The sequence below is a fragment of the Hibiscus syriacus genome, unplaced genomic scaffold (assembly GCF_006381635.1).
Source record: "Hibiscus syriacus cultivar Baekdansim isolate YM2019G1 unplaced genomic scaffold, ASM638163v2 tig00110435_pilon, whole genome shotgun sequence".
Lineage (NCBI taxonomy): Eukaryota > Viridiplantae > Streptophyta > Magnoliopsida > Malvales > Malvaceae > Hibiscus > Hibiscus syriacus.
In genome coordinates, this window is record NW_024062736.1 from 612355 (window position 1) to 729676 (window position 117322).

At 35.9% G+C, this 117322-nt stretch overlaps 10 protein-coding genes, 1 long non-coding RNA gene and 6 pseudogenes across 13 annotated transcripts; 10 read left to right on the forward strand and 7 right to left on the reverse strand.

Moving 5' to 3' along the window:
* Window positions 1-3479: 3479 nt before the first annotated feature.
* LOC120125619 lies at window positions 3480-4599 on the forward strand. Of its 2 annotated transcripts, XR_005516379.1 has the most exons (5): window positions 3480-3710; window positions 3919-4001; window positions 4158-4221; window positions 4292-4360; window positions 4473-4599. It is a non-coding gene; the product is annotated as an uncharacterized LOC120125619 (long non-coding RNA). The 2 variants fall into 2 exon arrangements; XR_005516378.1 differs by having other exon boundaries at window positions 3488-4001.
* A 742-nt stretch (window positions 4600-5341) lies between these two features.
* LOC120125588 (uncharacterized protein At2g23090-like) lies at window positions 5342-6727 on the reverse strand. Its single transcript, XM_039143985.1, has 3 exons — window positions 6556-6727; window positions 6403-6443; window positions 5342-5477 (listed from the first exon to the last, which is right to left on the reverse strand). The coding sequence occupies exons 1-3, from the start codon at window positions 6629-6631 to the stop codon at window positions 5358-5360; spliced, it is 237 nt and encodes a 78-aa protein (XP_038999916.1). The 5' UTR covers window positions 6632-6727; the 3' UTR covers window positions 5342-5357.
* A 7878-nt stretch (window positions 6728-14605) lies between these two features.
* LOC120125626 lies at window positions 14606-17268 on the forward strand (annotated as a pseudogene).
* Window positions 17269-18912: 1644 nt separating this feature from the next.
* LOC120125658 lies at window positions 18913-21960 on the forward strand (annotated as a pseudogene).
* Window positions 21961-23331: 1371 nt separating this feature from the next.
* LOC120125603 lies at window positions 23332-24378 on the reverse strand. The gene has a single exon (XM_039143994.1). It carries the CDS (start codon window positions 24376-24378, stop codon window positions 23332-23334), a length of 1047 nt encoding a protein of 348 aa, XP_038999925.1.
* Window positions 24379-26330: 1952 nt separating this feature from the next.
* LOC120125657 (U-box domain-containing protein 4-like) lies at window positions 26331-38260 on the reverse strand. The gene is made up of 6 exons (XM_039144031.1): window positions 38052-38260; window positions 36734-36916; window positions 29670-29950; window positions 29201-29317; window positions 26897-28927; window positions 26331-26812 (listed from the first exon to the last, which is right to left on the reverse strand). The coding sequence occupies exons 3-6, from the start codon at window positions 29943-29945 to the stop codon at window positions 26753-26755; spliced, it is 2484 nt and encodes an 827-aa protein (XP_038999962.1). The 5' UTR covers window positions 29946-29950; window positions 36734-36916; window positions 38052-38260; the 3' UTR covers window positions 26331-26752.
* A 1940-nt stretch (window positions 38261-40200) lies between these two features.
* Window positions 40201-42046, forward strand: LOC120125665 (annotated as a pseudogene).
* Window positions 42047-42101: 55 nt separating this feature from the next.
* On the reverse strand, window positions 42102-54992 carry LOC120125663. 2 transcript variants are annotated; one of them, XM_039144034.1, is made up of 5 exons: window positions 54988-54992; window positions 42783-43044; window positions 42592-42693; window positions 42336-42500; window positions 42102-42237 (listed from the first exon to the last, which is right to left on the reverse strand). In XM_039144034.1, the coding sequence occupies exons 2-5, from the start codon at window positions 43023-43025 to the stop codon at window positions 42196-42198; spliced, it is 552 nt and encodes a 183-aa protein (XP_038999965.1). In that variant the 5' UTR covers window positions 43026-43044; window positions 54988-54992; the 3' UTR covers window positions 42102-42195. The 2 variants fall into 2 exon arrangements, with proteins under 2 accessions (XP_038999965.1, XP_038999964.1); XM_039144033.1 differs by lacking the exon at window positions 54988-54992 and adding an exon at window positions 48812-48816.
* LOC120125660 lies at window positions 47775-50656 on the forward strand (annotated as a pseudogene).
* Window positions 50961-53646, forward strand: LOC120125661 (probable receptor-like protein kinase At2g23200). The gene is given in 4 exon segments (XM_039144032.1): window positions 50961-51068; window positions 51141-51947; window positions 51950-52786; window positions 52789-53646. Coding segments are annotated over 4 exon segments (2382 nt in total). The 5' UTR covers window positions 50961-51061; the 3' UTR covers window positions 53520-53646.
* Window positions 53658-74133, forward strand: LOC120125664 (microtubule-associated protein RP/EB family member 1A-like). The gene is made up of 7 exons (XM_039144035.1): window positions 53658-53668; window positions 69712-69729; window positions 71990-72153; window positions 73122-73190; window positions 73285-73371; window positions 73853-73959; window positions 74055-74133. Exons 3-7 carry the CDS (start codon window positions 72046-72048, stop codon window positions 74131-74133), a joined length of 450 nt encoding a protein of 149 aa, XP_038999966.1. The 5' UTR covers window positions 53658-53668; window positions 69712-69729; window positions 71990-72045.
* Window positions 68529-69449, reverse strand: LOC120125605 (annotated as a pseudogene).
* A 2644-nt stretch (window positions 74134-76777) lies between the features above and the next one.
* LOC120125606 lies at window positions 76778-77185 on the forward strand. Its single transcript, XM_039143995.1, has one exon. It carries the CDS (start codon window positions 76778-76780, stop codon window positions 77183-77185), a length of 408 nt encoding a protein of 135 aa, XP_038999926.1.
* A 2273-nt stretch (window positions 77186-79458) lies between these two features.
* Window positions 79459-81937, forward strand: LOC120125662 (annotated as a pseudogene).
* A 547-nt stretch (window positions 81938-82484) lies between these two features.
* Window positions 82485-88130, forward strand: LOC120125607 (microtubule-associated protein RP/EB family member 1C-like). Its single transcript, XM_039143996.1, has 6 exons — window positions 82485-82628; window positions 82726-82799; window positions 87245-87326; window positions 87415-87521; window positions 87835-88060; window positions 88107-88130. Exons 1-6 carry the CDS (start codon window positions 82521-82523, stop codon window positions 88128-88130), a joined length of 621 nt encoding a protein of 206 aa, XP_038999927.1. The 5' UTR covers window positions 82485-82520.
* A 15265-nt stretch (window positions 88131-103395) lies between these two features.
* Window positions 103396-105127, reverse strand: LOC120125628 (cyclin-D3-3-like). Its single transcript, XM_039144012.1, has 4 exons — window positions 104542-105127; window positions 104256-104457; window positions 104039-104169; window positions 103396-103949 (listed from the first exon to the last, which is right to left on the reverse strand). Exons 1-4 carry the CDS (start codon window positions 105025-105027, stop codon window positions 103668-103670), a joined length of 1101 nt encoding a protein of 366 aa, XP_038999943.1. The 5' UTR covers window positions 105028-105127; the 3' UTR covers window positions 103396-103667.
* An 8946-nt stretch (window positions 105128-114073) lies between these two features.
* On the reverse strand, window positions 114074-115620 carry LOC120125629 (cysteine proteinase COT44-like). Its single transcript, XM_039144013.1, has 4 exons — window positions 115127-115620; window positions 114814-115049; window positions 114584-114724; window positions 114074-114500 (listed from the first exon to the last, which is right to left on the reverse strand). The coding sequence occupies exons 1-4, from the start codon at window positions 115569-115571 to the stop codon at window positions 114225-114227; spliced, it is 1098 nt and encodes a 365-aa protein (XP_038999944.1). The 5' UTR covers window positions 115572-115620; the 3' UTR covers window positions 114074-114224.
* Between the last annotated feature and the right edge of the window lie 1702 nt (window positions 115621-117322).

Genomic DNA, 117322 nt, shown 5'->3' on the forward strand with positions numbered 1-117322 from the left:
AATGAATAAAATGAATCTAAGCATGCATATGTAAGTTAGGATTATAAAAGAGGATGAATCATGAATTTTTTAAGATGAAAGAGTGAATTGTCGTGCCTACAGAGTAATTTTTGGGCAAGGTGTATCGGTACACATTCAAAGTGTACCGATGCACTCTTTAAAGAAGAAACATCGAATGCCAGGAATGTATCGATGCACTATGAGTGTGCACTGATGCACCAAGATAAATTTTGAAGGTGCATCGATGCAGTAAGGGGTGCATCGATGCAGTAAGGGGTGCATCGATGCAGTAAGGGGTGCATTGATGCATCAATATTTCGAAGCTATTTTGGGTACCGATGCACCTATAGTTCATCGGTACACATCTGAAGGAAAAAATGAATATTAGTTTATTAAGTTAATTTAAGTTGTTAGCATCAGATTACAAGGTGTAGGTATCTGATAATTGCCTTAAAATGTATAATTATGTAGATTCAGAGCCTAAACAAGTTCATGAATCATTGGCAAGTAAGATCGATCAAGGGGAAAGATAAGAGATTGGAATTGACTAGTGAGGCCAGGTGAGTGCATAATAGTGACATGTATTGTTTAATGGAAATAGGATTTGCGGTGAGTCTATTTCCTAGAATGATATGCATGAAGTCATGAATAAGATTATGTGGTTGTTATTATTATATGTGTTATATGTGATTATATATATTTTACATTAATTGTATGTATGTATAATTAAAGATATTGATATGCTTTGTATATGCTATAGGATTTGTGTAAAACACTAAAATGTAATAATGGCAGAACATGAAATAAATTATATGATAGAGACATAAGGAATGAAATGAACGAGTGAGCATAAGATAATCAAATATAAGTCATATTATATGGTATAGGTGATTACACGAGAAAGGTTAGAAGACTCTATGAGGACGATATTAATTCGAGGGCATATGCATAAATAAGGATACATAAGTTATATAGGGAAGATTTATATAGTTAAAGGAAACTATGGTTTATGAATTATAAAGTGAAGAGTTACAAAGTTTTATGAAAGAGTATATGTATGAAGTAATGGGAAATTAGATTAAATTAGTATATATATATGAATTATGTAAGTGAAAGGGGAAATGAGATAAGATAAGTAGAAGTTATTTATAGGATAGAATGAGACTATTTGAACATGTATTATAAACTTTATAAAGGATGACTTAGGTTAAATCATTATATGATATAAATATAGGGCATTACTATGTAAATTACATTAAAGAGACATGTTTACACAATTACAAGATATGATACATGACATTAGATATATGAAAGAGAAAGTATATGTGATATGAGAAAGTGAAACAAATTAAATGATATTGAATCAGGTGAATATAAGAGATTAAAGCATAAATTATACGAAAAGATATAAGTCATAGGATATGATATGTTTATAGGAACACATGAGAAGTGTTATATACCATGTGATACATGAATACGAAATGATATAAGAATTTACATGAACTACGTGATTAAATGTATATGTGAATGAAGCTACGAGTTTATATGAATATGTGATATGTTTACATGAATATGTAAAAGGATATAAAAGATAATGCCAATGATATGTGTCATGAGAGCTAGGGGTATAGTTGGCATGCCAAGAGTCGAGGGTCTACACGGTCCTTCGGGACATATATGTATTCTTTGGAACATGTGTGAGGTCTTTTGAGACACATACTTGATCATTGACATATGTATATGATTCTTAAGGAATTTTCTACGTGGTCCTTAGGGACAATCTTATATGGCACTTCGGTGCATTTTTACGCGGCACTTCGGTGCATTTCTACGCGACACTTAGGTGCAATTCTACGTGGCACTTCGGTGCATTTATACGAGCTGTGGTGATAGCATTAGTGAACAACCTCTATAGACTCAAATATCTATAGTTCTCACATGTGTACATGAGCTAATAAAGAAGATGATATAAAAGAACCTTGTATGATATTGTGTGCTTTGTTTGTAATCTTTATGGTGAAATGATATATGTGATATGATGGTGATGTGTATATAGCTTGGTTAAGAAGAATAAGTATAAGAACATATGACTAAAAGATAAAGAACGAAAATAAAACTATTAAAGAGATAATGAGAAATTTATTACATACGCTTTATATGTTTTGTGTTAGGAAATATGTTACCAGAATTATATGATGATATGGGTATTTCTTTGTGAAACAATATGTATGTATATGATATACAAATTGCAATAAGTATAATATATATATTAAACATGAGAAACAATAATAATAATAATAGGTAAAAGGAAATGGTATATATATATATATATATATATATATATGTTTGGATGCATTTTTTGGTTTATCATGATTACATGAAATGTGCATAATATGAATTAGTTATGATATGTTATAGTCGGTTTGTTTATGCCTCACTAAGTCATAGACTTAGCGTGTGATTGTTTCACGCGTATGTTACAAAAGCGATAAGAGAAGCGAAGAAGAGCCAGACAGGTCAGCATCTCCCTTACAAAATTTCAGATCAGAAAATAGATAATTTAAAGGTGTTTGGTTATTTTGAATATAATTGACATGCACTAATTGATTGAGTTAAATATGCTCTGATCGATTTTGGTTATTGTGATCAATTTATGTAAATAAACCGCTTTTACTTTAATGAAAGTTTTAAATTTTCTTTGAATTTTGTCAAGAGTCAAAGTTTGAAAAGTCAATGTGACACCTCAGACTCGTATTCGGGTCGGGTACGGGTCTGAGGGTGTTACATGTGTAATTCAAGCAACATAATATATATATAGTATTTGATGTAAAGGATCGATAATCAATTGATCGAGATGAATGAGACATTAAGTCCCCTAAAAAATGTTCAGGATTTAAACCATAGTATTATAAATGAAACAAATTGATTTGAAAGAATCGTTAAATAATAGATCTTAACGTTACATAATTGGTCCTAATCAGATACATATAATTAAATCAAAATAAGATAATTATGTGAGTGTCCACAGAATAGGAAGGAGCTGAGAAGGGCTTGGCGATCTGCCAACATCTATTTCTTTGCTAACCGGACGATGAGCGCAGAGCGGTTTCAAGCTTGAGTTATCAGCAATTCTTGGTGGGCAGCGAGATCCTAGTGGTTCCTGTCCATAAATTATTTGTCAAACATAAGCCTGAAAACTTTGATTAGTTGTCTAATGACCCAATTATTTTAAATTGTAAATTCATCAATTTCATTGTAATAAAAAAATAATATAAATAATTTATCCAAATTATTCTAAATATAAATTTAAATCTATTTATTATTTGTCAAATAAAGCGAGGCTTTTTACTTTTTGGGTAAACTACGCATTTAGTACTAACATTTTGGTTTGGACAATGCATCATTTTCTAACTTCTATTAGTCTGTCTCTTTGTAACTCGTCCATCTCAGTTATCTACCTTTGTTTACAATCTACATCTGGAGCATCACTTTGTAAACTTTTTAGTACCTGCTAGGGTTGTTTATGCCTATATTTCTTGGACTCGGGTATGAGTGTCCGACATGGGTGTGTTCAAGGTTTTTTTTCAAGATTTTCATGTATTTGAAGGGTCCTTTGAGGATCATATCTCCAGATCTATTCCCGGATATGAATCGGACGCAGATGTCAAACACAGGTACTTCAAGAAAAATGAAGAGTTGGAGCAACATAGGTTTATTCACCACTCTTTGTAGGTTTTGATTTAAACATATACTCTTTGTGACTATCACTTGGTAGGAGGTAGGTACCGGGGGGATACTTTGCATGAACTGTCAAACAAAATGTTCTATTTTCACATTTTCCCCCTGTTTTTCTTAGCAATATATCGCGAGTCTACCAAAATGCTACAGAGATTTTGGCTGCTATTAATGTAATTTCAGGTGGTAGGAACTGATGAGTTGAATGTATATCTGAATAAATATCATTTAGAGCTTGATCCTCAACTTGAGGCTCTTGTTGGAAGGTACATTAAGCATTAACTTATCCCTCTGGTAACACTAAACAAAGCGTTGCACACCGAAGTGATCCAGGTTTGCACACAGATTATATCCCTCTGGTTAGGATTTATAGTGTGAAATCAACGTGTCATTAATGTATTGATATGTTGCTCACTGCTCAGGCACATTCGAAAACACTGGTCCAAATTCATTAATGCGAATAATCAGCATCTTGTCTCGCCAGAGGTAATTTTCTCTCAGCCGAACGTCTTGGAATTGAATATAATAAGCTCTGTTAAGCTCTTTTGACTTGCAGGCAATCAATTTTCTAGATAAGTTGCTTCGATATGATCATCAGGAAAGACCAACTGCAAAAGAAGCTATGGTATAGATCAATATAAGCTTACAGTTATACATATATAAAAACCCGTCGGGTTCGAAAAAACATAGTGTTTTATGAATGCTCAACGTCATTCTACAATTTGATTTATCTGTAGGCCCATCCTTACTTTTCTCAAGTGAGGACAACTGAGAGTTGCAGGATGCGTACTCAGTAGCCCATTCACTTTGGGTCTATTTGTACATCAGTGGAGCCCGGACTCGGCTGGATGACTGACCGTGCTTTATGTTTCATAAAATAACTCATTTTGTTTGGAAACATAAATGTTTTTCTTAGCATTTAACTTTTGATTATCTTCCAAGTGTTTTCCATGATATATATCGAACATGAACATATGTCAACATAAAATATCAGTTTATTTCAAGATTTCATGCATTTAAAAGGTCTTCCAGTGATCAAGTATGTTGTGGGTTGATAAGGTATCTTGCTTTAGTCTTAATTGGTATTATTAGTTTAATCCCAAACAACCCTTCCCCGTCCCTTGCAAAAATAATCTTTCAAAGATGATGTCATTATTTAAATATATGATATACAAATGCTAAAGTATTTTCTACATATACAGGCACAGGTACGAAAGTATACTTTCTTAAGATACGGAAGTTCTAAAAATTGTTTGTTTCTTATCTATTATTATTATTACTCACGCTAATTACGGTATCTGAAAGCATACATCTCGACTTGACCTCAAGCTAAGTCAGGTCTTGGATTCCCCGGACTAGAAGTAGCATTTTTGTGGTCTATGTTCGACAGAATGGGAGTAATGACGAGAAATTCAACAAGTTCACGACAGCAAATTTCTAGAAACAAAGCTTTAATAAACAACATTGACGCAGGAATGGACCAGTCTTCAATTTATCCATTTGAAAGGGTTTGAGAATCAGTCTTTCCTTACTTTAGGTGCACAAATCGTCTTCCTAGTATCATGATTGAGAGTTTACATGACTAATATCCAAATTAAAAGTCTACATTCGATCCAGCTACATCACTTCTTCAGATGAGGGAAACATGCATACACATCAGATTTTGGATGCTTTGCTTCCGCATGTTCCCGGCACTTCACCTCAGATGTTGTGCAAATAAAAGTCTGCATGCATACCTTGCACTGCATTTTGCACGAATAAATCGTTATGGTCAACCACCTATTGAACATCAAACAGATAAGAAGCTCAAATGCTAAATCATTGCAATTCCTTCAACTACATCCGTATGTAGAATGGCTGGATTTTAAAGTAATAATCTGCGTCCCAAGTTCAAATAATGCTTTCCTCTCACTACAGCCTCATCTGTTAAAGGTTTAAAAATCTACAAATAGCAGGTACTTAAGAATAACATCTTTAACATGCCTAGTATGTTTATCGATAACCGATTACCAAAATAGAGGTCCTCATCTCCTCGCTAACAACACAATAATACGAGAATCCTGTAAAAGCTTAAATGTGATTGGAACTCACTACTGCATCCACACCACTAGTTTTCACAAATGATTCATAAATAATGCAGAGACATGTCTTCCCAACAATGCACTGACAGAGTACTTCTATATCAAACTCAACATTCTATCCATAGCCTGATAGGAGAGAGATTGAGAGGGGGGGGGGGGGAACCAACCCCCAACATTAAGAGTGCTTACATAAAAGAGTCTAACGTAAGAGTTCATAGACTAAACATATACATGAAAACAAACAAAGCCACTTCAACTAAGAACTGCATTTAATATTTCGGTCACTGCCCAAAGACAACTTGTCATTGTAAACACAAGCATGAAGATCATTCTAAAACATGAAGAATAATTACTTACTTGAGAAGAGCACTAGGAGTCAATTTCATAAAGAGCATGTTAGTTTTAAGGGTTATTTGAAGGGACAAAATAATACCATTGAACCATTTCATGTCTAAAGAAAGACCAAAATATCTTCATGTTTTGGGCGGAGGGAATATTAAAAGATAAAGCAATTGCAACCCATAAAAGAATTGGCAAACCGAAATAAAACAAGGCTAAAAAAACAATTATATGAACACCAAATTACCTGAATCGTCATAGCTTTCTTGTTTGATTCTAGCTGGCTTCCTGAAAACATAAAAATATATAATCAATGGAAGCATCAAATTATCTGAAAGTGAAAAAAAATCGGCAGTTTATACATTTCTTTCTAGTTTCTGATGAGAAAACAAAATGAAACCTTTAGAGGCGGCTTTAGCCTTCTCAAGGTTTTTCTCACGCGCCATCTTCGACTTTTGGGCATTGCCTCCTCCCATATCTGATCGATTCGGCGAGAATATGAACCCTAAATTGATTAAGGAGAGAGTGAGAGGATTCAAAACTCCATTATTTGTTTTCAACCAAATATATCTAAGAAAAAATAGCAAATAATAGAGGAGTATTTATAGAGCGGTGAGATACTGTGAGTGGTGGTGTTCGCGGTCGGTTTGGATCGGTTTTTAGCTAAAAATTTATCCAATCCAAAAGCATAAATATTTGCGGTTTGAATGTTTCTAAAAAAATCCGATCCGATCTAATTAAGTGCGACTTAATTCGGTTTGAATCTATTTGGATGTTTATAAAAAAATGTGGTTATGTGTTATTCGAACTGAATTCAAGTGTATGTAAGCGTATCTCTTTTATGCACTCATCGCCAGCTTTGAAATACAATGAATCTTGTTGTATTATATGTAGTATTATTATCTTAAACTGCCCCATAACATTATATGAAATCTCAGGTATGTTAATGTTTATGTTTACTGTGAACTCTCAAAACCAAACCAATCGATGAGTGCATGGGGCAGTTAAGATAATAATACTACATATAATACAACAATATTTTTTAGTTCATATTACTTGCAAACTAAACTAAAATAATACCTGAGTTCATGTCATCTTGTTGTTTAGTTTGCAAGTACATGAACCCAGATCAGAGTTTAGTATGAGAAAGAAGAAAGATGTAATTTTTTATAAAGAAAAAACAAAACCCGAACCTGAGTAAAATGTAAAACTAAAATAAGTTATGGAACAAGTAATGAATGAAATATACACAAATTCTTCAAAAAAAACATGGAAAGATGAGCTGACAATGGAATGCATAGGTTGGCAACAGTTGCAGATGTTGGGAAATAAACCAGTAACAAGTAATTTCCCTATAGTCAGATTAGTGAGAATACGAAATAAAAGCGGAAAAATAATACTCGAAATTGATAACGGAGTTCAGCCAATTGTGCTTACGTCTCCGGACTGCTGCAGATCTTTTACTAAAGAGAAAATTTACAGTGTTTACAAAACACTCACTACTCACAAGAAAGCTCTCTAGTATTGGGAGAAAGAAATGATTTTTGGGATTGTTTTGAAGCTAAATGAGCTAGGGTATTTATAGTTGAAACTTAAGGACTTAATCTTGTAAATACCCTAAAACCTAGGGATTAATTGATTATCCTATTATCATTTTTCAACAAACATCTACCAAACTTGAAAAACTATTTTCAAAGAAACATTTACCAAACTTGAAAACCATTTTAATACTTTCAACAATCTCCCACTTGAAGACTGATTTTAATCTGTCTTCACACCTCGATCAATGCAACAGCTTTTCTAGTCTTGTTATTCTAGCATGTCAACTGAAGTTGAACACAACTTCAATTTGTCTGTAGTCACCGTCTTTGTCAACATATCTGCCGGATTTTGAGCTCCACTGATCTTTTCAAGTTTCAAATCTCATCTTCCAGAAGAGACCGGATAAAATGATATCGCAATTGTATGTGCTTTGTCCTGGAATGAAAAGACGGATTCTTTGCTAGATGTATAACACTTTGACTGTCGCAATACAAGACATTGTTTTCTTATTTCTTGCCTAACTCTTCCAAGAAACTTTGAAGCCAAACCATCTCCTTGCTAGCTTCCGTAACAGCGACATATTCTGCTTCAGTTGTGGAGAGAGCAACTATCTTCTGTAGTTGAGAAACCCAACTCACTGCGGTTCCTCCTAGAGTATAGGCATACCCTGTAGTGCTCATTCTGATGTCAATATTTCCGCTAAGTCAGCATCTACATAGCTGTCAGTATCGTATCTCCACCTTTGAAACAAAGTGCTTTGTTTGTGGTACCCCGCAGATATTTGAGGATCCATTTGACTGCTTCCCAGTGTACCTTTCCCGGATTATTCATGTACCTGCTAACAGCTCCCACTGCTTGAGCAATATCTGGTCTGGTACAAACCATGGCATACATCAGACTTCCAATCGCTGAGGCGTACGGCACCTTCACCATGTGTGCACGTTCTTCTCCGTCTTTGGTGACTGTTCTTTGGAGAGTCTGAAATGAACACCTAAAGGTGGTACTTACTGGTTTAGCATCTTGCATGTTGAACATGGAGAGTACTTTGTTAATGTACTCAGCCTGTGATAATATCAAAGTCCCTGACTTTGTGTCTCTCTTGATCCTCATCCCAAGAATCTGCTATGCAGCGCCCAGATCCTTCATAGCAAACTGCTTTGACAATTTTTTTCAAGTTTATAATCTCTTGCATGTCTGAGCCTGCAACGAGCATGTCATCAACGTACAACAATAAAATAATGAAGCTATTGTCGAACCTCTTGATGTAGCAACAATGATCTGCTTGGACATCTGGTAAAACCACTGCTACTCATGAAACTATCGAACTTTTGTACCACTGTTAGGAGCTTGTTTTAAACCATACAAGCTCTTCTTCAACCTGCATACCAGGTTTTCTTGTCTGCCTCTATGAAGCCTTATGGCTGCCTCATATAGATTTCTTCCTCCAAATCACCATGAAGAAAGCTGTCTTTACATCTAACTGCTCAAGATGTAAATCCTCTGCAGCTACAATTTTCAACACCAGTCTGATTGTAGACAGTTTCACGACTGAGAGAAAATTTCATTGTAGTCAATACATTCTTTTGCTGAAAACCTTTGACAACCAATCTCGCTTTGTAGCGTTTGCTCCCATCGTGCTCTTCTTTGATCCTGTAAATCCACTTGTTGTGAAGCACTTTCTTGCCTGGTGGTAATTCAGCTAAGACGTCTGATTTGATAAAAGCGAGTTCCTCATCTTTCATGGAAGACTCCACTTGACTGAATCCTCCACTTGCATTGCTTCATCATAGCACTCTGGTTCACCATTGTCAGTCAGCAACAAGTAGTGCAAAGAAGGAGAATACCGTTGGTTGGTTTAGGAATTCTGGAGGAGCGTCTTAGTTCCGGTGTGCCTGGTTCTTCTTGAACTGCTTCAGGACTGATCTGAACATCATTTCCAGAAATCTCCTCAAACTCAGTAAATTCCTTTGTTTCAGCTTTGGTATTGGAGCTGCTTGATTCTACAGTTGACCTGTCTTTGTACATCACATTCTCATTGAAAATGACATCTCTGCTTCTAATGATCTTTCGATTTTCATAGTCCCAAAATCAGTAACCGAACTCATCACCGCTGTAACCAACAAAGGAACATTTGTTGGACTTAGCATCAAGTTTACTTCTTTCAGCAGAGTCTATGTGTACATAAGAAATACAACCAAACACTCTTAAGTGTGAAAGATTTATTTCTTTCTTGCTCCAAACTTCCTCTGGTATTCTGCCATCCAAAGGAACTGAGGGCCCACGGTTGATCAGGTAAGCTGCAGTGTTGATAGCTTCAGCCCATAGAAATTTGGGCAATCCGGCATGTATCCTCATGCTTCTGGCACGTTCATTCAGAGTTCTGTTCATGCGCTCTGCTACGCCATTCTACTGCGGTGTCATGGGAATGTTGTCTCCATCTTGATCCCATTGTTTGCGCAAAAATCTCTGAATCTCCTATTTCTGTACTCTCCTCCATTGTCAGACCTCAACCGCTTACTTTCATACAATCTCATTTTCCACCATGGCCTTCCATTTTCTGAAGGTATCAAAGACTTCTGATTTTTTCTTCAGAAAATAACCACACATTCCTTGTAGAATCATCGATGAAGGTGACTAATATAATGAGACCTGCAAGAGATGGAACTAGAGATGGTCCCATACATCAGTATGAACTAACTCTAACTTTTCAGCCTTGGTGTCTTACCATCTTTGCAAAGACTTTTTTGTTTGCCAAAGATGCAATCCTCGCATAGTCCGACATCTACATTCTTTAGATCCGACAGCTTCCCCTTTGAAAAAAGTGTCTTCATCCCTTTCTCGCTCATATGGCCAAGCCTTTGGTGCCATAGGTTTGATTTTCCATCAACATCTGCTACTGCAATGATATTCTCTAAATTTGATGTTATAGAGAGTACCAGTTTTCTTACCACGAGCAATGACGAGTGCTCCTTTGGTAATCTTCCATTCACAGCTTGAAAAGGTTGTGCTAAATCCTTCACCATCAAGCTGTCCTACAGAAATCAAATTTCTTTTGAGGCCAGGAATATGTCTCACTTCTTTCAGCGTCCAGGTGGTTTGGTTTGGCAACTTTAGTCGGATGTCTCCTTTTCCGATCTTAAGGTTTCATCATCAGCTAGATGAACCTTCCCAAAATCACCACTGACATAATTTTCCATGATTTCTCGGCAGGGGTGGAGTGGAAAGATGCCCCTGAATCTAAGATCCATGATTCAATCGGACTGTTGACGCTTAGAATCATGGCATCACCTGTCTTCTCTGTCACGTTGGCAGATTCCTGTGCGCCGGTATTTTTCTTCAGTGCTCGACAATCTCTTTTAAAGTGACCCTTCTTGCCGCAATTATAACAGGTAAAATCTTTATTTTCTGTTCTTGATTTTCCCCTTCTGGATTTCGATATGCCACGATTTGAATTTCTTTCTGAAGTTCTCCCTCTGGACTCCGTGTGCAAGGCTGAGGAGGTTGATGCTTCACCCGATTCTCTCCGTCGAATTTCTTCGCTCAGTACCAGATCCCGAACATCGTCGAATTTCAATTTACTATTTCCGACGAGCTGCTAACTGCTGTAACATAGCATTCCAACTGTCTGGTAGAGATGATAAGAGAATTAAAGCTCGAACTTCATCATCGAATTCAATTTCCACTGAACTCAACTGAGTTGTGATTGTGTTGAGTTCATTTAGGTGTTGTGCCATCAATGCTCCTTCTGTCATCCGCAAATTGAATAATCGCCTTATCAAGTGCACTTTGTTTGAGGCTAATGGCTTCTCATACATACTGGAGGGAGCCGCCATACCCGCCGTGGTCTTTCCTTTGCTATGTTGAAAGCAACATTGCGGGATAACGTCAGTTGGATAACTCCGAGGGCTTGTCTGTCGAGAAGAGCCCAGTCTTCATTCTTCATGCCCTCTGGTTGCTTTCCTGAGAGAGGTTGATATAGATTTTTCTGGTACAGAAAATCTTCAATCTGCATCTTCCAAAAGCCAAAGTCCGCACCATCGAACTTTTCAATTTTCACCTTCGTCTGCATCGCTCTCACTCGAATCTGGTTTCGTTTGGATCGTTTCTGACAATTTTTGCGAACCACCGTGTATTAGAACACCTCCGTCGACAAACTCGTATCGCCGACCAAATTTCACTATTTACAAAATTCACTATTCACAAAATTCAATATTCATATGAATAGTAACCCGAATAGTAACCTTGCAAAAAATTAACAAAATTCACAACCCAAAAGCTCTGATACCAGTTATTGGAAAATAAATCAGTAACAAGTAATTTTCCTATAGTCAGATTAGTGAGAATACGAAATAAAAGCGGAAAAATAATACCCGAAATTGATAACGGAGTTCAACCAATTGCTTACGTCTCCGGACTGCTGCAGATCTTTTACTAAGAGAGAAAATTTACAGGTGTTTACAAAACACTCACTACTCACAAAAAAACTCTCTAGTATTGGGAGAAAGAAATGATTTTTGGGATTGTTTTGAAGCTAAATTTAGAAAATAGTTAACTGGAATCTGAGCTATACTCCATTTCGATGTTAACTTTCCATAATATATATAATAGTTTTGTTAAAAATATAGCAAGTTATTGGTTTGACTCGGTGGTTAAAGATTTCGAAAGTGGACTAGGGTTTAAGATTTTTGGCCAGGAAATTGAAACGGTGTCGTTCATTGTAAGAGATGTCGGTTCGGTTTGGTTTGGATCGATTCCGGATTTTCAAACCGAACCAAACCGATCGATTTAAAAAAAAAACCAAACACACTAAATCGGTTTCAGTTTTTTGAATCAATTTTCGATTATTTTTTTGGATCGGATTGAATTTGAACTCTCCTAACTGTGAGGATGCGATATCACTTGCCTATCGATTTTTCATCTCGACTCTCTAGAGAAAAAACAAAATACATTCGATACAATAATAAATTTTAAGATAAATTACACATTTAATACTTAAACTATCAATTTTATTTTTTAATATCTAAATTTTCATTTGTTTCATAATCATACTTAACATTTTTTTCCTCATAGTTAATTAGGGCACCTTCTTATTCATGGCATTTAATGAAAATGAAACTAGAATTTGATCTAGATTAAACATTATTCACTAAATCAAATAGTCTTATGGACTGCTCTTAATCTAATTTAAATCACTAAATTTAAGGTTATCCATTTATTTAATAAGCTCGATTGCTGTTTGCTGCAAGTTTTATCCGTTGAAGAAACTCCCAATCAGTTGATGCACACTCTGCCTAATACTATTTAAGAGAAATACATAATCCCGCCCAAAAAAAAACTTATGACTGAAAATATTTTGACTAATAAAATCTTTTCAGTGAATATAGCTTTCTTACTACAAAAGTTAAAAAAAATCCTTGGAAAATTATTCATTGATAGTCTTAATATTTAGTTTAATTTAATCTCTTTTGGATTATTAGAAAAAATTAGAATAATTAAACCGAATTCTTCTTGAGTGTAGCAAGGTAATAATAACCAAAGATATATTTTGTAAGAAATATTTTTTCTTTTTGCAAACATATGATATCGTTAATGTTTGTTTAATCATCATGGTGGCATGTTGAAATTTTATGATTATAGGCATATGAAATGTGATTACGTGATTGTGTATTTTGTTTGATCAAGTGTACTTGAACAACTTTCAAAAGAAAAAATTGTTTGTAATAATACCAAGTAGTATTTGTCCATATAGTTCTAGAGACGTTCACTAATACTTAAGCGTCTATTTTTGGCATTGTTATTTTCTCATCTTCTAAAAATTTATATAACTTACCAACTGAATCTTATTTATAAATTTATCTCTTGATTTCTTCTTATAAAAGAAAGGTCATGTTTATCTATTTATTTCTCTCTCCTCCCTCTGATTTTTCGTTAGTCTCTTCTTCTTTTGAAAAGAATAATGTTGGTCGAGCTCAACTTCTTATTAGTATGTGTAAATTTAGAAACATGGTGTTAATCTTGGGATATCGTCTATTTTATATACTAATCAGAATGACCCGACTACTAAAATAATAATTTGTACTTTATTATATTTATTTATTTATTTTATTTTGCTAATGATCAATCAAATTCTATTTTACAATATATTTACCAACAATAATAATGTTTTTTTGAAAAAAAAATTCAACTCGAATTAATCGGTATTAAGAAGAAGGTGCACAGATATTCATGGTGAAGCTCCAATAGAGTCGGATGTTAAGCAATCAAAGTGTTATTGATGAAATGGAGAAGCTGAAATTTAGGGGCTTGAGGGCAAAATCAGCCACTGCATCATAAACAATTTGGACGACCATTGATTAGTCAAGCAAGAAAGCACCCCACCACCGACACAAAAGCAACAATTTGATGGCAATGTAATGTAAAGAGCAAGATAAACATGTCTAATCTTTATCAACAAGATAAACATGCTGATAAAAAATGTTTATATATTATATAAATACAAATTAAACATATTTATATAATTAAATTAATAAAATTAACATGCTTTTGAATATATATATATATATATATAAAATTTACGTAGTATTGTTTTTTTGCTGGCTCAAACCAAATATTGCATTTCAAATCAAATTTAAATTCCTTTCAAAAAGAACAATTTTCAATTTTCCTCATTTTTTTACTATAATCCTACTTCAAAGTCTCAAGCTTGTTAGGTGGTTGTTGGCGATTAGACTTTATAATTTGATTATGATTATTATTCCAATAATAAAGATACTACATTTAAATTTAAATTTAAATTTTAAAAATTTAATATATTTTAGCGATATATTTTCGTTTTTCTTAAATAATAATAATAAACAATTCTGCACTGATATTACAGTAAGATCCATATTCCATAGTTGCAAAACGAAGAGACCTCTAAAGAGCTGATGACAGATACTATAGTTAGAGGAAGAGTCCTTTTCAAATTAGCTTTCCCTATTTATTCAAACTCTTTCCTTCCAAAAATCCGGGTACCGACACACTTCCCGTTTATAAAACCCGAATATACCTTCCTCTGTTTCTCAAAATCCCACCTCTTCAAGCCCTTCTTATACTATTTTTCAACCAGCAAAAGGAAATTCAATTTCTTTCTCCATGGAGATTTTCTTGAGTTCTTGTTCACTATTTCTTTTTCTTTTTTTATTTCCTTCATTACCGCTAAGTTTCTTTATTTTTCGTCTGCCATCGATCAACATCTCGAATTTTGTCGAGATCGTACGTGGAAGTTACTGCTGAATCAGAACTGTTTTTGAATATGAGAACGGAATTGGGTTTGATTCAGAAGCTGTAAAAGTTAATGCTTTTGGTGAATCTGTGGAAGAAATTGATGCCCGGGAAGAGTATTTTAATGGTAGTGAAGGATCAAGAGAAGTAAAAGAAGGAACTACCGAAGGAGAAGAGAATTTTGTTAGTGACACCACTGAGATTGGATTAGCTAAAGAGGATGAAGAAGAGATTGAGGTTTGGGATTGTGAAAAGGAGGATGGCAGAGATTGCTTAATGGAGGGGTTATCTGATGATGATTGGGAGGGTATTGAAAGAAATGAATTGGAGAAAGATTTTGGTAAAGCAGTGTGTTTTTTGGAGTGTAAAAGTAATGCTGATAAAGATTTCAAACTTGGCAATGATTTGAAAATGCAGTTGTATGGACTTCACAAGATTGCCACCGAAGGGCCTTGCTATGAGCCTCAACCGATGGCATTGGAGTTCTCTGCTCGTGCAAAGTGGTAAAATTCCCCTCTGAATTTTGTGTTATAAAATTTTTTATTTTCTCTTGAATTTGGAAATGAAAACCTTGATTTTTAGTATTGAATTTCTGGTGTTGCCTCATTTGAGATCTGATGTTTCTAATCTGTGTGTGATCCACATGGTAATGTGTTTCTTTATCTGATTAAGAACTTCATGGATAGAAATTTGATGACGAATAAGGAATAGAATTGACTTGATGAAGAGTGAAAGCAAACAATAAAAGCATACGAGCAAGTAGAGAAAAAACATATTTATAAAGGAGAAAATAATCCCTGAAAAGAATGGGTTGAAACTGATTAAATGATTCCCAATTGCTTTGCTGCTTCAATGTAGATCCTTTCCTTTTCTTGCCTTTGATAGTGATCAAAACTGATATTTTTCATTCCAGGAACGCTTGGAAAAGACTTGGGAACATGAATCCAGAAGCAGCCATGGAGCTGTATATCACCCTTGTTTCAAGTAGCATCCCTGGGTTCGTTCAAGATGATATTCATGTAAGCTTGCTTCCACATCCCGTGATTTTGTGATCACTTAAAAGCGAACATGGACATGTTGATTCATGTTCCTTGCTTGTTTTGATGTTGTAGGGGGATGGTAAACAGGATTGTGCAGATGCCAAACCTCTGGGGAGCATCCTCCAGATGTCAAAACAATGACAGATAACCAAGCTATAGATGTGGATTACAGGTAATAGTACTTGAACTTCTAACCTAGGATTGACTCAGTAGTGTACATCCCAAACACATATATCAGCACAGTTGGGACAAAAGAAGAAAATAATCACTGAAAAGAATGGGTTGAATCTGATTCCCAATTGCTTTGCTGCCTTTGATAATTATCAAAATTAATATTTTTCATTCCAGGAATGCCTGGAAAATATTTCAGAACATGAGTCCCGAAGCAGTCAAAAAGCTGTATATCACCCTTGTTTCAAGTGACCTCCTTGGGTTCCTACAAGATGATATTTGTGTAAGCTTTCTTCCACATCCTGTGGTTTTCTGATCACTTAAAGCAAACACAGACTTGTTGATTCATGTTCCTTGCTTGTTTTGATGTTTTAGGAGGATGGTAAACAGGATTGCGCTGATTCCAAAACCTCTACGGAGCAGCCTTCAGATATCAAAACAATGGCAGATAACCAAGTTATAGATGTAGATTACAGGTAATAGTACTTGTAATTCTTTTCTAGGATTGAGTCGGTACAAGAATCCGTAGTCTCCATTTATCCCATACGCATATCAGCACAGTTGAGGCAAACTGTTGCCCCAGCTTCAATGAACTGAGGCCTGTTTGAATCCAATTGGTCCCTTAAATTCTCTTTTGCTGCTTGGATTATTTTCAGTTGTGATAACTGCAACAGGACTTCTAACAAGTTAACGGCACACATTCAAAGCTCTGACAGGATAAAGTTTTCTGCCTACACTCCATGAATAAGGTATTGCCGTTGCATATTGCTGTTTTGATTGTTCATAGTTTCAATTTCCTTGTAGTCTAGCTGCTTTAAGGTATAGAGGAATTTCAGTGAATGTTTCTTCATATCAGTATCAGTATATCTTAATCTCGTATTCCTGGTACACAATGAAACAAGTTAGGGTGATTTGTTAAGTCGACTCATCCCTTGTCGTCAAAGGGTAGAACTGAAAGGTGGAATGTAATGTTATCTATGGAACATTGAAGAACTCTTCTCCAGATCTTCTATAATCTTCTCTCTTTGATCTCAACTGTTATATCACAAAAAACACAAATCTAAAAATCATTTTGTAAATATGAAGCTTTGATAATAGTGATTCTTCGAGATATGCTGACATATTTGATAGTGGTATGCTTTAAACTTGCAAAATTTTATAACTTAGGCTATGAAAATGCTTGAGGAAAGCCGACGACTGTCAAATGTACTTCCTGATCATGCAACCATTATAGTGGTTTGATTATGTGATTTGAGCTGCACTTTCTGGTTGCTATCATTCAGGTCCTTTTAACACTGACGGGTGTGCACGAATCACAGGTAAGCAATAGGATTGTTCTTTTTCGGTTGCCGGTTTGTTCTTCATCAACCAGCTTTGATCATCTCAGTCACAGCTACAAGCAACCATGGATAAAGACCTTCTGCTTAGCTATACATACATATATATAATGTTACAGTGTTGATAGTAAACAATAAAGCCATCGCATTTTTATAGCTTTTAGCTTTGTGGTTTTTGTTTGATTTTGGATCATCAACCCCCTTTTCCATTATTCTTGATGGAGTTGTTTTCTTATAATTTTCCCATGTTACTTCTGTTTTTATTTTTCTTGAAATATTCACGTTTAATATCCGCATTAGTTATATATAAACATGAGTGTAAGAATACAACTTTTCAAAGATCTCCAAACCCATTGACTTGTCTTATTGATTAATTAGAGGGAGTGTTGTTCTCTCTTAAGATCTTAAGTTTGAGAAGTTGCGTTTACAAGATATGCGTGCGTTGTCAATAGTTAAGAAAAATTATGAACAAATATTTCTTTATAATTACTTCGGACCTCCCAAATACTTAGATTTTTTTATAAAAAAAAGTACACAAACTCACAGACTTGTAGCTCTGAAATTGATATACACTAAGTCCAAGTAAGTAAAGTATTTTCAAATTATTGAAAAAAATTGTTTGCAAAAATAGAGATATACATAGTATTATTGGGGGGAAAACAGAAACTGAAAATCAAACTTAATTATAGTGTTCAAGTGGTTTATAGTTCACAAGTATTGTTATTATTCTAATTGAATCAATTTTTTTTTGTTATTTTTGCTTCTTATTATATAGAATAAAATGTTTTATATTTTAAATTGTGTAAATAGCTTGAAAATAATGTAATAATAATGATTGATTTACTTGAAATTTTGAAGGTACCTTTGATTTAAGGAAACAGAAGCTAAATTGAAGAAAAAAAAACCCGTATTTGGTTAAAAAATGAAGTTTTTGATAATAATTTTCTGTAAACTAAATTATGTGCCATAAAAATATTTTATAATTTTGAAAAAAATTAAAAAAGTTTTTAACGTAATGATTTGACTCTGATTTAAATCCACATTTAGGCACGTGAATAAGAGGGCTTGATAAGATTAAATTTATGTTTGTTTATTTATTTTTTAAGGTATTTATGTTTGATTTATATTTTTTAAAATTTTAATATTCTATTTATGTTTCTTTATTTTTAAAGGCATTCATCGATTTATTTAACTTTGTGAATACCTTCGTTTAAATATTTTTGAATTAATTATGAACTAATATTCAAAAGTTTAAAATAAAGTTATTTTATTAAAATAAAAAAATTAAGAAAATCAAAATTTAAACTAAATATAAAAAGACCTAGAACCAAATAACATTTATAACTGATAGAACTCAGTCTTTGGTTTAGAAGTTCTTTAATTAGAACGCATCGCATCAGCTGGAACAGTAAAACGGCGCGTGTAACGAATTCCACTTCTTCCTCAGGTTTCAGTTCTCACATCTCAGTTGCCTCAGATGCGTAACTGTTAACTTCCCATCTGCTCCCTAATCCTAATTCCCGATCCGATCTAGGTTTTCCCGTCTGAGATTGAAATGGGGATCGTAATTGAGACCTCCGTTTGGGAACCAAGTTCCTCCGTCTTCATTTTCATTTTCATTTCTTGTTTCCTCTCACTTTCTGTCTTCCCTTTCTATATCTCCAAACACGCTCCTACCAAGTCTCCTCCTTTCTCCGGTCAGCCAACCTCCTCCTCCTCCCCTTCTCTTCGCTTTCAACTTCACTTTCTCTTTCTCTATTCCCTTGCTTCAGGTACATTATATATAAAAAATTTCAAACTTTGTTTTTTAATTGTGTGTTTAATTTAAAGCAAAAAAGTAAACGATAGTTGGATTGATTTCTACGTCTTCGTTTTTCTAGTGTTGGAAGGATTATGGTCGGTGTACGGAGAGTTTGAGCTGGTTTACCATGGTATAAGCAAGGAAGATACGGTGACGTTTTTGCTTATTGGATTTGGAGTTGCTCTTTTCGTTGGTAGTTTCTTCGGTCTTGTATCTGATTTAATGTGAGTAAAAACAAAACATTTCCATGTTTATTTAATCGCTTTAATACCTTTGTTGAATGATTTGACCGTTTTTTATGGATTAATTAAGGATTGTATAAATTGTGAAAACTTTGATAGTTTTATTTATTTTATATTTATGCAGAGGTCGAAAAAAATGTGTTTGGTGTTTTTTATCTTGCACCTTATTGTTGGGATATGGAAGATGATTGCATCAAGTCCTAGCTTTTGGATAGCAAATGTTTGTTTTTCTTTGGCAACATCAATATTTGCCTTCAGTTTCGAGATATGGGCTGTTGTTGAACATGACAAGGTTGGCTCAAAGATTCGTTTCTTTCGTGCTATGTTTCTTTAGTTACTTAGAAAAAAGAGACAAGTTTGAACATGATGGTATGGAAAATTTTCTTTTCTTCTTTGCAGGCGGGCCATAGGCAGGATAATTTGAATGAAACGTTTTGGTTGATGATTTTTTCGAGTCTGCATCTTTGATTGGAAGTCAGGTGGTTGGTAATTGGTTGGTGGGTGGTAATTTAGAGAAAGGAATTGGATCTCCTTCCATTGCAGCCACCTTACTGGCGATAGTGGGCATCATCTGTATGTCCGGAGATCATGATGGAACTCCAAAGACAATGACATTTAAGGATTACCGGATGTCCTTTTATGCATATATCCTTGGCGGTAAGCATTTTGTAGTTTCATTAATTTTCTTATCTTATTCATGGAAGCAAACTTATAGGGGTAGAACTTTCTAAGAATGACAATTTTAACATCTCTTTGATATCATCCTATTTGTAACTGAGCACTTAAAGTTATAAGTATAGATGTACGTCACATGATCAAATACACGTAATCATTTAAGGTAGACTGGATTTTTTCTTGAAGCTTCCTCTCCTTTAAGTTCCTTTATCTGTCTTCACTAATATGAGTGCTACATTATTGATTATTAGGTTTCAGAAACTCCTACCCTTGAGTCTTAGTTTTCATCTCTTACTATAAAAGAAAAAATTGTTATTCAGAGCTTGTCTTCTGCAGATAGAAGGTTATGGCTACTAGCATGTGCACAAGCTTTCCTTCATTTCTCCATTGCAGTTTTCTGGATTCTTTGGGCACCAACACTGGTGGTAAGATCATATCTGTTGTTCACAACGTGTGATTAGTACTCAGTTTTGTGCTTCTTCCATTAGGTTTCCAAAATTACCATCTTGGAAGCTTGATTTCTTCAAAGTATAATGTTTGAAGGTGATTTTATACGTGAGATAGGCTGATGGTCGAGAAGTGTATCTAGGGTTGATATATCCATGCATGCTGGGGGCAAGGATGTTAGGAAGCACGGTGTTTCCCTGGCTTATTGATGCTTCATTTCGGACCGAGGATTGGTTAATGTATTCATTTGTCACACAGGCTCTTCTTTTGTCAATTATAGCTTATGATTATCAGGTATGTTTGTGCTGCCCCCTCTGTAATTTTTGTAAATTTATAAACTTGTGGGCCCTTAGCGTTTATTCCAGCCATAGCCTCTGAGTTCTGTGGTCTGGATTGCAGGACGTTGGAGTTCTGGTGACACAGTTTTCTTTATTCCATGCCTGCATTGGCCTAATTCTGCCTTCACTTGCAAGATTGAGGACAATGTATGACAAACATTTTTCTTTTATGAAGTTTTAAGAGCAACTTTTTCTCGCTTAGTGCCTTTTATTTGTAGAAATTAGTTTTAGTACTCTGCTTTGATCATGTTTATGTAGGTATGTGCCAAATGAGTTACGTGGAGGAATGATAAGCTTTTCTCTGGCTCCTGCAAATGCAGCGATTTTGTTTCTTCTAATGCAGGTGTGTCCCTGACTTATTTATGCTTCCACACTCATCTGCATGCATTATTTTGGGGGTTTGGAGTGGGGGTGCAGTTGGGAAATGGCAGTACGAAACAAAATACACCTGTGCAGCCTGCTTTCATCTGCTGCTGTATAAATTGGCTAAGAATGACTTTAGGCATTGTGTTTTTCCCCTGATGCCTGTGCTTGCCCTAGCTTAGAGCACTCGAGGGTAGGAAAGCGATCTTGAGCATCTCCTCAATAAATCTTGTGGGAAACTTTGGAGTATGATATATGATACCTTTTTTTTCTTATGAACTTACTCACTAGCTTCTTCATGTTGCAGAGAGGATATTATAGGACCATTGAGAACTCAACAATGATAGCCTTTGCTGCAGTTGGATTATTCATGGCGGCTGGTTGCATGTATGTTTTGAAGCGGTGCGGAAAACAACCTTATCAAAACAAGCGCAAATTACGATTCTTTCATTTCCCATTTTTTGCCTGCGTCAATGGTTTTCCTGGAGTTGGTCATTAATCACTGATTGAAGTGAAGGATTAAACAAGAATTACCATCGACCTTCAAATTACTAGTATGATGGCATTCAACGAATGCAAAAAGGCTGAAAAGGAAGAACTTAATTCCAAGTTGCAAGGATTATAACTAAGTTATTGTGATAACCTCCCCAAGATGTTGACCTGAGAAATACAAGCAAAGAGATGTCAGCTGGTAACAATGGCCCTTGAATACCATTGCAAGTTTTATCCAATAAAATACAAAATATTTTGTTCTGCTCTGCAAGTTCGCTAAGAGGATGCATCAGCTTAAAGGTGAATTAGTGCAGTAATTGGCCTCTGACTGTTAAGACAGCTACTATTTTATATGGGAATTTATATTAATAGAGCTGCAAAAGCCTCGGGCTTGAAAGATTTTGTTTAGAGTAGGGAGAATCTCTCTCTTGCATTGTGTTTATGGCCGACAGATTCTTTTTGTGGAACTGAAAATGCGAAACCTATCTTTCGATTCACTGATTCTGTTATGTAGTTAGTTTGATTGAAAAGGATGCTAAAAAAATCAAAAATAATTGAGAAGATGATTTATGATGGAGATGAACACACAAGTGTGTGATATGCTGTCAAATTGAGAAGTTTTTTCATGAAAAGCAAATGCTGAAGTACTAACCACTCCAAATACTTTATAATCCTAATTATCAGAGGCCCACATCCGAAGAGGTAGAGGTTGGAAGGGAAGTAAAGTATACTGCAAATCATCGAACGAAATGGAGAAACAGAGGAATCGCTAGAAAAGAAAAGATTCCCCAAAGATTTAATCAAACTTTCAAGATCAACTAATGTAATAGATACTTTTCCCCTTGTAATTACGAAATCATCAAAAGAAGACATGGGATTTGGAATTGAAAGAAATAATTATTCTCCAAGTGCGTTGAATTTAAAAAAAAAAATACTTTATATATCACTTCAATCCCTGTTATTAGACATTAATTAACATTCCTCCTATCCAAATTCATTCCTTTTCAACTTTGCATGATTTTCATTTATTTCCTCTTTGTTGTTTTTTTATTTAAATTATAAATTGAATTACTGTGTCGTCGTGTGCTTCAGTGACACAGTGACAGTCACGAATTGCCGTTTTCAGATCTCGTTAAAAGTCGACACTTTAATCATGATCACCACTACCACCGTCACCCTCATCTTCCTCCACCCACAGGCCACAGCAGCTCTGCTACTACTTTTCAATCATTATCTTTGAATTCAGATTTTTAAAAAAAAAACTTCAATAATATATTAAACCTCATGAGACACAGATTTTATAGGTTCGTACAACAGCCTGCACTTTGAACTATCAGCGGAAAAAATATAATCCAAAAGGAAGAAGAAAACTTGAAAAATGATGAAAGAAAAGAAAAAAGAGAAGCATGCGTAAGATTGTTCATGAGCCTTTCTTTCTTTAAGCCTCATCAACAAAGCTTGCATGTCAAAGCTCCTTTAACCATTCATACGTTCGATGACGTGATAAAGCTTGCTTTCCTTCTCGCTTTTCTTTCATTTTCTTCTTTATCTTCTGTTCTTGCTTCAGTAGCTTCGTTTTCTCTTCCATGGCGGCATGCGACATGGCTTTCTCTTTTTCACTGTTCTTCTTCATCATACTTCTGATGACCACTATTTTGTTCAGTGGAAATGTTTCGACTACATTAACCGAACATTTACATCCACCGAACAACCCTTTTCTTAAGAACCCTTGAATAGAATCTAGCTGATTAATGTTACAGCTATTAGTATTACTGCTATTGCAACTGCTGTTTCGGCTGACAGAATTTCGATTGGAATTATTGTTACGGTTTTTCATATAGTCTGGTTCAAGTTCTGGTGCTCGAACCAAGCCCAACCTGAAAAAATCCCACATCGATGACGTCTGGTTTCGGCTGCTGACGTTTACTTGTCGAGCTTTGGACAACCTTATCTGTGGTTTTGGACTTGGATGTGTGTTGAAGTTGTTTCTGGTTTCGTTCGGCTTTGATTTGGGATTGGTAATTGAATTGAAATTCCTTGATGTAACTTTGCTGGAATTACTGCTACTATTCGTTGAGTAATGGCTACTTCCGGTGCTACTGCTTCTGCTACTGCTAGTGACACTTGCGAACCTACCTAACGAACCATAGTCCATGGACTCGGACCTTGGCAAGAACCTACTCGTTTTCTGGCTATCTTGACGATGGCACCTTGTTGAGCCACGGTCTGAACTAACAGAGACACGAAAGGGTAAAATTTGGCCTTTGAAGAACACATCATCAGCTGCACACATTTCTGGTTTTGTGGACAAAAAGTCACCACATGAGCCGAAGATGAAATCTTCTTGGGTTTTAATGGCCTGGGATTCGCCATCTTCTACATTCCTTGGTTGGATTTGATTCTCTTCTTTAACCAAATTGAGTGGCAGATCACACAATGACAATGCTTCTTCTTCTTCCTCCCCAGCTTCCCATTTTTGTTGTTCATCACAGTTAATTGCAGCACTCTCCATGGATTTAGTTCTCTCTGTTTGGTTTTGGCTGGGAAATAACAAAGGGTGCTGAATATGGGGATTTTATATAGGAAGAGAAAAGTTTAATACTGAATTGTTGAGAGGGAAAGGGGGGAGAAATAGGGAGACAAATGGAATATAATGAAGAAAAAGATGCTGCAAAAGGAGCAAAGAAGGAACAGGCAGTGCAGGTGAAGAAATCAGGGTGTTGCTGTATGAGAGTGAAACATAGAGGACTATTCAGGTTGGCCACTATTTATGCACTCTCACTCATCAACACTGTTTTGGAAGACAAAAAGGGATTAGATTTCATGCTCTAGTGGGGCGTAAAACCTCAAGGGCGTAGGCCAATGTTACAAGATCCAATATCCGTATATATTTTATTCTATATTATGGAGTTTCATCTCTTTCCCGCAGGCTGCAGTGAAAAAAATGAGATATTAGGATACCTGGTCGCTATTGACAGCCTCAAACATTCTGTTTGCTTTACTTTTTTCGTTGTGACAAAACCATGTCTAGAAGGGGGAAAACATGTTCAGTTTAGACTTTATTCTTTTAAGTTTTTTCTATCTACAAATATCTCACCATACGTGCGGAAGAAGAATTCAAATGTTAGACCTTCTGATGTTGGTTTATAAAATTATTTGTATAAAGCAAGGAACTTAAATCCATGACAGTGGCGGTGGACTGGAGTTTGAAAATCGAAATTCAAAAGATTCTTTTCTGCATGATCAAGGAATTTCAATTATATTTGCTAATTATGTTTAAATTTCTGGAGCTACGTGGTTGAATTTGGACAGCATTTACTTAAGCTTATGTAAGGATATGAGATTAATGCGTTAGGTACGATGGGTTGTATGCATGGGAGAGTAATGCGCCAAAGCCACGTAACTAGTGCAATGCCCTCTTACTTCCTACCAAAACAGAACGACATTAAGGTCTTAACTGTAAACCACAAAGTAAACGCAACACATGTACCTTCTTTTTTTGTAAATTTATTTTTACCCTACAATAATATCGATTGATAATTACAAAAAACATTAATATAACCCAAGTTTTAACAGAAAATGGCGTTTGCAAAGTGATTCTGCGCCAAGGATATATTTATTTATACTGTGTTTAAAATTAAGTAAATTAAATGAGAATAAAGGGACTAGAACTTAAGATTTCAAGGATATATTTGATATACAATTTAGGTTTTTAAACAGTGATCGATACACACTCACCAAGATAAATTGTAAAAGTTATAAAGATGAAGATAAATTAATGAAAGAACATAAAATGGTACAATAAACAAATATATAAGCTTTCATGCATCCAAAATGATAATATCGTACAAGTGAAACAAAGAACAAAAGATTACCTAGTGTTGCTTTTCTTCCATTGTGTAACATTCCGGGAAAGTTGATCCTACAAGTGAGTTCCATTTCTACACACCCATCTATACCTCTTCATTCTCACATCAATAAAAGTTAATCAAATCCAAAAAAAAAAAAAACACTCTACGAAACCTTAAGCTTCTTTTCACGATGATAGTAGCAAGGGTTTATTGATCATTTTGTAGTTGAGGCAGGCTCAATGGATAAATGTTGCGCCTTAATTTTCAATACATAAATACAATTTTACTCAAAAATGAATCAAACACAAAGGTTGAATGTTATGCCTAAATTATTATTATATTATATCATGCTACTTATCCGTTAAGTCGATAAAAAATAGCAATCAATGATCAAAATAGACGAGGTACCAAATAGATTATCTTAAAAATTTCCAAATTATTGAAAGAAAATTGAAATATTATATAACAACTATTTGGAAAAATTTAAAGAACTGGTGAACTGAAATAAAATGAAACAATAAGTAAATAAAATTAAGATTGCAATTCAACCAGCCTAAAGAACATCAATTAAGGGTGTTTGAGAAATTGATAAATGAAATAACGCACAATCAACTAACTCATGGAACTACATAGAAGCGTAAACTAAATGCCTGCTCTTGTTTGGCTCTCTGCAAATGCATAACTTACAAATCAATCTGAATATCTAGTTTAATCTGAAAAACAATTGAGTCAAAAAAAAAAAGCCATGGGTCATAAACCAGGACGGGACATTATTCACCCCCGAGCTCGATACGCAGACCAGACGAACTCAGATGTATGGAATTCCGTTCTTACATTCACAATTGCACGTATAAAAAGAAGCATTTGACAAGAGGACTCGCATCGAATTCTCTACAAATTAAAATTTTCCTTTTTCCTACACAAAGTGTAAAACCATGCAGCAAAACCTTCAAAATGCATTATTTGAAACATCAAATGTATACAAACTGTATCAGACTCAAAGCCTTGGATGCCATGAAAATTGTTTTCCCACTTTCAGCCTCTTCCAGCACTACCATGTCGTTGGCTTCTGAAGTAGGTCAGAAGTGCCTGAGACTGCAGCCAACTGCAGCTTATGATAATTTTCAAGAAAGGTAAAAGAAAGAAGGTTTAATCGGAAAAAAGAAAACAGTAGTATACCTTCTCTCTAGCTCTTGGGGTGCCGGACTGGGACAAGGCCACTAGTGGTGGAACAGCTCCTTCTTGGAGCACCATACTGCAAAACCTACCACTGGTTGTGCAGAGTTGTAAAAGAGCAGCAGCTGCATTTTCCTTCCCTCTCGCTGAACCCAACTCAACAACCTCAACCAGCACAGGAATCCCACCCTCTTGCCCAATGGCATTCCTACCTTCGGGAATTGTAGCTAGATTAGCCAAAACAGCAACTGCCTTATCAACCATTCCAGCTGCTGGGTCCATCAAATCTACAAGGTGTCTTACGGCACCAGCTTGCACAATTCGGGTCTTGTTTTCATGAAATATTGACAGATTAAACAAGGCAGTAGCTGCATCTTTCTTTCCCCTAGGAGTACCATTGCCCAATAAATCAACAAGAGGCTTGATTGCCCCAGACCTACCGATCTTGACTTTGTTATCCTCAATGACCGAAAGGCTGAAGAGAGTAGCAGCTGAGTTTTCTTTAGCTTCAGGGGTTCCTGTCTCAAGGACATGAATCAGAGGCTCAATTGCATTAGCATCAGCAATAGCTGTTTTGTTGTTATCATTAATTGATAAGTTAAGAAGTGCTGTAACAGCATTTTCCTGAGTCTTTGTATCCGATGAACAAAGCAAATCAACTAACAAGGTGATGGCCCCACAATTTGCTATTATAATCCGATTATCCATGTTGTGCTTAGCAAGTAACCTGAGTTGAGCTGTGGCCTCTCTTTGATTATCAACTGAAGTGCTCGTCAAGTCATCTACCAACTTCTTAACCTGGGTTTCAATGCCAGAAAGGTCAGCCCTGTTCTCAACACCAGGAGAAGAAACTATCCTTGGAATAAACCTCTCTGATGGTCGGCGCCAGATTGTTTGGCTTCGAGATCGTGCTTCTACCAATCGAGGAGGAAATTCGGGTTCTCTCTGTGGGATGGCTGTGCTGACTGTAGGTTGTGGGTCAGATTTAACCTCCCCAGAAACATCAGTATTGTAGGCTGCAAAATGACTTTCAGAAGTCTCATTGGCATCTCCAATCGATCCTCGAGGAGAATCTGAATTAGGAAGTGCACTAGAGGCTGAACCAGATCTTGAATGGTTTTGAGATGAATGTCCAGCATTGTTAGAAGGTGACACAGGGGGTTCACCAACAGAATCATTATACCATTGTTCCAACTTTGAATTGTCTTCAGAACTATTTATTGATATCCTTGCAAAATCCAGACCCTCTCCATTTCCAGCTATACCTGGCAAGGAACCCTCTGAGGTAGAACAAGGATGTAGTGGGGAGGTTCCCTCCCGATGAATTCCACAGGATGTTACTAGTTTCTTACCAGCTTGACTTCTAGACCTTGGTTCAGGTGATAATGGTTGGCTGCTTCTAGGAGTAAAACTATTCGAATCCCTTGGCAAGCCAGACTCTGCAGCCACAATAAGGGGATAGGACTGGTTTAAACTGATGGACTTCATGGGATCAGGCAACTTCACATTGTTTGACTCACACCAGTTTGCAATTAGTGCCTTTACTGTGTAATTAGGTATAAGATTGGTATGAGTCAAAGCTTGCCGTGTCTTGGGGCACACACTGAGCCCAAGACCAATCCAGTTCTTAATGAAAGCCCGCTCATAGGTTTGTCCAGATGCCACAATCACCGGGTCAGTCATTAGCTCTAGGGAAAGAGGGCAGCAGAAATCAGCAGGTATGGGAACAGGACTACTGGTCTCAGATTGTTTCATTAATACAAGACGATCATGCATGCGGGTTACAAGAGCAATTATTTGATCAATGAACTCAGCTTCTGCAGTTTTATCTAATTGTTCAGCATTCTCCTTCAACTTTTCAAGGGCCACAGCTTCTATCAGAATCTCCTGGTTTGACCTCAAGCTCAAGTTCTCTGCAATTTTCACTATCATGTCTGAGGATGGTCCAACACTATCCACTTGATCCTGTATGGCTTCCCTGATGAAAGATGATGCTTGTTCATATGCTACATGCTTAATTTTCTGCAAGCAGTGCTGCAATCAATTGCCATTAGTTAAACATCCTGAAATGTGGATTCCCCATTAGCATTTTTCTAACTCAGAAATCAAATCAAAATGAAAGCTAAATATCCTCACATCTCAAAACTGTATATTTGCATGCCATTCACTCTCCAATAGATGACTTCTTTGGTAATCATTGAGAGAATACAATTATTATGCTCTATTAATAAAATTTAAAACACAATACAAAGAGTAACAGCTTCATATAAAAGAAAAAAATCTCAAGTAACTTGGGTCAAAAATTACCTCAAGGGATGCTGAACTTAATTCATTAGGCAGGTGCCGGTGGGAAGACTTCAAGAAATGGAATACATCCAGGCTAGAATTCCGAATCTTTGATATTAATGACTCAACTTGCAGAACCTAGAGATCAAGTGGAACAGAGGATGGTTATCCAAGTGCATTTAATTAAAGGCCAACACTAATTGACAAGTAACTAATAAGAAAAATCTATTCTTCTAATTATAATATTATTTTCTGAAAAGGCAACCATCTATAGCATTTTTTCCACCTAAATATGAGCGAATATTCAAGAATAAGGACTTGGGGAGGTAAATATATTCCAAAAGATATACATTCAAACAAATACTCTACAACATGCATCTCATATCGAGGGTATTTCAATGCCTAAAAGGTTAACTAGGTACTTCTTCCAGCCGTAAGTGGACTGAAATTGCCAAGTGAAGTTGTGAACTTAAAGTAACTAGGAACTTACAAAGTAAACTTTACTCGAAAGGGGTTGCCAGCATTCGAAATGCTCCCTCAATTCTTCTATAGAGAGGCTTAATCCTTCAAATGCCTTACCAAGCACTTCATCAGAAGTAATTTCTGAATCAACAATTGCACTAAGAATTGGCTTCAACAACTTTAGTATCTCTTCTGCTCTCTGGTAATACTTCTGAACCGGTTCTGAGTTAACGTTCTCAGAAGATGACATATTTAAAAATGAGGAAATGTTACAGCGAAGTGTGTTCAACAAAGATGTCTCCATATGATCTGGGTAACCAAAAGTAGAAGCCCAAGAGATCACAATTAAGAAAGAGGAGTAGAAGGAGAATTGATAATAGTAATAATAATAATAATAATAATAATAATAATAAGCAAACTGCAATGCATAGCATGCAAACAATATGATATAAGTATATTTGTCATGAAAATACAGGAAGCTTGGAGCCTAATTACTTTGGTTCAACAACATGATTTCTTTCTCGGCATTCAATTTAACCTAATGCAAAATTATCAGTGAACAAGAGCATATTCTAGCCTCCGTCAAATGCTTAAAAGGAAAACAAATATTCTTAGTTATTTAAGATAATTTCAATCTAACAACACTTTTCCAATAGCTCTAACATATTATTGATTCGCATCGGTTTTTAGCTGTAAAACCATGGAGAGAGGAATGTTAGGTGCTGTAGGAGGATCGTGGGTTGCTTTCGTTGATAATCTTAGTAGGAGAGTGCATAGGAGGGTATTGTGGGATCGGTTTAGCCGTTTTGGTAAGGTGATTAAAGTTTTTATTCCGTTTGTTAATAGCAGACCCAACTACAAGAACAAGACGTTTGCCTTTGTGCATTTTGCGAGTAAGGAGGATTTGATTGCTGCTAAGGAGAAGATGAACAACGTCCTTGTTGATGGGAGGAGAATATTAGTATCATTTGCGAAATATCAGAGGAGTAGTGGTCCGAGGAACTTGAATCGCAATAGAGTAATGGAGGCTGGAGGTGTAGGTGTCGAGGTTTCGAAAAGGCAAAATGCATCTAGCCAAGTGGTTGGGGCTAGGAAGAAGGAGATGATGAACAGGTTCCAGGATGGCAGAACATATAAGGATACGGTAGTAGGTTTGAAAAAAGATGAGGGTCAGCAATCCAGAAACCTTGGGGACAGGAGAGAGGAGAAGAACGACATGGATTTCTTCATTCCTTTGGAGGAAAGAGCATGGCTGAGGACTTCATTAACAGGTATCGTTAAAGTGATATTTGAGGTCGAGTTTGTGCAAAGGGCATTGAGAACAGAGGGAATTAATGTTAAGGTAGTTAGATGGGGTTATGCGAAAAATGCATGTTTGGTAGTTTTCCGGTCTGTGGAGGAGAAAGAAGCAGCTATAGAAGATAAATGGGAAGCTTTGTCCTTTTGGTTTGAAAGGTTGGAGCCTGTGATCGAAGAGAAGGGAGTTCCATTACCTTACTGTTCAGTATCCATGATGGGCGTTCCATTAAACTGCTGGTCAGTTTCATTTTTTACTAGTTTGGCATCGAGATGGGGCAAATTAGTGAAGATTCAAGAACAGACAGCTCAAAGAGTTGATTGCAGGGTGGCTCAGATGTTATTAAGAGTTGAAAGTCCGTTTGACATCCCTCCATATGTCATTTTTAATACTCTTGGAAGGTCCTTTACTATCAAGATTAAGGTAGACAGCAGTGATGATTTCTTCCCTGAGCTTGAGGAAGGGGAAGATGATGAAAGGGTCGATGAAGATGGTTCTCAAGGAGGAACAGTGGTTCCGTGGGAGAGGGATTCGTCAGAGGGGAGCAAAGGGGAGGATCGAGGTGGTCTGCAAAGGAAGTTTAATTCTCAGCAGATGTCAGACTCTAGAAGCAGGGTTGAAGAGTGGGTTCGAGGTTTTTCACAGGGAGGTGACCCAATGAACAAGGGAAATTTGAAAAATAGCGCTGAAGCCGAGGACAGTTCAAATGTTGACCTTTGTAACGAGGGGACAGTACTAGGTGAAGGTTGCAGCAAGCAGTCTGTGTCAGGGACTTTTTCTGATGGGAGGAAAAAGGTGGTCAGCTTACAAGGAGACACCTCGGGGAAAGAAAAAGTGGTTCAAGAGGATGGGCTTATTTCCAAAATGGGAAGGAGGGAAGTATTTGGGCCTGAGCATTTTAGTCCATCACCAAATAAGAATGGGAATAAGAATGAGCCTTCAATTTCAGATACACAGGTTGGATATGGTATGCAGAATGGGTCTGTGTCTCTATCACTGAGAAGACCTTTTGGGGGGAGTGTATCGGGTAATAATGTCGAGAGAGGATATCATAATAAAGTTTATGTTAGGAGGAGGGCTGCCAAAAGTTGTGATGGTATGGATGATGGTATTGGAGCAGGAGAAAAGAATCAGAGGAGGACAGAAGCAATGGAGTGTTGGAAAGTATCCAATTTATTGGGGGTAAAGTTTAAAGGAGGAGAAAAGGAATTCCTGACCAAAGTTGTTCCTTTGGTGAAGGATAGAGATGTTTGAGGGGTGGTAGTTGGTTTAGGGGTTATGGTCATAAAATGCTTTTGATGGTAGAATGGTCCATTATGTGTTGGAATGTTAGGGGTCTGGGTAGGAAGGTTAAAGCACGTGCCATTAGGAGATTTGTAGAGGAGAAAAAACCAACTATCTTATTTTTGCAAGAATCCAAATTGGAAACTGTCAGCACTATGTTAGGTAGGAAAATGGGAGGTAAAATCCTTAATGGTTGGGCAGTTGTGCCTGCTGTAGGTTCGGCTGGTGGTCTAATAACAATGTGGAATCAGAAGGTATTTGTGGTGAAGGAAAAGGTCATCCGAACTAGATTTGTGGCGTTAAAGGGTTGGTTGGATGGTATACCAAACTATTGTTGTTTCATAAATGTCTATGGTCCAAGTGTGGAGGCTGATAAAGAGCCATTTTTCAGGGATTTATTTTCCTTTCTGGAACAGGTGGACTGCCCAGTTTGTTTAGGTGGGGATTTCAATGCCTTTTTGACGCAGGAAGAGAAAAGGGGTGGTGATGTGAATTTGATGTCGATGAATATTTTTCGAGATTTTGTCTCTAAGGCAAATCTAATCGATTTGCCTTTATTGGGAGGTCAGTTCACGTGGTGTAATAATAGGGAAGTTCCCACTTTTGAGAGATTGGATCGGTTTTTAGTTGATCATAGTTTTTTCTCGCAATTCCCAAAGATCAATCAAAATCTGCAGCCTAGGTCCATTTCTGATCACAATATTATTCTGCTGGAGAATAGGGAGTGCAATTGGGGGCCGAAACCGTTTAGACTGTTTAATTATATGTTGGTGGAGGAAGGGTTTAGTGAATTGTTGACAAAAGAACTGTTCAATCTGGGTACACAGGAAAACTCGATACCTATTTCCAAAATTCTTAACCGGGTGAAGGATGTCGCAAAAAATTGGGCTGGTAAGGGTTTTCTTCAATTACCAGGCAGAATCAGAACCTTGGAGTCTGTGATACAGGATATGGAAATGAAATTGCAACAAGGGTCTTCTTTGGTGTCAATGAATTTTATTGTTGAAGCAAAGAGAGAATTATGGGAGTTACAAAAGAAGGAAGAATCAATTTGGATGCAAAAGTCTAGATTGAAATGGAGATTGGAGGGGGATAAGAACTCAAGGTTTTTCCATCATAGTGCAGCAATTAGAGGGAGGATAAACTACATAAAAGTTATCAAAGTTGATGGTGAAGTTATTGAAGACCCTAGGTCAGTTAAAGCTTCAGTGGTGGAGTTTTTCAAGAGGTTGTATAATCAAACAAACACCCTGGAGGCAGAGGAATTAAATCTTGATTTTCTCAAGCTGTCCGAAGGTCAGTGTTTAGCTTTGGAGAAACCTTTTTCTGAAGAGGAAGTTTGGGAAGCTATTGCTCATTCGGATATCAACAAAGCTCCGGGTCCGGATGGTCTGAACTTAGGGTTCTTTAAGAAGTTCTGGCCTAATTTGAAGGATGATATGATGAGGTTTTTTAGGGATTTCTATGTGGGGAAGGTTTGGGAACCGGAGGTGAACTTTTCCTTCATTTCTCTTATTCCAAAGAAGGCAAATCCGGAGGGGTTGGAAGAGTTTAGGCCAATTAGCCTAGTGGGAGGTCTTTATAAAGTCATCTCTAAGGTCTTAGCTAGAAGATTGAGTTTGTATCTCAATGATATTATAAGTCAGTCCCAATTTGCTTTTATTCCGGGGAGGAATATCTTGGATTGCTCTTTTATTGCAAATGAGAGTATTGATTTTTGGAGGAAGAGAGGGCTGAAGGGAGTAGTTTTCAAGGTGGATTTTATGAGAGCTTATGATTCGGTAGATTGGAAAATTTTGATTCAAATTATGAGCAAAATGGGGTTTGGTGAAAAGTAGAGGTCGTGGATGTTCCAGTGCATGTCAACTGCTGAGATTTCGGTCTTGTTAAATGGATCTCCAACGGAGAAATTTCATATTTACAGAGGTTTGAGACAGGGTTGTTCACTTTCACCTATGCTTTTCAATTTGGCTACGGAGTTGTTGCATTTACTGTTAACTAAAGCAGTGGATATGGGATTGTTTTCGGGGTTTGATTTAGGACTGCAGGACCGAGCATTCAAGCTGTCACACCTTCAATTTGCGGATGATCTTATAATTTTCAGTAAAGGTTCCATTCGTGAGTTGAGGAATATTAGAAGAGTGTTACTGATTTATGAACTTCTGGTGGGGCTGAAGTTAAATCTAGGTAAAAGCAGGATTTTTGGAATCAATGTTGAAGAAGGGGAGCTAACTAATTGGGCTGAAGTTATTGGCTGCTCGGTTGGATATCTTCCATCTGAATATTTAGGTCTGCCTCTGGGGTACAAGAGGAATTCGGTTGCTATGTGGGATCCGATAGTGGCGAGATTTAATGCTAAATTGAGTGGTTGGATAGCTAATTCTCTGTCGATAGCGGGAAGAGTGGTTCTGGTCAAATCGGTGCTATGCTCTCTTCCGGTCTATTTTATGTCTATGTTCAGAATCCCAGCTGCTGTGATACTCAAACTTAACTCTATCATGGCTTCATTTCTGTGGGGGGATTCGATTGATAAGAAGAAAATCCATTGGGTCAACTGGAAGTCGGTCTCTAAACCAAGAAATCTGGGGGGTCTAGGGGTCCCTAATCTAGCACTTTTGAACCGAGCTTTATTAGGAAAATGGGTTTGGAAGTTTTCTTCTGAAAAGAAATCTTGGTGGAAGAAAGTGATTTGTGCCGCCTACAATTTGGATCCCAAGTCCATTATTTTGGAGAATTCGGTGCCAGCTCGTGCATCGTGGATTTGGAAAGGTGTGGTGAAAAACTTCTTCAACAGTGATGATTTTGGAGAGTGTCTTAAAAGGAATATGCGTTTGAAGGCGGGGAAAGGGGAAGATGTGCAGTTCTGGAATGATGTATGGTTGGGTGATGTTCCCCTGAAATCGTTGTTTCCTAGACTTTATGTTCTCTCAATTAATAAATCGGGTAAAGTGAAAGAGTTTAGGGTAAATAATGCTTCGGGTTGGGTGTGGGACATCCAAATGAGAAGGAATTTGGCTGATTGGGAAGTAGAACAGTGGATGCAGTTGATTTCTATGTTGAATAATACCTCTCCTTTTCCTACTGAAGATGATTGTTGGATTTGGTTAGGGAATGGTGAAGGAAATTTTACAGCTAAATCTTTTGTATAAATGCTTTTTATGTACAACGTGGTTCTGAGCAAAATCAAGTGAATTGGGATAAGAATATTTGGTCTGGTTTAGCTCCTCCAAGGGTGGAATTGTTTGTTTGGCAACTAGTGCAACATAGAGTTCCGGTTAAAGAGGAGTTAGCAAAGAGAGGTGTTGCAGAGATTGTTGACCAACGTTGTGTTCTGTGTGGTAGGGAGGTGGAATCAGTTTCTCATCTGTTTCTGCATTGCAGGGTTGTGTGGGGTCTGTGGTCCTCCTTCTTGAAAATGTGGAATGTGTCACTGGTGACTCCAAAGTGTACCATGGAATTTCTAATTTTGTGGGATGATTTTATGACTAACTCTTTGATTTGGAGATTCATTCCTAGGGCAGTGATGTGGTCAGTATGGAAGTGTAGAAATGAGATTATCTTTCAGAAAGGAAAGCTGGATTTGGTCAGATTATCTTTCATTGTTAGATTTAGGGTGGCTTCCTGGTTTAGTGCTCATTTCAAGGATGTGGGTATTCCTCTGGATTCTCTAGTAGGTGATTTGAAAATTGCTGATTCGATTGGTAGACCAGGAAAGGTTTGCTCTCAACCTGCTTGCTGGGTTCCTCCACCGGAGGGGTTTCTAAAGTTAAATGTTGATGGAGCGATGGTTTCGGGTTGGGAAAAAGGAGGTATTGGTGGTCTGTTTCGAGATAGCAGAGGTCTATTACTTCAGTGGTTTTCTGAAGCAGTAGGGAGTGGTCCTCCTATTTTGGCAGAGCTGTTGGTTATCAAAAGAGGGATTTGTCTTATGGAGGAGTTGGATTTTGTCGCAAATCAGAGAGTTATCTTGGTATCAGACTCTTCTAACGCTCTGAAGTGGATTCAGAATCTGGGTTTAACCCCTCCTTTGCATCTATCCTTGGTGAAGGATATAGTTTCGCTTTTGATTGGAAAGGATATTATTTTTAGGCATATTTCAAGGGCGGCAAACTGGGAAGTTGATAAACTTGCTAAAGATGGGATAGGGTGATTTTGGTTATTGTGGTGTTGTTTAACAGGAATTGTTCCTCCCTGTTTTGTTGGATGTTTTGTGTTAAGTTTTATGTTCTTCCATTGGAAGTGTAGGAGTTTGTTCAATCTTGTAATCTGGTTCTTGTGAATAAAAGTTTTCTTGGCTCTCCTTTCCTCCTTCGTTGTTCCTTCATGTTACTCTCATAACATGGAGGGATTGAAGGAGGATTTTAATGAGGCCCTTTCTATCAAAAAGAGCATATTCTAGCACCACCACAATTACCACAGTTATTTTTTTTTCAAAACAAAAGTGAAACAGAGACAAAATGAATAAGGATTGGAACGGGAAAGTCCACACAAAGTAAGGACACGACACATACCGTATTTCAAAATTCCAACAAAATTCTTTCTCAAAGATGGATTATGGATCCTTTGGAAACCATATCATTCCATAAAACTGAAGAAAACCCTTTGAACACCAGTACCGTAGGCTATGTGGCACACTATCTTGACACCAAGAAACAGACAGGTTCTTGAAATCTCATCTACGCCAACAAGCAATCCTAATACAAAATAAAAAAAACAATAAATAAATCAATCAATATTCAAACCATCAAATATAATATTTACCAAAAAAATGCAAACCTAAAAGAAATAATCAAAAACAGCCACCTCTCAATGTTAAACATAACATGATGCCTGCCCACCCACCATCAAGGAGAGAGTTAGTTGACTGAAAACAAGCCAAATTCTTCTGAAAGATTATATGAAATAAACAAAGGCTAGGGAAAAATAGAAATTTGGTAACTGTTCCTTCAATGGATTCATCTTCACTCCAGTGCCTCATAAACTTCGGTACTACAGGCAAAGTCCCTCTTCACTATAGTCCATGTGTTTAGGAAATTAACAGTTAGTTATCTGGATATCTTTTCCCTATTTTTGGTAATCATTTGCAATTCTATCTAACTTAGATGCACATCAGATGTATCTTTTGGAATAGAGAAACGAATCTACTCGAACAAAAATAACCAGATAGGACTAATGGAATGTAGAACCATCCATACAAGTTTAGCAACCATGTGATGATCTAAACCCAGAATTAGCATGCTTCAAATCGAGGATATAAAGAAAAACATAAAACGTTCCAGCAACCGCGTGCAAATTCCACATGCTACTAGATTAAAACTAGCGCAGCAGTAATGAAGCCAACAAATTTACCTAAATCATTACTCCCAAAACCTATCTCCAAATGGTTTCTAATATCATTTGTATGGCACAGCTTATAATTTATGTGCTTTCTAAGTTCCCAATAACAGTACAGTAACATCACAATTTAATCAAATTCTCTTAGACCATAATGATTTTGTCTATATTCATATAGTAGTCATATAAAAAGTAAAAATAATTTGTGCAATGAACAAACTTAAGCTGTTTTCGCAATTTCCCAGCAGCAATTCAAACAAATAAATAAAAATTAACCCTAAAACCGTATCATCCCTCCTTAAAATATCAATTATCCAAAAACGCACCTAACCTTTCTAATTCATACTATAAAACAATATGATCATAAAGAAAGTAATTAGATCAAATGGGTTTCGTTATTATTCCAAAAATTCCCAACTCCAAAGAAGTAAACAGAAAATTAAACCCCAGAAACAAAGAGAAAGTTTTCAAAGCCAAAGAAAAATGAAATGGTACCTTAATGCAGCTTTCGAATTCTGGGTTCCCCCCCCCCTTTCGTGGTCCGCTAACCTTTCCAAGAAATAAATAAATAAGTCCCAGATTTCGCTATTCTGTTGCTGGGTCTTCAGGAAAATTTCCCCCTCCTTTCCAGTATTTTTCTCTGCATTACTTGATGTTTTATTATTTAATTGTTTTGCTTGCGTTGCTTAGTTGGAGATTGGTGGGTTCTCTTCCTTTTGGAATTTCTTTATGAATATTTTGACTTGAATTTTGGAAATTTACTTTTATTATATTTTTGAGATTGCCAAAAGGAGTAATTCTGCAAAAAATAATTAAATATCCTCGCATTTATTTATTAATTTAGTAAAACCATTTTATATAATAATATTTAGCATGAACAAAACGATCTCGATTTTAAATAAATTATTATTAATTTTTAAAATCTTAATTTTAAATATTATGAATATAAAAAATATAAATATTTGAGATTAAATTATTAAAAATAATCTTTAAAGATATGCTGTTTTATAGTTACCTATGAGCAAAAAAAAATCAAATATATACATATTTCACTATCCTTCTCGATGCTTCTTTTTCTTTGTTTTTCAAAATAAAAAAAATGAAATTAGAAAAGGAATGTCATGTGTCTGCATTATATCTGACTCCGTCAGAGTTGATTATTAAAGTACAATAATTATATTTTGTTGTTTTCTAAGATTTAGTTCAAATAATTAATAATATTTTTTGTGTTCAAAATTTTTTATTAAAATAATAACATAATATAAAAATAAATATTTAAATTTTATTTTTTAATTTTTTTATTAATTTATGTTATTAATGTTACAAACATTATAATTTTTAATTATAACGAGATTAAAAAAAATCTTATCAAATGACACGAGTGACAATCTATTAATATAAAAAAAATGTAGACCACTACCATTTATCATCGTTGTTGATCCAACCTTCACCGACAATATAATCACTGTCACTAGTCTATCATCACCAATTGTTAATATTAAATAAAAAGGGACGAGAGGACAATGGGTGAGAATATATAGGATAAACCAACTAAAACAGAAGAATGAAAGAAAGACATTTAACGGTAGAATTAGCCACTATTTGAAGAAAAAGGGATAGAATAGATTAGCTTGACTCACTCTTGGATGCAATTTAAGATGTGACATTCATGGTATCATTTTCGGTTGTAATCTAAGATGTTAGGAAGAATGTCACGTTATTGATTGTCAATCAAAAATATTATAAAGAAAATAATATTTTAGATTATTGCCGAAAATATAATAAAAATGTTACATTTTAAGTTACATCAAACTTAAAATGTTATATTTTTTTATCACAAGAGTTATACTTACTTTTACTGTTTTTTATCACATTCTTCTTACATTTACTGTTTTTAATCACATTCTAACCCGTCGCACATAAAACTCCCCTTATATTTAGCATCAATGAATTACTGAAGCATGTTAAGCAACTATAATAGTAGGAATGATTGCACAACTCCTTGTGATAAATGCTCTTGGCCTTTTTATCTATCCTCAGAGAAACCTCCCATGGTGGACAGCCATATATAGGTTCCAGTAATAGTGCTACTTTATCCCGCTGCTAACAACCCGATAGCCCAAATATAAAAAATGGAGATTAATCTGGCTCCATATTTTTCTTCAAGATAATTCCCATCAGAGATCTTATATTATTATCGGAATGTTTATACATTGTAAAGAATATTTGCAAAAGGAGTTACACACAAGAGACAACGTAGTATTGAAGATAATATGAGTTTAGAACTAAGAAAATGATGTAATATATATTTTATTCAGATGTATTCAACTTTAATGACTCTTTTGTAACAGAGTACAGTGAATAAACAGAGTTTTGTTTTAACCTCAAAATGCTGTGCATACCTCCGACAGTTTTTTTCTTCAAATAATACAATTTAACTTCTCGAAAAATATTGTTTTAATTATTATTTTATCTTCAATAATTTAATAATGGAGAAAGTGTTGTACGAAACTCCATTTACGTATCTTCAGGGGATATAAAATGATGGAGGGAAATTGAGTATTACGGCCTGACATATTCAAAGCACGGACGGCGGTTAATGATGAGTGATAATTATATATCGGAAGACTTTGTGGTCAACTGCGCTGTGTCCGTGAACATGGCGATAGTGTTTGTCCTTTTGGCAAGTTCTGGGCCTAATTTTCTTTGGAGAAAAAAATGCTATACGGCATCAGTCCTCTTGATATACTACAGACGTGCCTTGAAATCTTCAGCAAAATCTAGTGTTGAGCAAATGAAAATGGAACCAATCTTGATATACTCGTTGCTTTCAGCACTTTTTCTAGCGCTGGTCACCAAGTTAATCATCTCAACACGCAAAAATCTCCCACCCAGTCCGTTGGCTATTCCGATTCTGGGCCACCTCCATCTCCTCAAAGAACCCCTCCATCGAACCCTCTCTTCCCTCTCACAAAAACACGGTCCCATCTTTTCCCTCAAGTTCGGATCCCGTTTCCTTGTCGTCGTCTCCTCGCCCTCCGCCGTCCAACAATGTTTCACCAAGAACGACATCGTTTTAGCCAACCGCCCTCGCTTCGTCATGGGCAATTACGTCGGCTACAACCACACCACTCTCGGTTTGGCACCGTACGGAGACCATTGGCGCAACCTCACGAAACTATCCACCATCGAGATCTTCTCGTCGACTCGTCTGAACATGTCTCTAGACATTCGAAGAGACAAAATCAATCGTTTGCTGCTCGATTGTACCGGGTTTCCACCGACGGGTTCGCCAAAGTGGAGCTGAAATCGATGTTTTCGGAGCTGACGTTTAATATAATCACGAGAATGATAGCGGGGAAACAGTATTTCGGCGACGATGTTGCCCAGAACTCTGAAGAAGGGAGGCGGTTCAGGGAGATGATTAAGGAACTCTTTGAATTGTCGGTGTCCTCATATCCGGGAGATTTCTTGCCAATATTGCAATGGGTTGATTACAATGAATACATCAGGAGGATAAACTGGGTAAGAAAACAGTCGATTTGATGCAAGAGATGATTGATGAACATAGGAGGAACAAAGGCGATTTAACCATAGAAAACACAATGATCACTTATCTGCCATATTTGCAAGAATCACAGCCTCAATATTATACTGATGTAATCATCAAAGGACTTATACAGGTCAGTTGGAATTTTCAAGTTCATTATTTTAATACATTTTAAGAGGCGATAATTAATAGTACTTATCATTTTCAAGTTATGGATTTCATTTTTGTGCAAGTTATTTTAAATGCTGGAACTGACAACAGCACTAACATTGGAATGGGCAATGTCCAATCTGCTAAACAATCCTTTAGTGTTGGCAAAAGCTTAAGCTAGAGCTGAACTAGACAAACGTATCGGTCAAGAAAAACTGGTGGAATAATCCAATGTCGCGAAATTACCTTATTTGCAATGCATAATCTCCGAGACTCTTCGGCTATTTCCGGCAGCTCAACTGTTAGTTCCACATTCGGCATCTGAGATTTGCAGCATCGGAGGCTACGAAATACCCAAAGATGCAATTTTGATGGTGAATGCTTGGGCTATACAAAGGGACCCTAAGTTATGGGATGATCTGATAAGTTTTAAGCCAGAGAGGTTCGAACAAGGCAAAGAAACGAGTGATCTTATCTATAAGTTAATGCCGTTTGGGTTAGGAAGAAGAGCTTGCCCCGGAATGGTGTTAGCCCGACATGTGCTGGGGTCGACATTGGGGCATTTATTCAATGTTTTGAGTGGGAGAGGGTGAGTGAGAAGGCAATCGACATAACCGAAGGGCAAAGGCTCACCATGCCTAAAGTTGAACCATTGGAAGCCATGTGCAGAGCAACTCAGCGGGAAGAAGCTGCTTTCTTAGTTTCTGAAATTTCTGGAATTTGTCAACTTCCTTTTCCTGTTTCTGTAATTCTTCATAAAGATTGTTAGTCATGGCTGTGTTTTTCGTTCTAATTTCATTGTATTTCATGGTATTTCATGGTTTTACCTTTTAAACTGCAACAACTTGCGAGCAAAGAACACTGTTTAAACTATTCAGAAATCTTCCAGGCGTACAAGTATAATTTATTTAAGCAAAGTTGGTAACATCCAGTATTGATCTAACAACCCTCACTTCGATTAGGCTTGGAAGAAACAAAGACCTGATCATATACATACAAGCAAAACTGTTTTGATGATCTTCGAACAAATGACCCTTTTAATTCTTCTATTTGATTAAAAATAAGCCCTAAATGATTACCTGATCTTCTTCAAGGGTGGGAATCCAGTCATTTGTTGCTGGGTTGCTTTTGAAAACTGGCTTGTTGGTTGAATTCCCAGCACCCTGTCCATTTCCCAGCTGAATACCATCATATTCATTAGCTTCAGCTCCTTCTTTCATCACTCTTATAAACCCACTTCCTGTCTGTCATAAAAAAGACAAGACGCTTCAGGGTTCATACAAAACAATATCACTGTAGGAGGATAAAAGCTCAAGACACATAAAAAAAGGAAACCGTGTGATGCTCTTTGTCAATGGAATTCATCTCCCTGTAATATTCTGTCTCCACAAATTCATCTTGTTCCACTGTAACCCCCCCCCCCTCTGAAATCTTCACCTAAAGAAATCAAAATACAGAATTGAAACAAAGGGACCCAAAAGAGAAAGGGTGATAATGAATCTAAAACGTTAAGGAATTGTGCATACAAGGGACTGAGATTGAAGGGATCGTAACTTGTCGAGCTCGGGTATGGTTTGGTCGACGTCTGAAGGGAGATTGGAGGAGGTGGTTGATGCTAAATCTGGTTCACTCCTGTTGGGCTTGGTGGGTCGTTTTGGGACCATCGATTCGAACTGAGCTCTTACTTGATTAGTGATTTGCTGTTGTTGATCAGCGTCCAAAACTTCATCGCTCCGGCTTGGTTTAGTCGCCATCCATTGACCCACCATCTTGATCTTGGTTTTTTTTCTTGCAACTCTTGTTGTTAGATTGTACGAGAAAGAGGAATAAAAAAATTTCAACGCATTATCTCGGCAAAATCAAGGAGATAATGTGTTAAAAAAAATTTTTCACGAAATGATGTCCTCGTCAGATTAATTGTTCAGATGAGGTGATCTCTACAGTCTCCATATAAGTCACCAGGTGCTTCGAACGACGTCCATGAGGTAAGTCGCCATGCAATCCAGGCCAATGGTCGCCATGCAGGTCCATGCACAGGAATAAATGTTTAGTCGTTTGGCAGCCGACTCATTGCTTAAACAAGCAGAAAGCAAACAAGCACAAGCCAAAGACAAATCAATGAAAGTGGACAATATCATATTAATAATACTGCATCTTAGGCTGGAAAATGGCAAAACTCACGATATAATGCTTTCAAAATAAATAATTCACGAGATAATGCACTCCCCATATTATTTGCTGAAATAGGGTGAAAGCCACAGTGTTTGTCGTAGGTCGCTGGGAGGGCATGGCGACCTATGTGTTGGGGACGTTAAAACGTCCATTATCTATGTGCAGCTCGCCGGGAAGCTATGAGAGAGATTGCATGCGCCATGTACGTCCCAACACGGTGGGCATCCGAGGCCATCCGAGAAGCTATGCGAGAGCATCCGAGGCCATCCGACCGAGGCCATCCGACCGAGGGCATCCGACCGAGGCCATCCGACTGAATTATGTGAGGGCATGCGAGGATAGCCGAGCGAGCTATGCGAGGGCATCCGAGCGAGCTAGCAAGGGTAGGTCGCCCGGAGTGCATGGCGACCTACAAGGTCGCCAGGAGTGCATGGCGACCTACAAGGTCGCCAGGATTGCATGGCGACCTACAAGGTCGCCCGGAGGGCATGGCGACCTATGCTTGGGGACGTGCATGTGCCATGCAACACATTCATTTTCTCTGTGTGTTCGTCGTCGGGAAGCTGGCCACGTAGTAGGTCGCCCGGAAGGCATGGCGACCTACGGCCAATACTGTATTTCACCCTATTTGAGCAATTAATATTGGGAGAGCATTATCTCGTGAAATAATTTGTTCGAGAACATTATCTTGAAAGTTTAGCCCTGGAAAATACTAAATACTCATTCAATATAAAGAAATAAAAGGTCTAATCATGTTTTCAGTCGTTGTACTATTCAACTATTTAAAATGTAGTCCCTCTAATTTAAATCTAAGTATTTTCACCCTTCTAAAAACTAATATTTCTTTTTAAATGTTTTTAGTCTTTGTTTAAATGAAGAATTATAATTTTCAACCTTTTGAAAAATAAAAAAGTTGATTTACTTTTTTTTTGTTTATCAATTGATATTCGATCAATTGATCGATTATTTCAGACTAGATTTTACATAAACTCATTTTAAAAATGGCATTGTCATATTAATTTATTTCATTCACAAAATTCCAATTATCTAAAATATTATAATTGTATCTCAGAACAAACATAAATTTCTAATTTCACTTGATTAGTACAGAACACGTGAAAAGTTTAATAAAAAATAAAAATATTCAACCTGAAATCTCTGGTTCTGAATTCAAGATTATAAGATTTTGAAAAACTGAACTGTGTTGATTTTTCTTTCTACTTGTATGACTTCAATAACACTTTATATCACATAATTCAATTTAGTACGTATCTTCAGGCATTTGCCAAGCATGGACTACATGGCGACCTTTGGGGGCTGCATGGATTGCATGGCGACCTACCTAGGTCGTTGGGAGTGCATGGCGACCTGGTAGGTCGCTGGGCGTGCATGGCGACCTACCCCATCTAACAGGGACGTCGCCCGGAGCACCTGGCGACCTATATGGGGACTGTAGAGATAATGCGTTGAAATTTTTTTTTTCACGAGATGGTGCCCTCGTCAGATTAATTGCTCAGATGGGGTGATCTCTACAGTCCCCATATAGGTCGCCAGGTGCTCCGGGCGACGTCCCTGTTAGATGGGGTAGGTCGCCATGCACGCCCAGCGACCTACCAGGTCGCCATGCACGCCCAGCGACCTAGGTAGGTCGCCATGCAATCCATGCTGCCCCCAAAGGTCGCCATGTAGTCCATGCTTGGCAAATGCCTGAAGATACGTACTAAATTGAATTATGTGATATAAAGTGTTATTGAAGTCATACAAGTAGAAAGAAAAATCAACACAGTTCAGTTTTTTAAAATCTTATAATCTTGAATTCAGAACCAGAGATTTCAGGTTGAATATTTTTATTTTTTATTGAACTTTTCACGTGTTATGTACTAATCAAGTGAAATTAGAAATTTATGTTTGTTCTGAGATACAATTATAATATTTTAGATAATTGGAATTTTGTGAATGAAATAAATTAATATGACAATGCCATTTTTAAAATGAGTTTATGTAAAATCTAGTCTGAAATAATCGATCAATTGATCGAATATCAATTGATAAACAAAAAAAAAGTAAATCAACTTTTTTATTTTTCAAAAGGTTGAAAATTATAATTCTTCATTTAAACAAAGACTAAAAACATTTAAAAAGAAATATTAGTTTTTAGAAGGGTGAAAATACTTAGATTTAAATTAGAGGGACTACATTTTAAATAGTTGGATAGTACAATGACTGAAAACATGATTAGACCTTTTATTTCTTTATATTGGATGAATATTTAGTATTTTCCAGCCTAAGATGCAGTATTATTAATATGATATTGTCCACTTTCATTGACTTGTCTTTGGCTTGTGCTTGTTTGCTTTCTGCTTGTTTAAGCAATGAGTCGGCTGCCAAACGGCTAAACATTTATTCCTGTGCATGGATTGCATGGCGACCTTTGGGGGCTGGATTGCATGGCGACCTACCTAGGTTGTTGGGCGTGCATGGCGACCTGATAGGTCGTTGGGCGTGCATGGCGACCTACCCTATCTAACATGAACGTCCGGAGCACCTGACGACCTATATGAGCAATTAATCTGACGAGGGCACTATCTCGTGAAAAAAAAATTTCAACGTATTATCTCGTTGATTTTACCTGTTGAGGTGGGTCGGCGACCTTAATAAATATAGAGCGAATATAAAAATCGAAACAATGGGCTTCAAATACTGCTTACATTAACATTTTCGGCCTGAGCATCTGTCAAATTCCATATTTCTGACTTGAATTCAAGAATGGTAAGGTAGGTGGTGTAATTGTTGAACTGAACAGTAGGGTCAGCCAAATTTGATTTCATTCGAAAAAGTTATAATTTTTATATACTCAATTTAAATTGATTTTGAGTTATAATTTTATAAAATTAATTCAACTAAAAATATTTAAATTTAAATCTTATATAACTTGATTAATTTAATTTTTTTAATAATTAATAGATTAATTTTCAAATTTTGATCAAATCTTTTAGTTTTATATAAAATATACATAACATATGTTAAATATGAAAAAAATATAAATGTATATATATATATATATATATATGATACAAAACTTTCAACAAACCGTCCTTTATTTTATCATCTCACTGTCCCACCACTACAACAAGTGATGCAAATTATTCCATGAACCACCTTGGACAATCACAGTTTTTTTATTTAATCAAATTGTTATAGCCCAAACATTTCATAAAAATTTAATATGCAATAAGCATCCGAGTTTGAACAGATAAGAGTGGAAAACCGATTAGCTTGTGCTTTGCCATAGGTTTGAGGATTTGCCATTTCCAACATTTAATACAACTTTTTACTACCGTGTTAAGATATTGTTTTCTTTAAAAAAAATTAAATTCAAATAATTGTATTTATAAATATATATGTCATTAATATCTAAAAATATTTTAAATATATATTTTATTATAATCATTTTAGATTATTAAAAAATAATATATCTTGTAAAATTCACGCATACACTTACTGATGTACTTTACAAAATAAATTGAGTAAAATTTATAGGGACTAAAATGCAATGAATTACTTAAACCAAATGGCGCAAGAAATATAAAAAGTCGTTGTCCAAAAACGACAAGAAACCATCAACCCTCGTGATTAATAAAGAAACTCATTGTCAACCGCAAAACTTTTGAGATAATGTTCTAGAAAGAAATTAATTCACGATATAATGCACTCTCAAGATTAATTACTTAAATATGGTTAAATTTACAGTGTTGGTCATAGTTCGTCATATCTTCCGGGCGACCTACTAGATCGTCATGTCTTCTCGGCGAGCTACGAGAGATTACATGTGTCATGCACGTCCCAACACGTTGGGCATCCGAGGCCATCTGACCGAGGCCATTCGAGCGAGCTATGCGAGGGCAGCCGAACGAGCTATGTAAGGAAATTCGAGGGCAGCTGAGCAAGCGAGCAAGGGTAGGTCACCCGGAATGTATGGCGACCTACAAGGTTGTAGATCGTCTAGAGAGCATGGCGACCTTGTAGGTCGCCCGGAAGGCATGTCGACCTGTGTGTTGAGACGTGCATGTGTCATGCAACACGTTCATTCTCTCTGTGAGTTCGTCGGAAAACTGACCACATAGTAGATCGCTCGAAAGGCATGACGACTTTACGACAAACACTATAAATTTCAACCTATTAAAATAATTAATCTAAAAAATACATTATTTCGTGAATTAATTTCTTCCCTAATATTATCTCGAAAGTTTTGATCATTATCGACTAATATCACTGCTGTTGAACAAAGAAAGGTCAAAAACGGTAGGTTTTCAGAACAATGAATAGTGTCTGTTAATAATGCCGTCAGCAGATTTAATACTGTAGAGAAATATAGATATTTCCTCTGTACTAAACTATTTCGCTTGGCAATATTAGAGGACCTGAATCTTTTTATCTTTTCAACTGAGATGTATCCTGTAGAACACGAATCATAGTCAGTTCGTCAACCAAAGTCTTCCTCTGTACCCATTATTCTCCTTCACCAAACCTTGTTCTTAGCCGCCCTTAGATTGCTATGGAAAATCGGCTGATTCTTGCCTTTGTTTTTTTGCCTTTGTTTCTTCTTCAGTTAAACCCTGTTTTGGTTCTCTCAGTACCATATGTTTTCCCAGAAAAATACTTCATCAACTGTGGGTCAGATTCTCCCGAGACACAAGGAGTTAAGAAATTTGTGGGTGACGAAAACCCAAACTCCTTTTCTGTGGCCAATGGAAAACCGATCACACACACAACCCGGCAGTCATCATCAAACTCGGTTCTTTATCAAACAGCTAGGTTTTCAACTGATCCTTTTTCCTACGAACTCGACGACACCGGTGACGAAGGCCTGCATGTAGTACGTCTCCATTTCTTTCCTTTTGCTCATCTAGGGGATGCCTTGTTCAATGTTACAGCTTCAAGTAAGTCTCTGTTATCCAATTTCAGTGTCAGAAACACTACTTCTTTCCCTGTGATTAAGGATTTCTTAGTGCCTATAAGTTCATTTAAGTTCAAAATCCACTTTATCCCTGCAAACCAATCATCTATGGCCTTTGTGAACGCCATAGAAGTCTTCCTTGTTCCAAATCTCAAGGATAATCGAACTCATCTGAGCCCTGCAGGAAGACTGGGTCTTTACCAGGGTTTGCCCTCTCAGTTGCTTAGAACAGTTCATAGAGTTGCTTTTGGAAGTCAGACCCAATCCATTACTGACTCAGAGGTAGTTGCATCAGAATGGGTAGCTGATAGAGATTACATAGTTGTTGGAAATTGGGCAACAAATTACCCTTATCAAACGATTAGGCTACGCTATGATGAACAATTTCCACCAAATAGTGAAAACTATAATGCAGCCTCTCAAAACTTTACCCCTGATCGTGTCTATAGAACTTGCAAAGAAGTAAGGCTGCATGACAATCAGACGTCAAATTCTCACAACATTACTTGGCATTTCAATGTCAGTAAGAATGCCCAGCATTTTGTTCGAGTCCATTTCTGTGATATTATTAGTCAATCACCCAACACTGTCCAATTCGGTCTCTTTATATACAATAACTTCACCCAACAAATCGATCCTTACCAGTATAATATCATCAACACGGCCGTTCCATTCTATTTGGATTTCGTGGTTGACTCTGGTGAATCGGATTTCATTAGTGTTGGTGTCGTTGCTTGGGCTAACTCAACCGGTGATAAGTTTGCTTACCTGAATGGACTCGAGATCATGGAGTTCATCACTGAACCAGGTCTGGAGCTAGAGATTAGAGGGCCAAAAAGGAAGACTTTAGTGTATATCATAGTTGGTTCTGTCGCTGGGTTTGTTGTTATCTGCTGTACTTTGTTGGTGGCTTTCTTGTTGTTTAAGAAACGAAGAAAAGCTAAAGCTTTGGAACCAATGGCTTCATACGGTACCCTTCCTTTCAGAGGAGCAAGCCCTTACATCGGAATAAGCTCAAAATCTGGCCATCCCCCTCCTGTTCCGAACTTAAACCTGAAGTTAAAGATGCCTTTTGCTGAAATATTAGAGGCAACCAAAAACTTTGATGCTAAATTCTTGATTGGGGAAGGAGGCTTTGGGAAAGTCTATAAAGGGATTCTACGAAATGGTCTCCAAGTTGCAGTCAAAAGAAGTGAGTCCAAACATGGCCAGGGTCTTCCAGAATTCCAAACGGAGGTCATGATTCTGTCCAAGATTCGACATCGCCATCTTGTGTCCCTGGTCGGATATTGTGATGAAGGGTCTGAGATGATACTGGTTTATGAATTCATGGAGAAAGGGACTCTCAGGGATCATCTTTACAAGATGCAAGGGAACCCTGAGAAACCTTCTTCATTATCTTTATTGACATGGAGGCAAAGGCTCGAAATTTGTATCGGTGCTGCAAAGGGTCTCCATTATCTTCACACCGGTTCAGATGGAGGAATCATTCACCGTGATGTCAAGTCCACAAACATCTTGCTTGGTGAAGAATATGTAGCAAAAGTTGCAGATTTTGGGCTTTCGAAATCCGGCCTTCTCGATCCAGATGGGTTCAGCACGGGCATCAAGGGCAGCTTCGGGTATCTTGATCCTGAGTATTTTAGATGTCTTCAGTTTACTGAAAAATCCGATGTTTATTCTTTCGGTGTTGTACTCCTTGAAGTACTCTGCGCTAGACCAGCTATCATTAACTCGCACTGGAAGGAGGAGATAAACTTAGGAGAGTGGGGAATGATTTGGTTAAACAAGGGGGAACTTGAAAAGATCATTGATCCTTTAGTGACTTCCCAGATCAATCCTAATTAATTGAGAAAATTCAGTGAAATAGTTGAGAAATGCCTGAGGCCAACTGGATCCAGCAGGCCAACAATGCTCGACATCTGCTGGGACTTGGAATACACATTGCAGTTACAGCAAACTGCGGTGCATCGAGAACCTCACGAGGACAGCACCATCGATTCCTCTTTCAACATGTCGTCAAGACCTTTTCAGCGACTGCCTTCGAACAACTACCCAATCGAGAAAGTTGATGTGCCTTTGGAAAAAGATGATGGTTCAGACATAACAGAAAGTGGTGTATTCTCCCAGCTGAAGATTGATGATGGCAAATAGTCTAATTCGGCTGGTAATTTGTCTTCTTAGTCATTAGGACTGTACTGATGTTGTATTTATCTTCTGTTGTCTAAAAAACTATCTTAGAAGTGTATTCATTCGGTGAAGATATTGTCGTATATATTAACCATGTAATCTGGAAATCCTGAAGATAATTTATTTAATTTTGATGTCGATTCAAATAATAGGACATGAATAATAAAAGAATTTGAATTTTAAAATAGATTTATTAATTTAAATTCAAATATTCACCCTACCTGTTGATGCTGAACCATATAGTTCCACCAAAATGCACGTTAATTCACCTTGGACGCTTCCTATATATTTTTGATAAATTGAGAAGTATTTTCTAAACTTAAATTGACAAATTGCTTAGGGTTTTTCTCAGAGCCTGTTTTGGTCCATAAGTCTACAGTCTCCTTATGTTGACTTGTCTTGAACCTTTCAAATAATCATTTTGATTCACATAATGTCATTAGACTGAGTGAAAGAGAGAACATTCTGCAAAATTACTGCAAATCAATGGAGGATAAGGTTCATCAACCTCTAATTCTTCTTCTTTTTCTAGTCTTCTTCTCATCATTTCAACTACCCTCTTCAGCATACACTCTTCCAGACAAGTATTTCATCAACTGTGGATCCAACATCAACTTAAACATTGCTTCTCGGACTTATGTCGGTGACATGAATTCTAGGCTTGTCTCCTTTACCAAACAGAAGAGTATTGTCTTTGACAACAAGCAGGCATCAAAGACACCATCGGATTTGTATCGAACGGCAAGAACTTTCGGGCAGAAGTCTTCGTACGTGCTTGAAATCGACAGTAAAGGTTCTTATCTGGTACGTCTTCATTTCTTCAGTTCGATGAGTCTCTCTGCTGCTGTTTTCGATGTTTCAGCTTCTGGTTCCGTGCTCTTACATAATTTCCCAGTCCAAAACAGTAACAACACTGCTGTAATAAAAGAATTCATTTTAAGCATTCCTATAGGTGACTTTTCAATCAACTTTGTACCTCAAGGATCTTCTTTTGCGTATGTAAACGCGATCGAGGTCTTTCCGGCTCCTCCGGACTTTATTAATGATGAAGCTAGCAATGGTAACAAGGGTATACGCTCTCAAGCTCTGCATACAATTCATAGGATTAATGTCGGAGGCACTACTCTTACACCGCAAAACGACACTTTATTGAGAACATGGCTTCCTGATGATGATTATCTGCATAATCCACAGAATGCAAAGAACAACCACGTTTTAGCAGGTCAACCTAACTATTTGGCTCCGGTTAACAAATTTATTGCACCAGCTCCTGTATATATGACTGCTAAAGAGATGAATATAGAATCAAACAACTTCAATATAACATGGTCCTATGAGGTAACTCGGAATGCTCGGTACTTGGTTCGGGTTCACTGAGTAACTTCCAGTTTCTGCTCTATATAGATAGCTACTTGATCCAGAAAATCAATCCTTACAAAATAACGGGGCAATTGGTAACTCCATTTTATGTCGACTTTGTGGTTGATTCTGATGATTCAGGATTCATGAACATCTCCATCGGACCTGATAGTAGTTCTTCGATGCAAACAGCTTTTCTAAATGGGGTTGAGATAATGGAAATGGTGGGAGTATCTGCCTTTGCTACTGTTAGTGTTAAGCCGAAACAGAAGTCTGCCTTTGTTATTATCGGTCTGGTCCTTGGAGGTCTAGTTCTTGTCTGCACCTTTGGAGGTCTGTTATGTATTAGATTAAAATGCAGGAAGTCGAAATCTGTTGAAACTCCGAAGTGGCCACCGTTAACTGCCTATAAAGAAAGCACTCACAGTAATAGGAAGATGTCTCAACAGTCAAAGCTAAGCAGAGAGGGCACCGCCAGTGCCTCACCAGTCCCTGATTTGAATCTGGGTTTGAAGATACCATTGTTTGAGATTCAGTTAGCCACCAGCAACTTTGATACGAAGTTGCTGATTGGTAAGGGTGGATTCGGTGATGTCTACCGAGGAACTCTTAGAACTGGCATCAAAGTGGCTGTGAAATGAAGCAAGCCAGGGTCAGGTCAAGGCCTCCCAGAATTTCAGACAGAGATCATGGTTTTATCCCGAATTCATCATCTTCATCTTGTTTCCTTAATCGGATATTGTGACGAAATGTCTGAGATGGTCCTGGTGTATGAGTTCATGGAGAAAGGAACTCTAAGGGAACACCTATACAACTCAGAACTGCCTAGCTTACCATGGAAGCAAAGGCTTGAAATTGCATTGGTGCCGCAAGGGGACTTAATTACCTTCACAAAGGTGCAACAGGAGGCATCATTCACCGTGATGTCAAATCGACAAACATCTTGCTTGATGGGAACCTTGTGGCGAAAGTAGCCGACTTTGGCCTTTCGAGGTCAGGGCCACCTGATCAGTCCCATGTTAGCACAGATGTTAAAGGAACTTTCGGTTATCTCGATCCCGACTACTTCAGGACACAACAGCTGACAGAGAAATCTGATGTTTATTCGTTCGGTGTAGTTCTCCTCGAGGTGCTGTGTGCAAGGCCAGCTATCGATCCTACACTTCCAAGAGACCAAGTTAGCCTAGCCGAATGGGGAATCCTATGCAAGAAAAAAGAACTGCTAGAGCAGATTATCGATCCCTCCATAAAACTTCAGATCAATCCCAACTCATTAAGGAAATTTGCAGATATTGTGGAGAGATGTTTGGAAGAAGATGCTGGTGATAGGCCTACCATGAGTGATGTGGCATGGGACTTGGAGTATGCTTTGCAGCTTCAGCAAACTGCAGTTGTACAACAGCCACACGAGGACAGCACGTCCAATGTTTCTGCCATGTTGCTGGCGTCCGTTGTCCAGTGTTTGCCTTCAATGACTGCTCAGTTTCACAGCAATGATAAGTCCATTATAAGGGAGGATGACTCCGATTCAGTCCCATCAGCAAGTGAAGTTTTCTCCCAGTTGAGAATCAACGATGCCAGATAAATCGATCGGTTTACAACCCACCTCTTTGCCAATTTAACTTTCATTAAGTTATATCTGAAATCAAATTGTCAGTTCTCTATTAATGTTTGAACTGGTAGAGTTCATAGATTTACTAGATACCAGCTAGTTAAATTGTACTACAAGAGATTGTTTCTGAGATATAAAGGGAAATATTTAAAATCTTATGATATTCATATGCCTTAGTAGGCCTAACGTACCATTTTTACTCATTCTTCTTACCTTACCAAGGAGAAACAAAATAAAAGTCATTGTGATGGAATAGATAACTTGTGTTGCAAGACAATATTCCGGGTTTCAGTGAAACTACAAAGGTTTCTTTAGCGTGGGAGATAACGGGGGAAGCTATGGGTTGCATCCCGGAACACCAAAATCCGGAAAGTGATGATCGGTCGAAACAAAGAGTATTGTTGCAGCGGTTATACCGATCACTCGGTTGAAGATCGAATCTGATTCATTATGCTTTACTTCATTTGCAATGCAAACGCACCACAAATCATGGGGCTCTGATATTGATAGTAATCTACAGATAATATAAGAAACACAGCCTGTTTTGAAGTTGGAAAGGAAACAACAAAGCCAAAAACACTAGAAAATTAGTGTTTGCAACTTATAAAATACTCCATAATTTGAGAGAGAACAAATAATACTCTCTTTTTAACATGAAATATGCATCCCTAGGAAAGCCCTAACAATTCTTTGAGACATTTGCTATGACATCTACAAGACAGAATCAATAAATCTTCTAAAACTGTACCCATAAATACATAGCTTATAACATATACCACACCCCTCACCAATTACAAACCAGAAGAACTGGAGAAAAAATTAACATGAATCTGTAGGATAAATAACTAATGACCAGGGCCTTTTCTACTAGGTCCAGCAACAATATCAGTCGCCACTATCTTATCTTCTAAAACCCGACCCCTCCCATTTTCAGTCGAATCCAAACTGACTCGAACACCGATCGTTTTTATAGACCTAAGAGGCCTACAACAATCAACAGAAGCCGATTCCGAAAGAACAACCATGAACAATACAAGGAGGAGGAGACAGAAGCGTCTCATTGTGAACTAGATTGTTCTTGGGGACTATTGAGTCTTAAGGTCGATAGTCGGAAGCCTCCCCTTTGTATAATATAAGTTTCTTTAAAGGACTTTCAAAATATTCTGTCAATAAAGTGTGGAGCCAAAAAGAATGGTTAAGCTGAGCATCTCCATTGAATGAGGTACCTTCACCTTTTTATAACAATGGGGTTTGTTCTGAGTGGCCAATTAAAGGACGGTTTAAGGCTTTTTGAAGTTGTTCCATCAATGGAAGCTGTATTTGACTGATTTCCCCCCCCCCCATTTTTTATTAGTATTTTTTTGTGATCGTAAAGAGACGCTAAGTTGGAAAAGCTAACTAGTTTTACATTCACATCTTGTCTTTTTCAGAACTCTTATACTTTACAGCTCGTCTCCAATTCTGGAAACCAAAGTAGAACCTTAATAGTAATTCGGGTTTGATTTTAACAGTCTAAAAAACATAGTTTTGGTAGAAAAAGATGTTACTTTACTAGTACAATTTTAGGGTTGAAAGCTGTGGATGCCCACAAGGAAGATAGGTGTGGTATTCAAAGATGAAACAAATAATTTGGAAAGGAATAACGGGGGCGATAGAAAATGAGAGGTGGAAAGAAAGAACAAAAAGTAGACATCATTGGTTATTCTTGATGCCTTTTCATTGGTAAAGGAAAGTGAAATCACATAGCCCGACAAGGACGAACCATTTTTTAAGTTTGAAAGTGTTTTATGCTCCAGACTCGGAGCTGTGTACGTCCTACTCTTACTCACCTAATACATACCGTATTATAGTTGTCAGATACACCTCCCAAGCAGTATGTGTTTGAGTCTTTCATTTTATCTTCCAACTTTTACATCACACCCCATATATGAGTATATATTGTTCGTACAACAGATGTAGATTATATTAACAATTCAATTTATATTTGTTTTATTCTTAATACGGTACAATTTATGTTATATAAATTAAACTATATCAAATTATGATAATATAACTAATTAATAGCTATTGAACATCGGTGTTGACTGAGGGATGGAGGTGAACAAAATGGTGGCGTTAAATTAAGCATGTATGAATATAATTTTCCAGAGAAAGAGCCAACCAATGTGGGGAATCTAATATGAGAGAAGGTGAACAAAAGAAAACCTTAATTAATTGGTCCCCAAGAATTGGAGGGTCGGGGGCTGTTCCATATGTTAAAAAACACAATACAAAAATAGTAAAAGGAAACTGATGCTAAGACATCAACGTGACAGTAGTTAATGCTCTAGTGATCATTTTGTGATAAATCAATACTATAATATAACTTTTAAAAGTTGAATGGTTAAAATAAAAAAAAAAACAATAGTGGTCAGCGATAAAATTTGCCCTAAATTAAATTATTCACTTTAATCTTTATTATTAGTTTTATGTCAATTTTAATCATAACTATTGTAATAAATGACACCATAATACACTATAATGGGCTCAAATTAACAGGTAATTTTTTGCTTATGCAAAATTTTAAAATGATTTATACTTGATTTCAAATTAAAAGTTTAAGTAAGATTAGGGTTTGGAATTTAATATTGTGAATGAAATAAATTGAGTTGAGAGAATCGTCTTTATAATAAACATCTATGATATTTTCTTCCAATTAACTGATTAATACATAAGATACCGATAATTATATATTAGTTATATAAAATCGTTGCTTAACGGCTTAGGTTATGTGCATCAAAGATTGTATTTGCTTTTTTTCTATGCAAATTTGAAAGTATAGGATTAAATTGATCACAATTAAAATGGAGGGCACAAAAAGAATATTCCAATTTAGTTTGGACCTGTCAAAAATTATACCAGTAGTCACACGTTGCAAATTGCAATCATTCATTCCCTCAAAATTCCAATTGGTAGGTACGCACTTCAGCTGGACCTTAGCCAATCCATGAAGAAATTTATGAAGAATTACAATCCCATGAAATATTCTGATTGCCCGCTTATGGTAGTTTTAGATATAAAAACATAATACAAATATATTATATTCAATAAATATAAAAAGATGCATTTAAAATGTATATTAAGTTGTTATTTAATTACATATCAAATAACTTGAGTGGTTAAGAGATTGTTATTATTCTTTAAAGTTTTGGATTTGAGCACCACATGTGTAATGACATAAACGTTTATTTTCAAATGGTTGATAGTCTTTGAATATCTATTATATTGTATTTGCCCAATTTATGTATTTATTAAAACAATAATATTCTATTTATTCTTTGCTTTGCGCCACCTACAATTTTTTTTATTTGTATTGACTGACAACGCCATTGATTTTAATGTTATTCATCGATTGTCAATATTTATTATTTTTTTTTATTTTTTTATATCGCATTTTTTACTTTTTTTATTTTAATAATTTTATTTTATGACATGATTTCATATATCTTTATGACACTTTTTTTTATGTCTTTTGACATATTTTTTGTATTTTTATTGGTCATTTTCATCAATTAATTTTCTCATTGTTGGATTTGATATCGTTCCGATTGATCAAGACACCTATTTGTTATCCTATTGATCTGTCCTACTTTGGACTCTTATATTGGATTTGGATATGCGATTTATGTTTGGAGATGATTTTCTCACGATGTTCGTTCTGATTTACGATTTTCAATGTCTTTCAGTAGCTAGATCTCCTTTTGTGGTTTGTTTGTCAATACAATCAAATCTATTCGTATTAATATTTTGTTCGAATTTTTTGGATTAGTTTTTTACCTTTTCTTTGTGTGATTCTTATATGATTTTTGATAACTAATTTCTAGTATTAATGTTATGAAAAATATCTTGTGTACTTAATTTGTACTTATAATTAAAATCTTCGTGATAATTTTAAATTTTTATTCTTTTTCAATAAAATTAGTTGTTTCTATTGGCGTAAATAAAACAATTAAACCTGTTCGAAAGGTATTGACGATGAGGTTTTACCCTCCTTGATTCACAATGAAGTTTTGGTGTGGGCATGACTGATTTTATGGGCTTTTAGTGAAATTAAGGTCCAATCTATAATTGAAAATTCAAAGACCATACCATTTTTGCTGAACTGAGATATTAGAATGCCCAGCGACATTAGCAGCATCTTCATAGGTCATATAAAATAATAATAAAATATTAAGATTATGTGTATTTTCATCAAACTTATTATATTATATATATACAACAATAATTTTTTATTTTTTATAAACTATTAAAATTATTATTCATATAAAAATTATATTATAAAAATGAGAAAATAACCCCAGTGACCAAAAATGCCTTATAATATACGAATTTAACCAACTTTTTTTGGATTTGCCAAAATGAACAACAAATTCGCAACGCGAATTCTAATTTCGCAACCAAGTTTCCAATTTCGCAACGCGAATATGTAAATTGCATTGCGATTTTCCAAATTCGCGTTGCGATTTTCCAAATTCGTAACGCGATAATCAAATTCGCAACACGAAAGTCAAATTCGCAACTGAATTTCAAATTCGCAACAGGTTTTAGTTTTGCAACACAAATGTTTTGGGTATATAACAACGCAGCAGCAGCAACTCATAACCTAAATCCCTAAATCGCAACTCATTCCATCTCCATCTATCACTCTCTCCGGCGACATCCGTTCCTATATCCAACGACATCCTTCCCCATCTCTATTTTTTTATATATAATTTTATTTTTATATAATTTTTCAATGATTTCTCTCCTAAATTATCAATTATCAACTTAATAAATGTATGTTTTTCTCTAAGTTAGTGATGATATCTAGTTTATAGCTCGTTTGTTTAGTAAATTAATTTACAATTTTTAGAATGAAATCATCTAATGTTGATCATGTTTGGATAGATTTGTGTTTTGGAGGGTCATGGGAGAATGTTCATGGTGTTTTACAATATGTGCCTTTACCAATGAATCTTCAACTAAAAATGTCTTTAAAAAAGTTAACTTATGAAACTCTAATGTTACGTGTTGCAAATAAATTGAATTTAGAGCCTCTAAGTGGATTTAGGCTATTTTTATCTGAGAAAAGGTAAAGTTTATTTGTTAACCGACAATGAAGATGTTGAACGATTCATTGCTTACATTAGTGTTTCGCAAGAAGATGATGTTACATTGTATGTTGTTGAACCTAGAAGTAGTGAAGTTGGGTCAGTAGCGGGTAGTAATCAACTTAGTTCTTCAACCCAAAATTTAATGGTTCCACCACAATTTCATCACCAAGCAAAATTTATTTCACCACATTTCCAATACCAAACACAATATCAAACACAATCTCAAAACCCACAACCTTTTTCTAATACAAATCCCAATCAACTTTCAGCACCAAATTCTGATTTTCGTATTGACAAGTTAGACGATTATGAGCCAACAAAAAAAATTGTGAGTACTAGTCAGTATTCGAAATTTGATCTTGGTCAATACCCGGACTTTGATCTTGGTCAATACTCGGATTTTGATGATGTGATGGAAGAAGAAACATACCCTGCATGTAATGATTTTGATATTGGTCAATACCCGAATTTTGATGATGAAACAACTGCTGCCGAGGAAGATGTTGTTGATGATAATGAGGAGGAAGTTACGACTGTGAATGAACATGTTGAACATCCATTCTGTAATTCATATAACCCTGAAGAAGAAGAAAAAGAAAAAGAACAAGAACAAGAACAAGAAGTCCCCGAAGAAAGGAAAAAGAAGAAAATGCCACGGGAGTATAACTGAAATATGCCAGAATTACTTTAAATATCAGAAGAAGAGTTGGTAAAGATATCAGTTGATTGTTACACAAAAGTTATTCGTATCAAGAAAGATGATTGTTTTGATACAAAGGAAGACTTGAAGATAACTTTGTATACGAAATGTGTGGAAGATGGCTATCAACTAAGAGTTAACAAATCAAGCAAAGATCGTTTCGAAACAAAGTGTATGATTGACAAAAATTGTACGTGGCGTATGATTGCAAAGAGAATAAAAGATTGCAAAATGTTTCAAGTTAGGACTTTTATTGATAAACATACATGTTCAAGAACCCAAGTTTTTCCTCACCATAGACAGGCAAACAAAAAGATGTTGGGTGGTTTTCTGGCTGAGTTAATGTTTTTGAATGGAATGGTATATCGGGGACATCAAATTATGACTGACATGAATGCTCGGTTTAATATTAGTATCTCATATTCTCAAGCTTGGAGAGACAAATATTATGCCTTGGAATTGTTGAGGGGGTCTCCAGAAGCATTGTTTGCCCAACTGCCGGCTTATTGTCACAATTTAAAGCTGAAAAATCCTGGGTCGGTAGCTCATATCAAAACAGATAGAGATGGACGCTTTGAGTTGTTGTTTATCGCCATTGGTGCTACGGTTAGTAAATCATTATAATTTTGTTGACTCGTTTTTGTTAGTTGCATGCATTTCACATTTAAATGATTATATTTCTTTTGTATATGATTTTGTAGATTCGTTCGTTTGTTACTTGCATGCGCCCAATTATTATAGTTGACGGAGCACATTTGAAAGCTCAATACCTTGGAGTAAACTTATTAGCAGTAGCCATGGATGCTAACAATGGGATACTGCCAATAGCTTACGGGGTTGGCAAATCTGAAACCTCTGATTCATGGACATGGTTTATGGGGCATCTTAGGGATTGCATAGGTCCTATTAGAAATCTGACAATCATATCCGATGCTTTTAGAGGGTGTTTCCCAGATGGTTTTCATGGACTTTGTGGTGTTCATTTGTACAGAAATCTAAAATCAAGGTCTGCTGGTATAAAAAATCACAAATGGACATATTGCAAGGTTGTAAAAGCTTATCGGGAAGTGGATTTTAATAAGCATATAAATTATTTAAGACGTGTTTTGCCTCAATGTTCTCAAACACTAGAAGATGTCGGGTTTGAAAAATGGTCAAGAGTACATCAACTTGGAGCAAGATATGGTTTCATGACGTCTAATAGTGCAGAATCAATCAACGCTCTAAGTCGTCATTCCCGGAAATTACCCATTTCTATGTTAATGGAGTTTTTTCGAGCCTCTATTCAACAGTGGTACTACAAGAAAAGAAACCATGCAGGTATTATTTCTTTAAATTCGTAACTTATCATATATTTTACTAAGTATTATTTATTTAAATTTACAGGAACATTGGAACGCCGTGTTACACCATGGACTAAAAAAAAGATAACGAAACGTGTTGTGAAGTCAACATCCTGGAGAGTTGAACCATGTTCAAACACTTTGTTTGAAGTATTGGATAATAACTTAAATAGGCTTGTCGATCTAAATGCAAAGACGTGTAGTTGTAAGAAATGGCAAACATCTGGTTATCCGTGTGGCCATGTTATAAAAGTTGCTCTTCATCTAAACCAAGCTGATTCAAGCGCATACGCTATGGATTGCTACATTACAGAAGTATATCGACAAACTTATGCCGAGATTGTATACCCATGTCCACATCCTTCTGAGTGGGACATACCAGATGACTTACAAACAGTTTTGCCACCAGTCATGGACAACAGGCTACCTGACCGACCAAAAAATCACGATCGTATACCGTCTAAAGGTGAAGAGAAGAGGATATCGACATGTAGTCGATGCAAGGAAAGTGGTCATACAAGGTTGACCTGTGGATCACTAGTGCCATCACAATCATCTTTTCCTATACCAAAAAATGAATCCTCATCAAAATCCAAAGCTCATATAGTGTCAAGCAAAAGGAAATTAAAATCGCAATCAAAATCAAAATCTCAATCACAACCAGCTTCACCTTTTGGGACTTATTAACTTAGGTGATTTTTAAATGCAAACGTTGTATTATGTGTATTTTATTTGTGAATGCATACATTTTCAGTTAGACATTCATTAGTAACTTGAGTTTGAACATTGCTATGATCTGTTCAGTTGTTATCATATTGGGATTTTCTCTTGTGTTTGATTGCTTGGATAGTTGTTCTCTTGTTTCTTCAAGTGTCCTTAGCTTATATTTATAGCTTGGAATGTGTTTGATGTTGTATGTTGCGATCAACACGAAAGTCAAATTCGCAACGCTTATTTCGTGATGCGATAGTCAAATTCGCAACGCGAAATCAAAAACCGAATTTGACTTTCGCGTAGCGAATTTGACTATCGCAACGCGAAATAAGCGTTGTAAATTTACCTTCAACATGTCTTTTTTACCTTCAACATAATACAGATTGAAAATTAAACAACAAATCAATTAAACATTGTTGTGGATACATTATTTAAACATTGTTATGGGTACATTATTTGGAAAAATAATGTTCCGGACTTCGTTAGAAATAACCCTTTTTCATCGGATTAATTTCGTTTTTGTGGGTATATTATTTGAACATTATTATGTATAAATTTGTTGTGTATGTATGTTTTGGTTTGATTATATTATATGTATATTTTCATTCAGATGAGATGAGTTGTGTATAACAAAACAATCTATCTCTTCCATGTGAGTACTTTATTCCAACCATGTGACAAGTATGACAACCCCATCAACTCACAACTCAGCTTTGAACTCAATCAATATTGTCTTTTAGCTTGATGGTTCATAAAGCATGTTACTTGAACAGTATGAATCAATTATGCAATTTCCATGTTTAATTTAACACTGTATTTCAAATTCATTTCATATGTAATTGGAGTTTGAATTTAAATTTAAATTTGAGTTTGAATTTCAATATAAATTTCGACTCCACTATAAATATTAGCCCAAGCCAATATGCATGTTATCATTGATTATTCCTAATTTCCATTGTTTTTTTCAACTTTAAACGCGAGAGAAATCCCGACCATCGTATTTTTTGGTCAACTTTAAAGCGTCAAAAACGTTTCGGGCGTATGATCTGGGTGGTATACGAGAAATACAACAAATGTCAACTAAAAATCCCGATAATTGAGGGCTACAACTTGTAATAATAACAAAAATAATAAGTACGAAATGCTTCTGAGTACCACCCAAATCATAAGTCCGAAATGCTTCCGATGCTCATCAAAATCCAAAGCTCATATGGTGCCAAGCAAAAGAAAATCAAAATCCAAATCTCATATGGTGCCAAGCAAAAGGAAATCAAAATCTACAACTTGATATGATATGATCTGTTCAGTTGTTATCATGTTGGGATTTTCTCTTGTGTTTGATTTTTTGGATAGTTGTTCTCTTTCTTCTTCAAGTGTCTTTAGCTTGTATTTATACATTGGAATGTGTTTGATGTTGTATATACATTGATGTTGTATGTTGCGATCAACGCGAAAGTTAAATTCGCAAACCGAAAATCGCGTTTCAAATTTGACTATCGAAACGCTTATTTCGCGTTGTGAATTTGTACCTTCAACAGGTCATTTTTGCCTTCAAACATAATGAGCTTGAATTTTTTAGAAACAACAAATCAACTTTTACAAATCAATTAAACAAGAAAAAAAAATTCTTATTTACAAATCAAATTAAACAAATCAACTTTTACAAATCATCTTTTACAAATCAATTAATCAAAAAATAAATCTTATTTCCTCATCAATTAAACAAATCAACTTTCAATATAAAATTCAATTAAACAAAGAAAAAAAAGTGTACTCCAGACTGTTGTTTATGCGCAAATACATTTCACGCAGCTCACTTCAGGATTAACCTGCAGAAACCAAACATTTGCTCAAACAACACTTTCTATACATCTAAAACCAACAAACAACAAATTACTGAATTCTAGGTACTTAACCAAATATTTTCAAACCAATTAAAGAGTACATATAACAACACTTGCTCAAACTTACCAATTGTTTATGTACAACTTTCAGCATGCGGATGCATGTAGGTAGCGTCTCGTATATATCGACTGGCCATATAATGCCGAAACCACAAGCCTACTGCAGCTCTATCTCTATCTGTGGGAGGTAGATATTGTATACTTCCTGTCGTCAAACGTTCCAAGTACAAGCATACGAGAGGACCACAATCCCCCTATGGCTCCCTACGTTTGTTGTGGCGTAGTCTCGTCTCTGATCATTGTAATTTTGAACTTCTTTGGCTTATTGTTTCCAGAATTTGTCCAATAATCAAGCGCATTCAAGTATTTAGCCAAATGATCGCTCCATCGCTTTGTAATAATATCTCTCAAATCAGACAATGGTATGTAATTCAACATGCTGTCATATACCATTGTCTTCAGGGATGGGAGCTGAAGCTCGACGAGAAGCCAATGACGACGTTCCAAAATAGGGATAAACACCTGCAATCATAAATAATTGCGCACATCAAATAAAATTTATGAAAACCTTTAAAATATTCAAAAAATAAATACTAACCTTATCGACCTCCCACCACGCATGATAAAGTTTAGCTTTTCCATTAGCCAACTTATATGAAGCATCTCTCTGATCCTTCAAGTGAGCTGCGTGAAAAGACGTCGGCATAATAGTTCATCGAGTATTTTTTTTATTTTCTTCAATTTCCTTATTATTAGAAGACGTGACACCCATGCATCAATATGTTGTTTTATAAAAAATACATATATTAGTGAATTTATTAATAAATTTTAAAAAAAAAAATAATCAAAATGCAATATAAGACTTACCACCCCTTCGAGATAGCCATTATCTTCAACCCCTAATAAAATACCCCACCAAGACCGATCAAGAAACAAATGATATGCATCGTCGATTTGGCATAGGTCAGAATAACACCCCTTGCTCCGCTCATGTAGATAAAAATCAATTGCGGTCTTAGCCCAAAGGGTATTATCTGTAATTATTTCCGGTAGTGTTTCCCTCTCCTCCTGAGGAATGGTACTGGCCAGTAACACATACAAAAGCCAACTCGCATCCATCATATCGGGCACGGGATGGGGTTTATCAATATGTCGACATATGACGCCATGTGAATCGGGCTCTTGAACGACGGGCGGGACCACTTGAACGATGATAGGGGCCTCTTGAACGGTGGGATGGGCTTCTTCGATGATGAGAGAGACCTCTTGAATTATAGGAGGCGCCTCTTGAATGATGATAGGTGCATCGAGCTTATTCTTACGGAGTCTTGACACTACGGAGACGTAATGCCACGTGCACGACGTCTGATGCATGAATCTCGTCGTGCAAGAAAAACCCGACGTAAAACATCTATCTTATCGGGCCGCTGAAAATAAATTAATATATAAAATCAATAAATAAATAAATAAATAATGCCGAAAAAAAGTTATTTGCATTTTTAGTATAGTATTAAACAAATTTATCTCATTGTGTAGAGTATTAACCTCATTCTGCAACAATGAAACAATCTCGCGTAAAGCGGCAACCTCATCACGTAAAGTAGACACCTCACCGCGTAGCGCACCATTGTCATCGAGTAAAAAATCCACCTCACCACGTAAAGATCGAACCTCATCACGCCATGCACCATTATCTTCACGTAAAGTATCGACCTCATGACGCAAAGCACCGACCTCATCACGTAATTCCCCTAACTCATCCCGTGGAGGTGGAGAACAGGGAGATAAATGCCGTGGCATCTTTGCCGGTCACCTATCATGAGGTGAAGGTGGAGAAGAGGCTCGGTGATGTGATGGTGGAGGTGGAGAATAGGCTCGATCAGGTGATGGCTCCGGGTGTCGAGCTGTAGAATCGGCCCGATCATGTGATGGCTCTCGAGGTGAGGGGTGCTCATCATCCGTCCCATCAAAAATCCGCTTACTAGCTTGCCACCAATCAGTGGCAAGCTCAGCCTCTTTGGGTGTCAGCCTCTGTAATGGATAGTTGGTCACCTAACAATATAAAAGCTCAAATAAAGTTAAACTTGTACTAGTAATAACTTGTTTATATGGTATTATTTGTGTGTTAACTTACATCATTCATCGTCGTATATGGGAGTAACTCTTCCCAATCCAACATGCGGATCCTTTTCCAGGTAATAGCCCTAGGAATATCATTTGATCTTTTTATCGCATAGGTATGCATGCTGGGGAAAGCCTCAAATATCCAAATCTACAAACAATATAATACACAAACATTAGTAATTGTTAAATAATTAATTATAATTTTGAAAACATTATAATATAGAAATTCTTACCTTAAAGGCCCAAGTAGCCTGTCAAAGTGTATTTAGAACCATCGCCCCACAAACTTTTTCGGTCCTCAAAGGCAGACGACAACTTCTTCCAGGTAGCTTTCCATAGATATGAACCCCACGGAAACAGGTTCCATGCATTTAGGTCCTCTACCAATAATATTAGGTCCTCGGAGATTGGTTGTCTGTCCTCTTTGCCTAAAAAGCCGGCATGCAAAAGTAATAAATGGCATACTCGGACAACATCAAGGTCATCCATCCGAGTAAAACCATATTTATCAAATAATCTCTTCAAGTCGTCAACGTGTATACTTGGCTTCGACTTTGCCAGCTCAGGAAAAACCCGATATAACCATGATGGGCGGGCGATATGACTAGTGTACTGACCTACATCATCGTGTCCGAAGCATAAACCGGTTCTCCCGCCCAAAACAAGTATACGCCAGTGCCGGAGGAAAATGAAACCATATCTCCTCATCACCACGTTGTACCCCCTCGGGTAGATCGTTAGTCATGGTCTGAAGAAACAAATGTGTCAACATAGCATCTTCACCCGTATGTTGCACTTTCAGCCATGGCCCGAAGCAAGTATCCTCAAATAATTTTCTTTGTAGAGGTGTAAGCGTCGATGCAATTTTAGTGGTTAGGCTTAATTTATTCCTTAAGGTCAATGCAGCCGAAAAAAATTTCTACAAAAACAATAAACATACCAAGTTAGATATACCAAAAACTACAAATTATATACTATAAACAGACATGATATTAAACAGTGAAAACAAAGTCAAATATGTTTCAAACTAGCACGGTATTCACCCAAGTCATTATTCCATCATAGTTCACAAAATGCATCAGATAACATTCCAGAAGTAAGCACTTGTATAAACATTTAAAAGGACAACATATAGGTTTAGTGCAGGTTCAAGGACAACATAAAGAGTAGTAGTTTATTCTTGAAACTTAAATTAGTAACATTGTAAAGTTAGTATTTGTCTTTATTTTTTTGTTGAAGTAATGTAATTCATTCAAGTTTCAATTTGCAGAATAAAAGAAGTTTCTAAAACTTAAATTCGCAACGCAAAAATGAAAATCGCAACGCGAAAATGAACATTGAATTCATTTTCGCGTTGCGAATTTGGTGTTGCGATTTAGGGTTTTTTCAACAAAAAGATAAAACAAAGACAAATACTAACTTCACAGGGTTAAAGACTAAACAGTTTAGCAGTATTGACAGCAACCGAATGAATTTAGCAATCTCAGTGAAATGGTTAATCTAATATTAATACAAAAAATTCAAAAAAATAATAATTAAAAAACTAACCATCGGTGGTTGATTTTCCATTTCTGGCCGTGAATGGTTATGAGGGTTGTTTTGAGAGATGGAGATAGACGGATTTCGTCAGAAATGGGGACGGAATTCGTCGGAGATGGGGACAGATGTCGCCGTAGAGAGTGAGAGATAGAATTGAGACTGAGTTGTGCTTTAGGGTTTTAGGTTAGAGATGATTTGCGATAATACTGTTTACATTTGTGTTGCGAAATTAATATTGTGTTTCGCGTAAAAACATTTGACTTTCGCGTTACGAATTTGACTATCGCGTTGCGAATTTGACTTTTGTGTTGCGATTTACAAATTCACGTTGCGAAATTGGAATTCACGTTGCGAAATTGGAATTCGCGTTGCGATATTGGAATTCGCGTTGCGAATTTGTTGGTCATTTTGGAAAATAAAAAAAATGGTTAAATTCATATATTATAAGGTATTTTTTGTCACTGAAATTATTTTCTCTATAAAAATTTGAAAGTCCTGAGTTTCAAAACATGTTTAAAACTCGGCAGTTGTAGTGGTTGAGGTTAATCGTCACTTGCATTTTCTTCCTTTTTTTAAATTTATAATTGATTAAAATATATAAATTTTTATTACTTTTGAGAGACTAGACTCTAGACTGATAGTTAAGGAAATTTTCGTTTTCGATCCTTCCATTTTATGTTCAGTAGTTGTCATACCGCATTTTAATATACAGTTAAGGAAAAATATTATAAAAAATATTATTATAATTTTTAATATTTCTGATAAAACGTTACTTAAAACATTATTTTTCTACAGAAAATGTTAATTTTGTTATTTAAAAACCGGTAAAAAAATAACATTTTAAGTAACGTTTAATATTAACATTTTTAATAGAAAAATAATATTTTAATATTAACATTTTAAGTAAAAAAATATTTTCTGTCACCTAAAATATTAAAGAAACATTGCCACGGGCAAAACTTTCAAGATAATGTTCTGGAAAAAATTAATTCACGAGATAAAGCACTCCCAAGATTAATAGTTCAAATAAGGTGAAATCCACAGTGTTGGCCGTAGGTCGCCATGCCTTCCGGGCGACCTACTAGGTCGTCATGTCTTCCCGGCGAACTACAAGAGATTGCATGTGCCATGCACGTCCCAACACGCTGGGCATCCGAGGCCATCCGAACGAGCTATGCGAGGGCATCCGAGCGAGCTATGCGAAGGAATTCAAGGGAAGCCGAGCGAGGGTAGGTCGCCCGGAGGGCATGGCGACCTACAAAATCGCCCGCAGGGCATGGCGACCTATGTGTTGGGACGTGCATATGCCATACAACACGTTTATTCTCTCTGTTTGAGCAAGGGTAGGTCGCCCGGAGTGCATGGCGACCTACGGCCAACACTATGGATTTCACCCTATTTGATCAATTAATCTTAAGAATGCATTAGCTCGTGAATTAATTTCTTTCAAAATATTATTTCGAAAGTTTTGTCCATTGCCACGCAAGTAGTTTTTTTGTCCATCGCATCTAGCTTCAGATTGAAATTTACTCGATATGAGTCCAACTCACCCCACCTCGGTTCAAAACCACCTTCCTGAACCCGCCACTCAAACACATCCCATTCCTCCACCATAAACTGCACCTTTTTGCTCTTGCATCTGGACCATGTAATTCCTGACTTCCACTCTTATCATCTCTTGAACCAACGCCATAAACTCCGTTATGAACCTCCTCATCTCACCTTCATCTTTCCCTTCTTTTATCTTCTGAGTTGACTCAGTGACTGGGTGTGTTGACACCTCGCATGACTCGGGCCCCGTTAATGACAGACTCAGCGAGGTCGTTGGATCGTTGCAAGATGCCGCCGCTTCGAACCCTGCTGGTATTGCGTTTACGTCAAAGTCAATCTTAACCCCTCGGGTCGTTTCGGTGGGATTGTACAATGACGAATATAATAAATCGGGAACATTGGAATCGCTCACACCGGATCCGGATGGACTTCCCGGGCTCCTATACTGCTCAGCACTCACCGCTCTTTTCAACAGCTGTCGCTCTTCCCCTTCCAAATTACCATCATACCCATCGTTATTGATATATTTATCTCTTCCCCAACCGATAAGAACTTACGTTTTAGCGTCTAGTTCCAGTGGTTATTAATGGCGTTATCGGTTCGGCCGTTGAGGAGTCGAGCTATGGTTGCCCACTTGTTACCAAACCTAGTATGCGCACGAATGATGGCCTCGTCTTCTTCGGCGGTGAAGGCACGGTGGTGAACTTGGGGTGACGGTTGCACCATCGGAGACGACAGGATTTTCCGGATCGACCCGGGATTGATTTGCTGATCAAAGACCAGTTTCTGGGTCCGAGCATTTGGACCAGTTCTTGGAGCAAGTTATCTTCGTTGGAGCTCCATGGTCCTTTGATCCGATCCATTTCTTTTCCGTTGGATATGCTGGTTACATTCATAGAAATCAAGATTAAAAGCAATGCAAAAGGAAAAATGAGGGTTTAATTAAGGGGAGGCCAGGGGGAGAGAGACGATGGCGGGGATATATAAGAGAGGAGCGGAAGTAATCGGTTGGAATTGTAAAGAGAAACACAGCGCTGTGGCCTCCCAGGGGTCCATTTAAGCGGTTACCGGAAATGTTGTTTGGGATACAGCTGCCTAACTGACACGCGTTAAATCTAAACTGCACTGACACTCTTAATATCTTCTCTCTCTTTTAAGCTTTTTTTTTATAAAAAAATTGGAACCCTGCGTCTATCCCATTGTCGCCGTGTTTATACATTAGAGAGTAATATTTTAGATTCACTGCTAAAAAATAAAAAGAAAAAAAATGAGAATTAAATCTTTGCACGGAGCGGAGTTGCCCTTAAGGTACAGCCACCAGACACATTTATTGCATCGAGGAACAAGCCTGCGTCACTTGCATTTCACTTGGTTAGTTTCTGTAATTGGAAACACAATGAAGAATGGAAGCCCCACTGAACATCCAGAAAGAAGTGCCTGATTAGCATTTCATATTCCCTTGGACATTAGTTCATCCATTGCAGCTCTCTATATCCTTTGTCCTCCGTATGTTATAACACCATCCACCACCCTCCAATTGAATAACCCAGCTGATCCCAACCCACGATACAAATGAAAACCAAGGGGTGTCTCACCCTTAAAATTCGGATAAAAATGAAAGATAAATAATAAATAATTTAAAGTAAATCTTATATTTTGAAAGAAGTTAGGGAATAAATCAAACTTTTACCAAATAATATAGGTTTTGATAATGGGGCATTCGAAAGTATCAACTTTTGAGTTGGGCCAAAGCGAGCACTCGCAATCCCTGCTTATTTTGGAGCGCTATTTTCAAAAGTAAGCAAATCATATTATTAGTTATTACTAAATCTAATTTCATTAAAATTGGAAATTCTCAAATAATGTATCCTTATCCCCACCAGGGACACACCTAAAAGAAGAAAAGAAAATGCTGACAATCCCAACGACCCCGTTGACAAGCTGGAGACACTGAACATAACAGAGTGATCAACAACAAGTAGGTAAGCATGTGGGATTACAGATTAGATTTTACTTTGTTGATTCCATTAGGCTTGGTACCCTTTTTCTTATTTTAGGGGGGGAGAATACAGGCACCAGTGCCCATTGTCCCACCAGAATCAAATTAACCTGAGCTATTATTTGGTGCACACATTAATTAAGCTGTGCAAGTAATTTTTGTCGAAACCTGACGTTTGAAAATATACACAGCTCCTTCAATAATGTTCTCCATTCTTCTACATACACGTTGGCTGTGAAAACCATTTTTGTGTCCTTTTTATAGTAGTTTCCAAATCCCAATGAAACTGTAAGAAATGAAAGGCAGAAGTTTTGGTTCAGAAAAAAGAAAAGAAAGGCAGGAGTTGGCATGACCCCGACGTACAAAAGCAAAACTGTTCATACTATTAATCAATCAACGCTATTTGTCTGTTTTTTCGAAGTTGTTTAAACAGATGGATAGCAGTTTTCGCGGAGGAAAGGTGATATCGAAAATAATATTATTTTTTTAATATTTATGATAAAAAAATATCTAAAAAAATATTATTTTTATCGATTTTATTATTATTAGGTGCTTCGTCGGATTTATCAACATATCTAGTAAAGTATTATCTAAAATATTATTTTTCTACAAAAAAATGTTAATATTAGATACTTTATCAAAAATAAAAAAAATATTAATATTTTAAGTAAATAATAATAAATTTTTAGAAAAAATTTTACTAAAATATTAAATAATAATAATATTTTTAATAATATTTTTTTATCGTATATTAAAATTACCATACGTCATAACTTCCCGAGTTTTCTCATTGGAAAGTTTTTAGGCCATGTTTGGTTCACGGATTAAAACATTTCTGGGAGTAATCTTTTTTTCCTGGGTTAAGATACCCACGTTTGGATGGCCATATTCCCAAGTGAGGGTAAACCTTGAATACCAACAATGATTTTTTTTCTCTGTTTTACTGGGAATGTTAATCCCCCATCCTTCTTAGGTATTTGTTTATTCCCGTCCTCTGTTGGCTAAAATACCCTTCTCCCGTTAGCTGGCTTCTGGCTGAAACAAAATATTCTTCTTCAATTTGGCGAGAGTTATTGCGAGGAGCTGTCTCTTGCTCCAATGGATTTCTTCTTCTGTGTTGCTGCATCTGCTAATCTCTTGCTAGGTTCGTTTCTCTCTCCCTATTTGAAAAATGCTTTATTTAGATTATTGAGAAAATAACAATTGCCATTTGCCGCAATAAAAGAGGGTCGATGGCTGTCATTGCCGCTTGTTTCTTCTTTCTTTATGTTTTGACGTTGAAAATTCAATTCAGCCATCCATTTCTTTTAGTTTTCTTTTTCTAAATAATTCAATAAAAATCCAAATTTGAACATCATTTTCAAAAGCCCCTCCCCTTGGATTTCGCCTTAATATTTCCTTCTTAATACCCACAGCTTCTCTGGTTTTTGTTTATAATTTGATAAGCTCAAACAAAATATAAAACCAATAGCAGTAAAAGGAAGCAGAGAGAAATGGCGACGAATATAGGTATGATGGATAGTGCTTACTTTGTTGGGAGAAATGAGATTTTAATATGGATCAATAGCGGGCTTCAGCTCAATCTCTCTCACATTGAAGAAGTAAACTTTTTTATTAATATATGCTAAATTATTCTTTTCTATGGGTAATTCTTGTTTCTTTATTAATTATTGTTGTTTTTTTTCCTGAATTTGATGGCCTTCTCATGCATTGTATATGCCAATGTAGGATTGTTTCATTTTGTTCTTACTAGAAATGAACACTTTTTGCCTCCTTTTTCTGGTTAATTTTAACGGAAAATGGAGAGAATGCTTTGAAGTTTGAAATGGGTTTATATTTTTCTTCATTAAAATGGGATTGTTTTGGCCCATCCTAATAAATTTTCATATTGGAATTTTGTTTAAGGTTTACTGATGTTTGAATTTATTTCTTTTGTTAATCTTTGATTTACTTGAAAAGTGTTGGGTTTCCCTTGTTCTTTTTCCATGGTAGAGAAATGGTACTTGTAATATGTTAATAATTTTATCTTTTTCGAACCTTATTTTGAAATATTTTTATTTATACTTCAGTAATTCCTCTGATACAGCCAGAAGCCGAGAAATAATTTTGGGAACATTCTTCCTTTGCTTGCTTTTGTAGATTAGGATAATGCTGAGACCAATGACTATGTTATTATGTCTATTTCCAAGTTATTATACTGCCCTGCTTGATGCCTGATGGCATCTTAATTAGGATAACATGAGAGCACATGGAATTTACATTAGGATCAAAAATGGGTGATGATATGTGTATTTCTGACATTTCAGTCTATGGTTGGTTTGAGGTTTCCTTAGTAATTGTCGCGATTTGTGCAACCTTACTCGATAAACTTGACTCAAACAGCTAAGTCAAACTGCAAAACAAAGACAAGAAACTCATGTTTGTTTTGTAGCTTGACTTAGGTATTTGACTCGAGCTTGATCTTGAAGGTCGTGCGGATGTAATATGATATTACCAATCTATTAAATGTATTCTCTTATATCTTGACATTCATTACTTATCTTCAGTTTAAATAACTATTTGCTTCCAGGCTGCCTCTGGTGCTATACAATGTCAGTTGATAGATATGACCTATCCAGGAGTTGTGCCAATGCACAAGGTGAATTAGCTCGCTTTATTCATCGTGCCTGCATTGTTTTCTTAATTAATTTTCCTCGTGAAAATCATTTTCCGTGATTTTAATTGGAATGCATGTGAATTTTGATGTAAAAACAGAATATGATATGATCCAAAATTACAAGCTTCTGCAAGAAGTATTCAACAAGTTGAAAATTGACAAGGTAATTAAATCTCTTTCAATGGCTAACATATGTAGTTTGCCTGTTTTTTTTTTACTACATGTTTTAAAAGAATTAAAGAAATGTACCTTCAGTATCCTTCATCACATCGGTTTGCATATGGGTTACTGAAAACCTAAAAAAAGGAAGCAGAGAGTGGGTTAGCTCTCATGTGAATTGCACTCTTTCGGTAGTAGGCCGAAACGAGATTGTGGGAAAATATAAAAAGTGTCATGATGGGATCGAGGGATATATAAAATTTTGCTTTTGGCATAAAAATAGATGGTACTATTTAGATGTTTTTATCGGAGTTGAAGCTTACACTACACCTCTCATGAATTAAGATTTGAGGTCAACATGTGTTGTTCATTACTGTTGGCAATTGAGCATATGCCTCCACATGAATAGTTCTCTACGAGTTAGATTTCCTAATGGTTTTCCTGAATTATTTCAAATCTGACACCCGTAATTTTGCCATTTGCAGCATATTGAAGTCAATAAACTTGTTAAAGGCAGACCTTTGGACAATTTGGAGTTCTTACAATGGCTGAAATGGTATTGTGATTCTGTAAATTGTGGAATCATGAATAAGTATTTTTCCTGTCAGTTTTTGAATCTTTCCTCCCTGACATGATTAGTATGTTATTATGATTGGATTATTTGATTTATTGTATGTGATCCGATAGGAATTATGATCCTGTTGAAAGAAGACTTAAAGTTGGAAAAGACAAGAACTTGAAGGCTTCTCGCTCAAAATCTTTGTAAGCAATCCATCTCCATAACTCTGCCTCTGGAGATGTAGCTGACCTTAATAAAAACATCAGTTTGCTTAAGCAATGCGATTTCTTTTGCGAAACAAACAAGTACACTTATGAACCGAAAAAAATAGACATGTTTATCACTTCTGCACTATGTAGTTGTACATGTAACTTCAAAATGGAAATTTTGTAAATTTGTTACCAACACAAGAACTGTGTAGAATACACAAATCTGTTGAAATCTTACATTCCCAAACACGCTTGTTGATTGAATGCATCACATATGTACTCGACAACAGTCTTGGAGAGAAGTATGTAAACCTTGTCGATTGAAAAATACAAGAAACCTCCTAGTGAATGCATCATGTATGAACCGCAGTTAGTTCCCACAATGCAATGTCAAGCTGGACCGTATGTGAAGTCGAATTCATGAGAAAGCCAACGGAATCATCGTCATTGTCGATTCAATATCATAGTGAAAGTTAAAAATCCCTAATATTGAGCATTTAGTTAAATGTTGTTGTAAAATTTTAATATATTTTTAGATAATTTATGTAAAATTTAATATTAATTAAAATTAAAATAATACATGATATATTTAAATAATAAAGTAATATATTATCGATGATTTTTTATAGAAATAATTTTTATTTAAATATATTATCGATGAATTTTTATAGAAATAATTTTTATTTAAATATATTATCGATGAATTTTTATATAAATAATTTTTATTTAAATATTTAGAATTCACTTGTTTTAAAATATAGAATAAAGACAATTTGGTAAAATATACATTCTAATAATCTTTTATTCCTTCAACCAAACACTGTAATCTTACATTACTGCCAAACAAACCAAACACAGTAATATAACATTCCCAGTAATGTGTTAGGTAATGTTACATTCCGGTAATCCTATTCCCAGAGGTAATCTTACATTCCGTAAACCAAACGCACCCTTAAATTTTAAGATAGGGACAACGTGCTTTGTTGTATTGTGGCATCTTATCGGATCAAAATTATTTCCCCTTTCAAATCATACTGTCACTCTTTTTTATATATATATATATATTAAAATTAACTTTAAGGTTGGGAATTCATACACATATATAATTATATATATAAATATATATATATATATATATTTAGGATAATTATGATGTACAACAATTTAATATAAGATTAAATAAAAGTATTATTGAAAATATTAATTTTTTTAATATTTTTGGTAGAGTGTTACTTAAAATGATATTTTTTATACCAAAAATATTAATTTTGCTATCTAAAACAAATATTTCTAATACTAATATTTTTGGTATAAAAAAATCATTTTAGGTAGCGACCAATATTATTATTTTCAGAAGAAAAAAGAACATTTTAGATAATGCTCTAACGAAAATATTACAAAAATATTAACATTTCTAATATCGTATTTTCTTAGCCTAATATTAGACTTCTTTTTTAGACATATCTATTTATTTGTTTGATATATTATTCCGAAATATAGCTTTGGGAATGTAGATTTTTGAGAGTATTATTTAACCTAAAGGTCACACTTGTTTTTCAGAAAACCCATTCTGGGAATTTCATCCGAAAGCGAAAATATGGAAAGTGATAGTGTAGGATACATGATGTGCAAAATGTAAATTCTGTTCTTTTCTCAATCCTTTTCACTGATGGCTGATATTGGTTACCAAGGTGTCGAAATCCTTGTTGGAAGGTTTTGGTGAATCCAGATTTACCTTCCCAAAAGTTAATTTTCATCCTATTAGGGAAAAAACAACACGGGCATATTTTTTGTTTTCTTTACAGAAATTGAAAAAAAAGTAAAAGAAGTGTTTAAATATATTTTTGAATCCATCTAAAATATAAAAATTAAATTCTAAAAGAATATGTCTTTAACAAATTAGCAAAAGACAAAATTTAGGATTAAATTATATTATAACGAGGTGGGTGAAAAAAATGCGGTCCCTCCAGGTGTGATCAAGATTAGATCTCAAGATTCTGCGGTGATGGTCTTGGAGTAGTGGTTTGCAAAAGCTTTCCAGCACTGTCATCAAAATCAAATGTGGGTTAGTGCCAATAAATAAAACAATGTGCAAAATCTAGGACCCATAGCTGCGAATCTTAAATGTTGAGAAAAAGTGAGCAATGGACAGCCTGATCAACTTGGATGAGGACAATTTAGCGAGTAATCGCAGCTGATTATTGCTCCTTATTCCATGTTATGGAGGCTTCGGGTGCTGAGCGAAAAACTGGCGGACAGCAGAACATGCCCTGATGGTCTTTTAAATCCTAATAACATTCCATTAATAAATTCGAGTTTTTTTATAAGTAATCATCGAAAACTGCCCATTCTTTGTCAATTAAAATTTTTATATTTTCAAGGGCAAAGACTTCTGGTTTGTTGATATTAACCCATCTGCTATTTGGAGTCTTAAGAAACTTATGAAATTGACACCAAAAGTGCACCATCTCTTTTCCTCAAGTATCGTCAAAGCTAGTTCAATCTGGGATTCTATTCGGGTGATAAGGCCTAAAGTCTCTTGACAGAAACTAATCTGGTTTCCCCTTCATATCCCTAAACATAGTTTGATAACTTTGATGATTTTTCTGGATAAACTCCCCACCAAGAAAAGGCTTCATCGAATGGGTCTTATTAATGATTGCTTATGTGTTTTTTGCAATACTGAACTGGAAACTAGAGAACATCTCTTTTTACAATGCCCTACTGCTACCCTTATGTGGGAAACTGCTTTCACTCTTTCTGGTTTGCAGTTCACTTTTTGCTCTTGGGATGTCTTTGTGGAGAGGGCATGCTCAACTTGGAGGGGTAAATCTATGCTAACAATGATCATGAAGCTTCTTCTTAATGCTCTGGTTTACTTACTCTGGGAGGAACGTAACAAACGTATGTTCCAAGGTCGCTCAAGGCCTGCTAGTGAATTATTAAAGACTGTTAAAGATGTAATTAGTTTACAACTTAGAGGTAGGATTTTTAAAAGAGTTGATGTGAATATTTCTCTTTGCAACCACTGGAGAATAGTTGATTGCTGATTATTTGTATGTATTGTTCTGTTTTGGACTCAGTATGTTTATGTAGCTTTTTTGGCTATTATGGATAATAAAATTTTGACTTATTCAAAAGAAAAAAATTTATATTTACATAAATTTTTAAAAATTTCATATCCTCTTAATATAGGTGTATCATTAATAACTTTGCGTTTACTTATTACTCCATAGATCACTTCTGAAAATTATCAGTTTTAGGTCGGTTGTAATTTTCATATAAATTATTTCGTTTATCATAATTTTCAAGGAATTTATATATTTCGGATATAAGAGTCTCATAGTCTTCAAAGTTGATATAATATACAGATGAGATCATTGACATACCCGCATGATCTAACAAAACAAATTTCAAGATTTAACAATTATATCTACTTAATTTGTAACATACGAATAATTACAATTATCCTTTGTGTGACATCATTAGTTAAGATCACTACAAATATCTCTCAGTTAAGAATGAGACGAGATACATCCTTTTTTTCCTTCTTCATTCTCATATTCTCTCTATATATTTATCTCTTTCACGAAAAATATTGATCAATAATCATTAAATTATTGGTTTTAATTTTTCGTTGAAACCATAAGAAATGGATCTAACTATGAAAGAAACTAAATTATTATCATAAAAAAATTTCGAAGTTTTTAAGCCTAAAACCATAATTAAATTTAGGGGTTGTTTGTTTATTTCAGAATGATTAAGCGCTAAATGATTCAAATGCTGAATGATTAAGAGGCTATGTATGATAATGACTCTGAATCATTCAGAATGTACTTATGTGCTGAATCATTCAGCATTGTTTTGCTGTATCAGTCAGCACTTAATCATTCATAGGTGTGAAACAAAAGTGTTGAATGCTTAACGATTCAGCATTCAACGTTGAATGGTTCCATTAAGAGTTAAACAAACAACCCTTAAATTTGAAAATTTTTAGCACTGGTAGTTCATTGTTGGGCCCTGGTTTAAATCATTATCTTCGGGGATTATCACCTTTCAAGTATATACGAGATGTAAACGTAATGATTTCACCATGCAAAGATGGTCAAATTTTTGGAACTGTGTAGCAATTAATGACGCTCCAGTGGATACCGATATTTTAAAGGGAGCCCTCCACAATAATGTTGCCCATCAGAGTTTTTGATCCATTTTTTCATCCCAAATTCTGTTTAATTTTCCAAAGCAATAGCCGAGGTTCAATGGAAATGCACACATCTTAGACACAATCATCTAAATTTGACAAAACATGAAAAATTATTGAACCATATGACGTTGACCAATCGAGATTTGAGGAATATGTGCGCATTCCCTTGTCTTTGTAACCAATAACAAAAAAAAAGACCATTGTTCCTATTTCAGTGGATCTGTGAGTGGGAAAAGAAATCCCACATTAAACTTATTCAATAAATATTGTACCGTAGCAAAGATGCTATTCTATTACTATGATCTTACAATTGCAATTATTATTATTATAATTATTATTATTATTATCTAGTAGCACGTAGCCGGTATTTGATTGTATTTGTTTATTTGCTCATAATACCAACCGTGATATCATTAATCAACTATTATTTTTAGCGAACCTTAAAAATTACATAATACAATTTTTTTAGTGTTACATAATTTATGACCGTTGAGTAAATTTTTTTCTAATGAATGTATTTTCATTTACTACTTCATTCATCCTACTAAATTTATCTATTTTGAATTTTAAATTTGTCTTATTTAAAATATTCTATTAGAAAACTCAACAAATAACAATATTTATATTTCTTTTTTTTTACTTTTATTTGTCTCATTATTTTACACCTACCAAAATAAATATGTTAAATATATCAATCACTTTTTAAGAATAATTTTATCATTTATCTCATTTTATATTAATTTAACATTTTGTTAAACTTGTCTCCTACAACTATATAATTGATCAACACAAGACACCAGTTATTAGACGAAAAAGTATTAATTATTCCAAGTGTTTATTTTCACTCATACATTTATAATTATGTATGATAATTACATGTAGAATTTAAACAGTGTAATTATATTCTATCCCCTGTAAATATATATTCACATAGAGAGCAGTCAATCCAGAACATATTTGGCGATATTAGATAAGTTTGTGTTACGGATCTGTGTATTTCTCGCCTCTCTTTTTTTCCAGCCACCTTCCATCACATGGCCTCTCTGCAACTTCATGGACATAAATGAAACTCTCAGTTATTTCTCTTAGTTCCCTTCTCTGTTTATATCTCTTCTTTCCTTTCCCTTTCTCTCTTCATGCAAGAAATGTGTGGTCAGTTCGAAAAACCATGAACTTCTTCCCCAGTTTTAAACTCGAGTCATGGTGGAGAGTTCTCTTTGTTCTTGAGTTTCTTGTGGTTCAATCTCTAGGGATAAACACAGATGGGGTTCTCTTGCTTTCTTTCAGGTATTTGATTGCCAGTGATCCTTTAAACGTTCTACAAAGCTGGAATTTCGTTGACCAGACGCCTTGTTCATGGAACGGAGTAGCCTGTGACTCCATTGATGGATACCTTCGAGTGACGGGCTTGTCTCTTCCTACTTGTCAGCTTATTGGTTCTATTCCATCCGATCTGGGCATGCTTGAGCACCTTCATAGTCTTGATCTATCCAACAATTCACTAAATGAGTCTCTTCCAGTTTCGTTGTTCAATTCGACTAAGCTTCGGTTTCTTGACTTGTCGAACAATTTGATCGCCGGTGGAATACCAGAAACGATCGGAACTTTGCAAAACCTTCAAGTCCTTAACCTTTCCGACAATGTATTGACGGGTACTTTGCCTGCAAGTCTCACTACTATCCTGAATCTAACTGTTGTTTCTTTGAAGAACAATTACTTTTCAGGCAATCTTCCAACTGGGTTTCAATCAGTTCAAGTTTTAGATCTCTCTTCCAATCTCCTCCAAGGCTCTTTACCTCGAAAATTCGGAGGCAACAATCTCAAGTACTTCAACGTTTCTTACAACAGGCTTTCCGGAGAAATCCCGCCGGAATTCGCCGAAAAAATTCCTGGTAACGCCACCATTGATCTTTCTTTCAATAATCTCACGGGAGAAATCCCGGATTCTGTTGTTTTCAAGAACAGTGAACCCGAGTGTTTTTCCGGAAATCCTCTTCTGTGTGGCAAAGTAACCAAGCGTGATTGTCCAAGTCCTTCACCAACTTCCCCACCAGCAATGGCCGCCATCCCGAAGACGCCGGACACCGGAGCTAAAAAATCATCAGGAAACAAGCTCAAACCTGGGACAATAGTGGCAATCATAGTTGGAGATATAGCAGGAATTGGATTCATAATCATAGTTTTCTTTCTCATCTACAAAATAAAGACCAAAAAGAGAGTACTACTCGAGACTACAGTGAAGCAAGAAGCTAATACAGCCCAAGACAATCGGTCTTTAACATTTCCATCGTTGGAATCAAGAGGGTTTTCGAGATGGTCGTGTTTGAGGAAGAGAGGAGAGTACGAAGAAGAATCCGACACCGAAGAAGAAGAAGATAATCAACAGCAGCACGAGCAAGAACATGGCAAGAAAGGGACATTTGTGACCGTCGATGGGGAAAAGAAGCTCGACTTAGACACGTTACTCAAAGCGTCAGCATACATATTAGGTGCCACGGGGTCTAATATCATGTACAAAGTCGTGCTCGAAGACGGATCCTCGTTGGCGGTCCGACGGATCGATGAGAACAGTGTGGAACGTTTGAAGGATTTCGAGACTCAGGTTAGAGCCATTGCTAAACTGGTCCACCCCAATTTGGTCAGGGTACGTGGGTTCTATTGGGGACTCGATGAAAAGCTCATTATCTACGATTTTGTACCAAACGGCAGCCTCTCCAACGCTCGTTATAACAGTGAGCCCTTTCCCCCCCCTTTGAACTTTGAAAAGTAAAAAACATGTGCACGTCATGACGGTGTAGTAGGTGTAACTAAGACGTTATCGTTCATGCATGGGTAAAGTCAACCCAGGATTGACGTTTACATAGGAAAACCCATTTTTGAGATATTTACTCTTATGTTTTTTTTTTTTTGCAGGAAAAGTTGGTTCTTCACCTTGTCATCTTCCATGGGAGACTCGGCTAAAGATTGCTAAAGGCGTGGCCCGTGGGCTAGCGTATCTCCACGAGAAGAAACACGTGCATGCCAATTTGAAGCCCAGCAATATCCTCTTAGGCTCTAACATGGAGCCCAAGATTGGTGATTTCGGTCTTGAAAGGCTCATAACGGGAGATACAAGCTCTAAAGCAGGGACATCGGTTCGAAATTTCGGTAGTAACAGGTCGAAGGCGTCGAGGGATAGCTTCCAAGAACGAGTGGTCCTAGTCCAAGTCCAAGCCCGAGCTCCATCAGTGTATCGCCTTACCTTGCCCCGGAGTCGCTTCGGAGCCTGAAGCCCAACCCGAAGTGGGACGTGTACGCATTTGGGGTGATTTTGCTTGAGCTTCTAACGGGGAAAGTTATAGTTGTGGATGAGTTGGGGCAGGGGAATGGGGTTGTGATTGAGGACCAAAACAAGGCATTGAGAATGGCTGATACGGGGATTCGTGGGGATTTAGAGGGCAAAGAGGATGCATTGCTGGCTTGTTTCAAGTTGGGGTACAGTTGTGCATCTCCAATCCCACAAAAGAGACCCACCATGAAAGAAGCCTTACAATTGCTTGACAAAATCTCATCTTCACACGACTATGGATATCAATAAACCATTGGATAAAAATTTGGAAAGCCCTTGGATTCAGAAATGTATGTAATGACTGGCTTATAATTCTCATTTTATTTTATTTTTTTCTATCTAAACTTTTGTTTTAAAGTGGGTTAAGTTAGAAATTGCATAACAAGACATGATACTTTTGTGTTATCTATCTTTTAACAAATATAATATGTTGACTTTTATTAAAAGTAAAAAATATCATCCATTAATTTTTCGACAGCAGATGACCAAAACAAAATCAAAACGTAACGTTAGTTATGATTTAAAAAAAAATAGTTAGATGATCAAAATAGAAACAAAGTAATAGAAGGGTGATCAAATAGACAGTTTACCCTAATTTTTATATGATTCAAACGAATGAATACCTAATACAAAGACGCAATAAATTTGGGCTTCATATTGGGTCTATTTTTAATGGACTGGCGGTTCCGGTCTTTTTCTAGGGCGGCTAAGCTAGCCTTCGGTTTTTGAATTGCAAAAAGATATCGCTCTTCTCATTTTAAAAAAACCTTTCAAACTCCCATAGCCTTTAAAAGGAAACTAAAAAGCAAGAGAAAGATAAAGTCTTTGGTTTCCAGAAGAAGAAGAGAGAGCAATGGCGACGAATATTGGAATGATGGATGGGGCTTACTTCGTAGGAAGATATGAGATTCTTGCTTGGATCAACTCCACTCTCCATCTCAATCTGTCCAGAGTGGAAGAGGTTTCTTTCTTCTGTTTTCTTTCCTCTCCAAATTTTGATTCAAAATAGAAAAATAAGAATTTTGTTCATGTTTTTTTCGATCCGGTGCGTTTTTCAGGCATGTTCTGGTGCAGTTCACTGCCAGCTGATGGATTCAGTTCACCCGGGTATGGTGCCCATGCACAAAGTAAACTTCGATGCCAAAAATGAAAAATAAAAATGAAGATAAAGAAGACACAAAATTTACGTGGAAAACCCCTATATAATATAGGGTAAAAACCACGGGCAACGATAGAAGAATTTAACTATGAGAAAAATAGGAATTACAACCTCTCTCGATCTACCAAGGAGAAAACAATGAGAATTCTCTCTTGGTAAAAAGGATAAAACAACTCTCAAGAAACTCTCTAAATTCTCTTTAGTATTGAAAGAAAGCTAGAATGCTTTGGGATGGTTTTTAAGCTAAATGAGCTAGGGTATTTATAGTTGAAGCTTAATGACTAATCTTGAAAATACCCTAAAGTATAATGACTAAATGTGACATTGTACCTTTACCATTTTTTCAACAATTAACACTTCTTTTGACAATTCCACCATTCGGTGGAGTTATATATCTTTTCCTAGCTTTCGGTGCAAGTTGGCACCGATTTTCAACAATCTCCCACTTGAAGATTTGATTGGAATAATCATATCTTCACACCATTCTTTCTACCTTGTACCTTCATGTTGCTTACGTCTCTGACAGGCCACAAGAGGATCGACACCAGGTAAATTTATCAGTATTGATCGCATTCGTCATGAAATCTGCTATATTGTCTTTGGTATGGATCTTCTGCACATCTACCGTCCCTTCTTTCACCTTTTCACGAATGAAATTGTATTGAACTTGTATGTGTTTTGTCCTTGAATGAAATGCTGGATTCCTTGCTAGATGCAAGGCGCTTTGACTGTCACAAAACAGAGAGATATAGTCTTGATTGTGCCCAAGCTCCTCCAATAGCATCTTCAACCAAATTGCTTCTTTACTGGCTTGTGTAGCTGCTACATATTCTGCTTCTGTTGTGGATGTAGCCACAACTGACTGCAATTTTGAAACCCAGTTTACAGCTCCACCAGCAACTTTGAACACATATCCTGTTGTAGATTTGCTTTTATCTAAATCCCCTGCATAGTCAGAATCGACATACCCATTGATAAGTAAGTTTGATCCTCCGTAACATAATGCAACATTTGAGGTCCCTTTGATGTATCTCAGGATCCTCTTCACTGTATTCCAGTGCTCTTTGCCTGGATTCACCATGTACCGACTAACCACTCCCACTGCTTGTGCAATGTTTGGTCTTGTGCATATCATAGCGAACATTAAACTTCCCATTACTGATGCATACGGTACTCGAGACATCTCCATCATCTCTTCTTCACTGCTAGGACTCATACTGGAGGATAATTTGAAGTTAATAGGAAGAGGGGTAGAAATTGGCTTATAATCTTGCATGTTGAATCGTGACAAGATTTTCTTCAAGTAATTCTTTTGTGAAAGCCAAATCTTCCTATTACTTCTGTCTCGGTGAATTTGCATCCCTAGAATCTTGTTTGCTGATCCCAAGTCCTTCATTTCAAATTCTATAGCCAGTTGTGCATTCAATTCTTCAATATGATCTTTGTTGGGTCCTGCAACCAACATGTCATCCACATACAACAACAATATAACAAAATCGTTATCACCAGACCTCTTGAAATAAGCACAAGGGTCTGCATTAAGTCTGTTGTATCCAAGGCACATAATGAAGGAATCAAATCTCTTATACCAACACCTCGGCGCCTGCTTTAGACCGTACAGAGATTTGTTCAACCTGCAAACCAAGTTCTTTTCTTTTTCTTCAAAACCTTCAGGCTGGAGCATATAAATTTCTTCTTCAAGATTTCCATGAAGAAAAGTTGTTTTAACATCTAGCTGCTCTAGATGTAAGTCCAATATAACACACATTGCCAAAACTACTCGAACTGTTGTTAGTCGAACCACAGGAGAAAATATTTCATTGAAATCAATACCTTCTTTTTGAGCATATCCTTTGACCACCAGTCTTGCACGATACCTCTCAACTTGATTGTCACCATTTCGCTTGATTTTGAAGACCCATTTGTTACCAATTGGCTTCATTCCTTGTGGTAGTGGCACAAGGTCCCATGTTTTATTTTTATGAAGGGATTCAATTTCCTCTTGCATCGCTATCATCCATAGTGAAGCATATGAGCTGTTTATTACCTCCTGGTATGTTGATGGCTCACAGTCCTCTGTTAAAATGCAGTATGCAATATTACATTCTATAACATAATTTGAGTGCCAATTGGGACGTCTTTTCACACGATCTGATTGACGAGTTGTTGGAGCTTCAGAACTCTCTGGTTCTTGTTCATCATGTGTTGGTTCTGCTTCAAAAGAATCTCCTTGTTCAAACTCCTTTTCCACATGTATCTATGTAGTCTCTGACTTTTCAGCGCTACCATCTTCTTCTTTTCTTTGTAGCTTATCTTCTACAAAGATAACAGGCGGTATTGACTGCTTCTGCCCAGAATGATTTTTCTAGGCCTGCATCCCTCAACATTGCTCTTGTTCTTTCTAAAATGGTTATGTTCATCCGCCCTGCCACTCCATTTTGTTGAGGAGTGTTCGCCACTGTGAACTGTCTTTTGATGCATTCTTTCCTGCAAAAGTCATCAAATTCTTCGCTTGTGTATTCTCCTCCATTATCTGTTTTGAAACACTTGATCTTATTTCCAGAATCAAGTTCCACTCGCGCTTTGAAGTTTTTGAAAGTTGAAAACACGTCTGACTTCTTCTTAATAGGGTGCACCCAACATCTCCTGGAGTAGTCATCAATAAATGAGACAAAGTATTTTTTTCCACCTAGGGATGTTACTGGTGCTTGCCATACGTCAGAGTGAACCAATTCTATAACACTTTTGCCTCTAGAATTTGATGTGTTTAATTTCAACCGGTATTGCTTACTTGTTATGCAATGCTCACACAAAGTAAGTGATACCTTTGTTAAGCCTGGAAGTAGCTTTTGGCTCCACAAGAACTTTCATTCCTTGTTCTGACATGTGTCCAAGTTTCTTATGCCATAACATTGCAGAATCTGAACTACATGAGGCAACAGAGGCTTCTGCTTCTACCAATGTCTCTCCCTTCAGCATGTACAAGTTTGCAGCTATCTTTTCACCTTTCAGCACCACAAGCGCTCCACGGAACACCTTCATGATTCCTTTCCGTGTTTCAATCTTGCTAGCATTATTATCCAACAATCCGTAGGATAATAAATTTTTCTTCAGGCCTTTCACGTGCCGTACATCTCGAACAACTTTAATTGTTCCATCATACATCTTTAATTTGATGGTTCCCACACCAACAATCTCTAAGGCATGATCATTGCAACTATACACAGATCCTCCTGAGGCAGGTTCATAATGATGGAACCATTCTCTTCTTGAGGTCATGTGATATGTCGCTCCCGAATCAATGAGCCATATATCTGCAAATCTTTTTCTGCCTTCCACGGTGGTTGACGCTTCACAGCATAAAGCATCTCCATCATCTGAAGTGTTTGCGGTATTACCTTGTGGATTGGAGTTTTTATTTAGACTCCAACAATCCTTCAAGTGACCATTCTTTCCACAGTTGTAGCACTTTAAATTCTTCTTGCTCCTCGACTTTGATCTACCATGTTTGTGACTGCTGCTTTGGCCACATTCTGTTGATCTCCCTCTCATCGTTGTCAACGCTTCTGCTTGTTGCAGATTTACTTGTCCGTCTTCCTTGTTCTTGCGCCGATTTTCTTTAATTTCCACAATGAGAAATTTCTCCCATTGAATTTCTCAATATCAAATTTCGTTGTCATAGCTTCTTCTACGGATAGCTGCCACTATTTCACTATCGTGAATAGTTCTCTGGAACCTTCAAAGAATGGGTAATAACTTCTTATTTTCTTATGTTGGAGGATCCACCTTTTGGTGGCAACCACAAAGATAATAAGCAGATATTACACACTCTAATCTAGCTCGGATACCAATTGTTACGGAAGACGGCTATCGGATAGAGCAAAATCGTAACTGATAATTTGAGAAAATAAAAATGAAGATAAAGAAGACACAAAATTTACGTGGAAAACCCTTATATAATATAGGGTAAAAACCACGGGCAACGGTAGAAGAATTTAACTATGAGAAAATAGGAATTACAACCTCTCTCGATCTACCAAGGAGAAAACAATGATAATTCTCTCTTGGTAAAAAGGAGAAAACAACTCTCAAGAAACTCTCTAAATTCTCTTTAGTATTGGAAGAAAGCTAGAATGATTTGGGATGGTTTTTAAACTAAATGAGATAGGTATTTATAGTTGAAGTTTAATGACTAATCTTGAAAATACCCTAAAGTACAATGACTAAATGTAAGAGTGTGCATTTACCATTTTTCAACAATTAACACTTCTTTTGACAATTCCACCATTCGGTGGAGTTATATATTTTTTTCGTAGCTTTCGGTGCAAGTTGGCACGGATTTTCAACAGTTCTGGTGCAATTCACTGCCAGCTGATGGATTCAGTTCTCCCGGGTATGGTGCCCATGCACAAAGTCAACTTCGATGCCAAAAATGAATACGAGATGATTCAAAATTACAAAGTCCTACAAGATGTCTTTAACAAACTCAAGATCACTAAGGTTTTTTTTTAATTTTAATTTTGTTGGAATTTGTTTTTTTAATACTTTCGTTGTTTTAAATTTTGATTTAATTTTCTGGCGGTTTTAGCATATCGAAGTGAGCAAGCTGGTGAAAGGCAGGCCGCTTGATAATCTGGAGTTCATGCAATGGATGAAAAGATATTTCGATTCTGTCAATGGAGGCGGTCTTCATAAGTAAATCTCTTTCAAACCCTAAATTTATTTTCTGTCGGCGAATGATTTTAGTTAATTGACCTTCTTTTGTGGGTTTTCTGTTCTCTTTGTAAATTGTTTTTCTTTACCCCTGTTTAATTTCAAGTTAATATAATGTTAAATTTTCAGAATAATTGGCCTTCTGTTAACTACTTTAGTTTTGCGGTTCGTTTGGCTAACTTGTCTTTTGTTAAAATTCGTGATACTTTACTGTTGCAGTTTTATAGTAAACGGTTTCACTATTCGTGAATAAGAAGTGAAAAGATCTATGAATGAGTATTTGCTTTTCTTTTAGTTACAATCCAATAGAAAGGAGGGAGGCTTCTAAAGGTGGAAAGGAAGCAAGCAAGAAATCAGAAGCACATCAATGCACAACCAAGGGTTCTACCGCTGGTCCTAGACCACCATCTTCTCATGCTCGAAGGAACAACAATGGTGTTTCATTATCTGTGATCCCTTCTCATATATCATCAAAGACTCAATCCAAACAATCCATGGCGTTGGCTGCTTACGAAGAACAGGTACTTGGATATTCTGCAAATGAAATGATAGTATTATTGTTGGTAGAATATATTAAAGAAGAGAAAATAATCTCAGTGGCAAAAATCCCATATAATATACGATTTTAACCAACTTTTTCCGGATTTGCCAAAATGACCAACAAAATCGCAATGCGATAGCTAATTCGCAACGCGATCTCCATTATCGCAAATCAGTTTCCATATTCGCAACGCGATTATGACTATCGCAATGCGATTTTCCATTTTCGCGTTGCGATTTTCCCAATTCGCAATGCGAATAAGTAAATCGCAATGCGAATTTGGAAAATCGCAATGCGATACTGACTATCGCAATGCAATTTTCCTAATTCGCATTGCGATTTACGTATTCGCGTTGCGATTTTCATAATTCGCAATGCGAATACGTAAATCGCAACGCGATTAAGTAAATCGCAATGCGAATACGTAAATCGCAACGCGATTAAGTAAATCGCAATGCGAATTAGGAAAATCGCAATGCGAATACGTAAATCGCAATGCGAATCTTACTATCGCAATGCGATTTACATAGCGCCATTCGTATTAACGCGTATTTTTTTTTCAAATTCCAAACACGAATTTTTTCTTAATAAATCGGAAACTGAACCGTCCACAGTAATCGCAACTCATACCTCAAACCTAAAATCACAACACTTAGTCCCATCTCCATCTCTCACTCTCTACGGCGAAATCCGTCCCCATCTCCGAAGATTTCCGGCCCCATCGCCGGCGAAATCTCTCACAACCATTCACAGTAAAAAATCTCTCACAATCATTCAGAAATGGAAAATCAACCTCCGAGGGTTAGTTTTTTTTTTGTTTTTTTTTTGTTTTTTTTTTAAAATTTTGCATTATTTTAGGTTTTTCATATTGAGATTGATGATAAGTTTACTGGTAATTTCAATAATAGATTAACCATTTCACTTAGATTTCTTATTAAATTCATTCGATTGCTGTCAATACTGCTAAACTGTTTAGCCTGTGAAGTTAGTATTTGTCTTTGTTTTGTCTTTTGGTTGAAGTAATGCAGAAGAAGAATAGTTTCGAGAATGAAAATCGCAACGCGGAAATAACTATCGCAACGCGATTTTCATTTCGCGTTGCGATTCTCTCGTTGCGATAATTATTTCGCGTTGCGATTCTCTCGTTGCGATAGTCATTTCCGCGTTGCGATTCTCATTATCTCGTTGCGATTTTCATTTCAACCAAAAGACAAAACAGTGTTGCAAATTTTAGTTTCAAGAATAAACTACTATTTATGTTTATTGTTTTTGGTATATCTTGACAGTGTAGTTTTTGGTATATCTAACTTGGTATGTTTATTGTTTTTATAGAAATTTTTTTCGGCTTCATTGACATTAAGGAATAAAGTTAGCATAGCCACTACAATTGCTTCGAAGCTTTCACCTGCACAAAGAAAATTGTTTGAGGAAACCTGCTTCGGGCCATGGCTGAGAGTACAACATCCGGGTGGAGATGCTAATTTGACCCATTTGTGGCTTCAGACCATGACTAGCGATCTACCCGACAGTATACAACATGGTGAGGAAGAGATATGGTTTCATTTTCCACCGGCGTATACTTGTTTTGGGCGGAAGGAGTTCTGCTTAATCACTAGTCTACGATTCGGACACGATGATGTAGGCCGGTACACTCGTCATATCACCCGCCCATCATGGTTATCCAGGGTTTTTCCTGATGAGTCAATAGAGAAACCGAACTTACACGTCGACGACATGAAGAAATTGTTTAATAAGAAAGATGGTTTTACTCGGATGAATGACGTCGATGTTGTCCGAGTATGCCTTCTACTACTTTTGTATGCCGACTTTTTAGGCAGAGAGGCCAGACAACCTATTCCTCAGGAGCTAATATTATTGGTAGAGGACCTAAATGCATGGAATCTGTTTCCGTGGGGTTCGTATATATGGAAAACTACCTGGACTAAGTTGTCGTCTGCCTTTGATGACCGCAAAAGTTTGCTGGGCGATGGGTCGAAATACACTTTGTCAGGCTTTATTTGGGCCTTTAAGGTAAGAATTTCTATATAATGTTTTCAAAATTATAATTAATTATTTAACAATTACTAATGTTTGTTATTATATTGTTTGTAGATTTGGATATTCGAGGCTTTCCCCAGCATGCGGACATATGCATTAAAAACCTCAAATGATATTCCTAGGGCTATTTCCTGGAAGAGGAAACGCCTGTTGGATTGGGAAGACTTAATACCATATGCGACAATAAATAATGTAAGTTAACACAAATACTATCATATATAAACAAGTTATTAATAGTAGATGTTTAACTTTGTTTGAGTTTTTATATTTTTAGGAGGCCAACATTCCATTAATGAGACTGACACCCACGGAGACTGAGCTTGCCACTGATTGGTGGCAAGCTAGTCAGCGTTTTCTTGATGGCACGAATGATGAGCAGCCTCCACTTCCTCCACTTCGAGAGCCATCACCTCACCCAGAGCCATCACCTGATCGGCCCGACTATACACCTCTACAACGAGAGCCATCACCTATCCCGTCACATCATCGAGCCTCTTCTCCACCATCACCTCATGATAGGCGACCGGCAAAGATGCCACGACTTCTATCTCCCTGTTCTCCACCTCCACGGGATGAGTCAAGGGAGTTACGTGATGAGTCAATGCCTTGCGTGAGGAGATCGGTACTCTACGCGATAACGATGGTGCATGGCGTGTGGAGGTGTCTACTTTACGTGGTGAGGTTGCCGCTCTACGTGAGATGGTAGTATCGTTGCAGAATGAGGTTCATACTCTACGCAACGAGGTAAGTTTAAGATTTTCCATATTTAACTTGATGATAAATTTACTCGTAATTTCACTTAAATTAACCATTTCACTTAGATTGCTTAGTAAATTTATTCGGTTGCTGCCAATACTTCTAAACTGTTTATTAACACTGTGAAGTTAGTATTTGTCTTTTTGTTTTGTCTTTTGGTTGAAGTAAATTTATTCGGTTGCTGCAAATTCTGCTAAACTGTGTATTCTTTAACACTATGAAGTTAGTATTTGTCTTTGTTTTGTCTTTTGGTTGAAAGTTTGAAATATATTTGTCTTTGTTTTCACTGTTTAAATATCATGTCTGTTTATTTACTGATATTTGTATTTAATTATTTAGCGGACCGATAAGGTGGATGCTTTACGTCGGGTTTTTCTTGCACGACAGAGTTCACGCATCAGACGGCGTGCACGTGCTATTAAGTCTCCGTATACCCCAATAGTGCGAAGACACCGCAAGAAGAAGCCCGACTTGCCTGTCATCCCTCAAGAGTCCACTCCTATCGTTGAAGAGACCCCTATCATTCCTCGAGAGTCCCCTCCCACCGTTCAAGAGGCCACTGTCATCGTTGAAGAGGTCCATCCCACCATTCAAGAGCCCGATTCACATGGAGTCATATGTAGGATTCTTGAGAAACCCTCTGACGTGCCGGACATGATGGATTCAAGTTGGCTCTCGTATGAGTTACCGGCCAGTACCATACCGGTATCTGAAGTGGAGAGGAAACAACTACCGGACACAATTCTGGATAACACCCTTTGGGCTAAGACCGCAGTTGATTTTTATCTACATGAGCGGAGCCAAGGGTGTTTCACTGACATATGCAAGCTCAACGATGATATCTATTTGTTGCTTGATCGGTCTTGGTGGGGCGTATTATTAGGGGTCGAAGACAATGGCTATTTTGATGGAGGGGTAAGTCTTATATTTTTCTTATATTTTAATTTGATTATTTTTTTTTTTAAATTTATGTAAGTTACTAATATATGTCTTTTTTTGTAAAACAGCATATCGATGTGTGGGTGTTACGTCTTCTAATAATTAGGAAACTTAAGGAAAATAAAAGAAATACACGATATACAATTATGCCGACATCTTTTAACGCCGTTCACTTGAAGAATCAACGAGATGAATCATTTGCGTTGGGCAATGGACAAGCTAAACTTTATCCTGCATGGTGGGAGGTCGATAAGGTTAGTGTTTATTTTAGATTGAGTTTAAAGGTATTCATAAATAAGTGCGCAAATGAATGAATTATTACTTATGATTGCAGGTGTTTATCCCTGTTTTGGAACGTAAACATTGGCTTCTCGTCGAGCTTCAGATCCCATCCCTTAAGGCAATAGTATATGACAGCATGATAAATTACATATCATTGGTTGATTTAAGAGATATTATTAAGGGATGGAGCTCTTATTTGGCTAAATTCTTGGATGCGATAAATTATTGGACTCGTTCTGGAAACAAGAAGCCAAAGAAGCTCAATATTACAGTTAGCAGAGACGAGACCGCACCACAACAAACGAAAGGACCCGGAGGGGATTGTAGTCCTCTCGTATGCTTGGCGTTGGACCGTTTGATCACAGGAAGTATAAAGTATCTACCTCCCACCGATAGAGATAGAGCTGCAGTAGGCTTGTGGTTTCGGCATTATATAGCTAGATCGATATATACGAGACGCTGCCTACCTGCATCTGCGTTATAAAAATGTCCATAAACAATTGGTATGTTTATAGGCTTGTGGTTTGAAAATGTTTGGTTAAGTACCTAGAATTCAATAATTTGTTGTTTGTAGGTTTTAGATGTGTAGAAAGTGTTGTTTGAGCAAATGTTTGGTTTATGCAGGTTAATCTCAGAAGTGAGCTGCGTGAAAATGATGTATGGCTGCAAAAGTTGATTCAATAGTAGATGAGGAAATAAGAATTATTGCTTATTTTTTGATTGTTTAATTTATTTGTAAAAGGTGATTTGTAAAAGTTGATTTGTTTAATTGATGTTAACATAATTCTTATTTGTGCTTGTTTAATTGATTGAAATATAATGGTTGATTTTGTTGATTTCAATATGCATTATGTTGAAGGTAAAAAGTACTATCGCAATGCGAAATGAAAATCGCAACGCGAAATGAAAATCGCAACGAGAGAATCGCAATGCGAAATTAAATTCGCGTTGCGATTTTCATTTCGCATTGTGATTCCCTCGTTGCGATTTTTATTTCGCATTGCGAAATTCGCGTTGCGATTTTCATTTCGCATTGCGATTCTCTCGTTGCGATTTTCATTTCGCATTGCGATAGTAATTTCCGCGTTGCGATAGACATTAAGATGATTGCCTATTAAGTGATAACAACTGAACAGATCATAGCAATTTTCAAACTCAAGTTACTAATACATGCCTAACTGAAAATGTTAAAAGTTCACACATAAAATCTACATAATACAACGTTTGCATTTAAAAATCACCTAAGTTAACAGTCCCAAAATGTAAAGCCAGTTGTGATTGGGATTTTAAAGATGATTGCGATTTTGATTGCCTTTTTCTTGACACCATATGAGCTTTGGATTTTGATGATGATCCATATTTTGGTAGAGGAAAAGATGATTGTGATGGCACTGGTGATCCACATGTCAACCTTGTATGACCACTTTCCTTGCACCGACTACATGTCGATCTCTTCTTCTCTTCACCCTTAGACGGTATATGATCGTGACTTTTTGGTCGGCCAGGTAGCCTTCTGTCCATGGCTGGTGGCAAAATTGTTTGTAAGTCATCTGGTATGTCCCACTCAGAAGGATGTGGAATAGGGTAGACAATCTCGGCATAAGTCTGTCGATATACTTCTGTAGTGTAGCAATCCATAGCGTATGTGCTTGAATCATCTTGGTTTAGATGAAGAGCAACTTTTATAATATGGCCACACGGATAACCAGATGTTTGCCATTTCATACAACTACACCTCCTTGCATTTAGATCGACAAGCCCATTTAAGTTATTATCCAGTACTTCAAACAAAGTGTTTGAACATGGTTCAACTCTCCATGACGTTGACTTCACAACATGTTTCGTTATCTTTTTTTCAGTCCATGGTGTAACACGATGTTCCAATGTTCCTGTAAATTTAAATAAATAATACTTAGTAAAATATATGATAAATTACGAATTCAAAGAAATAATACCTGCATGGTTTCTTTTCTTGTAGTACCACTGTTGAATAGAGGCTCGAAAAAACTCCATTAACATAGTAATGGGTAATTTCCGAGAATGACGACTTAGAGCGTTGATTGATTCTGCACTATTAGACGTCATGAAACCATATCTTGCTCCAAGTTGATGTACTCTTGACCATCTTTCAAACCCGACATCTTCTAGTGTTTGAAATCATAAGTAATAATTCATTTATTTGCGCACTTATTTATGAACACCTTTAAAAAATTTAAAAAATAAACACTAACCTTATCGACCTCCCACCATGCAGGATAAAGTTTAGCTTGTCCATTGCCCAACGAAAATGATTCATCTCGTTGATTCTTCAAGTGAACTGCGTGAAAAGCCGCCGGCATTATTGTATATCGCGATTTTTTTTATTTTTCCTAAGCTTCCTTATTATTAGAAGACGTGACACCCACGCATCGATATGCTGTTTTACAAAAAAGACATATATTAGTGAATTACATTAATTTTTAAAAAAATTAATCAAAATCATATATAAGTCAAATATAAGACTTACCTCCCCATCGAAATAGCCACTGTCTTCAACCCCTAATAACACACCCCACTAAGACCGATTAAGCAACAAATACATCTCATCGTTGAGTTTGCTTATGTCAGTGTAACACCCTTGGCTCCGCTCATGTAGATAAAAATCAACTGCGGTCTTAGCCCAAAGGGTATTATCCAGATTTGTTTTCGGTAGTTGTCTCCTCTCCACTTCAGATACCGGAAGGGTACTAGCCGGTAACTCATACGAGAGCCAACTCTCATCCATCATGTCTGGCAACGGTGGGGGTTTCTCAATAATTCGATATATTACCCCATGTGAATCGGGCTCTGGAATGGTAGGAGGGACCTCTTCAACAATGACAGTGGCCTCTTGAACGGTGGGTGGGGACTCTTGAGGGATGATAGGGGCCTCTTGAACGATTGGAGGGGACTCTTGAGGAATGACAGGTGAGTCGGGCTTCTTCTTGCGGAGTCTTCGCACCATTGGGGTGAACGGAGACGTAATAGCACGTGCACGCCGTCTGATGCGTGAACTCCGTCGTGCATGGAAAACCCGACGTAAAGCATCCACCTTATCGGGCCGCTAAAAAAAATTAATACATAAATCAGTAAATAAACAGACATGATATTAAACAAAGATAAATATGTTTCAAACTTGCATTGTATTCACCCAAGTCATTATTCTATCATAGTTCACAAAATGCATGAGATAACATTCCAGAAGTAAGCACTTATATAAACATTTAAAAGGACAACATATATAAACATTCAAGAAGAAGAATAGTTTACTTTCGCAACACGAAACTTACTTTCGCAACGCCAAAATACTATCGCAACGCGGAAATGACTATCGCAACACGGAAATGGCTATCGCAATGCGAAATGAAAATCGCAACGACAAAATCGCAACGCGAAACACAAATCGCATTGCGATTTTCATTTCGCGTTGCGATTTTGTCGTTGCGATTTTTATTTCGCATTGCGATAGCCATTTCCGCGTTGCGATAGTCATTTTCGTGTTACGAAAGTAAACTATTCTTCTTCTGCAAATTGAAACTTGAATGGATTGCATTACTTCAACCAAAAGACAAAAACAAAATCAAAAACAAATACTAACAAAAACAGTTTAGCAGTATTGGCAACAACCGAATGAATTTATTAAGCAATCTAAGTGAAATGGTTAATCTAAGTGAAATTACGAGTAAATTTATCATCAAGTTAAATATGAAAAATCTTAAACTTACCTCGTTGCGTAGAGTATGAACCTCATTCTGCAACAATACTACCATCTCATGTAGAGCGGCTACCTCACCGCGTAAAGTAGACACCTCAACACGCCATGCACCATCGTCTTTGCATAAAGTACCGACCTCCTCACGCAAGGCATTGACCTCATCACGTAACTCTCCTAACTCATCCCGTGGAGGTGGAGAACAGGGAGATAAACGTCATGGAATCTTTGCCGGTCGCCTATCTTGCGGTGATGGTGGAGAAGAGGCTCGATGATGTGATAGAATAGGTGATGGTTGTCGTTGTGGAGGTGTATAGTCGGGTCGATCAGGTGATGGCTCTGGGTGAGGTGATAGCTCTGGGTGAGGTGATGGCTCCCGAAGTGGAGGCTGCTCATCATCCGTGCCATCAAAAAAACGCTTACTAGCTTGCCACCAATCAGTGGCAAGCTCAGCTTCCGTGGGTGTCAGCCTCTGTAATGGAGTGTTGGCCTCCTAATAATATAAAAGCTCAAACAAAGTTAAATGTGTACTAGTAATAACTTGTTTATAAACATATGGTAGTATTTATGTTAACTTACATTATTTATTGTCGTATACCGTAGTAAATCTTCCCATTGCAAGGTTCGTTTCCTCTTCTAGGAAATAGCCCTGAGAATATCATTTGAAGTTTTTATTGCATATGTCTTCATGGCGGGAAATGCCTCAAATATCCAAATCTACAAACAATATAATAACAAACATTAGTAATTGTTAAATAATTACTTATAATTTTGGAAACATTATATAAAAATTCTTACCTTAAAGGCCCAAATAAAGCCTGTCAAAGTGTATTTGGAACCATCGCCATGCAAACTTTTTCGATCATCCAAGGCAGACGATAACTTATTCCATGTAGCTTTCCATAAATACGAGCCCCATGGAAACAGGTTCCACGCTCTGGCCTCTCTGCCTAAAAAGTCGGCATGCAAAAGTATTAGAAGGCATACTCGGACAACATCGACGTCATCCATCCGAGTAAAACCATCTTTCTTATTCAATAATATCGTCAGGTCTTCCACGTGTAGATTCGGCCTCTCCAGCTCAGGAAAAACCCGGGATAACCATGATGGGCGGGTAATGTGTCTAGTGTACCGACCTACATCATCGTGTCCGAAGCGTAGACCGGTGATTAAGCAAAACTCCTCCCGCCCAAAACACGTATACGCCGGTGGAAAATTAAACCATATCTCTTCATCACGACGTTGTATAGTATCTGGTAGATCCCTAGTCATGGTTTGAAGAAACAGGTGTGACAACATCGCATCTCCACCGGGATGTTGTACTTTCAGCCATAGCCCGAAGCAATTATCCTCAAACATTTTTCTTTGTGCAGGTGAAAGCTTCGACGCAATTGTTTTGGCCAGGCTGACTTTATTTCTTAAGGTCAATTGAGCCGAATAAAAGTTCTACAAAAACAATAAACATACTAAGTTAGATATACCAAAAACTACACTGTGAAGATATACCAAAAACAATAATAAACATAAAGAGTAGTAGTTTATTCTTCAAACTTAAATTTGCAACACTGTGAATTTCTTATTTGTCTTTGTGTTTTGGTTGAAGTAATGCAATTCATTCAAGTTTCAATTTGCAGAAGAAGAATAGTTTCTGAAAATGAAAATCGCAACACGAAAATGAAAATCGCAACGCGAATTTGACTATCGCAACGAGAGAATAAAATTGCGTTGCGATTTTGTCGTTGCGATTTTCATTTCGCGTTGCGATTCTCGTTGATTTAATAAGCAATCTAAGTGAAATGGTTAATCTATTATTGAAATTACCAGTAAACTTATCATCAATTTCAATATGAAAAACCTAATAATAATGCAAAAATTTCAAAAAGAAAATAATTAAAAAAGCTAACCCTCGGTGGTTGATTTGGTTGATTTTCCATTTTTGATTGTGAGGATGGCTCTGAGAGATGGAGATAGATGGATTTCGCCAGAGATGGGGACGGATTTCGTCGGAGATGGGTGAGAGAGTGAGAGATGGAGATGGGACTGAGTTGTGATTTTAGGTTTTAGGTTATGAGTTGCGATTACGGGATATACTGTGGACGGTTCAGTGTTCCAATATATTAATATTCGTGTTTGGAATTTGAAAATAAAATACGCTTTGCGATACTAATGGCGCTTTGAAAATCGCATTGCGATTATGTATTATCTCGTTGCGAAAGTCAGTATTGAGTTGCGAAATTAAGTATCGAGTTGCGAAAGTCAGTATCGCGTTGCGATTTTGTATTATCGCGCTGCGATAGTCAGTACCGCGTTGCGATTTTCCAAATTCGCATTGCGATTTTCCAAATTCGCATTGCGATTTTCCAAATTCGCATTGCGATTTTCCAAATTCGCATTGCGATTTTCCAAATTCGCATTGCGATTTTTCAAATTCGCATTGCGATAGTCAGTATCGCATTGCGATTTTCCAAATTCGCATTGTGATTTACTTATTCGCATTGCGAATTGTGAAAATCGCAACGTGAAATTGGAAAATCGCATTGCGATAGTCATAATCGCGTTGCGAATCTGGAAACTGATTTGCGATAATGGAGATCGCGTTGCGAATTAGCGATCGCATTGCGATTTTGTTGGTCATTTTGGTAAATCCGGAAAAAGTTGGTTAAAATCGTATATTATATGGGATTTTTGGTCACTGAGGTTATTTTCTCATTAAAGAATCTAATGTCTCTTCTCCTGCACAACGTAGATCACGGAATTGAAGCTGTCTGTTGATAGTCTTGAGGAAGAGAGAGATTTCTACTTTGGAAAGTTGAGAGACATTGAGATTCTCTGCCAAAATCCTAAAATCGAAGACTCGCCGGTATTTTCTCCTTTTGACATTCAGATTTTTGAAAAGGAAAAAAATTGGGTTAGTAGTAGAATACATTGTTTAAAATTTTAATGCTTTACAACATTATTGCAGATTGTTACGGCTATACAAAGGATCTTATATGCTACAGATCATGATGCATCAGTGGCGGAGGCGTTGAGTCCAATTGGTGAGATATCAGAAGAAAAAGGCAGTTTTGAAACCCATAAGAGGAAAAACATTTTGAACATTGATGTTGATGCTGCTGGAATTACCACATCGTCTCAAAGGCAAAGGCTTTCTGATGCTTCTGATGTCCACTGCAGTTTGTCGCCTCTAATAAGTTACTGATCAGCAATCAAACTATAGGCCTTTTCTAAGATCCGCTTGAGATTATATCTAACATTTGTTTCCATAATTTAAATTGTAGTCCAAGCAGTAGTGTTTTAGGTGTTTCACACTTCTGAATGATTCAGTGCTGAATAATTCAGCATCAAAGTATATTCTGAATTATTTAGAGTCATTATCAAATAACATGTCACATTTAGAACTAATTCATACAGAGCCTCTGAATCATTCAGCATTTGAATCATTCAGCACTTAATCATTCTGAAGTAAACCAACAGGCCCTTAGCAATGTATGTATTCAGATGTTTGCCAGTCAAATATTATTGACTATATGAATTTTACCTTTATTCAGTTCCTCTTTCTATCCTTCATTCAGTTAATTCAACAATACAAAGACCAGTGGCAGTGTCCTCACTTTGGCAGCGGCTGCCGTGGCTGGAACCTGCCAAAGACGCGGTAACTCGAAACTAATGGAACCATGATCATCCATTAATAAATGACCTTAAGAATCTCTTAACATTTTTGCAGACTATATGATTTGCATAGGTAAAGTACACTGTGACTTTAATAGTCAAACGAACAATTAACACCATTTTTTTATAGCAAATAACTATATTAGTTTTCAACTTAATAGTGAATCCTTACAAGGGGTTTGAGGCAAATTTGGCAGAATAATCCGGGCTCCAAAATCAGAGTTCTAAAATCATTAGATCATATATCTTATTTAGGGTTTTATGTTTTAGGGTTACCCCTTGAATATGGCTCCATCAAGAGTTGTAATGGAGAAATTTGTATTGTTCACTGAAGATTATCACGTAGATTCACATATTCAAGACATCAACAAGTATTGCTATTGATTGGAGTTCTAAAAGGTATTTGGTGTCTAGAGTGTCTCAACTAGGTTGAACCCATATCCTAGAGCTAAATTAAGTGGTACCATGGTTGTCCATAAATGACCTGGTGCGTGCTATGGGTCATCTATTTAATTTTCCATACACAAATTCTGAAGTTTTCAGTTTGTATATTTGTTACTCTCGTAACGTTTTAGAGTTTTTAACATTGTTGAGGAAACAATAGTCGAAAGATTTCTTAAAAACATAATTTTCTTTCTAAAACAGTTATTTAATTTTTTTATTGAAGTCTCATTTAAGACTACATACTAAATATTATTGTCTCTTGTTATTATTTTATTTTTTTTATTTAAATCTAAATAAATATCATCTCATTTCTCATACTCTTGAAGTGTTTGTTTTATGGTTCGTTTACTTTTTAGCACGGTTTTGTCTATCGTTTTGATAGTTTAGTGTTTCACGTTGTATTAATCACGGTATATCTCCTGATCAGAAAAGATCGATAATCTCTTATAATTAGATCTCCTTTTGCGACAGTTTATCCATGCTTTTAGAACTGTTCGTTAGACAATTTATCAAATTAATTCTAATTTTTTGTCCGTACATTTAGAAATGAAACAAACATTCAAGAGAATGTTTTAATTTTATTTTTCTTCACGTTTTTTCAATTTTTATATTAAAATTATGTTGCCTTTGTTTGTTGTACTCAAACTTTTTATTTAATTTATTTTAAATTATAAAATTGAAAAATAAAACCATAATTACATACTATATTTGAGATTAATTTCTCGATTCATACTAGATTATATATTTTTGTCTACATCTTTTTTGTATAATAATAGGACAAGGGTGAGCTGTCGGTTCAATATCAAATTTCTAGAAACCGACTAAACAGACATGGCATATAAAACCGAGTTAACCGATAGGGCTTTGCCAACTGTTTGGTTGGCTAGCGACTTGAAAGAGACAAGACAGAATAAAGCTCCACTTTCAAGCTTATATCAAATTATATTCATGAATCCAAAATTACACCGATTATGCTGTTTTCCATCCTCGGCAGTCGTGGCCAAACTCTGTTTCATGTTTATATGACTTTTGGTCCTAAATTGTAATGACTTTGTAAAGTCCGAGACTCCTATTATCCCTCCCCTTTTTTTTCCCTCAAGTATTCGTGTTAGTTATATATCGAAATTTATAATTTTTTAAAAATTAAATATATTGTTATTTTTTTTGAAGAGAATAAATTGATCTTGTAGATTGGTGATAGTTTATTCCTTTTAATTTATATGAAGAGCAGTAACTTGTGAGGGAACAATCGTTGCCCGACATTCTTCTATAAGAGGAATAAAGGGAGAAGTATGAATGATGTAAATAAGAACTTAAGAGATGAATCATTTTTTTAATCTTTTTTTTGAATATAAATATTCTTACTATAGGGTGATTTGCGCTGGATTTAGAGTTGTTATGTCTGCTAATCAACTGTTAGATTGTATAAATACGACTGTCAAACATTAAATATGATTATCAAATGTCACGTCAAGAGATGAGGAGTGGGGATAGAAGATGACACTCTGACATAGAGTGATTTCGGAGATAATTTGGTGTTCTAGGAAAACCTCTTAAGGTTCCGTTTAAGGGGTATGCTCCTTCAAAAATCTTTATTAGTGAAAATTTGATGTCCTCCAAAAATACAGCAATTCAATATCTAATAAGAACACCCGAGATCATATCACAATTAATTTATGATTATGTAGGATGATTAGGTGAAGATCTCTTAGCAGCTCTAGTTAAAAACAGTTGGTGTTGGAATGAGATTGATGAGAACCTAAAACACCAAATCACTGAGGCTACTGCCAATAACTCATAAATTCCTACCAAACCAAACAAGACATGTTTGCTGCGTTTGAAATTAAGCCGACGGTTGTACATTTTGTCTGTTTTCCTTTAAGAGAATTCAGTGTGTTGAGCTACCACATTTATAAAAAAGCAGTAATAATAAGCTCTACTTGTTTACACCAATATCATAAAAACAAACACCATTAAAATACTATTTCTCTGCCAAGTTTGAACCTTGAAGGGTCAATCTATCTATTGATGCATGTGAAAGTGAAATCTCAATTGCTTTTGTGGACAAAGGAAGCATAGGGGAGGCTTCCTTGTTGTACTTGATGAGACCTTTCCTGCAGTTTGTACCCTAAAAACATGGGCAATGATACATGAAAAAAATGAAGACCAGCCCATCCTTAAATTTGTGTCTGCGTGTCGTTTTTACTGTTAGTTTTTTTCTTCATGTCAATCGTATAAACATGAATATCAAAATGCGTCGAGATCAAGAACATGAAGTTGGAATTTGAATTCGGATTTACGTAATGTCAACTCTTGAAGATAAGCTTTACTTGGCATCTATATTAGTTGCATGATTTTGTGTGAGAAACCTGGTGAAATGGATCAAATCTTGAGCATACATTGGGATTTTGTTAGGCATGTGATTGTAACATACATGGAGGGCTATAAACGGGAAAGAAAGTGAAAATCCTCTCACGCAAAGTAAGAGCAGAGAAGCTGAAGATGGTGATGAATGGGAAGACTGTCGAAAACAATAACTTGAGAGCAAAGGGAAATTGAAAAGAAAGCAAATGAAGGACCACAAGGCACAAAAGACATCCTCAAAAACCAAAAAGTCTTACACATCTATTGATTTTGCCCGCCCATTTTCTCCAAATCTTCACCCATAAGCTTTCCAAGTTTTCCTCAACAACCAAGCTGCACTACCAAAACCTTTTTTCCCCTCATTTTTGTCACTTTCTGGTGACTGATGATAATGTTAATGCAAAGTCAAAACGAAAGCAGAAAACAGTTCACTCTTAAACACTATGCTCTATGCAATGCCAATTTGCTTATCACAATCATCAGTGCATTCAAAGTTCATTACCAGTGTAATGTATACGCCTTGGGATTTTACACACAATTGCAGACTAGCTGTTTCTTCTGCATTATGTGTTGCCAAATCCAAGAATATACGACCACAAGCTTCAAAATGACAAAATAAGAAAGTAACCCAAATGAAAAGGTCCAATGACATGCAAACAAGGAAAAAAGCAGTCATGATAGGTAATAAGGCCAGATGACAGCTATTCCTTTAGCCTGTAAAAAGATACCAAAGACCATAAGAGCAAAGAGGGTTATGAACTTAAAAAGGTTAAAAGGCTTGGCAGATCATCAAGGTTGATGGTGGGAAACCCTGCCTGTTAGCGGGGATTTGATTGTTGTTCTGTAGAGGCTTTTGCTGCTATGTTTGACCCTGATTCTTTTTTATCCCAAGTTTCCAAAGACATGCATTCATCTGTCTAGCCCCCCAAAGAACACAAGTTACAGGACAGTTTTGACTTTGGTTGCCTACCTTGACATTAGTTCTATTTTCATACCAATTCTAAGATAAATGGATAAAATATAATATAGATGTATACAGATAAAAGGCTACCCTGGATACATGTTCTTTCGGAGCAATACATTAGAAGAATCAGAAACCATAGCATAGCGAGGCTCTCGTGCCTATTTGACGAACTCCCAACTGACCTCCAGAGATGAATCAAAGTGGAATTAAGCATATACTAATACATCTCTGATCCATGTTCGAAAACTTGACCATAGAAGGCAACGAATAAGTGACAAAACACATATCAATTGTGTTAAAGAACGAATACTACCGAATTTGGAAAAGAGGAACTTTCAATAACATGTAGGACAGTACCAGTTATTAGGATCAAGGAATGATTTATCGATGGCTGTTAAGCACATCCACAAACATACGATTTAGTGAAGGTAGCCGCATTTGCTGGTCCTGAGCTCTACTCCGTTTGAACGGTGGCTGTGGTGATGACGAGACAGAAGATGTCACAACCCACAAATCATCCGAGCTATCACAGCTAAAAGACGCATCGATGACACCATTAGGGCTGCTCGGTATTGATCCATGCTTCCTTTTGTGGCCTTGGTTTCCTTTGTACTGGCTTTCCAATAACTCCGAGATGAGATCATAGCAGGCATTTACTTTATCCTGTTAGAAACAAAACCACAATGAAGTAATGGAAAATCTAGTTCCAACATAATTAGAATAGAGGACACGGCAAGTAATTGTGCACAAACCTCGCATATCTTGAGCACTCCAATGAGCTGTTTCTGATATTCAAGATAATGGCATGGTTCAACTTCCTTAATAACATGTAGCATTGTTGCAGCAGCAAAGATAGAAGGAACATAAAGCATGAATCTTGAATCTGGATCAAAATTGAATTGGAAACCTAAGTTAGAACTCATGAAAAACAAAAGCTTTTTGTTTAGCAATGGAAAACAAAAAGCTCACCAGTTACGAGGAAGAGAAGCAAACGCTCACACCTACAAGGGAACTCCCAATGCAAATGGGTCTTTAATCCAAGTCTCCTTGTGATATGATCAAAGAAGGAAATTGGTGTCACGGGTTTCATCCTCCATTGCAGTGTTGATAACACCAAAAGCTCCATTCTTTGTATGGTCTTTGAATCAAACACATACTCTGCTTCCTCCATCTAAAAAAATCCAACTTTATTTACTCAATAACAAGTTTAGAAACACAAATTGGGACTATAATTTTGAAGGCATTAGAGGCATACTTGGAGGTCTAAAAGAAGTGGTACTTGTGTTTCCTCAACCTTGGCAGCCAAAGACAAACAAGCCACAGCAGCTAATTGTCCCATCCATGGCTTGTCTTTTTGGAACTTGAAGCTTAAAATGAACCTGTCAAAGTAATTAACAGCAAGAACCATGGTCAAGGCATTGAACCCATAGTTTGCCTTAACCTTGAAAACCCAGTCCAAAGCTTTTTTACGAGCTGAAACTAAAGACTCATCTGAACAAGCATCGATGATACCAACATGGGTTTGTTTCTCTTTAGACATTAAAGAGATCAACTCATCTTCTTCCCAGAACAAATCATGTTCATTCAGGAATAAAGGTACCGCAAATGCCTCCTTTTTCATGGTTTCAGTTTCACTTTCAAAACTATAGTCTCCTAAATCTTCTTCTTCACATAACAGCCGGTCGAGAATCAATGGTGGGCTTTGAATCTGTTTTTGTGTCTCTTCTGCTTGCAGAGCCATAGCTTTTCACAGAAGCAGCAAATGAATTATCCTTTCATTATCATATCAATAATACCATGAAAAACACTATTAGAAGAAGACGAAGAGAAAGAAATTTAAAAAAAAAAGACAAAAGAGAGAGAAAGTTAGAAAGAGAATGAGAGAGATGAAGTAAGTGAAAGGTTTTATTCACGCTTTGAACCCTTTTTTATCCATTTTCTTTATTTCCTTTATTACTGCTATTAAGTCCATAGAATCTGGATCTTTAGTTCTTTACTGAATTAATCTCAAAATTCAAATGCAAAACAGAATACAAAAATCTTTCTTTAAATCTTCGCAATTTTATTATTATTATTTGTTTCTCTGTCTATACTTGTCAACTTTATCAGTAAGCGGTCACAGTCAATCCTCTTCCACAGCTGAACAATTTCATTGAAGCACAAATTTAAGCAGGCAGGGCAATTTTCAAGCAAAAAAAAAAGCAATAGAAACCAACAAAAGAAAATCAAATTTGCATATCCATACAATGAAAAATAACAATAACTTCAATTTTACCTCTTTCAAGTAAAAAGAAAAAGATCTTTCCCTTCGAATCAAAGCCATGGGTTGGAAAAAGGAACTTCGTTAATCATTAGACTTAGTATTTGTGTCTTTTTATTTCACTTTCATACCTTAAAAAATGCATGGTCTTGATACTATAAGTAGGCTCCATTAAGTTAGTTTACTTAACAATAGTTATCATACTCCAGTTTTAAGAACTGAATTTAAAATCAAATAACAAGTAAATATTTTTTTAAAAAAAGTAATTTTAATTTTAACTTTAGAGTTAATTTAGGGGGAAATCTGGTTGCTCATTTGGGGCCGAGTAATATATGTATAGGACAGCTGAGGCTATGCACCCGCGAGTTTTTCCGGGTAAATAAAAAATTATTATTTTTTAGAACCATCTCTCCAAATTATTGTTTAGCATTTTTAATTTCTAGAGCAGATAACTTATTTTGCCTAAGGGTGTGATATAGGATATTGAACAGTTGTGCATGCGATTCTTTTGGAAAGAAAATGATTCCTCAGCTAGGGGTGCTAGAGTCAGTTGGACTCAAGTTTGTTCCCTGAGATCGGAGGGAGGCTTAGGGCTTTGAAGTTTAATTGGGTGGAATAAGACCTGTTGTCTTATGCTTGTTAAGAGCATCTTAGCTGATGAGGGCTCTTTGTGGATAGCCTGGATCAAAGTTTATTGCTCCAAGCACGAGGATTATTGGAGTGTTGATAATAAACCTCACTTCATCTGGATTCTTAGGAAGCTGATTAAAATGCGGGAAGAGGTCAGTGTCCTATTTTCTGCTCCTGTAAGTTGGCCACAGATTAAAGGAGGGTGGATTTGGGAAATGATTCGGGACAGAAGGGAAAAGGTTGATTGGCATTGCCTAGTCTGGTTTCCCTCGCACGTTCTAAAGTTTTCTTTGTTCACGTGGATGGCTATCCTCGACAGGTTGCCCACCAATGATAGATTATCTCGGTTTGGAGTGGTGGCAGATCCTAGTTGCAGGTTGTGTATGAGTGGTCTTGAGTCCAGGAATCATCTGTTTTGGGACTGCAATTATTCGAGAACTATTTGGGAGTCCTTCTTGCTTGCTTGTGGGTTGCAATTAAGGATTCAGTTGGGAGGATAATCTTTGCTGGATGACTACTAACTGGAAAGGAAAGTCATTGCTGATTCATGTTCTAAAATTAGCATGGACTGGATTTGTCTATTTTACTTGGGAGGAGCGAAATCATCGTATTTTCAGAGGTCTGTCGCGTTCGTCGGATATAATTGTAAATATCATTAAAGGGGCAGTAAGGATTAAATTGTATAGGCATATAATGAATAGGGTGGATAATGTAAATAGACAACTTTGTGTTGATTGGGGGCTTATATAACTGGTTGTAACAATCTCCTTGTAACAGTTAGATGATTTCTTTGGATAAATAAAATTGATTATCCAAAAAAAAGTATAAACTTAGGAAAAATTTAGGGACCAAAGTGTAATTTAAAAAGTTATGTAATATGGTCCCGTAAATGAATAGTTTACCCCCTCCCCAATAATGATGTTTCTATGGGAATCAGATTTTTCATACATATTTTTAATTAAAAGCTATAAAGCGATGAAGTTCGAGAAAAATCCGGATAATCGGATCAAATCTGATTTTTGAGATATTTTTATGGATGTTAAGGCAAGGTTAAGAATATCATTTCCATATATTAATTTAGAAGGATTTAATGTGGATCATTGGATTTAAGATAATTTTTTTCATGTTGAATATTAACCGTTGGATTTAAGAAACTAAATTGTAATTTTTGGAAAATTTCAAGAGCAAAATTGGAAGATGAGAAATTTTTTGTTCATGATGATGCAAGGGATGATGAAAGAATGGTAATTTAGTGATTATCATGAAATTCAAGGGTAAATTGGTAATTATATTTAAATTTAAGGGTAAATTGGAAATTTAGCATTTAATGAACTTTTAATTCATTTATTTAATAAAAAAAGATGAAGAAATTTCGAGACATCTCTTCATCTTCATCCTCCATTGTCGTGAGCTCCTTAAAGGTAAGAAGAAAATTTTCTTTTTGATTTTCAAGCCAATTTATTAGGAATTTGGATGAAAGTATGAAATACAAAATTGATCCACATGAAATTCTCTATCATTGAACAATTTCATGACTAAAACCTTAAGTTCTTGAATTGGATGTTAGGTTTTTATGTTTTAAGGATGAATTATGATGTAATTGATGTTGAAGGCTTGTATGATGATTGAAACCACCTAGAAATGCTTATAACATATTCGACCATGCTAGGGATTATGATGAAATTGGTTGGTTGAATTGAAATTGATATGGACTTGATTGTAAAGGATTGGAAATGATGTTTAGAAGTTGAATTCATGCTTGAATCAAGTTGAAAATTAAGTCCAATTTGTTATGGTAGTTTCGACCAAGATGAAATAAATAGGAAAATTTTGTGGAAAAATTATTTTGAGGTTAGAATTGATAAATCAATGATTATGTAAGCTTTAGGAAGTTATTTGAACCAATTTGGAAGTTTGTTAAAGTTTAAGGACTATTTTGCAAGTTTTGGGAATTATGAGGCATTGAAGTGAAAAATTTCAATCATGAGTATTCAATGTTGAATTTTAATATTTGGGTGTTGAATTTTAAGTTTCAACGTTGATATAAGATCAATTTGCAAATTGGGTAAAGTGTGATGGTTGAATTTGAATGGATTAGGAAATAAGGGATTGGATTGCAATTATGCAAATAGGAAGGTATTGAATTGAATATATTTTTACAATGATGAAATGTTTGGGATTGACTTTAATAAGTAAAAAATGATGAAGGACCAAGATGCAAGTTGTAAGAATTGATGAAGAAATTAAGGATGAAAAATAATGAAAACTGTTTAGATTTTTTAGTCTGGCAGTGAGTTTGAAAAATCACCATGCTACGAAAATGATTTAGAGGTTATTTTTATATTATTGTGTTCGTATGTCAATATAGTTTTGTTTAAAACAAATGGGGATCGATTTTCAATTGTATAATAAAAAAATGTGAATTTTTTATTGATGACAGGTCAGAAAATAGGGCAACAGATTCTGCTCAAAACATATTCTGGAAATTGGATTAGAAAATTCACTATAAACTGTACAAGTTTAATTATAATGATTAATTTATATGGTTAGATTTTTATTTGAGTCTACTTTCAAACGGAAGAAATGTAATTAATTTCCAATATGTAGATTAATACAGAATAATGATTCTTTAAGGGTAGTGTAAATTGTCAGAATATGGAAATTTTAGAATTGAAGTGAAAATGGATTAAAAGTTGAAGAGTAATGATTAAATGTAGGATTAAAGTTATATTTTAAGTATTACAATTAACATTAACGTTTTAAAATAGATTTAGTATATAATAAGTATCAATAGAATTTTTTATGGATTTTATTACTAGATTGTGCTTATGTTAGTAAGATACTAATATATGCTTTGGAATGTATGTAATGTATAAATGATGAACATAAAGATCAAGATCAAAGAAAACTTAAAGGTAAAGAAAAAGTTCAGAAGTGAAGCTAGAATCACTAAGGATTACTAGTGAGACATTTCCAGGTGAGTGCATTTTTCTTATTCTATATGACATAAGGAAGACTTGCGACGAGTCAACCTCGAATGATTTGAAAATAAGTTGATTTCAAATCATTTTATTAAATATTTTCTATTATTTTCTAAATAATTTCTTATGAATGATTTCGGGTATGAAATGCCAAATGCATGTTATATTATATTTTGATATATATTGTATTTATGAATATTTTGATATTTAAATTATATATGAATTGGATGGAAAACCCCATTGTATGCGTATTGAGATTTATATTGTGTGATACTTGATTTTGTTAATATTTTAAAAGATTATGATAAGTAAAAGATAAATGATTTAAAGAAAATGTTCATTGTAAATGCATTGAGAGTAATATGTATAGAGTTAGAGCATTATAAGGAACTTGGCACGTTACCTGACGTCACGTATGTGACGGTGGTGCCACTAGCAACTGTATTATATTTCTAGCATGTTACCTGATGTCACGTTTGTGACGACGAAGCTATTATATGATATGGCGCATGTAACCTAACATCTTTGTGACGATGGTGCGCTGGTACTTAGCACCTAATCTGACGTCTGCGTGACGGTGGTGCTAAAGTACCGGGAATACATTTTATGGCACAAGTATAACGTTTAAGTGACACTGGCGCCTGCATACATGTGATGATAGTGCAATGTATTCCTTATAAGTGGCACATTGATACTGTGTTTTACAGTACTTGTGCATTATATAAGTATGCTACTAGCAGTTGCAATTTGTTTATAGCACGTAATCTGACGTCACGTGTGTGACAGTGATGCTATTATATGATACTGCTCATGTAACCTGACGTTTGTGTGACTGTGGTGTGCTGGTTCTTAGCATGTAACCTGAAGTCTGTGTGATGGTGCTGCTAGAGTACCGGGAATACATTTTATGGCTCTAATGTGATTGTGGTGCCTACATGTATATGAAGATAGTGTGATATATTCCTTATAAGTGGCACATTGATGTTGTGTTCTACAACACTTGTGCATTATAAGCGAATGCTCATTTGACTTTTATACCTTGCATTATTGGTGGTTTACATTGGGCTATAAAATAAAAAAGTGAATAATATAAGCTATGAAATGAAAAATGAAAATTATATGCTATGACGTTTAATTTAAATATACATGCATTATATTTTGTTATTAATATGTTTTATTATTGTTTTTATTTTAATGATATTAATATTTTAGTAGTAACTTAATGCATCACTAAGTGTATACTTAGCGTGTGATGATTTTCATACGTAGGAAAAAAGAAAGAGTGTTCAGAGTAAAAAGCTATGCCCAACATCAACTTTTGAAGATCAAATTTGCCCCATAATCAATATGATATCTTTTTGAATGTTGGTATTACTAGCTGACATATATACTAAATGGTTGTGATACTTGGAAATATATATGTTTGAATTTGGTTTTGATGAATAATATTTATTATCACTGTTTATAAATAAAGATTAATTGGTTAATATTTTAGTTAAATGATTTTTAATGCTATCGGAATGAAATATTTTAAGATCTTTGATAATAATTGAATTATTTTAGAAAGAAACAAAGTTTTACTGATTTTTGAATAAATATTGTTTTGAAAGAATTATGCGACATCCTGGACTCCTATGCGATAACGTATATGAGAAATGGGTATTACATGTATTATTATTTAATTTTCTAACTGAGGTTCAAAACTTAATAATTGGGTTCGGAAATACCTTTAAAACATTCTTAAATCTTAAATCTAAGCCTAAAACATTCCTTCGCATGAAAAATACATATTAGTGTCTCCAAATGAGTTTTAGACACTATTTCAAAAAAAAAGTTTTAGACACAATTTTTTTAATATAAAAAGCAGCATCAATTGCTGATGCAAATTAGCTCAAAGATTGCCGGCAAATTGTAGACTCCGACTAAAGTTGAGCGTCGATTTAATCAAGGGAGGAGTGTTGAAAGAGTGAACCTGAAAGGAAGAGACCAGTTCGGCAATGCCATCCACAATCTTGTTGCATTCGTAAGGCGCATAGAAAAACTCTAAATTCCAACAACGTCTAGTAAGGTCGATAAGGTGTGCTACTAGGGACAGACCTCTAACTGGAGTCGCTTCCCAGCCGATCGTAGAAAGAGCTTCCCTACTATCCATCTCAACGTACGATAACCGTTTGTAAATTCAAAATTCACACCTATAGATTTAGAAAAATCTCCAATCTAATAAAGGAAAGAATCCCAAAAGCACCGTCACAAGTAGTCAAATCCAATTTGAGGGTCTCGCCAAATTTAATCTTTAGCCATTAACAAACACCACTAAGCATGCTTAGTCACCATGAACAAACCTCCATTAATTCTTAATAAAAGCTCTGCACTTATTTAAAAAAGTCAAAAAAGGCAAAATGTTCTGAGATTGTCTTTAAATCTTCCTGCTGGTCCCTTTGGCAGTGTCTGAAACTCTCAAGATACGAAGAGCAGAAGCATAAATATCAACAAAGCATACCTTCTTTTTTTCTTGTGGTTTTTATATAATTTGAAAATTTAGTGACAATATTTTTTTTAAATTTCTAGTGGCCAGAATAGGACAGAAACAAAGTTGAATGGTTGAAATTGGTAATTTATTCTTAAGATGAAAGTTTATTAAAGGTGGGGAAACCTTTTATTTCAAGTCCAACTGTACGTTTGGAAATGAGAAGTAGCTGGAAAAGAATTGAAGCAAAAAGCTAAAACGGCAATTTTCCCATCTAATTTAGTTGAAGCTACTTATTATGAAACGGCAAAAGGCGTGTATTTCCGACCCAATACACACAAGTCAATAGTTTAAATGAGAAATCAACGAACTCAAATTCATTTATCGAGCACAACTCGACCCACCGGTTTTACAACCTTACACCTCATTATGCCAAACACAACACCTAAATTTGCCATACATGCCGGCAATCATGCTTCATCCATCCATCTTATCATTTTCCAGATTAATTGTTTAACAAAAAGGCCTAAAAAAGAATGAGCTAAAAAGGGCCATGGCCTCTCATGCAAAATTCAACGAAATCATGATACTAAGCTTCCTTTTACGTATTATATTATGAAAAGAACGTGTGATCTAAAAATAACTATTACATTAATATCGTATGAGTTAATTACGTAATATGTTTTTAAACTATGATTGTGAGATTAATTTAGAATAAATATTGATAACTTGATTTCTCTAATCGAATGTTGACAATCCAACTATATATCAAGGTGTTTCTAGATAAACACATTAGTTATGTTTCTTGTTAAGGATGGAAAGTGATAGAGAAAAATAATAATGAAACATGATTGCATGTCAGAGAGGCAATGGATTGTTTTGGGATCAATGGATGTAATCATGAGATATATAGGTTTTCTTTCGTGGATGCATGCAAGACATTTGCACAAGCATCATCATTAAACACATACACTTGCAAAAAGGAATGCTCCAAACATAGATGGATGGAGGGAGAGTGACGATTCTTGAAAATTTTAAAATTTTATATATTTTAAGGTTATTTTTATATTTTTGATTTAAAATTTATTTCTGAAATACAATCCTAATTATTTGAATCTTAAAATTTAAAATCTAAATTTCTAATTTTAAAACCATTAACTCTAAATTTTAAATCCAAAAACTATAAATCTTAAATCCTAAACAATACTCATGACATTAAAATATAAAAACTTATATAATATATACATCCTATGTATCGAATAATTTTCCAAATAATAAAAGTTCAAATTGTTTTGAATTCTAAAGGCTTTCACGAGAAATTATCTTATTTAATTTTGATGAAGATAAGCAACATTAAAAAGTTATTTCAGTGTGTATTTTATCTTTATTTAATAATAGTCAATTACTTCGAAAAAATTAACCTTATTTATTTAAATACTATGGGCCGCCGCATAGCCTGGGATAGCCCAATTTAAGTCATACTCAAATACTCTCCATTTGTTGAGCTCAATAAAAAGCTAACATGAATTTTATTTTTACATGTATTTAATAAAAAATTGCTTTTTTATTTTATTTATTTAAAAATAAAAATTTATTGATATTTACTCAAAATTAAATAATATCAGCATCAAAATTTCAATCAATTGTAAAACCAAATTATATTTGAGAAAAATGGCATCTCTCTCTCTTTGTAAATTAAAGTTGCCACTTTATTTTTTTAGAACCACTGGTATCCAATTTATTAATTAACTAGTTCGGATAGGGTACTATAAAAGTAAAGACGATCCTCCTAACCCAGTTTGCTCCATTGTAAATGTCAGAATTTAAACTCCTAACATCATTTAAAAAATCTATACCTCATCCTACTAGATCAATTGATTATTGATAAGTTGTCACTTTACTTAGTTCACTAAGCTTATCATTTGTTAGTTTTTTTATAATTATTATTTTAACTTTCATTATAATTATTTTATCTAATTTTAAGAATTAATTTAAAATTGACCTTTTTATTAATGTATCACATCATCTAGTTAACGATCGGTAATAGCTCATAACTAAAATATAACAATTGATAATAAAATTGACCAAAATTTAATAAAACGATAACACAAGTGATTGAAACAACTTTTTAAAAACTGTAATAAAAATAATCATATTGATAATTAATCTTAGATTAAATTAGATTTAATCGAAATGAATCATGAGAAAGTTGCAAGAAAATGCTTAATTTTGAAGTTTTTTTTTAGTTATTATTATATCAATGCTGATTATTGGAGAGATGATATACCTTGTTTATAGAGGAGAGAGCTTAGATTGCAAGCTTTTGGTGCCTAAACCAGTGTTATGAAATGTGATTTAATAGGGGTATCTTTATGATAGTCTATTTTATTTAATAAATACATAGTTCTAAATAAATAAAAATTAGAGTTTGTGAATTTCTGTTAAGAGAAAAGACTTTGGAATTGAAATTGCATGAATCATAAGTCACACCAATACCAGTTTCCCATCTGGTGTGCTTGATAAACAAATATATACACCACAATGACAATGTCCGAGCATCATCACTTGCTCAGTCTTGGTCTTCAATTGCAGAAAAGAATTCAAGCACTACTGATTTGTTCAGTGCTTTCCTTGTGGTAAGGTTTGATGATATTTCCCCCATTCTTAACTGGATATGAAGCCTCCATTGCAATGCCACACTTTCCAATATTGCCATTAACAATATTACGCTCCATCCTTATAGATCCATTTTCACCCCATTCTCTGCCCCATGAGTTCCTCACGATCCAGTAGTCTCCGCCGTTTTCATCGGTGCCGTATCCGACCACCACCACACCGTGGTCTAAAGCCGACCCGCATTCTCCATTGAAAACTCCCTGAAAATACGTTCAAACAATGACAAATTATATATAAAAAAAACAGTGACTATTTTTGCATGAGACGTCTCTAGTGAGCTTACCGATTCATAGAATTGGAAAGCTCTGCCACTGGCTTCAATGGCGATGCTCACAGGCTGATGGGCGACGGCCTTTTTTAAAGCGTTCTCGTCATTTGGAATAACATCCTCGTACCCATCAATGCTAACAACCTTAACATTCTTCTGTTAAAAGAAAAGGCATCAGAATCCATAACCATAAACTGAAACTGCAAGATTACTGTTGAGTCAGGGTTTAAGCATTGGAAACTGACTTTTGCTGGATCACATCGGTTATCAAAGCCGAGATAAGGATAGTCTTTTTCAGTGTCGATGCCGCCATTGTTGATGATGAATTGGAAGGCATAGTCCATTAGGCCACCGTTGCAACCAGAGTCGTAGGATTGGTCACAATCTACGAGTTCTTGTTCCGATAAAGAGATAAGTTCCCCAGTCACAATTTTGTTTATGGCTTCCACTGCTGCAATCGTTGAGAACGCCCAGCAACTTCCTGATCAAAGTGGAAAAATATATATATAGATGATGAAAAACATATTTGGAACATAAAAACAAAACAAATTTACTCACCGCAAGATCCTTGATCTTTCACCGGACTAACAGCTCCATGCTCTCTCCAGTCAACCGAATCCGGTAAGTTCTCACCGAAACGGTAAGCATAACGGCGGCTAGGGTTCTTGGACTTCATGACTCGACGCATAGGGTCAGTCTTGGTACCTAAGAACTTGGCTCGGTACTCTTGGTTAGTTAAATCAGCAAACTTATTCAACCCAAGCTTGAATGTAGTGTTCTTGGAATTAAGATTGTGTTCATCAATGAATCTCAAATTATCCTTAAAAATTTCGAACCTCTTCTCTTCTTCTCCGATACCGTTGTAGGCTTTGGCGTGTTTGATGAGCCATGATTTGTACAAGCCCAATTCTTCATCATCGCTTCTCCAGGTCGATGATGAAGAAGCGAAGGTGAGGAAGAATAAGAAGAAGGAGAGAAGAAAGGTGGAAATGGGTAGTTCCATAGGAAGTTTCGAAAAGGATTTGTGTGTTTGTATTGTTGGAGAGGAAAGGTTTGAGGAGATGGAGGACTAAAGAGAGTTTGGGGGTGTGTTTATAAAGGCAACATGGACATGGTTTAATAATTAGAAATCGTACAGTATAACATTCACGGCGGTGGGAAAATAGTATTATTTTTAAAGGTTAAAGTACGTAAATGGTCCCCATACTATAGAGTATTATTTTGTTAAGTATCTTAACTATTAAAATTTATAAAATGGTCATCTAATTATTCAATTGTTCTAAACTCATTCTTTTCTGTTAAAAATTTAACAGTTATTTAAGCTAGATGTTAATATGTTGACTATGATATGATAAAATTTGATCCCATGATCATTTAAGTTGTATATTCGTTTGAGGTTTTGAGATCAAGTTTTATTATATCTCAATCAACAAGTTAACATTCAACTCATACGTCCGTTAACTTTTTATTGATAATGACAAGTTTAAAACATATGAATAGTCTGATGATCATTTTATAACTTTTAATAGGCAGGGGACTCAACAAAGTACCTCCCTATAATTGAGGACCATTTTATAACTTTAATAGTTAGAGAACTCAACAAAGTAATATCTTATAATTAGGGACCTATTTGTGTACTTTAACCTTTAAAAAATGAGGCTTTCGGCGTTGGAACTTGGATAAATCGCAGTGCAATGCAATATGTGAATTTTTTAATGACAAAATTGTTTAATGTATGATTTAAATTAATAAAATATTGTGTTTAAATTTCTTTTAGAAAAATAAAATAAAAAATGGCTGTCACTTTTTCTCATATGTATGGGGTAAGAGGAGATAAGATAGTAGGCTACCCCAAACACCAGGTTGAAAGCAGCTTCCGTAAGAGACCTCCGAATTATGAAATGTCCTCCGTAGGACTCGATCCCACGACCTCAAGGTTAAGAACCTTGTGAAAAATAAAATAAGTATATGATAAATATTAAAGTATTACAGATAAATCTATTGGGATAAAATTATCAAAAAATAATTAATAAATTTGCTCAATAATATTTATTTATATTATTATAATTAACTTTCGTTAATCAAATAGCAGTATTTATATAATCTAATAATTTAAAGATATAAATAATGTTATTTTATAGAATAACAATATTGATAATTTAGATCAACATAAAAACTAAAATATCTCATAAATCAATTTTTTTATATATCTAAAAGATTATATATTCATGTCCAAAATAAGGGTAAGTAAGATTTCCTCCTTACGAACCAGTCAGATTCCACCAAAAAAGTTGGTTCAATAGAATCAAAAGAAACTCCAAGGTAAATTGGAATAAGAAAGCCGTCCTCGTAATAAATCTCTATAAATTAGTCGACCTTTATTCTCATATGTAATGGAGTAAGAGGAGATAGAATAGTAGGCTGCCTTCAACGCCAGGTTGAGAGCAGTTTCCGTGGAAAACCTCCAAATTATGAAATGTCCTCCGTGAGACTCGATCCTACGACCTCAAGATAAATTGGAATAAGAAAACCGTCCTCGTAATAAATCTCTATAAAATTTGATCTAAATTAATCGATTAACTAATTAGATATCAATAATTAATTACTTAAAATAAACTCAGAAAAGTAAAGGAAAAGCATTCTCCAAGAAAAGTAAAGGAAAAGCATTCGCCAACTCTTTGGAGCAGGAAGTGGATGTCCATAAATATTTTGGACTATTTATTTGAGTAATTAATATTTGGCAGGAGAAACATT

Bases quoted from the DNA above. Each gene is read 5' to 3' on its own strand.
- LOC120125628 (XM_039144012.1), bottom strand. From the start codon at position 105,027: ATGGCTCTGCAAGCAGAAGAGACACAAAAACAGATTCAAAGCCCACCA. The intron at 104,170-104,255 runs GTGAGCTTTTTG...ATTTTGATCCAG, and splicing joins GCTTCTCTTCCTCGTAACTG to ATTCAAGATTCATGCTTTAT. The intron at 103,950-104,038 runs GTTTGTGCACAA...TGTTTCTAACAG, and splicing joins GAGTGCTCAAGATATGCGAG to GATAAAGTAAATGCCTGCTA.
- LOC120125629 (XM_039144013.1), bottom strand. From the start codon at position 115,571: ATGGAACTACCCATTTCCACCTTTCTTCTCTCCTTCTTCTTATTCTTC. The intron at 115,050-115,126 runs GTGAGTAAATTT...CACTTTGATCAG, and splicing joins GAAAGATCAAGGATCTTGCG to GAAGTTGCTGGGCGTTCTCA. The intron at 114,725-114,813 runs GTCAGTTTCCAA...TTCTTTTAACAG, and splicing joins ACCGATGTGATCCAGCAAAA to AAGAATGTTAAGGTTGTTAG.
- LOC120125607 (XM_039143996.1), top strand. From the start codon at position 82,521: ATGGCGACGAATATTGGAATGATGGATGGGGCTTACTTCGTAGGAAGA. The intron at 82,629-82,725 runs GTTTCTTTCTTC...TGCGTTTTTCAG, and splicing joins ATCTGTCCAGAGTGGAAGAG to GCATGTTCTGGTGCAGTTCA. The intron at 88,061-88,106 runs GTACTTGGATAT...TATTGTTGGTAG, and splicing joins TGGCTGCTTACGAAGAACAG to AATATATTAAAGAAGAGAAA.
- LOC120125603 (XM_039143994.1), bottom strand. From the start codon at position 24,378: ATGGAGAGTGCTGCAATTAACTGTGATGAACAACAAAAATGGGAAGCT.
- LOC120125606 (XM_039143995.1), top strand. From the start codon at position 76,778: ATGGGTCTTATTAATGATTGCTTATGTGTTTTTTGCAATACTGAACTG.
- LOC120125664 (XM_039144035.1), top strand. From the start codon at position 72,046: ATGGCGACGAATATAGGTATGATGGATAGTGCTTACTTTGTTGGGAGA. The intron at 73,372-73,852 runs GTAATTAAATCT...TGCCATTTGCAG, and splicing joins ACAAGTTGAAAATTGACAAG to CATATTGAAGTCAATAAACT. The intron at 73,960-74,054 runs GTATTTTTCCTG...GTGATCCGATAG, and splicing joins AATTGTGGAATCATGAATAA to GAATTATGATCCTGTTGAAA.
- LOC120125663 (XM_039144034.1), bottom strand. From the start codon at position 43,025: ATGGTGGGTCAATGGATGGCGACTAAACCAAGCCGGAGCGATGAAGTT. The intron at 42,694-42,782 runs GTATGCACAATT...TGATTTCTTTAG, and splicing joins CCCTTCAATCTCAGTCCCTT to GTGAAGATTTCAGAGGGGGG. The intron at 42,501-42,591 runs GTTTCCTTTTTT...TTTTTATGACAG, and splicing joins TTGACAAAGAGCATCACACG to ACAGGAAGTGGGTTTATAAG.
- LOC120125657 (XM_039144031.1), bottom strand. From the start codon at position 29,945: ATGGAGACATCTTTGTTGAACACACTTCGCTGTAACATTTCCTCATTT. The intron at 28,928-29,200 runs GTAATTTTTGAC...AATTGATTGCAG, and splicing joins TAAGTTCAGCATCCCTTGAG to CACTGCTTGCAGAAAATTAA. The intron at 26,813-26,896 runs GTATACTACTGT...AGTTGGCTGCAG, and splicing joins CCCCAAGAGCTAGAGAGAAG to TCTCAGGCACTTCTGACCTA.
- LOC120125588 (XM_039143985.1), bottom strand. From the start codon at position 6,631: ATGGGAGGAGGCAATGCCCAAAAGTCGAAGATGGCGCGTGAGAAAAAC. The intron at 6,444-6,555 runs GTTTCATTTTGT...TTATGTTTTCAG, and splicing joins GGCTAAAGCCGCCTCTAAAG to GAAGCCAGCTAGAATCAAAC. The intron at 5,478-6,402 runs GTAATTTGGTGT...TGCAAAATGCAG, and splicing joins AGAAAGCTATGACGATTCAG to TGCAAGGTATGCATGCAGAC.